This window comes from Macaca mulatta, chromosome 3 (genome assembly GCF_049350105.2).
Source record: "Macaca mulatta isolate MMU2019108-1 chromosome 3, T2T-MMU8v2.0, whole genome shotgun sequence".
Taxonomy (NCBI): Eukaryota; Metazoa; Chordata; class Mammalia; order Primates; family Cercopithecidae; genus Macaca; species Macaca mulatta.
Window position 1 is genome coordinate 190,361,954 of NC_133408.1, and position 121,896 is coordinate 190,483,849.

The window sequence follows — 121,896 nt, forward strand, 5'->3', positions numbered from 1 at the left end:
CTCCAGCTGGGTGACAAAGCAAAACTCTGTCTTGAAAAAAAAAAAAAAAAAAAGTCACCTTCCATGGGAGGAGGGTGCAAACCAAAAACTACCTCTCAGGCATTATGCTTATTACCTGGGTAACAAAATAACCTGTACAGCAAACCCCCGTGACATGCAATTTACCCACATAGCCAACCTGTACATGTACCCTTGAACCTAAAATAAAAGTTTTAAAAAATTAAAATTTAAAAATTTTTGGAGTGGGACTGGGCACGGTGGCTCATGTCTATAATCCCAGTACTTTGGGAGCCAAGGCAGGTGGATCACTTGAGGTCAAACGTTCGGGACCAGCTTGGCCAACATGGTGAAACCCCATCTCTACTAAAAACACAAAAATTAGCTGGGCGTGGTGGCACACACTTATAATCCTGGCTACTCGGGAGGCTGAGGCAGGAGAATCGCTTGAACCCAGGAGTCAGAGGTTGCAATGAGTAAAGATCACGCCACTGCACTCCAGCCTGAGTAACAGAGCAAGACTCCATCTCAGAAATAAATAATTAAATAAATAAATAATTAAATAAAAAATTTTTAAAGTCACCTTCACTAGCATATTTGGGGGCCAAGGGAATGTCCTAGCATCACCCATGCTGGGAGCAGACTGCAGCCATGTGGGGGTGCGGCCAGCTCCTGCCCACCTCCCTCTATCCTGCCTCTGCTCAGTGTATAGCTGTGTCCTCCAGGAAATGTCCCCTCCTCTACTGCCCCAAGCACCACTAACACACAACAGTGTGTGTGACAAGCGTTTACTGAGGACTAGGAGGGTAACAGAACCACTGGGGGGAGGTAACCTAACACTAAATGTCGAATATCAATTTTCCTAAATATTCACTGGCCATTTCCCACCAAAAAATAATTCCTTGCTGTCCGCACGTCTTCATAGGCCATGGACGTCTCTGGATCCTTCTCCCTCTCACCACTGGGCCTCATCTCTCCCAGGATGCCCTTAAAGACTCAAAAGTGTGCCAGGTGGGGTGGCTCATGCCTGTAATCCTAGCACTTTGGGAGGCCGAGGAGAGTGGATCACGTAAGGCCAAGAGTTCAAGACCAGACTGGCCAACATCACCCCTGACTGAAAACCGTGGACTGGAAGAAAGACATGCCCACCTGGACATAAGAGCAGGACAAGACAGCCTGGCCCTGTTCCTTCTGATCTGAGACTGTCCTCGCCCTCCCTTGAGGTTCCGGCCTATGACTGGGAGCCAGAGAAGTGGAGAGATGGGTAGGGCAAGGGCCTGGGAGCTCCAGCCAGATGCTGATTATCCAAATAAATATTGATTGAAGCAGATTCCACTGTTTCCGTCTTCTCAAAGGCATAACACCTTCTGGGGAAATGGATGGGAGCAGCTGAAGGGCTCCGCACCATCCCCCTCCAACCCTGGAGAAAGAACCCCACGCACAGGCCGCCCAGCGCATCAGATACCTTTGCACCCAAGAACAGGCCAGGCCAGGCACAGTGGCTCACGCCTGTAATCCCAGTACTTTGGGAGGCTGAGGCAGGTGGATTACTTGAGCCCAGGAGTTCAAGACCAGCCTAAGCAATATGGTGAATCCCTGACTCTACAAAATACAAAAAAAAAAAAACAAAATTAACTGGGTATGGTGGTGCTCACCTGTAGTTCCAGCAACTCAGGAGGCTGAGTTGCGAGGATCGCTTGAGCCAAGGAAGATTGAGGCTGCTGTGAGCTATGATCATGTCACTGCACTCCAGCCTGGCTGTCAGAGGGAGACCCTAGCTCAAAAAAAAAAGAAAAAGAAAAGAAAAATATGAGTTTTACAAAGCTATGTTCCAAGGGTTGGGAGCATCATAGTTCCGCATTTGTGGAATTGAGGGGCCACAACTGTGTCATAAACCTGGCCCTGCCTCTATTTCTACGGCCTTGGGCAAGCCACTTACTCCCTCTGGAGCTCCATCTCCTGCTCTGCGTGGTAAACAGACGGAGCCCTGTGCTCTCAAGAGCCTCCCAGTCTGCCGTTCTCAGCTCCCCAGCACCTGATCCTGTGCCCCTCCCAGCTTCCAGTGATTTATCGCTTGGTAAGTTTTCTCAAGATATTTTCAATTAGCCAGTCAGCTTTCACTGAGCTCTGTGACAATGACAAAAATGGACAGAATTAAAACCCCAGGTTTCTATTTCCAATCCTCAGGGACAGGGATGTTCATGAAGACACCTTCGGGCAGTGCCACTCTGCTGCTGGTCCTTCGTGCACACCTCTGGAGACAGACTTCCTCAAACAGACCCTCACTTCATCACCGCAATCTCAGCCCTGGCTGCAAAGAATTTATAGTCGTGTTAGGTAGACAAGACTAACAGCACATTTCTAGTTTATTTCACCAAAGGTGAAACATTCCACCTTCTCCACAACAGCAACCAGGAAAACTTATCCCCAAAATAACTTGGTTTATATCAGGTCTGTTTCATAATTTTAACCCTTAACCTGTGCTTTTAAATTTCACTTTAAAATACAAAATGATCTGGCAGGGCATGGTGGCTCACGCCTATAATCCCAACACTTTGGGAGGCAGAGGCAGGAGGATTGCTTGAGGTCAGGAGTTCTAGAGCAGCCTGGCCAACATGGTGAAACCCCATTTCTACTAAAAAATACAAAAATTAGCCGGGCATGGTGGCACATGCCTATAATCCCAGCTACTTGGGAGGGCTGAAGCAAAGAATCACTTGAACCCAGGAGACGGAGGTTACAATGAGCTGAGATCGCCCCACTGCACTCCAGGCTGGGCAACAGACTGAGACTCTGTCTCAAAAAATAAAATAAAATAAATATAAAAAGAGCAAATCCATCATTTACATCTGGGCCACAGCACAGTGTCCCTCTGTCTCCCTCTGGCCCAGGAGCACATGGCTATCTGGTTGTGCTGGTTGTGCTGGGTATGGTGACTGGTCTATCCAGAGTCCATCCTGGCCCCTCACACTCCTCCAGGTGCTGGTGTCAAGAAACTGTTATTCCCTCCATATCATTCCCAGAAGCTCTCACGGCCGCATCTCCAAGAACCAAGTCTCTTCCCCATCCTCCAGAGCCAGTTTATAAGGAGCGACCTCCATTCACAACTGCACCATTGCTATCATGCATCAATGAATGAATGAAGTTGAATTTTCATCAGCCTGGCCCTGAGAACTTAGCAGGCAACTGGGACCCTGCCAGTCTCAGAGTCTCGTTTGTGGATTTCTCCTCTATGTGGGTCAAATGTGTCCCTTCATGATTTCTGAAAATGAAAACAACTCAATAACAGGTTTACTATGATATGAGACTACACTGGTAAGTTCCTTAGACCACAGAGAATACAATATCAAAGTCAGGCTGTGAGCAAAGAGTGGACATCCTTCCAGTCCAGAAAACTCTGCCCCTGCGGGCTTTGCAGTAAGAACTGAAAGTTCAGTCCTTTTGGTTTTTGTTGTTGTTGTTGTTGTTGTTGTTGTTTTGAGATGGAGTCTCCCTCTGTCACCCAGTCTAGAGTGCAGTGGTGTGATCTCAGCCCACTGCAACCTCCACCTCCCAGGTTCAAGCAATTCTCCTGCCTTAGCCTCCTGAGGAGCTGGGACTACCAGCGCCCGCCACCATGCCTGGCTAACTTTTGGATTTTTAGTAGAGATGGGGTTTCACCATGTTTGCCAGGTTGGTCTCGAACTCCTGACCTCGGGTGATCTACCCGCCTCAGCCTCCCAAAGTGCTAGGATTAAAGGCGTGACCTACTGTGCCCAGCCTGAAAGTTCAGTCCTTTGAGAGTCATCCTGGAGCCCACCATCTGGCCATGGGACATAGGTGAGGTCAGAATCTCAGGTAACCAGGTAGCCACACATAGGTAGCTCTACGAGGAAACTGCTTCTGAATTGAGTTTACCTAACTCCCAAGCTATAGTTCACACGTGGCCCTGGTCTTACATGTGGCAGCTTCCAGCTTCCTTATGAGAAGAAAGGAGTACAAGAAGTGGCACCATCACAGAGAGGTGAGCCCTCCAAGAAAGCGAGCACCCCCAAATAACGAGCTCTCCTTGACTAACACAGGGTGGAGTGAGGAGCAGGACACTGAGTCTCCTCCCCACAAGTCAGGCGGCACCCCACAGCCAGGAAGGAAAGCAGGAATTCAGAAAACAAGCCAGGGACAGTGATTTGCTTCTGTCATCCCAGCTACTCGGGCGAGGCGGGAGAATCACCTGAGCCCAGGAGTTTGAGGCTGCAGTGAGCTATGATCACGCCACTGCACTCCAGCCTAGATGACAGAGTAAGGCCCTGTCTCAAAAAAGAAAAAAAAGAAAAAGAAAGAAAACTGGGGAAGCTGAATAAGGGAAAACACAGGCAGTCAGCTCTTTCCCCCACCTTTTAGACAGCTGGCCTCCTAGCCACCTCCATGGAAGCCCCATTGGGAACCCCTCTGTGGATAGGGCTGCAAAAACATGCCTCTGCTCAGACAAGAAGTCAGGCAGTGGGCACATGTTATTATTGAGAAGAGCGTCTTCTCAGCACCATTATCCATATTCAGTATCAGTCCTACTAAAGAGGTGTTCCCAAATCCAGCTCTATTGACAACACATAGTTCTTACAACTAAGAATCATTACCAGGACCAGGCGCGGTGGCCCTTGCCTGTAATCCCAGCACTTTGGAAGGCGGAGGCGGAAGTTTGCTTGAGGTCGAGTTCGAGACCAGCCTGGGCAAGAGAGCAAAACCTGCATCTCTACCAATTTTTGTTTTTCAGTTATCCAGGTGTGGTGGCACACGCCTATGGTCTCAGCTGCTCAGGAAGCTACAGCAGGAGGATCACTTGAGCTCAGGAGGTTGAGGCTGCAGTGAGCCATAGTCGCACCACTGCACTCCAGCCTGGGCAACAGAGGGAGACCTTGTCTCTTAAAAAAAATAAATTAATTTTTAAAAATTGTTACAGGGCCGGGCGTGGTGGCTTACACCTGTAGTCCTAGCACTTTGGGAGGCCAAGGCGGGGGTGGATCACCCAAGGTCAGGAGTTCGTGACTAGCCTGGCCAACATGGTGAAACCCCGCCTCTCTATAAAAATACAAAATTATCTGGGCGTAGTCCCGCATGCCTGTAATCCCAGCTACTCAGGAGGCTGAGGCAGGAGAATCGCTTGAACCCAGGAGGCAGAGGTTGCAATGAGATCGTGCCATTGCACTCCAGTCTGGGTAAAAAGAGCAAAACTCCATCAAAAAAAAAAAAAAGTTACAGGACAGTGGCATTGCATGTCATGCAATGCCACAGAGGGTTGCTGTAGACTGACAAGGGTTCCTGGAGAGGCTTTATGGAGAGGGCTGCAGGGAGCCAGGTCTTAGAGAATGAGGAGGACTTGAATAGGAATAAAAGCAGCTCTGTTGGGCACTTCATAAAAGTGAAGCCATAGTCATTTTCTTTTATTTCTCTTATGTGGTCCCAGCTAAATTATGAGCTGCTGAAGGGTGCGGTTGCATCCCATGCAGCCTGCAGCAGGACAGGAAGTGAGGGGCCGTGCTGCTCTGGACACTCCTGCCTTGAGCAACTTTGAGCCTCATTCTCCTCCACTGAAAAACAACGAGGTGGACTGTGCTCTCTCAGGACTTTTGGTGACTTTCTGTGACTCTAGGTGGGGCTCAAGGAAAACATGTTAAGTGAAAGCTCTCCTGCCCTGGGTTGGGGTATAAAGTCTCCACAGGGGATCCCGGGCATGGTGAGCACCCAAAGGCCCAGTTTGCTCTGCTAGAGTGAGGCCACCTGGACGGGAGTCTCACCAGCACCAGATACAGCTGCGGGGCTAACCCAAGGCCAAGGGCCAAGGAGACGCCACTCACCAGGGATGCTGAGGAGAGAGGCGTGTCTGTCCTGCTGCCTCAGTTACATCCAGCCCACCAAGCACTTCAGCCAAAGGAGCTGCCTCTTCGCTAAAGTCACTTTCAGCTTTTCTGCACTTTTTCCATTTCTGAACCACAAATTTGGCAGTTACCCAGAACATTCAACGTTTACCAGTTGGTGAAAAGTTAGCAGGAAACTTCGAGGAGTTTGTCCTCAGCAAGCAACGCTGTGCCCCAACACTTCCTCAGTCATGTCCAGTGTGACTTGAGTCTCTAATAAGCAATGGCACTTGCTGTCCCCTCCAAACACTGATCCTTCACCTGATGCCTGAGGTTACAAGAGGATAGGCTGGACTAGAGCTGCAGCAGCTGCCTCGGCAAGTGGGAAGCTAATTGGCTCAGGAAGGGATATTCCTAAGACCTCGGCTTTGTGAGCCCTGAGCCGAACAGCTCAGCCTATGATCACGCACCACTTCCTGTGCCCCTCGGGACTGCCTTTGAGGGCACCATGACAGGAGCCGCTGAGTCGAGCCCAGCCCAGCCCTCAGATCTGCACCATGCTCTGCTCTCCCAGGAGGTTCTGTGCCTCCCGTTCAGCGCCGTTCCTTTGCAGCTTCCTCTCCTCCTCGCCAGCTCCCCATCTCTGCAACGTGATGCCTCATTATGATCGCTAATGATTATTATGGAAAAACTGCTTGCTAACCAAAACAGAAGTCTTACTGCAGCCACTCCTCCCTTCCAGGGCCATGTTTTAATTCCTCCCTGGGGTTCATCAGATGCATCTGAATAGCATCCCAATGGCTGTGGGAGGACTAGGAAAAAGGTCACCAGTGAGGATGGCACTGACAGGGTGGCCAAGAACTTAGGGCTTGAAGGTCTGGGATCATCTTTTAAGTTGTTTTCTAGCCTGTATCGTGAGGTAACTTCCCCAGTGCTCACAATGGCCCTCCACTTTTTTTTTCTTGTTGGAGACAGGGTATTTTGCTCTGTTGCCCAGGCTGGAGTGCAGTGGGGCAATCATGGCTCACTGCAGCCTCAACTTTCTAAGCTCAAGGAATCCTCCTGCCTTCACCTCCCAAGTAGCTGGGATTACAGGCACATGCCACAATGCCCAGCTAATTTTTTAAATTTTTTTAAGAACCTGTTGCCCAGGCTAGTCTTGAACTCCTGAGCTAAAGCAATCCTCCCAGGCACAGGAACCAGCTGCATGCTTAGGAGCCAGTGCCTGCTGACTCCAATGTCTCAGGTGCCTTAACTCAGAACATAAGCCTCGCCCCTGCCCCTCAGGCATCCCCAGAGGCATGGGGTGGCACTAGGCACATGGGCTCAACCCATTTCTCAGTATCTGAAAGAAAAAGCTCCCCCAGGGCCAGAGGATGGAGGACAGCTGAGTCCCTTCACTCATTGCCATGTTGCCTAATCCTCATTCCTCCAAGCTCCTTTCTCCAGCCCGAGAATAAGTCTTCCCTAAGGTCACTTAGAGCCCCACAGAAAGCCAGACTTCCCAGCGGAAGAGTCATAATCCCAGGGCACCCAAGGCAACTTGACATTAACTAAAGCCCCTCTGCTAAGACTACCATTCCACCTGGGCTGCGTAAGACCAGGAGACCACCCTGATTTGACCTTCCTGGTGTCCCTAATCAGCAAGTTCCAACTGATTATCTGGCTGCCATCACCTGGTAGAGCAGAAAGGGGAAGCGGAGCTGTCACATATGGTTGAGTTGCTGTGAGAGCCCTCTCCAGACTGTTTCCCTAATGACTGATTTTCTTGCCAGTTAGCATCTAAGTCTTTTGCAGCCAGACCTTATGCTATTGCTAATTTTAAAATAATGGTAAGAGGATCATGCTAAATTCTTCTGCTCTGGTTTCTTAGCAATGTCTCTTGCAGACTTCCAACTCACTTATAAGGTGTGATTATTAATATAAAATAATGAAGCTGATTATTTAAACAAATGCCTCAGAATGCATTCTCTCTCTTTTTTTTTTTTTTTTTGGGAAGACAAAAGTTAACAACCACCAAAAAAAACTTGAATTGTACTTGGATGTTTAGTAATTCAAAGTGATTAAGAAGCACCTTCTTTAAAATGCTACTGTAATAAGAAGATCAAGATAAACTGAATTTTGGGGGTGGGAGGGTTGGGTGTTTTTGAGACAGGTTCTAGCTCTGTTGCCCAGTCTAGAGTGCAGTGGTGCGATCTCAGCTCACTGAAACCTCTGCCTCCGCCTCCCAGGCTCCCACTTCAGCCTCCGAGTAGCTGGGACTACAGGTGCGTGCCATCATGCTGGCTAAATTTTGTATGTTTTTGTAGAGACAGGGTTTTGCCATGTTGCCCAGGTTGGTCTCCAACTCCTAATCTCAAGCAGTGCACCTGCCTCGGGCCCCCAAAAGTGCTGGGATTACAGGCGTGAACCACCGCATCCAGCCTTAAATTGAGTTTTTATTGCTTAATACCATGTATATATGCAGCTTTAAGAAAATGGTTACTATTTAATCTTTTACTAAATCAATTTTCACACTAACCACTCTTTAATGATATACAATTATCTTAAAATATCTCAAAACAGTCACTTTGGAAGGCCCTGCATTTTCCATTTATTTTGACATCATTGAGCACTTGAGAGAAACTAACACACCACATGTGTCCTCTTATGGTCCTTGTGTTGTCAAGCTGCCAGGACTCCTACAAGGAAATACCTCTTCCTACAGCAGTATAAGATCTCACTGAAAAGCAAGTTCAACCAGGTTTCAGTTTCCAGAAGACTGTCCACCACCAGGGGAAAAGGTAGATCCCACAGACCTGAATCTGGACCTGCAAAGCCCTCAGTGTAACCTCCCTCAGCCTTGACCATCGAAGGACAAATGAACAGCCACCCAGAAGACGGTGAGCTGGAGCCCTCCACTCAGAGGCCACCTGGAAACTGGAAACTGAGAGCAAACCCCCCTGCAAAAAAAGTATCCCCAGCTCCACCTCGGAGGTATCCCAGAGCATGGGAACAGGAGGGGGCCCACAAGCCTCCAGACTGGGGCAGCCACGGACAGGCACCAACATTCATTCTACAAAATGAATGGTCTCGAGGCTGTTGGCCCAAGTCTCTGGTTTGTCCTCCCCACTGCTCCCATCATTCTCTTTCAAATATTTAATATTTACCTTGGTTGTGCTAAAGTGAAAAAAAAAAAAAAAATACAAGCATCTGTAGCCACATTGCCAGTGAAGGAGTGGGGCTTATGCTCCCTGGGGAGGTGGGCAGGGGAGGCAGCCACAATCCGGAGGCCAAGCCTTTGGGAAGAAAACGACCTCCGAGGACAGAAGCAAATTTTGGCCCAGCCAACTCTGTCCAACAGACATCTCCCTTTTCTGTGCAAAATCTCAAACATGGGGTCTTGTGGGCTTCCTAATGGCGCTGGGCACTATGCTAGATGCTGGGTGGGAAGAGACGAAAAGTTGATCAGCATTCAGCCCTTCCCTTTTACAGAGGACAGACAAGCAAGCAGGCAGGATGTGGGGAGCCCCTAACACAGGTGCCAGTGAGTGCCACAACTGGCTGAGAAGCCTGAAGAAGGCCTCAGGATCAGCAACGTCCACGCTAGGACTGGGAAGATAGAAGGGTCTCTCCACACCAAGGATGAAGGAGTCTGCATCACAAGAAGAGGGCAAGATGGACAGATGCAAGAACATGGTTAACAGGACAGAAGCTTGCATGGCTGCGGCACAGGGCACACGGCAGGGAGGGGAGAGGGCAGGTGAGTCTGGAAAGAAAGATGAGAACCTCTGTACAAAACGGGCACGGAGGGCTTTGTCCTTCAGGCAAGGGGGAGAAGTCCATCTGTCCCTTCAGGACCAGCAGGCGTGTGACTCAGACCACCTGGGTTCACATTGCAGCTCCACTCTGAGGAGCGGGATATGCTTGGGCAAGTCACTCAGTCTCTGGGGCTTTGGTTTCAGGTGGCTGGAATAATGCTTGCCGCAAAGGGCGTGCTCAGGAAATATCCATTGCTGTTATTTGTCAATGAAATGTGAGAGCTGGCCGGGCGCGGTGGCTCAAGCCTGTAATCCCAGCACTTTGGGAGGCCGAGGCGGGCGGATCACAAGGTCAGGAGATCGAGACCACAGTGAAACCCCGTCTCTACTAAAAATACAAAAAATTAGCCGGGCGCGGTGGCGGGCGCCTGTAGTCCCAGCTACTCAGGAGGCTGAGGCAGGAGAATGGCGGGAACCTGGGAGGCGGAGCTTGCAGTGAGCCGAGATCGCGCCACTGCACTCCAGCCTGGGCAACAGTGTGAGACTCCGTCTCAAAAAAAAAAAAAAAAAAAAAAAAAAAAAAAGAAATGTGAGAGCTGCCACTGCCCGGCTGAGCGGGGATGAGATCTCAGGTAAGGACAGGTGCTGGAGACCAGCTTGCACCTGGACAGGCAGGCTGGGCATCCCTCCACACCTGGAGCTCTGAGCACGGAGGTGGAGGCAAGAGAGGCGGCGCCGCTCTCCCCCTTCCATTCCTGCTCCCAGCCCCTAACCAGACTCCAGCTTGGAACCCTATGCCAGGCTTCCACCAGGTGTTGACAACCGCATAGATCCCTTCCTCTCCTGCCACAGCCCCTCCAGCTCCCATCCCACCCTCTGGCTCTCTTGGTTTGGAAAATCCCTCAGCCCTGGATGACAGACCCTTAACAGCCAGGTGCCCAGCCCTGCAGGAGGGGAGGGACTGCACCACCACAGCTTGCCCTTGTCCTCACCACCAAACTTCCTGTCGCTCTGGGAGCCCAAGTGAGGGGAGGAGCCAGGGAGCAGGGCTGCCTGTGGCTGGACAGTGCAGGCCGGAGGATGGGTAGGGAGAATCTGAAGTCAGACGCACCTGCCACCAACTAGGGATGTGACCTCCAGCCAGTCACCGGACCAGCCAGAAACTGTCCTCATGTGGATGCTAACATGCCCTCCGCTAGAGTAGGGATTCAGGACACAAGGGCAGAGCACCCAGCTGCAGACCGGACCCAGGGACCACCTGGCAAATGCAGCCACTGTGACTGCTCCTCACCCACTCTCCAGCCTTGGCAGGGGAGTCCTGGCAGGGACTTGGCAAGGAGCATCTGGGCAGCCTGGCCCATCCAGACTGAACAACTGACTCTGGGTCACCTATGTATTTCTATCAAGGACCAGCATGGACAGGTTGCCCTCTGCTGGGCCCAGACCCCATCCTGAGCGCAGGCACATGCACACTCCCACACATGCATTCACTCCTCAGGAGCACCAAAATCCACACCAGATGCCAACGCCCAGGCAGGGCCCTCACCTAGGGGAAGGCAGCTGACCACGGTGCTGGCATGGTGCCGCAAAGAAATAACCAGTGGCACCTCTGCTACAAAGCCAGGAGGGGGGCAAAGGCCCTTTCTTCCTCTCCTCTCCATGCCCCCCAACACCCAGTCCGGCTGCTGGACACGGAGTAGTGGGCGTCAGGCAGACTCCCAGGATGAAGGCACTCTAAGGACAAGGGCAGACCATGACAAGGATGAGACAGCACCAGGGAGCAAGGACTTGGCTCAGCTTACAGTCCAGCAGGCGAAGAGCGTTGAGTTTCATGTGTACCTTCACTGCTCCCCATAAGCCGCTGCCTGGGTCTGTCTCCTGCCCTGGGCTCCAGAGTCCATAAGCAGAGCCACACCCCACTGACACCAAATCTAGGCCACCCCAGCTAGACCCCCACCTGCAGTGACAGTCACATCAACCAACCAGGAAGGCCTGTGTTAAACTTTCAAACCATGAGCAGAAGCAAGCTCACACTCACATGTGCATGTGTGTACATGTGTGGCACAGATCCTGATGCACACGTGCATGTGTGTACATGTGTGGGACAGATCCTGATGTGCATGTGTATGTGTGTACATGCGTGGGACAGATGCTGATGCACAAACCTGTCTTTTCTGCCCGGCATGCCTGTCACCCCTCTTCCCCTCTGACCTGTGTGTGGATCTCTTCCTTCTCCCTATCTCTCCCAGGCCCTGGAAACAGAGAGATCCCTTCCTTCTCTCCTCCCTGCTCTGGGCACAGGGAACCTTCCAGGCTGCTCAGAGACCAACACCTGCCCCACCCAGGCATGGGCAGTGAGAATGGCACAGTTATCTTTAAAACAGTCAACAAATCCACCTCCAAGGGTCAGAGGTTTTGAGGACTCAGCGAGAAGCTGCTCTGAGGTCTCTAGAGGCCTTTGGCAGCTCCCCGCCTGCAAACCGGCCCAGCTGGGCTCAGCCTGCCCACCGCCCATTGGCTCTCCACACCAGCCGCAGTCATTGCACCGCATTCCTCCAGGGGCTGCGTGTCCTCACGAGCCCAGCAGCACATGCACACACACACGTACACACACACAGGCACAAGCAGGCACTTGCGCACACACCCCTCACTGTCCCCAAGATGTCTGCCTTGCCTTGCTCCCCAGTCAAGGGAATGAGTCACCCTGAAGGTTGTACCCTCTTCAGGAAGCTCCTCTTGAGATCCAGGATCACAGGGGACCAAGGTGATACAAGTGAGGTCCATGTGCAGCCAGACACCAGGTGAGCTCTGGTCAGGGCTGGGGTCACCCGTGTGGCCAGGGCCCAGTTGTATTGGACAAGATAAGGCTAAGTTGTGGGTGGGGGTGGGGCCAGGACTCAGACCAATTTCAGGTTAGGGTCAACATGAGCTCAGGAACTGGGTGAGGGAGACAAGTGCGGGGCTGCTTCCACAGTCAGCGTGAAGCCCGCTGTGGGAGCCAGGGTGCCCTGCCCAGCAGAGGCACATGGCCCTCAAGGGCTAGATGCCAGGTTGGTGTCCCATCAGGACTGCCTCTAAATGCATGTGGTCCGGGGATTGTTATCTTGAATCCAGGGCCCTACAGAGACAAGATTCTGTCTCCCTGGAGATGACCTGTGTCAGCCCCCAGGGAGCACCCCCACTGCACACACCCAGACCTAGATGTAGGGGCAGCCCTGTGGGCCTGGGCAATCAGACAGACCCAGATTCCTGTGCAGGCACACCTGTACATGTCCAGACATGAACACAGGATACGGCAAGTAACAGTTACACCCTCCCAGCACCACTGGAGTCTCCTCAGGATAATTATTTATTATTCATAGTCATCAGCATCTTCATTAATTATTCATATGATCCTTAATTATTATCCTTAACAATAAGAGCAGTAAATAGCAGAAAAGTCCTTGAGGTGCCTAAGGCCCAGGGCCGGGTGCCTCCGGGCAGTTAGACCAGCTAATGCCCTCAGGGCAGTGGGGGGACCACAGGCCCCACCTACTGCCGGCCCTGCCCCTGCCCCTCACTGGGGCCCAGGGGACTGCAGGAGAAGATGGTCCCAAGGGCTGGGGGAGGAGCTGTGCCTTCGAGTTCCTCTCCCCTTCCACGGTCAGGGCCTCCTGAGCAGGGCCTCCAAGGGGAGCAGCCCAGCAGTGCCTTGATCCCTGGGTGAGCCACGTGTCCACACTGGGCAGCCCCACTAACTGCCCGGGTCCGAGCCGTGTCTGTGCAGGGGCTGGGAGGTGAGGGCCCCCAGCTGGCCCGGCAGGGAGAGGCGTCGCGTGGGGCCATCTTGGGGGAGCTCTGGGGCCCCCGGGGGCAGCTCCTCACACGCCATGAACTGGGAAACCTGCAATACACACAGCATGGGCAGGCGAAGAGGCCATGGAGAAGGAGGAATGGGAGGGAAAGGGGCAAGAGAAGCTGGGGACAGAGGATGGACAGGAGGATAAGAGGGCCGAGAGGAGAGTCAGGTGGGCAGAGAAGCTGCAGGGGACAAGGAGAAGAGCCAAGGTAGTGAGAGCAGGACAGGGGCCACCAAGGGAAGGCACCAAGGTGGGAAGTAGAGAAAGGCACTCTCCAAGAGCAGGAGCCAAACAAGAGAGCCGGGAGCAAGGAAAACCATAGGCCCTTGTCTCTTCCTGAGGATAGGTGGCCGCTGAGCCCAGCCCAACCTGGAATAAGCAGTCTCTGTGTTGGGACAGAAGCTGGGACAGAAAAAGAGACAAGATTCTTTCCTGCAATCCAGAAAGAACTTGGAGACCTAGAAACAGAGGCAGGCTGGCGGCCAGGCATCTGAAGGCCAGGGAGAGGGCTGGGGCAGGCGGGAGGGGTTTGTGGGTGCTGAGCGTCTGCTGGTGAGAGCTCTGCGGGGGCGGCTGCGAAGCGAGACTGGCACATTTGCTGACGTGGGCCCTGGTGTCTGCAAACAGGAGCAGGCAGCATATGGGAGGGGGGAGCGGATGCCAAGGGAAGGGGGGAGGGAGCAGATCCCAGGCCACCTCTGGCAGCCAGAGGAGTCCCCATGGACACAGAGGGTGGCACAGACACCGCCATCCTGCAGAGGCCAGGAACATGCAGGTCCACCCAGGAGAGGACAAGGGGCAACCTAGGCCCATCTCTAACAGAGGGGCAAAGCAGGCCCAGGAAGTCCTCCCCTGGAGGCTTGTCCTCTGCACCCTGGGAAATGCCAGGCACCCTCAAGATGACCCTGTGACAGCCAGTGCCAAAGGCAAAGATGGGCAGGACAGTGAGACCAGGGAGGGTCGCTCACAGAAGCAACCCGGGACCCTGTCCCTAGACATTCTGGCATGCAGCCTCCACCTCCAGGCCTCAGGTTCAGTCAGTTCTCCTTGGAGAGCACCCATGGCCGTGACACAGGCGCTACAGTTGGAGCTGGCTCTTCAGGCGATGCTCAGGGGTCTAGCGGTGGAGGCTGTGGACACTAGGGGAATGAAGCTGCGGGCCACTGAGCCTACAGGTTCCCTGCACCCAGCTGTCTAGGGGCTTTGGACGGGGGACTCTCCTGCCCTACTCTGAGCCTGCAGCTCCTGAGGCAGCCTTCCTCCAGGAGAACAGGGATGGGAGGAGGGCAGGCCAAGGTTCAGGGAGGCTGGGCCACAGAGCCCAGTAGAAAGGCAGCAAAGCAGGTTTGGGCTGGAATCGGGGAACAAGTGGGTAGGGGTACATCGAGGAAGCAGGGCTGGAGCTTACCTGAGAAAGCGAGTCCAAGGTGAGGGTGGGGAGGGGGCTGACGGGCAACAGTGGGGATGTGGAAGTGGGGCCAGGCCCCGGGGTGGTCACAGCACTGTAGGCGGGCGGGACCAGCGTCATCTGCCTCTGTAGCAGCTGCAGGACAGTGGCCATGTCTGCACTTAGCCGGGTCTCCAGCCTGGGGCAGGAAGCAGGGGATGCTCAGGGAAGTGGGGACACCAGTGACAGCCTCTGCCAGGAGTGGGGAAGGGGAGAGGGGAGGGGCAGCTGGTCAACCCACGCCCTCTGCGCTAGAGGTGTGGCAGCCCCCAGCTCGGCTGGGAATGGAAGAAGGGGATCCAGCTGCTGCACACACACACAGGCCCTCTCCCTCTACCAGACAACACCGCCAGGACCTGGACCAGACTCCAGGGCATGCCCCCACACCCCACCTGCACTCCCTCACCTGTTGAGCTGGCGCTGGAGGGCGTCCAGCCTGCTCTCCACGTCACCCCGGGGCCGCCGACCCGGGCTGGAGAGGGGGATGTTGAGGAGGCTGGGGGTGGGGGCGGGGCATCGAGGGAGCTCCTGGTACTGGCGGCCCCGACTGTCCCCCCAGAAGCTGAAAATGTTGGACACTCCCGAGAAAGCGCCTGCAGCCGGAAAGCAGAGCCGGGTGAGCGGGGTAGATGCCCCGCCGCTGCCCCACCCGGTCCTCCCTCGCCCACCACCCAGGTCCTCCCTTGCCCGCGCCTGGAGTACCTGACAGGGGGTTGCAAGTGTCGCTGCTCTTCTCGCAGTCGTCCATCAGGGGCTCCCCACCCGGCGGCTCTCCGGGGGGCCTGGGGCTGGAGAAGGGCACCAGGCGGAGGGGGCTGGAGCTGCGGCCTGGGCCCTCATCCTCACTGCTCTCAGGGCTGGAGGGGCCACTGGACGGGCTCTCCCCCCACGGCCCCCCCGGCCGGCCCCGGCTACTCGGCCCTGCCCCCGCCCGGCCCGGCCCCAAGGCCGACACCTCCCCTGGCTGCTCCGTGTCTGTGGGAAACAGAGAATGGGCCTCAGAGAGGGGAGGGGACCAGAGAGGAGGGGGCAAGGGTGGAGGAGGGAACAGGAGCCTGGGAGAGGACTGGGCAGGACGCCCTGGTTCCTCCCCACTTGCTGCTTCTGCTATCTTGCACCCACTGTCAAGCCGACCAAAACTCCCAGGACCCCCTGACTGCCCAAGCACTGGCAATGGTGCTTTGGGGATTGGGGGATCTCTGGGACTGCGGGGCCTCAGCCCCATTGTTGACTCCCTGGCCCTCCTTTGTCCTATGTTCTTTCCTCCTCATCGATTCAGGGCAGCGCTCAGAGACCACAGCCCTGTGAGGTCCAAAAACCCTAGGCTTGCCCTGGAGGGTGGAAGAGGGCTTCCTGGAGGAGGTGACAGCTGCAGGGGCCCTGAAAGATGGGCAGCACCTGGACAGCTGGGGTGTGGAGTGGGCACACTGCAGGAAGGGATGGGAAGGTCTGAGGCCTGGGTAAAGCAGACACAGCCTGCCCCGCCTTCCAGCTCCCAGCCTCACCTTGGCCCCACCCTCCCCTTTCCTCCCCTCCCCCGCCTCACCCTTGTCCGTGCGCCTGCGGAAGGACAGCTTGCGCTTGCGTTGCCGACTGAAGCCACCCTCTAACTCCGCGCTGCCGGGGGAGCCCGGGATCATGTTGGTCTGGAACCAAAATCAGTATCAGGGCTCTTTCGGTGCTCTCCTGCCCCACCAGGGTCAGGCCCCAAGCTCCCTCCTTAACACAGAAAAAGTAGGGCTGGGCGCCCCAGCTCTGGGGAAACCCTTCCCTGCCCCCAGTGTGACCTCTGCCCCAGGCAAGGACTGAGTTTGGGGCTTTTATAGCCTGCTCCATGATACCATTTGACAAATAGGGGAACTGAGACAGAGAAGCATCACATTCAATGTCACACAGCAAAGGGGCAGCCACACAGCTGGAAGCAGGAGGATGGGGTCCAGCTCAGGGCAGCCAACTCACATCTCGCAGGTTGAAGGTGATCTCCAGGCTGGACCAGAAGTGGTCGGAGAACTCAGGGTACATGTCCAGCACCTCCAGCAGGTCATCCCGATGGATCTTGTGTAGGTCACAGTAGGTGAGGGCCCGCACGTCCCCGTTCGACTTGCCAGGCCTCGCATACAGGTTCAGAGGCTCCCCAAAGATGTCATTCTTCCCTGGAGGCCATAGAGAGGACAGGGAGCTCAGCCCCGGGGGGCAGCATCCAGGCAGCAGGCATCTTCTCCCGGCATCCCCACCCTGAGCAAAGCATGTCCCCTCAGCTGGGTCACCTGCCAGCTGGCCCCCAACCCACACAACCAGGGAAGCAATTTGCCAGCCCACCCTCCCTCAGCTCCCAGCAGGCAGGACAGTGCCAGAGGGGCCGGCAGAAGGGGCCAGGAGCCCAGGGTCTCCCAGCAAAGGAGACCTAGCCAGCAGGACTACCACAAACCCCATGTCCCAAACACCCTCTTAGCCAATCACTGCACCCTTGTAAGCAATGTTCTTCAAACCAAAGATCAGAACACAGTGGTAAATCAAAACCAGCATTTTTTTTTTTTTTTTTTTTTTTACTGAAAGAACATACAGTAGTATAGCTTAGCACAGCACAGAACAGAAATGCTAGAATGTATCACATGTAATAAGGCCCAGTGTTATGTCGTGAAACTTTGATTTTAGTTGTGTGGGAGTGTGTATTTGTGTTTGTACAGAGCTGAGAAAATCTAAAATGTCCTACCATAAACCATGGTCGAGAGTTTGCTCTATCTGCCCTGAGGCACGCAGGGCCCAGGGAAAGACAGGCAGAGGGGAGGAAGTCCTCAGTGTCCAGACACACCAACAACCCACCCACTGTGCACAGGCAGGGTAGAAAGGAAGCGGGGAGAGGGGGCAGGACTCCCTTTGCTTTGGATATGTCATGGGGCCGGGCATGAGGCTGCAGGGAACCACATGGCCCTTAGTGAAACCAAATGCCCAGCTTCCAGGCTAGCATTTCTTCCTCTACTGCCCAGGCTGGAGGATCTAGATTTGATCCTACTTTAGGGAAGCAAAAAGTGTCTGTTTGTGGTGGATCCTGAAGGGAAGAATGTGGGAACCCCAGAGTTCAGCAGCCCCACCCCACGTGGGGCTGCTCTTCACGGTCCCGCTTGGAGGGCCTGAGTTCAGATGAATTAAAGGAGCCCAGTGACCCTGCAGGCAGCCCCAGGTCCACAGCCCTGGTGACTGCATATTCAGCGGGCTCACACCTCTCGAGGCTGCAGATGGCATTTCCAGTCCAGTGCCCGCCCCCCACCCCATACCCAGGATGGCCACGACGACGTCGCCCCGCAGGATCTCGATGGAGCCCCGGGAGATGAAGTACAGGGCGGTGAGCAGGTCCCCAGCATGCACCAGTGTGTCCCCTGGCGGTGCATGTGTGGTCTTGAACTTCATGGCCAGGGCCCGAAGGCAGCCCTTGGTGGCCCCTCGGAAAGGTTTGCAGTGCTGCAGCAGTGAGCGGTTCAGGTGCAGGCAGATGTCAGCCTGCAGGCACTCAGGGAAGCCCTTCAGCACCTGGGGGCAGGGTGGGGGCAGCTCAGCACACCCTCCCTTGGGACCCCCCAACCCACACTCCACTCCACCATCCCACCCCTCTATGTCAGGGAAATCTCATTCTCCAGGCCTGGGAGATCTCAGAAGCATCAGGCGGCCCAGTGTCTTGGGAAGGACCTGAGACCCCACTCCAGCTTCACCACCCCTGGCTGAGCACCCTTGGGCTCCAGACCTCAATGTTCTTATTTATAAGGCATAGAGACCATTCCCGCTCTGGGCTGTCGTAAGGATTTAACCCCATCGCCTGTGTGATATATAGCTCCTACCCCAAAAGGGGAGCTCTCCAGAGAAGGGGTTCCAAGGGCTTCCGTTTCCTCACGGACAGAAAGGGGCAGCATGCCTCCAGGGTCCTTCTTACTACTGACTGTGACCGCCTGAGACTTGCTTGCTGTGCCAAGAGGCTCCCCTCTGCCACCCTACCCTTCCCAGCCTGCCACCCACTGGCCACGCTCTGGTGGCCTCACCGCGTTCATGTCGATGCCGTTGGTGTAGGACCAGGCGTGCTGGAAGTACTCCTCGAGGCGCTGGCGCAGGGGGTTGGGGATCTGGTGGAAACGGATGAACTCCCGCACCCGCAGCATCTGTGTGTGGTAGCGGGCTGTGCCCGAGTACAGCCGCTGGATGATGGCCGACACGTTGCCGAAGATGCTAGCGTACATGAGGGCTGGGGGCGTGGGCACGTGGGGCTGTCAGCCTCTGCGGGAACCCCACCCACCCACAGGGACCCTGCTCAGGCCCTGCACCAGGTCAGTGTCTCAGTCTCAGCATCAACATGCCCACGAGATGCCCTTGTACATCTGCGTTCCAGCACACCCCACCCTTCAGTAGTCCCCCCCCTGGTGACCCAGCCCCCAAACCATGTCATGATGGTGGCCCCTGGAGTCTCTAAGTCCCAGGGTCCTCACTCTGGCCCGGCAAGCAGCCTCAGTTTCCTCCATCTTGGGTTCCTCCACCGTGGGCTCTCCCCGCCACCCGCCCCTGGGCACACTCACAGCCAATGAGCATGACGCAGATGGAGAAGATCTTCTCTGAGTTGGTGTTGGGAGAGACGTTGCCAAAGCCCACGCTGGTGAGGCTGCTGAAGGTGAAGTATAGCGCGGTCACATACTTGTCCTTGATGGAGGGGCCGCCCAGGCCGCTGCTGTTGTAGGGCTTGCCTATCTGGTCGCCCAGGTTGTGCAGCCAGCCAATGCGGGAGTCCATGTGCGGCTGCTCCATGTTGCCGATGGCGTACCAGATGCAGGCCAGCCAGTGCGCAATGAGCGCGAAGGTGCACATGAGCAAGAACAGCACGGCCGCGCCGTACTCTGAGTAGCGGTCCAGCTTCCGCGCCACGCGCACCAGCCGCAGCAGCCGCGCTGTCTTCAGCAGTCCGATCAGCTGAGGGACAGGGAAGGGGCACATTCCGTTGACAGGGCAAGGGAGGAGGGGAGGTGCTGTGGCCCTCAGAGCAGGCATCAGAGGTCAGATCCCCAAAGACATCCTAGGCCCTCCACCTAAGAGTTGAAGCCCACGCTGGACCCAGCACATGTGTCTCATTAATCTTACTGCTAGCTTTGAGACCGAGGCAGCCCCCATAGTGCAGATGAGGAAACAGGGGCACTGAAAGGTGCAGTGATCACTCTAGGGTGCCTGCCCACTCCCACCAGCTTCTAGGGCACTTTGGTGTAGCTACAAAATAATGGCCCCTTAGGGTGGATGAATTAGAAAAAAGGTGTCTTGTGTGGCCCTCTGCAACCTTCAAGGAGCTTGTATGGAGAGGAGGAGCATAGATTTGCTGGGGTACCCACCATGCCTCTGCAGCTGCCTTGCCACCATGTCTCTCTACCACTGTCTTTCTCTCTTTCTCTCTCTCTCTTTTTCTCTGTCCTCCTCGCCACCCCCTCCACCCCACTACCTCCCACCACCTTCCTGGCCTCTCCTCTCCCCACACCACCTGCCTCCTTGCTAACCCCACCTCCTCAGAGCCAGAGCCGAAGATGAGCAGGTCGAAGGGGATGGCGGCCACCATGTCAATGAGGAACCAGCCCTTGAAGTAGTGGACGGCGATGCGGCCGGGGTGGCTGACCACCTCCTCGTTGGCATTGACATAGGTGGTGCGGAAGTTGATGAGAATGTCCACAATGAACATGATGTCCACAATGAGGTCCACCACGGCCAGCGGCTGGCAGGCATAGCCACATTCGGTAGCAGGTGGGCCTTCTTCTGTCTCCTTCAGCAGGAAGGCAGCCGAGTAGGGCGTGAAGACAGCCGTGTAGATGACCAGCAGCAGGATGAGCCAGTCCCACACCGCCTTGAAGGGGCTGTAGTGCAGGATGGTCCAGCGGTGGATGCGCGGTGCCTGCAGCTTGTACTCAGGCAGCACATCGGCGCCCAGGGATAGGACCTGCACGCGGGGAAGGCGGAAGCATGGGTGAGGCAGGCCATGGGACCTCGGGGGCAGGAGCATGACATCTCTGCCGGGGCCAAGCAGAGTGAGCAGAAGGCCAAAAAAGTTTCCATCAGAATGCCCACCCCTCAGCCAAGCGACCACAGCAAATAGCCACCCCCAGGTTTGGGCATCATGGTTCCCAAAATGACACACAGCACAGGACTAGCTCCAAACAGTTCCAACAGTTCCCGGCAGACGTTGATTCAGGACACTCAGCAGGAACACCCAGTGCTGCTCCCCACCAGCAATGCAGATGCAGACCTGCCGCTGTGACTGTCCTGAGACACTGGCCCCACACCCCCAACCACACACGCCATAGTCTCAGACCAGAAAGGGTTCCAAGGACAACAGCTCCCAGCCTGGGCAGTGGCCCCAGGAGCCACAGTCCCAATCCATTGACTGGTAGTCACTGCAGTTCCTACCAGCCTGTCTTCATGCCACAGGCCTGAGGACACCAGGCAACCAGTCTTGGGTCCCTTGCCCTTCCAGGATGAGGAAAGACCAAGACACTCCCCCCCTTCACTCGTATACCTGGCTCCCTCAGACCCCTCTCCACACAGGTCAGGGACAGCCCACAGTCCTCATCCTCCCACCCTCTTACAAAGGGACAAAGAAGACCTAGCCCAGCTGGGAGGAGATGGCACCCAACTTATACAGAGAGACGTGCATACAGGGACTGCTCAGCAGTGACACACACAGCTCCTGTACCAGCTCACACTCACACTCTGCCTCGTCCACACTCACACTCATCAGACAGAGGCAGGCTGGCCGTCCAGACCCGGTGACAGCACGCACATCCCTCTTGCTCCCAAGGCAAACTAAGAAGAGCTCCGGCCAGCTTCTCCACAATCCCAGACGCTTCTGGGTCTCCCTAGAATCCTCTCTCAGACATGCAGCTCAACCCAAAAGCCCCCTCCCCAAGCTCTCCCTGCCATCCCTGGGCAGCCAGCTGAACCCAAGGCCTTGCCCAGCCCCCATGAATTCCAGAGGTGCTGGCCCTGCTCCCAGAAGCACCAACTCCCAGGCCCCCACAGTCTCAGGCTTTTGGGTTGGGGAAGCCATAGTGGATGAGTCCCAAAGACTCCTTCATACTCAAGCTGGGCTTCCCCAAGACACCTTCACACATGGTGCTGCTTGGAGAACATCTCCTTAGAGGAAATAACTAGAAGTTAAGACGGGTCGTAGTTAAAGATCTGACCACCCTGGGGTGGACACAGGGCCTCCAGAGGTACCAGATGGGCTAGGCAGGGAGGGAACACATGGACAGGCTCCCAGGCTCCATTTCTGCTCCACCTGCTGAGTACCCAGCTCCTTAAGGCAGAGAGCAGTTGCCCATGGGTGGGCGGCCCTTCAGTGATCAAGTGGGGACTGGAAAAAAAAAACAACTGGCCAGGCCCCTGCTGACAAGGGGGAGAAGAAGGTAGCTGCCCCTGGATAGGACTCTTCTCTGTGCCTGAGAGGTCAAGCCTCTGGTCGGAGGTATCAGGACCACCCCAAACAGCAGTGACCCTACCCTACCCCTGAGTCTGCACACAGCATGAGCAACATTGCCCCAGGGCACAAACTCACACGTGCACGGGGCACACCTCGTCCTGACAGGGGCCAGTCCCCGCTCTTCAGCCACCAGCTCACCTATGGCCTTGGGCCAGGTCTGTCCCCCCAGCCTGTTGTCCTATAGAATACTGAAGCTGGCTTGCTTAAGCCAAACCCTGGCTCCTCAGCTGTGGGTGGGAAGACCTACCTGTACCTGTGCCCCAGCTGGAAAGAGCATACGAGCCAAGGCAGAATGCTCAGGCGTGGGGCGGTGGGGACAGGGATGGGATTCCCAGACTCAGCACTGAGCCACCTCCCATTCCTCCTCCACTGTTGGCCCAAGCCCACCCCAAGTTCTGACAAGAGAGCTGCTGGATGGCTCCCAGGAGGTAACAGAGTAGTGCATGGCCCAGCCACCACACCTCGGCCGCCCATGAAGAGATGAGCCAGGTGCCTCAGCCCAGCGCACCCTCACCACCCACACAGTGGCTTCCGCATATTCCAGCCTCCTCGACCCCCCAAAACAGCACAAGCCTCCCTTGCCCACTGGGTCCAACCCCAGCACATAGAGCAAGGGAGCCCCAGTGCCTCCATGCCAGGCCCAGCTGCTGCCTGCCGGCTTCTCACAGTCCTGCCCGTGGGCTCCTTCTCCCCACTCTGCCTCTCCACCATCTCTCTGGGCATCTGTCTCATTCCTGCCATCTCCCCACTTTGCATTTTGAGCTCTAGGACTGTGGGCCATGGCAGCCACAGGGGAGGGGAAGTCCCGGCAAGGGAAACTATGTAAGCCCAGTCTGGGAGGGAATGAAAGCAGGAGCCAAGCGCGGGTGAGCAGGGCCAGGCCCCATGGCTCCCAAAGCCTCCTGCTTCCCAGCAGCCCTCTCCCCAGCCTGGAGCCAGAGCCCTCGGGCCAGCCACCTGCCTCAGTGCCCCAGCCCCAGAAAGAAGAGGAAGGACCGGGTGTCACCTACCTCCTGGGCTACGAGGCTGGAGATGCGCACTGCCCGCCTCACCCGGCCTTTCTGGGCCCTGGGCCGCAGAGCCCCTGTCCTGCTCGCCTTCCCAGCTGGGGCCGCCATGGACGACTTGGCGCCCTGCAGCCTGCCTGCCCTGGAGCCTGAGGGCCCGGCCAGTGCCTCACCTGCACCCCAGCAGCAGTCCCAGCCCAGGCTGCACCCCCGAGGCTGGCCGACTGGCAGCCAGGGCAGCCTCTGGCATGAAGCCAGGGTGGTTGGGGCTGGGCCCCGGGGCTGGGGTCACCCTGGCAGTAAGCATGGACAGCAGCCTGCCTGGCTCGAACTGCCCATGGCCCCGTGGTGTGGGCCCTGCTGCCAGGGTGCCGCGCTCTGCCTGCCCGCCAGCCCAGCAGCGGCCGCACTCGGAACCTCGGCTCCTCCAGCCGGCCCCTCCTCCTCCCCACCCCCACCCCGCCACACTGGGCTCCCCCGCCCCGCCAGTGCCCGGCCAGCGGCCCCCTCCCCCGCAGCCCGCCCGGGCTCCTGCAGCGGCGCTCCCGCAGCCTGAGCCCCTCCCCCTCCGCCAGCAGCCGGGCCTGTCACCGCAGATTAATGGTCTCCCTGACACCCCCGCCCAGCCGGTCCAGTGCTGAGCCAGCCAGAGTCAGACAGAGACACCCAGAGATGGAGAGACTGCTGGTGACTGGCAGGAACACACAGGCCTGCCGACACATACAGGCGCACATGCACAGACCCACCGCAATTCACGGGCACATGCAGCAGGCACAGGAGCAGGGCAGATGCCAGGGGCTCAGGTGGGAACCAAGAGAGAGGCAAGGGAGGAGGGAGAGAGGGGTAGGTGGCCAGATAAGGGCCTGGGGCAAGGGGGAATGTTCTGGAGTCAAGGCCAATGGGCTGGAGACCTGGCGGGGACCCAGAGAGCCAGGCGATGGGAGCAGGGCCAGGAGGTCCCTCACATGGGCCAACCCAGGCAGCTGCTGTGGAAGCGGCAGAAGGGGACAGCTTGGGACAGGAGTCCCCCACATTATCCCAGGCTTCTTACTCACTGCAGGTATCCACACTCCTAAGCCACCCACTCCTAGCCCCCAAAAGCTAAGGTGTGGGGTGGATGAGGCCATGGAGGGGTCACAGGTCCTCTTGCTGCCAGGAGGACCCCAAACCCAGAAGGGGACAGAAGACCAGGCTGGCTAATGCCCCCAAGGCTGAGGGGTCTTCTCTGGTCCAGGATTCAGGGACCTGACCCTTCCATATCTTTGTACCAACCACCATCCAATCCCCTCCCCATGAGAAGAAAACTTGCTTCTCCCATGCTTTGGGGACATAGTTGGGCCCTTCAAGGCCATCCTGGCCATCCCCACAGGACTAGGGCCCACCCTCTGCCTGGTGCATCACCTTGGCCTAGAAGAATCAAGACCCTCCTGTCCTTGACCTCTGTGACCCCTTCTCATTTGAAGCCTCCCAGTTGGCGTGGCCCCTAGTACTCCCTTCACACACCCTGCAGCCAGACGTTTCATGTCCCTCTGGCCACCTTCCCCCTTTGCTACTGGCCCTCTCACGCCCCCAGCCTCAACTGCCCTGTCCTCACCCTGTGCCCTGAACGCATGCACCCCATCCACCAATCCTCCCTGTCAGCTGTCCCCAGCCCTTCCCCAGGCCCCCCCGGTCCCCTCTCCAGAACTCCTCAGACTGTCCCCTCTCCCACACCCCCAGCTCTGGAATAGATCGCCAACCCCAGCCTCAGGTCTGCCTCCCTCCAAGAGGCCTTCACTGGCTAGCTCCCTCCACCTGGCTCTGGACCACAGCCCACTCCCACCCCCTCTCCAAGCTCCTCCAAGGTGAGAGGAGAGCCCAGCCACTGGGCACTTACCTGGGTGACCTTCTCGGTGACATTGTGGGTTCGCTCCTTTATCTTGGGTGCTATGATCTCACGGTCACTGGTGGGAGAAGCCAAGAAGGGGTCACCCTTGAGGTCCACAAAGTTGAGGGTGATTTGGGGAATCTTGCTGATGGTGCGGTAGCGCACGAGGTCGGAGTCTGAGGTGGAGTTGAGTAAGCCACTGCGCAGGGGGTGCATGGCCCCTAGGTGGAGAGGCAACATGGTCAGGCCAGCAGGCTGGAGGCCCCAGGCCAGGCAGGCCACCCACAGACCAAGAGTGGAGACCAGGCCCTGCACAATCAGGAGTCCCTGGAAGTCCAGGGGAGTCACAAGAAACAACGGAGGTCAGACCCCCCGCACCACTCTAAAGCAGCAGCCAGGAGACAGCCTGTGACCAGGAAGAGGAAGAGGAAACGGTCTGCCCCAGGACACTGGCAGGCAGGGGGCCAGGTGGTGTTCGGAGGCCGGGCGCGTCTCCTGCCCAGGGCATCCCTGCTCCAGGCCGTCCCGGGACAGCCAGCTCCAAGGGGCCCACCAGGGCTCTGGGAGTGGAAGAATGTAATGGGATGAATGGACATTTAATAGCGCAACAGGCCACTTAATGGAATTAAATAAGTGCTTAATGGGATTTCCATCTCCCAGGCACCCAGGACGTAGTGGAAAGGTCGGAAGCTGAGGGCCGAGAATGCAGCAAGCCTGGCAGCCGAGAAAGCGTGGACTGGGGCGGAAGGGGTCCCGTGGCGCCCTCACCGGTGCTGGCGTGGCGCGGCGGCGGGGGCAGCGCCCCGGCGCGCATGGCCTCGATGTCGTCGGCCGACGAGGCGCGGCGCACGCTGGCGCAGCTCTCTCGGGAGCGCGTCCGGGCCAGGCTGCAGCTGGAGCCTGAGGCGTCGGGGTTGAGGCTGTGCGCGCGGGGCGATGGGAGCGGGCCGGGCGCGCTGCGGGGCGGAGAGCCAGGACCCACCAGCGCGCGCCGCTCCTCCGCGGGCCCAAGCCCTGCCACATGGTTGTCCATGGCCGTCACTTCGTCCAGGGCCAGGGACTCGCTGCTGGGTGCCGCGGGCGTCAGGTCCACGTCCACCACCACGGCCCCGGGGGCGCCCCCGCCGCCTGCGCCGCCCGACCGCACCGACGACTCCCGGGCCGTCAGCGCCAGCAGCGCGGGCAGCTTCAGGCGGAAGGTCTTGGCGCGGCCTGCGGAAGAGGAGAGGCATGTGGCCGTGGGGACCGCGGGCAGCCCTGGAGTGGGCAAGGCCTGGGAAATAGAGCCCCAGCCGCTGGGTAAGGGAAAGAGGGGAACGGGCAACCCTCCATCCCCGCTCCCATGCACAATATTTTGACCTCGAGTCTCAAAAATCATTCTAGAATCCAGTCATCATAAAAAGCCGTATCTGAAGCGACACTTCAGGGCGGATTCCATAAATCATCCCTCTCTCTCACACCGGCCGCTGGGTGCCAGCGTCCCCATTTTAGACATGAGGAAGTGTGGACACAAAGGCGTCATGTCACTCTCTGGAGGTCACATAGCCAGTGGGTAGGGCCTGTGCCTAAGTGGGCGAAGCAACGCCAGGGGCCCTGCCGTTCGGGGTGGCATCCGATGAATAGGCAGGGCCAGTGTTACTGACACTGTCATTTTAGAGCGTGAGAAACCAAGAGGTGAGCACTTTTGTCATGATGCTGAGAGAAAGATTAAAATTAAGCCAAAGAGGGCGTCCTGACAGAGGAGGGGGCTCAGAGCCTTTGTTGTCAAGGGGATGGTCCAGCCCAAGTGGGCATTCCCTCAAAGCCTCTCCTCAGCTAGCCCAGACCCCCAGGAAACTTGGCCAGTCCATGAACAAGGACCAGATGGCAGAAACTACACAGAGCTGAGTCCATGGGACACAGCTTCCTACTGAGCAAAGGAGCTGCTCCCAGGTGGTCATGTTCCCCGCATGTTCCCCACTCCTGGGCTGCTCAAGTCAGACTAGAGAGGACCACTCCCAGGGAATGCTGGGATTGGAAGCCCAACAGGTGAGGCTAAGGAAACGGTGCTAGCCCATGCCAAGGACCTGTGATTCTGGGCCCTGCCACTCCACCCCCGTATGTCCATCCTGGGCCAGGGTACAGGGTTCACTTCCCACCTCCAAAGGGACCCCCCCACCCAACCACTACATCCTCCCTTCCTGCACAGTGTTGACCTTGGACAGCTCACAGCCCCAGAGAAGTGAGACCACGAACCCCTGAGCCTGCCCTAAAGCAAGTACACTTACCTGAGGCCAGCCAGCTGGTTGGGGGGCCCCGGTGATTGGTGTCATGAGCCGGGGACCCCACCATGTCCTTCTCCATCACCACCTCGAAATTGAGGATGAACATGATGACAGCCCCATCCTCGTTCTTCACGGGCACCACATCCACCAGACATAGGAAGCAGCTCCCTGTGGAGTGGGAGAACATAGTCCCCTTGGCACCCTCTCAGTGGGCAGAGCAGAAAGCCTGGAGCCCAAGCGGACCCTTCCACTTCTGCCTCCCCATATGGCCCTTCCTCTCCAGGATCTCCCATCCTGATCCCCCACCCGGCCATGTGCCTGCCACCCTTATGGCTCCCCTCAATCTGTCTGCCCCAGCTTGTTGCTACTGGACTCCCCTACCCCTCTCTCTGCCTGTGTGATTTATCTAGCTCTTTCCCAGGTGCACCTTCTCTCATGCTGGCTATGATCCTTCTTCCCCTCTTTGATCTCATTTCCTCCCTATCTCATTTCCTCATATCCTCCCAGCACCTCTGCCTTTCCCTCACGTGAGGCGCTGTAGCACAGTGCTTAAGTCCACAGACTTAAGGCCTACGATCTCTGGGTTCATAGCCCAGATCTGCTACTTAATCACTTATGCATTTTTTCCTAAATTATTTAACATCCCTGTGCCTCATTTTTTCTATCTATAAAATGGGAAGAAGAATAATTTTTTTTAAAAAATTTTTTTAACTTTTTAATTGATACAATAATTGTACATATTTATGGGGTACACAATGATGTTGCGATACACATAGTGTATATAATTCTTTTCTCATGAGTTATAAAGATTAACCAAGTCAGCACATGCTGAGTGCTTAGGCAATGCCTGGCGTATGCTGCACACTACAGACGGTTAGCTGTTACTATCTGTCTCTGTCTCTGTTCTCTCTAGATTAGCACCAGCCGTTGTGTCAGCACACAAGATAAGGACAGACGTTGAAAGCAAGAGTTTCAAAAACTTTACAGCAATTTGGCATCGCCATAATATCCACGCATGTGCTCTTGTATTTCACAGATGTACCAGCCTATAACATATTAGCATTAAAGAAAACTGATCCTTCACCAAAGAGTCTAAGAAGCACTGCTTCTATATCTTTCATCTTCGCCTCGCCTCGCATTTCTCTTGATCTTTGATTTTTTCTTTTCTAGTCTCTCTCTGTCCACCAAAGGACCTGTACCAGATGAGGTCAGTCCCCGAGGCCAAGTGCACCTGGTCTCCCTCAGCTCCCTGTTGAGCACATGGGCCCCACGCCCTCCCGTGCCAATTTCTGAAGGAGCCCCTTTTAGGCCAAGCACTCAGTTCCACCTAAGGCCAAGCTCAGAACCTCCCGCTCGCAGGAAGTCCTTAATGAAACCAGAAGGCAGTTAACATCCCGCTCCAGCTCCTCTATGGCCCCCCAGGGACCCACCAGGCAGGCTCCTCATCTCCCACTCTCCCTAGGGAGCCTCTTCCTTCCTCTCGGCTCCCCCTCTGCTCAGCTGTCTTCTCTGCCTCCCAGTGTCTCCCGTCCCCACCGAAGTACCTAACGCCTAGAGTCATAGGCCCTGGGGCCAGCACTGGCTGGTGGTGTCAGTGACAGGCCATGCTGCCAGGGAGGCTGCAGGCATGGGGGAGAGGCGAGGGTGACGAACCATGCAGTCCTGCTCCATCTTAGCAACCCAGCCTCCCTTTCTTTTTTTTTTTTTTTTTTTTTTTTTTGAGACAGGGTTTCACTCTATCGCCCAGGGTGGAGTGCAGCAGCATGATCTTGGCTCACTGCAACCTCTGCCTCCCAGGTTCAAGCGATTCTCCTGCCTCAGCCTCCCAAGTAGCTGGGACTACAGCTGCAGGCTACCATGCCCGGTTGACTTTTGTATATTTTGATAGAGACGGGGTTTTCACTGTGTTGGTCTCGAACTCCTGGCCTCAAGTGATCTGCCCGCCTCAGCCTCCCAAACTGCGAGGATTACAGGTGTGAGCCACCATACCCAGCCTCTCCTCACCTTTCTACCTCCCAGAACCTCCCTGGCTCACCCCTACTCCTGATCTCAAACCCACAGCAGGGGCGATGGTGGTGGTGCTATGAGTCAAGGGAGAGGCCAGCAACAGAGGCCGGCAACCTGGAGGCGGCGCCACCCCTGAGACTTGGAGCTGGTGCTTGAAGCCTGTCAGTGAGGCCAAGGGGCTGTGTGCTGGGGAGGCAGGGAGCAGGCCAGGTGGGAAGGGCCTGATGCACAGCAGATGCTGGCCAGGCTCAGGGATTCTAACCAGCTGGGGATTCATCTAGGGAAACGAGGTCCTCTGAAACCAGCTTAAACAGGATGGCACTAGGTAAAGGGGCTCTCTGCCCCACCCCACAGCCCTTCCACTCACCACATCCCAGACCCTCACAGCTCTGCCCAAGGGCCCTGAGCTCCGGGGCTCTGTCTGGGTCTCCCTGCAGCAGCCACTCTTGTCCCCTGACCTCCGGCCTCTGACACACAGCTGTGGTGCTCGAAGCTGCAGGGGCTGGGCCCAGCTGGAGACCATTTGGCACCCAGACAGCCTGCCTGGAGTTTATGCCCTAATATGGTGATGGCCGGCAGCGGCCTGAACAGGGATGCGCCTCACCAGGACTGAAGAGAGGCCGGAGACCAGGGAGCCTTAGCCCTGGAGACCCAGCACCCACCCCAGGGACCACAGCCAGCCAGGCCCTCGAACCTAAGTCCTCAGCAGGGAGCTTGCCTCAGAGAAACCTAGAGTCTGGAGCCAAGATGAACCTAACCTTGAGAATAGGCTGGAGGCTCTGTCCCCAGCACAGGGCCCCAGAAATTCCAGCCCTGAGACCTCAGCACCCCGTCCCCTCTTCAGCTCAAGCTGCCCAGCAAGAGAGCCCAGAATGGCATTCTGAAGCCCAGCCAGTCCTGGACCCCACATCTCAAAACCCTTCGCCAGGGTCACAGAAACTCTAGGTATATACCACCTTGCAGCACAAGCCTGTGCCTCACACTTAAACACATATGAGAGAGGGGGGGGGGGGAGTGTCTGTTGGTCCTCTTCCTTTGTCGAGATTCAAGAAATTTTTCCTTTCAAAATAACCCTGTCAAAGGCCTGGTCATTCCAAAAATGTGAATTGGAGCCCTGCCCGAAGGCAGGGGCCAAGGCGGGGGAGATCTAGCGATCGTCAAGGGGATGTGGAAGGAAGGAAAGTGGGGCCCCAGATAGGCCTGGGCTCTTGGAGGCACTGCCTCTGACCACCCTGGCGGGTCGGCTGGGGCTTCTGTGAACTGCCACATCACCTGCTCCCAGCTCTTCAGCCAGGCCTCCCAGCCAGATGCCATCCCACCACTGGCTGGGTTATGGGGGGGTGGGAGTGCCTTCACTTGCCCCGGTGCCCACCTACTCCAGACCCCTAGGCCCTCGCTCTGCTCCCTTCTCCCTCCGACTCGCCCTGGCTCCTGCCAGTGGCTCAGCTCCCCAGGACAGAGACGAAGGACCCAGCTGCTGCAGGCTGCAGTTCCGCTGAGAGCCACTCCGTGGCAGGCACAGCCCACACTCCCGAGGCAGCCAGCACTGGAGCACTCAGGGGGCAGCCAGGACAGACAAGGAGGGTGGAGGGGGTGCAACAGGGGAGAGAGTTCCCAGTCTCAAAGGGAGGGGGCATGGGCTGTGGAGTCAGGTGGCCTCTGCACATTGCGTTAGAATGACTTTGCGCCAGTCACTTACCAGCCCAGAGCCCCCGGGCGCTCATCTGCAACACAGGGTGATCCTGCCCACCCCCCAGGGCTGTGGGGGTGAAACGGCCTAAGATATGTGAAGCTCAGAGCCTGGCTTGAGGTCTCCATAAGCTTGAGACAGAAGAGAGGCAAACAAGGGTGGAAGAAGCTTAGCAATGATAGGCCCCAGGGCCAGCCTGGCTCATGTGGCTGATGCCAAAATACTCTGCCCTGACCCCATTCCCACCCCAGCCTCAGCCCCAACCCCACTCCCACCCCAGCCTCAGCCCCAACCCCACTCCCACCCCAGCCCCAGCCCCAACCCCACTCCCGCCCCAGCCTCAGCCCCAGAGCTGGCTGAAGACACCTCACTTTGGGTGAGAAGGTACCCCCTGCCTGGCCCAGACCTGTTTCCTGGACCCTCTGAAAGGGGAGGCACCCACGGACACAACCATCCCTGCACAGGCTCCATGGTTCCTTAGAACCCCCATGCCTTTGGGCCCAATGGCCCGGGTGAGGCAGGCAGGCCAACCACCCAGCAGGCCTCCAGAGGCCATGCAGCTCAGTGCAGAGCAGGAGAGCCAGGCCTGGGCACATCCCGGAGCAGCAGGTAGAGCGCCATCCTGCTGCCACAGAAGGTGACCATCATTTCTCAGAACACAACGCCGACTTGCTTTCATTTGGTGCCAATCCACACCCAGCAGTCTACCTGGGGTGGGGGGCACTGTCCCTGCCCAGCATCCCAACCCATCTGAGGTCAGGGGCTCCACCCAATTCCCTACCTCTGGGTACCGCTGGCCTAGACCAGGGCCCAGGCAGGAGCCACACTTGGCTGTGGCAGGGACAGGCCTTATCTCCCATGTCAGCACCAGGTGGGGAAAAAGAGGCTACAGATGGCCCTGAGTGGCCTTGGGCACCTTCTGGGGTCAGAGTCTCCATGCGCTCCTCTGTAAATGAGGTGTCATCACAGCTTCTTCCCAGGCAGCTCCTCCCAGCCCTCTGCAAATCACTGAGCACATCCATGCACGCGAAGTGTTGAGCCACCATGACCAACAAGACACGCCTGGCACCTGCCCCCAGTGAACCGTCCATCCAACAGGACCCCAGTCCGATGCATGGGGCAAGAGGGAAGAAGAGGGAACAAGCCAGACAGGTGGAGGAGCCCTGGGGAGCCGAGCCACTCTGCCCCAGCCATGGTGGCTCCTGGGCTCCCTCTATTTTGCTCTGGCTGTGGGCAGGTCACCCACCTCCCTGAGCTTCAGGCTCCCTGCGGGTACTGCGGGGACAAGTGATTCCTGCACTGGGTGCCAGATGAGATGACAGATGGCTTTGTGGAAGCATCCAGAGCTCTAACAAGGCGGGGTGCTGGGTCCCTGCAGGGAAGGTGACCTCAGGGAGGCAGCCATCCTCAACCTGGTCACCTCCCTGCCTCGCTCGGAGCAGGAGGAGCTGTGCCCAGGACAGGCCCAAAGTCACGCTGAGGGCAGGAGGCTGGGGCTCCAGTCGGCCTGTCCGCCCCCAGGCAGAGAAGCTGTCTCCGGAGCAGCCGCCCAGGGCTGTGCAGTGTCAGGTTATATTTAGCCTGGTGGCGGCGACAGGAAGATGCAGCAGGAGCCGCTCCTGGCAGGGGGCCACCGTGTCACTAACACAGCTCTCATGGGCAGCCAGGGGCCTAGGAAAGGCCAGGGACATTGCAGGCCCAGGGGACAGAGTTAGGGAGCCTGAAAGGCCAACCAGTGAATGAGAGAGAGAGGGAGAGAGAGAGAGAGAGAGGGAGAGAGAGAGTGTGTGTGCATGTGCATGCGTGCGTGTGTGTGGTAAATGAGAGAGACCAGTCCTAAGCTCCTGCCTCCAGGATCTGGGAAATGCAGGGCAAGGTTGAGGGGCCCCAAGCTCAGACCCTGACCCCACAGAAGCAGCATCTCCAGACAGACTCCTCCACCACCCCTTCCAGCCTGAGACCCAGCCAGCAATCTATGGGATCATTTATAGGGTCTCGGGGGCCTCTGTAGTCTTCTAGACCCATCCAAATCCACTGCATGTGGCATGCCTGAGCCATCTCTGCCCAGACCATGGCAATGGCCTCAGAAGATCTCTGTCCTCTAGCTTCTCTAAAGCTCTGGGGCCCGGCTCTGCCTCTCGGGTGGTGCACGAACTGGAAGTCCCACCCCCTGCCCTCCTGCTGAGAAGCCTGGGAAGGTGAAACAAGGGCACGCTGATGCCAGGAAGCAGCTCTCCACAGATCCCTGCACAGGCGCGTGAGTCCTGGGCAGCTGTGCCCCAGCTTCACCCCTTCCCTCCTGCTCCCCATGGCCCCCACTCCTCTTCCCTCCAGCTCCTCCCCAGCCTTCTAGGACCCCCTCTAGAAAAGTTTCCTTGACTGCTCCGTCTGACCCACATGGACGCTGCTCTTGGAAAACTCTTCCAAACAATGCCCCTCGTCCAGAAGGCCACTGTACACTGGCTGGGCTTCCCCGTCCACCTGGGTCAGAGCCCTGAGGCCAGGGCAGGACTGGCAGTTGCAGAAGAACTGAGGGTGGACTCAGGGGTGGTGATCTGCAGTCATGACAGGTGGGGACAGACCCTCTCAGCTCCTTTCCAGATCCAGGGGCACAGCCTACCCTGTCACAACAGAATTTGCCCATTTCAAGCCCGTGGTGCCCTCCAGCCTGAGTCTGGACAGCAGACGGAGCAACCATGGGAATTAAGGTACCTTTTTGATGAAGCAAAATTCAACGTGGTCATCGGTTTTCATGGAACACAGAGGTCGACCACCCAGGAACCCAAGGAAAGGCGGCAAAAGCAGGAACTGCACCAGGTGTGAGACTTCTGAGCCTCAGTCCCCTTCAGCCCCCCTTCACTGTGACCCCACACACAGCTTGCCACAGGGCAGTGAAGGTGCACACAGCTGCCAGTGTCCACCAGGGGACACTCTGGGGTCTCCTCTAGTGAGTGGTCTGTAGGCTTCTAGGTCTGTGCTCTGTCTCAGCTCCTAGCATACCCCAGAGAGCCTGGTAAGGCCTTGATAAAGCCCTGTCCCAATTCCAGCTCTGCCATGAGCCACAGCTTAAACCCAAGAGTTATAATTCCTCATTGACTTGCTGCCCCCGCCCCGCCCACACACAGACAGGACCCTGTGAAGCACCAACAAACAGATACAAGTGCCAATGAAAAACCCCCAAAAAGTCAGGTGGAACATTCGAGCATCAAAACACATGACGATGATCCAAACAAACAGCGAAAACTGGCATCATTTGCAGATGATGGGGTCACCTGCCTAGAGACCACCAAGAAATCAACAGATAAACAATTAGAACTAATTAGATCAGAGAGTTCAGTAAGGTTGTGAGAAACAAGATCAGCCTGCAAAAATATAAAGCATTTTTCTACACAGCAATTAGGAAATATAGTCAAAAACAATACGTCTTTTACAATAGCAACAAAAACTCTTAAGTTTCTAGGAATTGACCAAGGCACAAGAACCCTGTTGGAATCAGGGTAAAGGGGAACAAAATTTTAAACTAGCAAAAAATACAGAACTGATCTGGTAAATGGAGAGACAATCCAGGCTCTTGAGTGGGACAAATACAAAGATGTCAGTTCTCCCCAAATGAATCTATAGAACCAAACTAATTCCAATCAAGAATCTAGTGGGCGTTTTCTTTCCAATAATTCAGTTAACTTTCTCTAAAGTTTATGAAGAAAAAGGGAGGCCGGGCACGGTGGCTCATGCCTGTAATCAAGCACTTTGGGAGGCCAAGGAGGGCGGATCACCTGAGGTCAGGAGTTCAAGACCATCCTGGCCAACATGGAGAAACCCTGTCTCTACTAAAAACACAAAAATTAGCCAGGTATGGTGGTGCACACCTGTAATCCCAGCTACTCGGGAGTCTGAGACAGGAGAATTGCTTGAACCCAAGAGGTAGAGGTTGCAGTGGGCCGAGATCATGCCACTGCACTCCAGCCTACGCAACAGAGTAAGATTCCGTCTCAAAAAATAAATAAATAAAGTTTATGCAGAACAAGGGAGATCCACAAATAGCTATGTCAACCTTTAAAAAACAGAATGAAGAGAGAGGATTTGCCTCAGCAGACGCTAAGACATATGGAAGCTATAGGTTTTTGTTAAGCTAGTATCAATGCAAGAGCCAGTAAATAAATATTTAGAACAGAACAGAGAGCACAGGGACAGACTCATGGCTATGTGGGAGATTAACCTGATAAAGGCTGCCCCACAATTCAGCGGAAAAGAACAGACTGTTTACTAGATGCGTTGGGAAAGTTGGCACATTACATGGAAAAAATAAAACTCGATCCCTACTTGACACCATATACGAGGTAGTCTCAGGATAGATTATAGACCTAACTGAGAACAGCAAAACAATTAAGAGAACAGAAGAAAATGGAGACCCTCTGCAGCCTGAGAAACTTCAAAAGTACAAACAAAGCTAAAAATCAATGACTTTGTTTGCATCAAAGTAAAGTACCTTTGTTGGATAAATTGAAGAGAGACTGAATGGGAGAAGATATTTGCAATATCTCTTTCCAGTTCAATAAGGAATTAAAACCTGGAATACACTGAACGTTTCACAGTATGCATTTGTATCTCTAGAGTACACAAGCAACCCCTGCAAATCAACAAGGACAAAAGACGGCAACATCAAAATTAAAATGAGCAAAGGGCATAAGCAGGCAATTCACAGGAAAGTAAGCCCAAGAGGCTACCAGGCCTAAGAGATGCTCAGACTCAATAGAAATCAAAGGAATGCAAATTAAAGCAACAAGAAATCACTTTCACCTATTAGATTGGCAAAATTTAGAAAGGTAGATAATGTCACGAGTGGCAGAGATATGCGGGTATGGGAATCTCGAGCTCTGAGAAGGAGGGTGATGACAGGCATGGCAGTACTTAGTTAAGTGTCCACATGTCCCGCGATCCAGCAATTCCTCTCCCGGGCGTGTATCCCACAGACATCCTCACCCAAGTCCAGAAGAGACCATGTCCAAGGATATTCACTATAGCTTCATTTATGGTGGCTGGGAGTTGGAGACATTGTGGGGTCCCTCCCCGGGAGAGTGGGCAGGTGAAGCGCGGCAGCCACATGCCACAGAATACGCAGCTACAGACAAGATGTCGAACAGCAACCCAGCTGGACTTAAAGCATATTCCCAAGTAAGAAAAGCGAACACCAAAATACAACATATAGCACAATATCATTTACATAAATTAAATCTATATGCATATATCCAGACAAAATACACATTTGCAAGGACATATGCAAGCAACACTTTCACAGTAAGTACATTTGAACGGTTGCCTATGGGGAGGGTAATGAGACTGGAGAGTGAGATAAAAGGGAAAAGGAAAGAATACAATGAAAGAGAAAGGAAAAAGCAGTTACACAAATTCTGTGGTTTCAATTATTTGAGGGAGAGGCAGGACCCGGGGCCAGCAGCAGCCTGCTGGGAGGGAGGGGTGAGGCAGGCAGGGTGCAGGGTGGGGCGGGGTGCACCGTAGGAACAGGGGTGCTGAGGCCCTGGATCAGGCTCATTTCCCACAATTGCAACAGCACGGGCTAGCAGCTGCAGCCACTTAGGTGACACCCTGCTTCATGGGGAGGAGAGTGAGCTCTGGCACTGCACGCTGCTTTGTGGGTGTCTGTCATCTCATTCCAGGAACACCCTCACACCCCAAAGTGCTTCAGGGACAGGTGCTATGATTCCACTTAGCAAACGAGGAATGGAGGCTTGCAGACCCCACCTAAAATCCAAGTTTCCTGAGGCCCTGAGCCCATCATGCCCCAAAGAGGGCTCTCTGGAGGCAAGAGAGCTGGTACAGTGGCATTCCACGCTGGGCAGGGAGGAGACATCGAGGCTCGGGTTCCCACTCAGGCACCCGCCAGCTGGGTAAACTTGGGCAAGTGCCTCAGCCTTTCTAAGCAAGAACTTCCCTCCCGTAAAGTGATGGAGAGGAATCCTGCCTTTCACAGGGCCATGAGGACCACCTGAGGTAAAGCATGGCTCCCCAGTTTGCAAACTATAAAGTGCAGTCACAACAATAAAAAGTGCCTTGTGCTGCCGGTCAGGTGGCATCACCCCCACCTCAGCCATGCTCTCTGTGGCAGCTCTAAGACTCTGTTCCCCTACCCCATCCTCCTCAGTCCACCTCTGAGGGTGAAGAAGCTGGGAGCCCCCAGACGCTCCTGTGCCCCACAATGTCCTCCACACGAAGCAAGGCTAGAGGACTCCCAGACACAGCAAGTCTGTAACCAAGCTGGAAACTGCTGCCAAGTCACCTGACTCCCAGGAAAGGCTCCTGCGACACAGCACACTGCCCACCCCATTCATTCATTCATTCAGCAAACATGTGCCGAGCTCCCGCTGTGCACTGAGCACACAGATACAACAGAACAAAGCAGATGGGCTGTTCTCCACCCGCGTAGAGTTCAAGGCCTGGTGGGGGGAGACAGACAGGGAAACTTCTCCAGCACTGCAGGAGGCGGAGGACCAAGGGGAAGACGCTGCCTGGCTCCTAAAGGTGTTTCTCATCCTGGACAAGCACCCAAAAAGGAGAGGGGTTTATCTGAGGCCAACCACAGGCCACAGCATAGAGATCTCCATGGGCAGGACTAAGGGGATGGAGGGGACTTTAGGGGAGCCCCCCACATTCATCACCTGTCCCAGCACCCCTCCCTCCTCTACTGACCCTGACTCCCATTGCCCTCCTGCCCACGTCCAGAGGGAAGTTCTGTTAAACTCCCTCACACTAAAGGGCTAAATACTTTTTGTCTCTATACTGGGAGGGGGCAATGAGAGACAACGTGTTTTTAAAGAAAAAGGAGCATTCTAAACGCAGAAGTTCTCTAAGGGAGGAGTTTCAGGAACCCTTCAGGGAAATACCGACACGTGATGGGCTTTCTTGGAACCTCCAAAATCACCCCACCCAGGAAGGCACCTCTGGGCAGAAAAGAGGCCCAGTCTCCCCGCATCTCACATCCCCAAGCTGGCCCTTCTGCTGCCCCACGGCCCCCCTTCCCAGAGCCCAAGGCCACCATCAAACTCTGCTCCCATCCCAGACAGCTCTTCGCAAATATTTACATAGCTCCTCTCCGGGGGCTGCAGAAGACGCAACACGGAGAAGCCGCCCTCCCACCGCTCTCCAGACCCCAGGGTGGGTGGAGAAGTAGATAGCACCCTTCAACTGTGTCATGCTTGCCTCACCGCTGGAGCAGGCCTGGGATGGGAAGACTGCAGCCCCAGCAGACCAGGACAGACAGCCACAGCTCAGGAATGACCCCTGTGGAGCCCCTCCAACAGGCCTCTGATCCAGCTGGAGAAGGGAAATGTGGAGGGAAGGTGCTATAGGGCAAGAGGCAACTTGCTCGGAGGCAGGGACCCCACGGACCCTCGGGCCCCTGTGCCCGCATCTGGCAGCCCTGCAGATTCTCCTACTTGGCCCTGTCTCCAGGCTGCACCAGGCCTTGGCCAAAAGGATAGGAACATCCCTGTCCCCAGGATGAAGGGCACTCCCCTGATAGCTTCAGTCCCACAGGAAAAATGCTCCTGTGTCTAAGCCCTGTCCTCTGGGATCGCTCTGGTCTACCTCCTATCTCAAGAAGACAAAACCCACTTACGCACCAATCCCTGTCCCACCTGCCTTCCCAGCCTCAAGGATTCCCTTCGAGGAAAAGCTTCTTTCATCCCCAGCTCAGACCTAGGCGGCTGAAAAGAAGCAAAGAGTGGGTGTCTGAGCTGGGGAGGGGTCAGCCATGAGGGAGAAGGTGAGGCGTGGTGGTGACAGAGCAGGGCATCTGATTTAAAGGAATGGGCACAGGAAGGGATAAGGAAGGCGAGGAAGAAGACAGGACAGATGGCCTTGGGGGATGGAGAAGGGCAGGAGGCCCAGAGGAGTGGGGCTGATCACAGGAGGTACTGAGGATTTCAAGGCAGTCTGAGGCTTGAGGCCTGCCGGAGCACCTGGGAGGCTGGGGTCCAAGGCCAGGGACAGAAGCCCACTGGGTGTGGAGCCACCTCTGAGGCCCTGGGCACAGTGCACTGGGGAGCAGGCCTGGACAGCAGGTCCTCACCCCCTCCCAACAGCCACAGCATCAGCTGTTGCAGTGGGGGCCCTCTGACCCTGTTACCATGGCAACCGGCCTGCAGCTGGAGTGGAGAAGCCAATAGACTCTTCTCCAGAGACACCCCCATCCCCACCCACGCACAAGCTCCCGGGGACACAGGGACATGGAGCCAGGCCAGGCCAGTCAGAGGTATGAGCAGTCAGACGGAGCCTTCCAGATAGAGGCTCCAAGGGGTGGGGGACAATGGGAGAGAGGGGGAGAGGCAAGGAGCAAGGCTCCGGATGCTGAGGCGAGGGAAGAAGACAGGGGGAGGCACCAGAGAGGAGATAAAGACCAAGGGACAGAGAGTCAACCAGGCAGGCAGGAGACAAAGGCAGGGAGATGTGCGGAGCAGGAGAGGAGCCGAGAAGGTGGGCACAGTCAGGCTGGCTGAGCACAGTGGCAGGGAAGCAGGGAGCAGAGGCAGGAACAAAGAGCAGAGAGGATGCAGGGGACAGAGAGAAGGGACTCTGTGAGGACTGGCAGAGGAGGAGCCACAGCCCCCATGGCGATGTGGGAGCACAGGTGTGGACACAGCCAGCACCTGCTGCCTGGGGTGCCTCCCCAGGGCCTTGTGGGGATGTTACCACCAGCCAGCCTCACACCACTGGGCTCTGGCCCCAATTCCACCTTAATCCCAGGCCTGACTTCCAGGGGCACAGGGCTAGTGAGCCCCAGGCACCTCGTGTGTCTCCCTTCAGCCCACACTCCCCCAGTCTAGCCTCCCCACCTCCCAGCAGTCCCAGCAACTAAATAATGGGGCTGTCTGGCTCCAGGCCCTGACACTGCGCAGAGCAAGGCTAGAGGCACCAACACAGCACAGCTGTCCACGGCGGCGCCTGCCAGCAGAAGGCTCCACCTCCTGCCCAGCTCCCCCCTACCCGGGGCTGGCCCAGGCAGAGACCCTGAGAATGGCCTGGACAGAAACAAGGGGTGGCACAGGCATTCCTTACCTCCACCTCCCTACTGCACCCATGTGTGAGTACACACACAGGCATGCACACATGCAGCCCAAGCCAGGCCCCAGGACCACAGGAGGGATGGAGTGTTTCAAGGCAGAAGAAGTGGAGGCTGAGGAAATCTGTCTGCATCACCCCAGGCCTAGAATGCCAGGATACATGGGGTCCTAGGTGGCTGAGCTCCAGGCCAGCCTGTTGGCCAACAGGAGACACCTGAGCCCCATGGAAACTAGGTGAGAATGAAGAAGGTGACAGACAGAGATGGCTGGCACAGAGTTTTCTGGGTCACAGCCCCATGTTTTGGAGTTGTAACCTGGAGAGGGGACAAGTTTGAACTTGGGCCGGGGACCTGGGTTCTAATCCCACTCCTTCCACTGATTCACTGGTCATCAGACCTCTGCTTCTCTGTCCTTCCACCTGCAACTCGAATGGGTTGGATTAGGTGATCCCACAATAACTCTTCTGCAGAAGGGGGCCCATGGCCATCCTCTCCAGAAGGGACCAGCCTAGACCAGGAGGGAGGTCCAGCTCCACCTAAGAGCACTCCACACATACCACAGCCAAAGGAAAGAGCCCTCGGCCTCTGCTGCCAAGAGGCCAAATCCCCAGCACAGCTACATCCGTAGTGGAACTGGCACCGTGTTTACAGAGGACGGCCCGTGGCAGGCACTCTCTATGAAAGCCCAGCACCCTTGTGAAGGTCCGAAGTGAGACACGTTATCCCAGAAGTAGAAACGGGCCCAGGGAAGTCAACCAACTTGTCCAATAGTGTATAATTTCCAGCACCGTCTTAGACACAAACCCAGGACTTACGGGTTCGTAGTCTCTTCATTACACCTGTGGTTGGCAAACTTTTAAAATAAAATTTCACATGAGATAATGTACAGCGTACAGATAGACCTGTAACTATCTGGTATCGTTTTCAATATATAACAGAACACAGCGCACAGAGCTCTGGTCAGACAGATGTGGGCTCTGTTCCCAACTGCTATTTTCTTGCTATGTGACTGTGTGAACTTCAGTTTCTTCATCCCCCAAGATGAAGACAATAGTAGTGTCTACCTCCCTGCGTTGTGTAGAGTGCATGAGATAAGAGAAGTAAAGCATTTGACCCAGTGTCTAGCCCCTAGAAACCACCCACTGCCTTCAGGGTTTGAGTCTAGCCTCATAGCCCCTGCCTCCTGCCAGCTGGAATCCTGATTTGCTGTGAGCAAACCTTCTTCCACAGGAGGCAGGGACCGTGCCCGCTCTAGTGCTGTCCAGTGATGCCACAGACTGTGCACGCCTGCAAAAGCACAGCCCGGAGGATGCAAGGCTTTGCAGGGTCACCCCAGACAACCTTGAGCACACAGGGCTGGTACATGGGGCTGGCTGGCCTGGTCCCAAACAGAAAACAGAGTGTGCTCACTGTCTACAGCAGACAAGCTCCCTGAGGGCAGGAGCCTCGTCTGTCCTGCCCATCTCCAAGAGCCTAGCGCCTGCCAGGCTCACAGGCATTGAGCAAATGCTTATGGGACACACGCTAGGAAGCAGCAAGGTTTGCACGCATTCTAGAGCTGCCTCTGTAGCAGGATTCTGCCCGCGGGACCCCAGTCCTCCTGCTCTGCCCACCCTGACCAGAGCCCACCCCAACACGGCATTCACGGTGTGGGAGCAGCCCCACCCCGGGCTCTGTTTATCCGCTCTCCGGAAGCCCAGAGCAGCTGTGCTGGAAGGCGGTGGCTGAGTAAAGACACCTGGCGCAGGAGAGGGTGGCAGGGCAGGGCGCTCGACAGCTGAGACAAAGGGAACTGAGGTTGCAGGAGAGGCACTCACTTCCCCCAGGTGCTGTTGAAGCGCAGGGCAGGAGGGGGGCAGTAGAGAAAGCCAGAGTCCTGCAGCCCTCCTGTCCCTCCGTGACATCTCCCAGACCTGTCACCTGGCACCAACTGCCCTAAGGCAGCTAGGGGCCTGTGGCCGGAGGTCAGCGCCCAACTGCCAGCCTGACCTTTAACTTCCATCCACGCATGTACCTGCCATCCCAGCTCGGTCTAACTGTAGTCCAACTTGCTCTAGGTGCCCACACCTGCCCAGGGAAAAAAAGGACCAGAGGAGCCAGATCCACAGCCTAGCAACTCCTTTGTCCCCCTGAAAACCATCTCAGCAGAGTGAGGTGCAGGCCCCGGAACCGCGCCTCCCACAGGCACACCGCAGGACCCCAGCCCGCGTCACGCCCCCACAGAACCTTGCCCGGGCTCGCTGCATTCTCCAGCCGCCCCCACACCCCCACGCACCCTGCCCCTCGCCGTGGTCCCACCCCTCTTGACCCCGCCCCTCGTCATTGCCCCGCCCCGGCCCGCGCCTACCATCTTTCCGGTAGAAGGCGATCTCCACTTTGCGCTCCTCCGCGCCCAGCAGTGCCTGCGCGATCTGCGCGGCAGCGCGGCGCTGCGTGCGCGGCCCGTGCAGGAAGTCGCAGGTGCAGGGTCGTTGCATCACCTCGGCCCGCGAGTAGCCGCACAGCTCGCAGAAGCCGTCGTTGCAGTAGATGACGGCGCAGTTCTCCACCCGAGCGTTGGCGATGATGAACTTACGGCCTGGGGGGCGGGGAGGAGAGTGCGCGTGAGCGGGGACCCCAGCATCGGGGACTCCCAGCCCTTCCCCACATTCTCCACTCACACACAGCCGCCCGGGGACTCCCCGCCACAGGAATCATGGCTGGGACTGGGGTCCCCAGCAGGGGGTGAAGGCAGCTGTGCCTGAGCCCCGATACAGGTGCCTGGCCTGGTCCGGCCGCGCGGCGCGCCCCCTCCTCCGCCTGGACCACAGGCGGGCTGCGTGGCTTCCCCCGGGCAGGCCGCCAGCAGCCTGCTGCCTCCTCCGTGCCTGAGGCTGAGGCCAGCCTGGCGGGTGTCAGCAACGCGTGTCAGCAGCCGCAGCGGAGGGATAAACACTGGGCCTAGAGAGGGAGCCTGGGAAAGGCCAGAGATGGCGGCCAGGATTCCCTTTGCGCCGGATTGCACTGGATTCTGCTTTTAATTTCCCTGCTCTCCAGACTGGGGGGCGCTCCCTGAGCCACTCCTTATCCTGAGGCTCCCTAGGAAATCACTCCCCAATTATCTGAGGATCCTACCAGGTCAGTAACCCCTGGAACTTCTGCACTCCACCCCACCCCCCCACCCCCACCCCACAAGGACAGTCAGGAGCTGAGGGGTGGGTGTGCCAGAGAGGATGAGGGAAGTTACACGTTGAACACCTAGGACGCTGCATCTCATTTGGTCCTCTGACAACCCCATAAGGTAGGTGTCATTATCCTCCTTTTATAGATGAAGAAACCAAGACTCCAGAGAAGTTCGGCACCATGCCCAAGTCTTGCAGCTTGTAAAGGACAGAGCCAGCTTTTGAACCTTGGTCTGGCAGAGGCAGAAGAATAAGCTGAGGGTCACAGGCAGAAACCCAAGGTCATAGGAAGCAAAGACAGGGACCTGCAGCTCCAAACCCTGGAAATACCTGGAGCCTGGGAGGGGCCTGAGACTTTGGCCCCACTTGTAGGAAAACAGACCCAAGATAGGGGACCTGCCAGGGATGTGAGGCCCTCCTCAGTTTGGCCTCATCCAGGATGAGCACCCCCATGGTTCCATTTCGGCCAGACTTGGCTCGCCGACTCCAGGCCTGCCCCAAGAGCCAGGCTGGCAAGTGAGCAGCAGGCAGGCAGCAGCCTCACTTGTGCCAGGCAAGATGCTCCTGGGATAAGAGCTTTTTCTAAACAGAAGTTTCTGGCCACTTTGGCCTTTAATGCTGGGGCTTTCAGTAGCAGTTGGAATTCTTCCCCTTCCCTCCCCAGCAGGCAAAGCCCTCAGGTTACAGCCCTAGGCAATCCTACGTGCAAGGATGGGCTGCAGCAGGGTACCCTGAGGTAGGCCCAGGCCATCGGGACTTGGCCTCCTCCCACCTTTCTCGGTTCTCCCTTCCCCTGGCCCCCAGGAAGTTGCTTTTTGGAACTGGGTCATCTTTTGGCCAGTTCCCAAGCACCCCCAGACCTCCTAGACAGCCATCAGTTCCAGGAGTCAGGGCTTCCTGTCACCTGAAAAGACCCCCTAACTCAGCCTCCAGCTCTGCCACAGTCCAAGGCAGTCCAGAGGCCCAGCCACACACCTCAGCTTCATAGAAGAAAAATCACCCCTTGTCCTCTGTCCCAGGCCTCGGAGAGAAGAGGAAGTTTCTTCGAAGGCATGCCCCACCCCCACACACACCCTTCACTGAGATCCTGGAATACAGGGATGGGACAGAAAGCCTGCCCCTCCTCCACAGACCTGGAAACTGAGACCCAAAGAGGGAAGAGTCACTCAAGGTCACATGGCAGTCAGTGGCAAAGGTAGGGCTAGAAGCCAGCTCTCCCCCATACCCCTCGCAACCTCCCCATGGGCCCGCCCACAGCCTCCCCCTGGGCCCACCCCCACCTCTCAGGGAGGCCCTCAACCAGTGTCACTGTCTCCACCCCCTCAGGATCATCTTGTTCCTCAGCTTCACACAATACTGACCATTGGACTGACCCCTCCTTCCCCCCACCACGGTTACAAGCACGCGTTGTCCTGTGCTCACAGGGTCATGGGCAAGGAATGTCATCCTCTCCCAACTCCCAGGGCCCTTGGCAGTCACACCCACTGTGGCTCATGCAGCCTTAGGGACAGGCACATGAATGCTGCTTGGGTGCAAACCCACACCAGGACATTTGCCTAATCTGGGACCCTTCTAGAAGCCTCCCTATCAGGCAGGCATTAGGGGTGCTGTAGTCCCGGTCCCCATAAGGGAATTAGGTGACAGTGCCCAGGGCAAGAAAACCACAACTTGAGGGTACCACAGGGAGCTGGTTACCCTCAAAGCCCAGCTCTAGCACCAGGACACCCTGTCTCCACAGAGCCCACAAGCTCACAGCCTTGTCAAAGGCACCACCCCACCGCCCATACAGGGTCTAACTCATGGGTGACACATGGGCTCGCGGTCATACAAACGGCACACACACAAGAGGAGATTATGGGCTGACCCTGCATCCACGGCTTTCTAGTCCCTCAGGCACAACAGTCAAGATCTGGCAAGATCAGTGTGCCCGCTGGACTCTCGGGATCCCAGGGTTTGGGTCATACACACTCTTATGCCCTTGCACACAGCCCCATCTACGTCCAGGCACCCAAAGTTGGGGACACCTGCACACTCCATCCCACGTCCCTTCCCTGCACACTCGGCGTGTCACACACACTCTCTGATCCCAAAAGCCTGAGCTGAGCTTCCCGCCCCAAGCCCTTTGGCCCGGTGCCCACGGCCTCGGTGCACCAAGCCTTGCCCCAGCCGCCCCCCGCCAGAGCCTGGGGCCCACCAGGCTCCATTGACTCGCACTTGGCGATGGACTCGGCCCGGGCACGCCCCCCCATCCACACTCGGAAGAGCTCGGCCCGCCCCCAGAGCCCCCTCCCCGCCCAGCCCCCTCCCCCACTCACTCTGGCCCTCAAACTTGCGGATGATGGTGTCCAGGAAGGTGTTCTGCGGCGCGACGTGGCCCCTCCGCACCGGCATCCTGAGCCCATGGGCGGGCCGGGCGGGCCCCCACCCACCCCGGCCCGACCCGGCCCAGCACTAGGCTTCGGGTGGCCCGGCCGGGCCGTGGTCCCCGCACCCCGCGGCCAAGCCGAGCACGGGCGGGGCCGAGACTGGACTGCGGGCGCCGGGTCCTCGCTCGGCTCCCGGCTCCCAGCTCCGGACCCCGGGCCCGGCCTGGAGCCGCCTGAGCGCCAGCCGCCCGCCGCCGGCACACCTGTCTGCCGGCCCCCGCCGAGCCGCGGGGCCCGCTCCGCCGCGTCCCCGCGCTGCGCTCCGCCAGCCCGAGCCCCGGGCTCCTGGCTCCCGCCTGCCGCCGCGCCGACAGCCGCTCCGGCGCCCGCGGCTCGGGCAGCGCCTGCGGCTCGGCCCGGCCGCGGAAGGGTTAATGCGGCGCGCGCCCCTCCGGCTCCGGCCCCCGCCTCCCGGCCCCCTCCCGCCTGCCGCGCGCCCGCAGCGCCGCCCTCTCCCCCCTCCCACCGCTCGCGCCCGCCCTTCCCATTGGCTGAGCCGCGCCGAGTGCTCCCCCAGCGCCAGCCCCTTGCTCTGCCAAGGAGCCCCCGGGACTCGCGCGCCCCGAAGAGGGGGAAGGGACCCTTAGGCAGGGGGAACCGTGAGGACAGGTGTGATGGCCGGCTTGTAGGCGGCCGGGAGGGGGGAAGGGATTCCACCCCCACCCCAGATTAGCGGCTAAGAAACCTGATTTGAAGGGAAAAGGCCGGTCCTTATGCCCTGGTTCCCCACCACGCCGAGCACCGGCTTGGTACACACAGCATGCGCTCAGTGCCTATTGTGGGTGACCCGGGCAAGGCTTGGGCCCTGCGAAGACGAGTCCGGGGTCAAGGGAGACCCTGGAAATAGGAAAAGCAAAACAATCTGGAGGTCCCAGACCAGCAGAGATCTTAAATAAGGGAGGGTGAAATTTAGAAGAGGCACGCCCCCTGCCCCAACACACACACATACACACACGCACACACACACACACACACACACAGCCCTCTGTGGGGCTCTGCAGAGAAGCCGCACAGAGAGGGACATTCTGACAGCAGTTGCGGCCTCCTAGCTGCGGGATCAAAGAGAGGTCCCTGAGCGCGAAGTTCCAACCGGGGGATCCCCGTGTGCGAGCGGCCTGCCCTCCCCCGGCAGCCCGGGGCCAGCCTTGCAGGCCCAATCGGCGGGCTCGGGGCCCTGCGGCGGTGGCCGCGGCCCAGCCCCTCGGAAAACCCTGGCCTAGCCGCAGGCCCCTCCCCGCGGCCAGCTGGCTCGCTCCAGCTGCGGCTCCCTTATTTAGGCAAGGAGGCCTGGGGATGCTCAAGGGCAGGCGGGGTGTCTGCCCGCCCCCTGCTCATCGCCTGCAAGGGTCTGAGTGAGGGTCTCCGGGCGCAATGTCCTCGGACTTAGCAGTCAGGCAGGGGCCCGGGAAGGCCAGGGCGGGGAGGCGAGTGTTGACAGCTGAGTGGGCGGGCGGGGAGGGAGGAGTCGCAGCTGAACAGCCGAGGGTCCCCTCCCTGCAGCCGGATCAGAGACCTGTCTAGATGGATGGGGCCATGTGGGGGCTCCTGAGGGCTTGCAGCTGCCTCTGTCCTTGGAGCAGGGGCTGGGTCTTGTCACCAGCGAGAACCATCATGGGTTGTGGGGGGAGGGGAAGAACAAAGGACAGGAAAGGAAGCGGAGTCCCAAAGGAGGAAGGCGCAGAAAGAACTGTCATAGTGAGACCACCCTACCCGGACTCTCACCTTCTACCCAGGAGCAAAAAGATGCAAACACTGGGGCCAAATGGGGCCACTGGCCAGCAGATGACACTCTTTTTTATTTGCTGGTGGGTGGGCAGTGACTCAGGGAGGCAGCCAGTGGGAGAGAAGGAGGTGGCTCCACCAGCTGATTCTAAAAAAGTCCAGAGGCTCTTGCCTGTGCAGTTATTCCTTAGGCCCTCTCCACTGCCAGCAGTTTCCTCATTCACCCCCCAGGGGGCCCAGGGCCTTCCACAGCACAGGCTACCCCTCCTTGGTGACTTGGCATCAGGTGCATCAACACATCTGGGTTCCAGGTAGAACCCAGTCCATGACTGGCCCAGCCCCCGCCCCGCCCCACGGCCACCCCTGGCTGCTGGGTTGCCTGCTATGAATCCCGGATGATTCACGTATGAGTGAAGTGTCCTCTTGTCCAGGCCAGGGGATGGAGAGAAAGTGAGCAAAGGCCAGCAGCTGAGAATGGGCATGGGAGAGCGAGAAGGGAAAGGGGCATCTGTGGCCTCCCCCTGTCTCCAGACCAAAGGAGAGGGAGAGCCAGTCCCTGAAGGGAAGGAGCCACTCATCAGAGCTGGCCAGCTGTCCTCCACTCCTGCACCCACGTTGCTGGGGCAGGCCTCTGCTCTTATCCCAAAGGGAAGACAAAGGAGTCAGAGGAGCCCTTCATCCTCCCAAACAGAGAGGAGCCCAGGCACAGGATAGCCCTCCTTCTGTGCACAGAGGCAAGAAGATAGCTGCTCCCTCAAGCTGAGGAGAGCCAGATCTCTCCCTCTCTCCCCCCAGCCCACTCCACATACTCAGAAGTCAAAGCCGAATGTAGATTTCTGACTTCCTTGGAGGCCTGAAGGCAGACCCACTTAGCCGCCCCCACACTCAAGAATTGAGCTGAGGAAGAGAAGCTGTGAGAAGGGGCAAGCTCTCCCCAAAGCAACGTTTCTGGGCCTTCAGATGAGCTGATGGAGAAGCCCCCACTGCCATCAACTTCCCACCTCTGCTACCCCCAGATCTGGGACAAAGAGAAAAGTGTCCAACCCTAATACCAAGAGCTGGGCTGTTAAGCCTCTAGAATCTGCCCCACCCCCATCTCAGCTCCAAGAGCCATTTCAGAGACCATTCCTGGGAAGAGCTCTCCCGCACCCTGCCTGTGACTGAGGGAAGAGAAAGGCTACAGTGAGATATCTAGGCTCCTCCCAGCTCCCAAAAAGAAACAATTTAGGGAGAAAAGTCTGCAGAAAGCATCTTGCCCACCCTGCTCTCTGCTCCTGCTCAGTCCAAAGGCGTGGAGCCAGGACATCTTGGAAGGAAAAAGAGAAATGGAAGCCTGCTCTGCCCGAGGTCCCCCAAGGAGCAGGCCAGGCAAGACACCACCAAAGTCAGGCCCAGCAGAGCCTGGGGTTACCCACAGGGGACTGGGAAGCTGTTCCAGTCAGCTGGGCACAGGAGAGACAGCTTACAGAGCAATGGTTCCTGGGAAACCCTGGGGGAGGAAGAACAGCATGAGCAGTCCCTTGATGCTTGAACATGGTGGAGCTTTTTGTTTTTCTGTGCAACTGGTCCCTAGAATAGAGATTTTTTTCAGATACGAACTGGAGTTGGAGGAGAAAAGAATCAAAGAAACAGCATGTTTCCCCTCCAGAAATGGATGATCAGGGCTTATTGATAGAAAGAAAGGAAGTAGGAAGGAAAGAAAGAAGGAAGAAAGGATGGAAGGAAGGAACTCACCTGAAACCCCTAGCTAGAAGCCAGGACTCTCTTCACTCATCGCCTCTGCAGCTCCACATGTAGCAATCCCGCCAACCCCTGGCACATTCCAAGGTCTTCTCTGGACAACCTGATCCCCACGTTTGGTGGGACATTTTCCCTGCCTTTGTGATGTCAAAAGAAGCAAGTAAGGCCCTGGAGACTAGGATTCGGGGGATCTGACTTCTAATTCTGGTTCTGCTACTAGTTGCATTGACAAGTGTTTACTGGGGGCTTTCTAAGTACTGGGCTCTGTGCCAGACACTGCTGGGGGACAAGAGAGATAAGCCAGGATCCCTCCTCCAGGGATTCACAGTCTAGTGAGTTTTGAGGAGACGGTGGGCAGACAGAAACTGCAGTCTGCAGTCAGTGCTGTGGGATTACGAGGAGGTGTCAGTTAATTTCAACCGGAGGAGTCTTGGAGGGCCTTGCCAGGGAAGGAAATTTCAGAGCAGGTCCTTGAAGGTTGGAGATGGGGCAGGGCAGAAGCATTGCAGATAGAAGAGACAACATAAAGATATATAAAGAAAGGAGAATGGAGATTGGGTCTGGGGACAAAATAGTTTGAAGTGGTGGCAGTGGAGCAGCAGGCTGGCACCATTTGCAGAGGGCTGAGGACTATGAATTTTATTCTGTCTGCAAAGGGGACACAGTAGTGGCAGGAAAGAGTAAGGAAACAGTAGTGGCAGCTGAATGCAGAATCCACGAATGTAGATATTGTGTCTGTCTTTGTACAGACCCTGGCAAAGAGTAGGTATCCAAAAAAGGTTTATTGATTGAATGACACATGTAAAATAGTTTGGAGAAAATGAGGTGGATATGAGGTTTTTCCATTACCTATTGCTGTGTAACAGCCATCCCAAGATCCAGTGGCTTAACTGGATATATTTTGCTCATGGATTTGCAATTGGGGTAGTTTCCACCAGGACCACTTTTCTCTGCTTTACTCCAAACTAGAGACTGGAAGGTTCATCTACTTACATTCGGTGGTTGGTGCTGGCTGTTGGCTGGGACCTGAGCTAGGACTGGGGCCAGACAGCTACATGAAGCCCTTCTGTGTGGCCACTTGGCTCCCTCACAGCATGGTGGCTGTGTTCCAAGGGCCAGTGTCCCAAGAGAAGTCCAGTCAGCAGCTGTATTACCTTGAGTAACTTAGCCTTAAAAAATCACATAAAGCAACTTCTGCTGTAATCGTGGCCCATCAGATGCAAGGAGAACCAACATAGACCCCCACCTCTCAGTGGAGGGGTGTTGCTGTCACACTGGAAGAAAAGCATATGTATTGGCACGACCACCTTGGGAAAATATCGTCTGCCACATAGAGCAATACAATAGTCCAAGGGAAAGACGCCCAACACTTGAACCGGGTCAGAGGTGATGGAAAAGGGCCCATTTGTTGTGTAACTTTAGGAGTACCACTAAATCTCACTTTCCTTACCTGTAAAATGAGGAGACCAAACAAGCTGATCTCTGAGATCCCTTCCAGCTCTAGCAGTGAGTGATTCCTTAATTCCACACAGCAACACACCCACCCATGAGTGGTTCCTCCATTTCTCCTCAATACCCATCTTTACCTCCACCTCCTGCCTCTGCTCTCTCATCCTGGGTGCGCTTGGAGCCAGTAGTCCAGCCCGCATATTTATGTCATACTAAAAATAAGTGACGCAGGAGACCCCTAAGGACAAGATAGAAGCCCCTGAGACTGATCAATCTCCCATTTTATCTGCTGTGTTTGCATCACAGTAGCATCTACTGGAAACCACAAACACAAGGAACTCATTATCTAACTGGGAAAAGAACCAATGGACATGAAAAAACTTGGATATGAAATGTCAGAAGAACAATCTGGTGACATTGAGGATACATGGAGGGGTTGTTCAGAAGAAGGAGGGCTCTGGGTGGGCTGGGGTAGCTTGGAAAACTTCCTGGGGGATTTTGGTCCTTCTGCATGGTAAGGGCTTTCTGGGGTACAAAGGAAGGTGGTGAACATCTTCATAAAGCAAGATCCAAAGAGGAGTCAGGTGTGGGTTTCCCCATCAATCTATACTTATACCCCAGATGAGAAAGAGAAGGGGCCAGTTTCAGTTTCCTCTGACTGAAAACTTAATAGTCATCTGTTCCTTTGATTTAAGGACTTGGATTTTTAGACACGAGAAGGGGCTTCAAGTGAGGCTCCAAAACTTAGCAAGTACTGGAAGCTCCAGAATTAGTATATAGGATGGGCTGATGGGGAGAAAGAATCTGATTATAAGGAGGCTGGGACATTTGTCTGGAGGTTGAATTTGCATGTATTCCTTTTTAAATGTATTTACTAAGCACCTAATGTGTACCTAACACTATTCTAGAAAATAGGTTGGTTTTGTTTTAAATAATGCCCTGACAGTTTGCAGAACTAGTACACTGTTTTGACATATATTAGGGGATTTATTTTTTAGTAGCTTTGAGGGATTAAAAAATATGAAGAACCAAGACATGCTTTGGGCTACCTTGCCAGGGAAGCTGGCCCTGGAGGAGATCCCAAGCTCTCTTAGCTACTCAATGCCTCCAGCCAGGTTGGGGCTTTCTCTGTCCAAGGTGCTGAAAACACTTTATGGCAGGCTCAGCAGAAAACCAGGGAGGGCAGCCCAGGTGACAAGACTGAGGCACTCTTCAGGACACAGTGCATTAGATGGTCACCCCAAATCCTGAAAATGCCTCTGGAGCTGGACAGTAGCTCCTGGAGGCAGCACAGGGTGAAACAAGAGCTGGGTTTGGCAGTCAGTGCTGAGAACACCACGTCTCACCCGCTTTCAGAGTGTGCCTTCCTCCCTCACTCCCCTGACAGCCATCAGAAAAAGATGTGAATAAACCCCTGAACTTTACACTTGCAACTCTTAGGATTTACTTTGGGAGTTTATGTTGCTTTATAACATATTAGAGCCAGGAACAAACACTTTCATATATTAGACAATAAAACAAAGATTCACAGTGACAAGGACTCTGCCTCAAGGTTGTGCCACAGGTTAGAAATGGAGCTGGACATGAAATAGTGTCCCCTGGTTCTTAGTTAAGTGATTTTTCCACCACACCAAGCCAGGTGGGGGATTACATACCACATATAACAAGAGCTAAAGAAATTTGAGATGTGTGTGTGAGAGAGAGAGAGACCAGAGCACTCTAGATACAGAGGTGGCTCTGTCAGCTCTCCAGAACTTTTCCTGTTCATTCTGCCAATATCAGGCAGAATTAAGAGCCTACCCCGGCTTGGAATGAAAATGCTAACCCAACAGTAGCTTCATATCCTAGCCCATCCCAAGAATCATCAGCTACTGAGCCAGCCAACACCGAGGACCTGAGAAGATAACTCAGGTTCAAATAGGTCTTACATGGCCAGGAACAGTGGCTCACACCTGTAATCCCAGCACTTTGGGAGGCTGAGGTGGGAGGATGGCTTGAGCCCAGGTGTTCAAGACCAGCCTAGGCAACATAGTGAGACCTCATCTCTGCAAAAAGAAAATATTAGTTGGGTGTGATGGCACACACCAGTAGTCCCAGCTATTCAGGAAGTTGAAGCAAGAGGATCACTTGAGCCGGGTAAGTCAAGGCTGCAGCTAGCTGTTAACTTTTCTTTTTCTGAGACAGGGTGTCACTCTGTCTCCCAGGCTGGGGTGCAGTGACACAATCGTGGCCCACTGTAGCCTTGACCTCTCGGGCTCAGGTGTTCCTCCCACTTCAGCCTCCCAAGCAGCTAGGACTACAGGCGTGCGCCATTATGCCTGGCTCATTTTTGCATTTTTTTTTTTTTTTAGAGACAAGGTCTCACTATGTTGCCCTGTCTGGTTTTGACCTCCTGGACCCAAGTGATCCACCCTCCTCAGCCTCCTAAAGTACTGGGATTACAGGCATAAGCCACCGTGCCCAGCTGCAGTGAGCCATGATGTCACCACTGCACTCCAGCCTGGGCAACAGAGTGAGAACCTGTCTCAAAAAACAAAAACAGGCCGGGCGTGGTGGCTCAAGCCTGTAATCCCAGCGCTTTGGGAGGCCGAGACGGGCGGATCACTAGGTCAGGAGATCGAGACCATCCTGGCTAACATGGTGAAACCCCGTCTCTACTAAAAAATACAAAAAAAAAAAAAACTAGCCGGGCGAGATGGCGGGCGCCTGTAGTCCCAGCTACTCGGGAGGCTGAGGCAGGAGAATGGCATAAACCCGGGAGGTGGAGCTTGCAGTGAGCAGAGATCACACCACTGCACTCCAGCCTGGGCGACAGAGCGAGATTCCGTTTAAAAAAAAAAAAAAACAGGTCTCCCACTCCATCATCTCTCTGATATACCCACAAACAATTATCCATTGCTTTCTATGTACCCCCCACTGAGAAATGCGCCTAAGGAAATATATGATATACAGTACAGTCCCTGGCCTTACAAAATTTGCAATTGGTTGGAAAGACAAGATTTTCACCTATGATTAGACAATATTACAGGAGCCAAATACAAATAATGGCAGCTGACAAGAGAAGTTACATAGTCCTAGCTCCCAAGTCTAAGAAGTCGTGCGGACCATGAATGCTTTTTCTTTTTCTAAAAATGTTATTCATTTTTGTAAAATAGAGACAGGATCTCCCTATGTTCCCCAAGATGGTCTCAAACTCCTGGGCTCACGCGATCCTCCCACCTGGGCCTCCCAAAGTGCTGGGATTACAGGTGTGAGCCACGGCGCGCGGACAGACAATGAATGCTTTGACTTCAGGGTCTGAAGGAATCGTTTTAAAGCCAGAAGTGTAAGGGAAGGCTTCTCAAGGTTGGAAGGCTTAGGGAGAATTTGGCTGAGCTGAGAATTGTGGTCAGGACCTCATCTCTGTCCCTCTGGGGGACCAGCAGTCCAGTGCAGGGCCACATAGAGCCAGTGAGGGTGTGAAGGTGACGGCAGAGGCCGATCGCAATGCTGGGGCGCTGAATGTCCGGGAAGAGAGGATTCAATCTTTCCCCGCTGAAAAAGAACAGGCCCTGAGAGCTCCCCCTTCTGGATCCGCGCGGCAGAACACCGTCTTCCTCTAGGAGGTGGGCTCAGCAGTGCCCAGCGCAGCAGCCGGGGCTGGTGTTTGGGAAACCAGACAACAGACTGGGAACCCCATTTCCTGGGAGCCCCAGGGAAGCCTCAGGTTATCATCAACAGCAAATATGTCAGGGACGCCTCTAGGAGGTCACTGGGAGTCAGGGGCATGTAATCTATTTGGGGAGAGCAGGAAAAAAGACAAGTCACCAATGACTGAAGGTTCGCCAGGGCTTGGAGTCAAGATTTCCACATCTCACAAATCAGCAGGGGGCTCTAAAGGCTGCTCCTTCCACCCTGGTCTGGAGAGAGGGCCCAGCCCCTCCTGGGGGCACCTAAGAGGGTTCTGCCCAGACGATCCCAGTGACAGTTGCTATGGAATTTCCGTGCTGGGCACACTTGAGGCTCAAAGCCCCGATTCCCAAAAGACCTAGTGCCACAGCAACCTTGCCAGGAAACTGGGCCAGGCTGAGGGGTGGCAGCAGAGGGAGACACGAGGAGGCAGGAAGTGGGCAGGGCCTGTCAGATGGATCCCTGACAACCATCCATCCCAAGTCCGAGGTAACCTTATATCTTTGCCTCAGCAGATAGGATGACTTTGTATGTAGGGCCCTCAGAGCCCAAGACAGGGCACCTATTGTGAGCATTCAGGAGGCCTCAGCCTGCTCCTGAAACCCCCTCGTTCTCACTCTGGATCCCCAGAATAAAGGGCAATTTTGGCCGGGCGCGGTGGCTCACGCCTGTTATCCCAGCACTTTGGGAGGCCGAGGCGGGCGGATCACGAGGTCAGGAGACAAAGCGAGACTCCGTCTCAAAAAAAAAAAAAAACAAAAGAAGGACTTTTTTGGGGGGGCGGGGGCGGGGACGGAGTCTGGCTCTGTCGCCCAGGCTGGAGTGCAGTGGTGCAATCTCGGCTCACTGCAAGCTCTGCCTCCCGGGTTCACGCCATTCTCCTGCCTCAGCCTCCGAGTAGCTGGGACTACAAGCGCCCGCCACCACGCCTGGCTAGTTTTTTGTATTTTTAGTAGAGACGGGGTTTCGCCGTGTTAGCCAGGATGGTCTCCATCTCCTGACCTCGTGATCCGCCCGCCTCGGCCTCCCAAAGTGCTGGGATTACAGGCGTGAACCACCGCGCCCGGCCAAAAAAGGGAAATTTCAAGTTCCCACGGATGGGAAAGCCTTCATATCCACCCAGATGCTCTCGGCCCAAATTAGCTTTGGAGGGGCAGGGCCCAGATGAGGAGTCTGGTCAGTGAAGGAGCCCAGGATGCACGACCCATGGGCAACTACAGAACTGTGAGATGGGGAGCTCCCCAGCTGGGGAGCAGGGAGGGGGCATGGAGCCCTCAGGTGGGCTCCCTGGGGCAGAGCCTGGTGAACCTCTTCCAGAGACGCTTCTGCCTCCTGGCTGCCAGACTGAGTGACCTGGAAACCCAAGACCTTACCCTGGCAGTGGCAGGGGTCTGCCAGCCTCTGGGGGTTCCTGGGGGTCTGGACCAACTTTCACTTTCCCAAGGGAAATGTGAGCATCTCCAGGCCTTGATCAACCTTCAGGTTTAGATTCTTCCTTCCACACCACTGCCGTGAGAGTGTGTGTGTATGAGAGAGAGAGAGAGTGCATGCATGCATGGATGTATGTGTGTGTGTCTCAGTTTGTTCAGGCTGCTGTAAGAAAACACCATGGACCAGGTGACCTAAAGACAACATAAATTTATTTCTCATAGTTCTGGATGCTGCAGTCTAAGATCAAGGTGCTGGCACATTCCATGTCTGGTGAGGACCCACGGTTCATAGACAGCACCTTCTCACTGTGTCCTCACATGATGGAGAGGTGAGGGATCTCTCTGGGGTTTTTTTCTTAAGGGCACGCATCCTATTCAGGAAGGTTCCTCCCTCACGACCTCAACACCCCAAACACCTCTCCTCCTAACACCATCACCTTGGGGCTTAGGATCTCAGCATATGAATTTGTGGGGAAGTCAAACGTTCCCCGAAACATTTGTGTGTGAGAGAGAGTATGCATGGATGTATGTGTGTGTGTGTGCATGCATGCATGTATGTATATGCGTGTATATGTGTATGTGTGTGCATGCATGCATGGATATATGTATGTGTGAGAAAGTGTGCATGCATGCATGAATGTATGTGTGTGCGTGTATGTGTGTATGTGAAGTTACCTCCTGAACCTTCAGTTTGACACACCCCACGTGGTCTATGCAGGAAGCAGGGAGGGGCGAATTTGTCCCAATAAAGGCACCTGCTCCTCTGGGGGTGGGCCCAAATGAGCCATCTTGGGGCCCCAGATGGCTGGTGTAGACCCACCACCCGATGTGGGCTCAGAGACACACGCCGTGGGCTCCTCGCCAAACCCCTGGGTCTCCCCCTGCATCCCCTGGGTCTCCCCCTCCCTTCATGGTGTCTGATCCCAGGACTGTGCTGGAATCGCTCCTCCTCGGCTCTCTGCTGCCCTCATGTGGCTGTCTTAAGAAGGGCTGAGGTTGCCAGGGGGCGCCCAGGATCAACACAGGAGCCTCTTCAGACAGGCAACCCCTTCCACAGGCTGGAACCCTTAGCACCCCAGAACCCGCCCCAACGCCCTCACCAAATGTTCAGCACCAATTCTGCAATCTGGAAGCTGAGCAAATGTCTCCGCCCCCCAGAACTCAGCATGAGTTACATCCTCAGGAGGGGGAGGCCTGGCCACAGTTGTTCCCCGCCCCTCTCCCGCTGCTCCCGCCTCCCTTCCCTCCTTTCCCCGCTCCCCACCCCGTCCTTGCCAGCAGTCAGGAAGGAAGCTGCTCATAGTGCAAGGGTGGGGTACTTCCAGCTCACACTGAACAGCCCCGGGCTGGGCTATAAAGAGTCAGGGACTTCCGCTCAGTCACCCCTGCCCTCACCCCCCAGGCCCCCATGCACACACCCCAGGCCCCAGGCCTTCCCTTCCCAGCACAGCCCTCCAAGGTCAAGGCGTCCCCCGCCCAGCCCTACACAGCACTCTGGTCTGAGAGGGAAGGCAGGAGCAAGATTTGCCGCCTCTTCGGCGTTGTGGAGGGGGCAGGGGGCACAGGGCACAGCCCTCCCCCAGGGAGGGGTCCTTACCCACAGAAGGCTGTCAGCTTATCCCTGGGGTCTGGGCCGTCCCTCCCTGAGGCAGGAGCACAGCCACTGTCAGGGACAAGGGGGCTCAGTTACCAACCAAATCATCTCCAAAGCCCATTCAGCTTCAGATCTCATGATTTAAGATGGAAATTCTTTCAGCCAAACACAAAACCTCCAACCTTGAAAACTTTTTTCGGAAAGTACTCTTTAAAACATGGTTACCAACATGAGCAATCAGCCACTAAGATGCATCGGCATCATTCCTGGCAGGGCTGCAGGCATAGAGCAGGCCAGCACCAGGCAGAGCCCCGACAGGGCGGGGAATCAGCTGTTCTCATCAGAGCACCTTGGTGGAAAGCAGGACACTCAGGACAACACTGGCGACGGCCCAAGAAAGGGGAAGCAGGGAATCCCCTGTCCAGAGAGCATTCACCTCTGACTTTTCCTGTCTGTTTGACTTTTTCTTCCACCTTTACTTAAGACCCTGCCATGGCATCCTCCACCCCAATTCAAACCCAATCCAGGCCTACTCTGACCCTCAGCTTTCAGCGCTGACCATACTGAACTGGACCCCATCCTCCCTGTGACCCTCAGCCTTCAGTGCTGGCTGTACTGAACTGTAAACCCATCCTCCCTGTGGCCACAGAGTGCTCCTTCTTGGACCCCTCCCCTTCACCTAGATTGACTTCTTTCTGCCCACCCAGACCCATCTAGCCTCAGCCAATTCCCTTCTCAATGGCCCCTCTCCATTCAAAACAAGCCAATGTATGAAGCAATCCTGCTCAGTGCAGGAGCTCAACCCAGCAGAGGATCCCCACAGAGGGGAACTGGCCTGTGTCTTCCAGAGCACACAGGTTCATTTAAGTGAGAACCCGCACCCACAGACCAAGCTGCCCAGAAATCACAACCAGGAGAACCCAGAGAAAGAGCTGTCCCCAGGGCCTTGTGGACAGCCACCCAGGGAGTATGGAGAAGGGGACGTAAGGAAGGCCCCACAGAGGAGTCATCCTGCGGCTGTGTTGGTTGAGTCCTTCAGGAAGCAGAGTCCCAGGAGTTGGAAGCATAAGAGGAATACTGGGGGCAATGCCTGAGAAAGACAACAGCGACTGAGAGCAGGAGCGGGACGGGCAGGGGCAGGATCTGGCCCACAATGCTGGGCTCACATCTGCAAGGGAGGGAAGAAGAAGGGCCTCACATCAGCCCAGCAGGGGATGGTAAGCCCACAGACGCCCTGGGGCTCAGTTACTGTCTAAGTGTTAGAAAGAATTTTTCAGTGCCACAAAAGAAGTAGCACTCAGATATAAATTTTCTCAGCAAGGCAATTTTACTTTTAGAGAAGGGTGAATCTCACAGATGGAGAAATGGCGAGAGCACACCTGAACAAGGGAAGGGAAGGGGTTTTTATCCCTAATGCATGTAGCCCCTACTGCTGTGTCATTCCCCTGTTGGCTAGGGTTGGACCACACAATCTAAGCTAATTGCAATTGGCTATTTTAAAGAGAGCAGGGGTACGAGCCGGATTGGCAGGGTGAGCAGTTTGGCAGGAACTATGGTTACAGGACAGGTGACTCAGGATGACTCAGGTCAGAGCAAGTGACCAGGGGTGACTCAGATTGGGGCAGGTGATAGAGGCTAGGAGGGGGTTGTTTACTGAAACTAGGGGCAAGGAGATGAAGAGAACATGGAAGTTAAACTTTAAAATGAAGAACAAAGAACAGGGGAGCTGAACATACTGATGCATTGGTTCTTTGGAGAGAATCTCAGGACTCATTGTACTCAACAATTTACAGTCTAAAACCTTAGAAGAGGAATTTATTATATCCTACACAAGCCTCCAGGGAAGCACATGGCCTTGGACTAAAGGCTGGCATCTGGAAGCTGTCAGCCACCAGCACCTTCTGCAGCAGGTACCTGCTCTCTAGGAGGGAGGCATGGGTGGTGCACCTCCAGAGCTGGCCGGGCTAGGCCTCAAGGAAGAGAAAGATTTTCATTTGTCAAAGGGGGAAGGGAGAGGTGGAGGGAACAGCACAGTAGTGGCTCAGGGGCAGGGAAGCACAGGACCATTAGGGAGACACGAGAAAGCCCATTTGTCTAGAACAGAGGATTCAAGCAGTGCGCTGAGGAAAATGAGGGCCAGGCCAATGCGTTGGAGCAGCTTTGGCCTTGGCTGAGGGTTTTGGGTAGAACCAGAGCATAAGGTAAGCCCTGCTTTCCAGAGGAATCTAGCAGAGCGTGGAGCACAGATGGGACTGGAAGGCCTGGGAAAGGTCAGGAGGCCACAGGGACAGGCCACAGCCAGTGGTGCAGGCAAGAAGACAACGGCAGTCCACTGCAGCTCACACCTGGAATCCCAGCCCGTTGGGAGGTCCAGGCAGGCGGATCACCTGAGGTCAGGAATTCGAGACCAGCCTGGCCAACATGGTAAAACCCTGTCTCTACTAAAAATACAAAAATTAGCTAGGTGTGGTGGCAGGTGCCTGTAATCTCAGCTACTCAGGAGCCTGGGGCAGGAGAATCGCTTGAACCCAGGAGGTGGAGGTTGCAGTAAGCCAAGATAACACCATTGCATTCCAGCCTGGGCGACAGAAGCAAGACTCCGTCTCAAAAAAAAAAAAAAAAAAAAAAATCAGCCAGGTGTGGTGGCAGATGCCTGTTGTCCTCGGGAGGCTGAGGCATGAGAATTACTCCGGGAGGCAGAGGTTGCAATGAACCAAGATCATGCCACTGCACTCCAGCCTGGGTGACAGAGCAAGACTCTGTCTAAAAAAAAAAGACAGAAGGATGTCAGCATCTGATGCTGGCTGTCACCTTGACCCCGAGGATGCCAGTCACAGCTCCATTAACCGGGACCTAGGAAAATGAGTCATCCTTGGTCATGCACATTTCAAGTGGTGGCTGAATATTGAAGCCAGACTTGGGATCTGTTGTCTCCTCCAGCATGGTAGAAGATGCCTGAAAAGTAGGGGCTAGATCCCATCCCCTGCCCCACTGGGAAGGCAAGGTGGTGGCGTGGGGTGGGGCCTCAGGCTTGGGGCCATGGGACAAAGCCCAAGCCACCCTTCCATCTCCCTCCTCCTGAGACAGGGGCAGCAGGGCACACTAGTGTCCAGGAGCAGCCTTCTGCATGCTTATGAGGCCCCTTCACCCTCCACCCTCCAAAACTGGCAGACCCCACCTTCTTGGTGTGACCCCAGAGCTCTGAGCACAGCCCGTTCCTTCCGCCTGCCTGCCCCCCACCCAGACCCACCCCAATCTTATCCTCCACTGCTTTTCAGAGGAGTCTGGCCAACAAAAATTCTCTTGTTTGTTTGTCTGCCTGCCGCTCCCAGTCTCTGCCTCTCCCAGTCTCTCAGCTTCTGTTTCTTTCTTGAATTTTCTCTCAGTCTCTGAGGTCTCAAAATCACGAGGCTTCGACCCCTGTGGACCAGATGTCCAGCTAGTGGCCTTTCTCCAGCCCCGACAAGATGGCACAGAACTACAAACCCCAGCATGCACTCTGGCCTGAAGTGCTTTGAGAGCACTGGTACGCCCCACCTGCATTCTGGGAACTGTAGTTTCCCTAGCCCCACATGCCCTCACCAAGGCATCGAGCTCTTCCCTGGCCGGCTGACCCTGCCTCGGCCCTAGTCTCTCTGCTGACCTGCAGCCCTGGGAAGCATGCGTCACTGAATGACAGGGTGGGGGTGGAGGCCCTGGATGGCAACTTCCTGCTCTTTTGTGTCCCCCACTTGAGTCATGGGGGTGTGGGGGTTCCAGGAAATTGGGGCTGGGAGGGGAAGGGATACCCTAATGTCAGACTCAAGGACAAAAAGTCACTGCATCCTTGCTGGGCCTCTATCCCCAAGAACCCAAAAGAACTCAGGGGTAGGGATCCAGGAGCTCTTGTATGTATAGGGGGAGGTGCAGGAGAGAACCTGCGTGGCCCTAGAGGTCCCTGTGGTCACTGAGAGTGTGGGATGCCATGCCATGCCCTGCTGCAGAGAGGGTGCCCACCTTCTGCCCGACCCTTCAGGGAAAGGTTCACAGGGGTGAGGCCAAAGGCCCTTCTGTCTAGTGCCACATCACAGAAGGGCGTTTATGACCCCCTGGTGGCTCTACCCTGCCACTCCCCCATGCCCCAGCCCCCACGCTGCAGCCCCAGGGCTCTGCTGGACACCTGGGTCCCACTTATCAGCCTCAGTCCTCACAGCGGAACCCAGGCGTCCGGCCCCCCACCCTCCAGGCCGGCGGGCGTGGAGCTGAGGCTTTAGAGCCTCCCAGCCGGGCTTGTTCCTGTCCCATTGTGTATGGGACAGGGGCGGGGCGAGGGCCAGCCCTGGAGAGCCCCCTCCCACTGCCCCCTCCTCTCAGTCCCCTCCCTCTTCCTAAGGAAAAGGCCAGGGCTCTGCTGGAGCAGGCAGCAGAGTGGACGCACAGTGACATGGGCAACTTGAAGAGCGTGGCCCAGGAACCTGGGCCACCCTGTGGCCTGGGGCTGGGGCTGGGCCTTGGGCTGTGCGGCAAGCAGGGCCCAGCCACCTCAGCCCCTGAGCCCAGCCGGGCCCCGGCATCCCTACCCCCGCCAGCACCAGAACACAGGTAAGGGCCAGGCAGCTAGGAGTAGGTGGGCACAAGGGTGGTGTCAAGGCCTGAAGCCTGGGGCTGGGAAGGTCTGGAACCTGTAGCCCAGCCAGGAGGGCCAGGTCACAAATGCAAAAGGGCTATCGGTGTGCACAGAACAGGACAGTCTGGGAGGCTCAGAAAGGAGACCAGGATCAGAGTCGGCAGGTGAAAGCTGGGAGTAAGGTTGCCAGCTATAGAATCCGGCCAGGGTTTGAATGCTGCTCTGCCGCCAAGAGCTGTTTGAGCAAGTTACTTAACCTCTCGGAACCTCCATTTATGTAGAACGGAGATACGGCAATACTTACTCCGTGGGGTAGTAAGTTTCTAGCTCACAGCAAGCATTCAACCACAGCGATGATTATTTAGCTGGAGAAGAAAGGAGCTGACAGCAGTGGTTACAGGAGAGTGAGAAGGTGGGGTCTCCCAGAAGAGGGAGAGAGTTGGGCAGGAGACTCAGGCCCTTGGGGTAAGGGGACTGAGAAGACAGAGCCACCAGGCCTTTTTCCCCTGCTCCAGCCCCCTCTCCTAGTGGCTGTCACCCGAAAACTGGACCATGCAGTTCCCAGAAGAGTCCTCCCTGGGGCAGAGGTCCCAGTAGAGAGGAAGGACCCAGAGGCCTGGTGGGGTGCCAGGCCAGGGGAGCAGGCTGGGGCTGCAGGCAGCTATGCGGGGAAGGCTGAGGGCTGGGGCCCTGCTGCTCAGGCGCACCCTTGGCCTGAGTCCCTCCCTTCCTCCCTGCCGCTGGTGGCTCTGGGAGGAAGTGATAAGGCCTGCGAGGCTTCCCTTCACACAAGGGGCTACTGTCAGGAGGGGGTGTGAGTGTGGAGGGAAATCAGGGCTGAGGAATCCCTGCAGGGCTTCCCTCTACTCAAGCACCAGGCTCTGTCCCCCTCAGGGTAGGGCTTATAGCAACTTTGCGGGGATTGGACACCCCATCTCCAGAAGAGGTGAAGCAGGTGCTGCAGGTGGAGTACAAACTCAGCCTCTGGGCAGGGACTCAGGAGCTCAGCACCAGCAGCCCTTGTGGCCCAGGACCCTGGTCTATAAACAGAGGCACAGCTCACGCCTACCTCCTAAGGCATGGGGGACGTCAGAAGGCATGCAGCAGGTGGGCCTTGAGATCGCCAGTGCTGTAACAGTGGCCTCCGGGTGACATCTGGGGAGGCTAAAAGGAAACAAACCCTTTCCTGATGACCCTATCCCTGGCTCCCAACAGCCCCCCGAGCTCCCCGCTAACCCAGCCCCCGGAGGGGCCCAAGTTCCCTCGTGTGAAGAACTGGGAGGTGGGGAGCATCGCCTATGACACCCTCAGCGCCCAGGCGCAGCAGGTGAGGCTGGCCTGCCGTGTCCCCATCCCCATCGTCTCCAGGGGAAAGGGTGGGTAAGGCCAGGCCTCAGATGGGGCTGGAGAGGGAAGCGCCACCCTTCTCTGAATTGGCCTCATGTTTCCAAAAAGAGGAGAGGACTGGGAAGAACCAGCGGAGTTGAGGGACATGCACGGGACTTGGGTGACCCTCAGCCTCCAGCCTTACTCCCACACCCTGGTTCAAGCTCTCCCCTGTCCCACCCCTGCACCCCTCCTCCCTCTCCCCATCCCACTCCTGCACGCCCTCCCTCTCCCCATCCCACCCGTGTACCCCTCCTCCCTCTCCCCTGTCCCACCCCTGCACCCCTCCTCCCTCTCCCCCATACCACGCCTGCATCCCTCCTCCCTCTCCCCATCCCACCCCTGCACCCCTCCTCCCTCTCCCGTCTCACCCCTGCACCCTTCCTCCCTCTCCCCATCCTATCTCTGTACCCCTCCTCCCTCTCCCCCATCCCACCCCTGCACCCCTCCTCCCTCTCCCCCATCCCAACCCTGCATCCCTCCTCCCTTTCCCCTGTTCCACCCATGCACCCTTCCTCCCTCTCCCCCATTCCTGTCCCACCCCTGCTCCCTGGCCTGGCCTGACCTTTGCACTCCCTCGACCCAGGATGGGCCCTGCACCCCAAGACGCTGCCTGGGCTCCCTGGTATTTCCACGGAAACTACAGGGCCGGCCCTCCCCTGGCCCCCCGGCCCCTGAGCAGCTGCTGAGTCAGGCCCGGGACTTCATCAACCAGTACTACAGCTCCATCAGGAGGTGATAGCTTCCCGGACGACACAGCCTCCCTTGTTCCACTGAGGCCCCAGAAACCCCACGAGGACCTTCCCTCGACCCACTCCCTTCCCAGGTCCCAACGCGGCCCACTCCCTTCCCAGATCCCAACGCGGCCCACTCCCTTCCCAGATCCCAAGGCGGCCCACTCCCTTCCCACATCCCAAGGTGGCCCACTCCCTTCCCAGATCCCAACGTGGCCCACTCCCTTCCCAGATCCCAAAGTGGTCCACTCCCTTCCCAGATCCCAACACCACATGGGCCCCTCCTGCCCTCCCCCAGCGCTCACACATAGCCTGGAGGAGGGCCTCCCTGTCCCACACAACTTCCTGCTTGTCCCTTTGCCACCCCTCTCCTCCCCAGGAGCGGCTCCCAGGCCCACGAACAGCGGCTTCAAGAGGTGGAAGCCGAGGTGGCAGCCACAGGCACCTACCAGCTTAGGGAGAGCGAGCTCGTGTTCGGGGCCAAGCAGGCCTGGCGCAACGCTCCCCGCTGTGTGGGCCGGATCCAGTGGGGGAAGCTGCAGGTGAGGCCAGCGAGCGAGAGAGCCAGGCACTACTAAAAGGGGAGCGGGGTGGCGGGGCAGTTCCTGAGGCTTCCCAGGGACCGGGAGGTCCCAAACAGTGGGGGAGATCCTTGCCTGTTCGCTTAGAGACGGGAAAGGTAGGGGGACCGCCCCACCCTCAGCACCCAGGGGAACCTCAACCCAGTAGTGAAGACCTGGTTATTAGGCCCTATGGTAGTGCCTTGGCTGGAGGAGGCGAAAGAAGTCTAGACCTGCTGCAGGGGTGAGGACAGCTGAGCGGAGCTTCCTTGGGCGGTTCTGTCAGTAGCAGGAGCAGCCTCCTGGAAAGCCCTGGCTGCTGCTTCTCCCCCAAGGGAGAAGGCTTCTCCTGCTAGGCCAGTCCAGTGCAGCCCCTCACCCACACCCGCTGCTCCCCCAGTTCCCCTGCCTCGACGTGCACCCTCCCTCACACCCCAGCCCACAGACTCGGGGCTAGCCTTGGTTACTGGAACAGCCTGTGACCACAGCACTGAGAGAAGCAAGCTGCCCCATGGGGGACTTGGTCCCATGGCCTTGGCCTCCTTCACCATCACTGGCCGCCAAAGAGTTTGAAATAAAGCCACGTGCCCAGTGAATCCCAAAGGAGCCTCAAATAAAATAAAAACAATCCTATCTGACACTTGCCTGACACTCTAAGTTGTTCAAAGCTTTAACTCAACTTTGATCCATCTGAGCTGCCATAGTGGACCCCACTCAGAGCTGCGTCCCTCCCTTGACCCCAGGCTGGTCCCTGCCACTCCCCTGCCCCTGTCACTGGCACATGTTTCCTCCTCCTCAGGCAAGAGTGGGACCTCCCAGCCTCCTCCTGGGGCCTCCACTCAGCCAGCCAAGACAGCTCCTCCAAGCCCTAGAATGTCAGGATGAGCAGGGTCCTAGGAGGCCCCTGGTGCAGCCTTCCCTTCCTACCATCCATGTGCTCAAATAAAATCAGATGGCTGGCTGGGGTCACCCGTCATTTCTTGAGTGCCATGGATCATGGGGGATTTGCTGCCCACACTCTTAGGTGGCCTCTTAGACATCTGTTAGTGCCTAACCCAAGCATCAGTTTGACAGAGGCTGAGTCCCTCCTCTGTACTGGGTACCAAGTCAGCTTCTGTAGGGATGGGGAGACACCTGGCCCAGGGAGATGAGGAGCAGCCCGGATGGTGCCACTTATGTCCGAGAGGAGGGCAGGAAGGGATCAGTGTGGATGCCAATGGTCAGGAGGGCGCCATGGGGTGAACCATGGCCCCTGCCTCCTCATCAGCAGCTCCTCTGGGGCTGATACTCAAGATCCCGTCTCTCTCCTCACCCTCCTCTCTCGCTGCCTCGGCTGGCTCAGGTGTTCGATGCCCGGGACTGCAGGTCGGCACAGGAAATGTTCACCTACATCTGCAACCACATCAAATACGCCACCAACCGGGGCAACCTTCGGTGAGTGCTCCCCACCACACCAGGCCCCAGCCTTCTCCCCCGAGGCAGGGAAGGCAGGGCTCTGACCAGCTCTTTCCCCATGCATGCCAGCTCGGCCATCACAGTGTTCCCGCAGCGCTGCCCTGGCCGAGGAGACTTCCGAATCTGGAACAGCCAGCTGGTGCGCTATGCGGGCTACCGGCAGCAGGACGGCTCTGTGCGGGGGGACCCAGCCAACGTCGAGATCACCGAGGTGGGCACCGAGAACCACCAACAAGGGTATCTCCAAGGTGGAGAATGAGGAAACCAGTGGGAGAAGGCTCTGGGGATCCAGGCAGGAAGAGGGGAGCCTCGGTGAGATAAAGGATGAAAAACGCCAAAGGAGGAGTGCCTGGGTGGTCACGGAGACCCAGTCAATGAGGGGTCCTGGAGTTGAAGGCAGGAGACAGTGGACAGAGGGGTCCCTGAGGAAGGCATGAGGCTCAGCCCCCAGGCCCCCCTCTGGCCCGCTCCCCACAGCTCTGCATTCAGCATGGCTGGACCCCAGGAAACGGTCGCTTTGACGTGCTGCCCCTGCTGCTGCAGGCCCCGGATGAGCCCCCAGAACTCTTCCTTCTGCCCCCTGAGCTGGTCCTTGAGGTGCCCCTGGAGCACCCTACGTGAGCACCAAAGGGATTGACTGGGTGGGATGGAGGGGGCCATCCCTGAGCCTCTCGAGGAGGGCCTGCAAGGGGTGCTGATCCCATACCCCAACACCCCCAGGCTGGAGTGGTTTGCAGCCCTGGGCCTGCGCTGGTACGCCCTCCCAGCAGTGTCCAACATGCTGCTGGAAATTGGGGGCCTGGAGTTCCCCGCAGCCCCCTTCAGTGGCTGGTACATGAGCACTGAGATCGGCACGAGGAACCTGTGTGACCCTCACCGCTACAACATCCTGGAGGTGAGGCGTGGGGTGGGGCTCAGGCACCGAATGTCCCTGCCCCAGGCAGGAGTCTGGCTCTCACTCCATCCCCAAAATGCCAGCCATGGGGACAATCAGAGCAGGTCCGGGGCTGCCTCCTAAATAGGAACTGAGGACGAGCTCTGGAACCACTGAGGCAAAGGGGTGGGGGGATGGGAGGGTGTGTGTGGGGGGGTGTGAGTGGGTGAGTGTGAGTGTGTGGGTTTGTGGGGGTGGGTGGGTGTGGGTTTGTGGGTGTTTGTAGGGGGTGAGAGTATGTGGGTTTGTAGGGGTAGGTGAATGTGGGTTTGTGGGGGTGCGTAGGGGGTGAGAGTGTGTGGGTTTGCAGGGGTAGGTGAGTGTGGGTTTGTGGGGTTGTATGGGGGTGAGTGTGAATGTGTGGATTTGTAGGGGTAGGTGAGTGTGGGTTTGTGGGTGTGTGTAGGGTGCTTGAGTGCATGGGTTTGTTGGGGTAGGTGAGTGTGAATGTGTGGGTTTGCAGGGGTAGGTGAGTGTGGGTTTGTGGGGTTGTATAGGGGGTGAGTGTGAATGTGTGGGTTTGTAGGGGTGAGTGTGGGTTTGGGGGGGTGTGTAGGGGGTGAGTGTGAGTGTGTGGGTTTGTAGGGATAGGTGAGTGTGGGTTTGTGGGGGTGTGTAGGGGGTGAGTGTGAGTGTGTGGGTTTGTAGGGGTAGGTGAGTGTGGGTTTGTGGGGGTGTGTAGGGGTGAGTGTGTGTGGGTTTGTAGGGGTAGGTGAATGTGGGTTTGTGGGGGTGCGTAGGGGGTGAGAGTGTGTGGGTTTGCAGGGGTAGGTGAGTGTGGGTTTGTGGGGGTGTGTAGGGGTGAGTGTGTGTGGGTTTGTAGGGGTAGGTGAGCATCAGTGTGTGGGGGTGTGTAGGGGGTGAGTGTGAGAGTGTGGGTGTGAGTGTGGGTGTGTGTAGGCAGTGAGTGTGAAATTGTGGGTTTGTGGGAGTGGGCGGGTGTCAGTGTGTGGGTTTGTGGGTGGGTGTGAGTGTGAGTAGGTGGGTGAGGGGGGCATGGGCGTAGGTGTGAACATGTAGTTGTTCTTCCAGGTATAGGACCCATAGCTCTAGAGCTTTCATCAGATTCTCAAAGGGGACCTTGACTCGGAAAAGGTTAAGACCCATTTTATAGATGAGAAATTAAAGCCCGGGGCTGAGTGACTGGCCCAAGATCCCTCTCTGCTCTGAGGCGCCTTTGCAGGCAAAAACCTGAACCAGTCCACCTGACAGCCAGGCCTCCCAGTGGACGCCACCCACCTCACTCCTCCCAGCCATGCGTGGGAAACAGCTAGTCTCCCCACCCCACCCCCATCATCTCTGTCCCCACCAACGCCACACACCCTCCTGCCCCAGGACGTGGCTGTCTGCATGGACCTGGATACCCGGACAACTTCGTCCCTATGGAAAGACAAGGCAGCGGTGGAAATCAACGTGGCCGTGCTGCACAGTTACCAGGTGCATAGGCCCAGACTGGCCAGGAAGGCAAAGGGTTTTCGTACAGGGGCAGCAGGGGCGGGGGTTGGAGGAGAGGGAGCCATTTAGAAACTGGGGCAGGATTTGGACAGGCAGAAGAAGTTCCATAGTCCCAGTGCCATGGCACACACTGGCCTGCGGTTCGGGGACAGGGCAGGTACTATTCCAGGTGCTGTCATCTGGCGGCTTACTGTGTGCTAGGGACCTTGCTGTTTACAGCATGCCCAGTCATATTGATTCTCAGGGCATATTGGGTATTTTAGTTTGTGGGGATCCACTGGATCCTGGAAACGAATACTAGGATGGAGGGCACACCAGGAGTCATAGTTTGAGGAAACCGGGGCCTGCAGAGAATTTCTGTGGGCTCTTTGGTTTGGGGGCCAGGCATACAGATGCTGGAGATTAGAGCTGTTGTTTCATGTTGAACTTGGAGCATGACCATGCATGATGCAGTTTGGGGTGAGGGCGACATTGTGGTTTGAGGGGACACAGGGTGTGTTAGATACGGGGTAACCTAGGCACATGTGGTTTTGGGTGACAGGAGTGGTGGAAGGAGAATGGGCGAGGTCTGTGGGTCTGGTCTGAGCCTCTCCCCCCTCTCTCCCTTCCAGCTGGCCAAAGTCACCATTGTGGACCACCACGCCGCCACAGCCTCCTTCATGAAGCACCTGGAGAATGAGCAGAAGGCCAGGGGGGGCTGCCCTGCAGACTGGGCCTGGATCGTGCCCCCCATCTCGGGCAGCCTCACTCCTGTCTTCCATCAGGAGATGGTCAACTATTTCCTGTCACCAGCCTTCCGCTACCAGGTGCCCACCGTAACTGGCTCTGCCAGCCTGGGCCCAGCTCTAATTCTACGCAGCCCCTGGGGACCTCTAACCTTTCCTTTTCTTTACCTCCCCTCCCAACCCCATCACCTCTCTGCAGCCAGACCCCTGGAAGGGGAGTGCGGCCAAGGGCACCGGCATCACCAGGAAGAAGACCTTTAAAGAAGTGGCCAAGTGGGTACCCAGGAGCACTGCCCTCCCCCATGCACCCTGGGGGACCCTGCCCCCAGCAGTGTTCTGGGCCCACCACTCAGTACCCCAAAACCCTGTTGTGAGGGGAGTGGACCCTTGCCTGGGGAGGCCCTGCCTCTGTGCACCTGGGACACCCTCACGCCTCCCTCTCCCGCAGTGCCGTGAAGATCTCTGCCTCGCTCATGGGCACCGTGATGGCGAAGCGAGTGAAGGCGACAATCCTGTATGGCTCCGAGACCGGCCGGGCCCAGAGCTACGCACAGCAGCTGGGGAGACTTTTCCGGAAGGCTTTTGATCCCCGGGTAGGGCTGAGCTCAGGGGAGCAGGGAGCTAGAAAGAGGGGGCTCTATCAGTATCTTCAGGGGTGCCCTGGAGGACAGGAAGTGTTAAAAGTCAGGACTCACAGGTGTGACTTGGCACCCGGAACCACAGGTCTTTAGAGATCAAATTGGGGCCTGAATCTTGCACTGCCAGGGAGGCCAGAGCGAGGAGGACAGGGCCTCCGGGGGTCACAGAACCCAGGATATCTGTCTTCCCACCCACAGGTCCTGTGTATGGATGAGTATGACGTGGTGTCCCTCGAACACGAGACGCTGGTGCTGGTGGTAACCAGCACATTCGGGAATGGGGATCCCCCGGAGAATGGAGAGGTGAGAGCTTCCAGGAAAGGGGCTGCTGGGAATGAGGAGAGACTCAGAATTGGAGTGACTGGGCAGGAACCTCTGCCCAACACACACACACATACACGCACACACATACCAGGATGGAAAGGGAGATGACGCTAAGAGACCGCTGGAGCCTGAAACCCCACACAAGCCACACTCCTAGCCCATCCACATGGCTGCCCGCCTACAAGCACATCTGCTGAACTGCGTCCCCAAGTCATTTCCATTATCAGTGCAAGTTTTTAATACAAGGAAGGCATGTCCTGGCTGTGCAAGAGGTTAGACTGTGCTCAGGCACTAACAAGAAAAATAGGGATATGTCACTGAGGGCGGCTTCTAGGATGTGGGTAATGTTTCTTAATGGGACGCCGGCTACACAGGTGTGTTCAGTTTGTAAAAATCCATAGAGCTGTACATTTACAACACGCACAACACTATTCCGGCATTCTCTTTTCTTTTCTTTTCTTTGTTTTATTTATTTTGAGAATCTATTTATGTTGCCCAGGCTGGCCTTGAACTCCTAGCCTCAAGAGATCCTCCTGCCACAGGTTCCTTTTTTAAAAGAAGAAATAGAGAGCTGTTTCGATGCCAACATAGATTAAATAACTTCACTTTTTAAAAAGAAACACAAAGCTAGAGTGCCATCATTGAATGCCTTCTCTTGCAAGCGTAGGTGTCTCTGAGCTGCCCCAGGCTAGGTTCATTTCTGGGTCTTACCTGCTCCAGCTTCTAGGTGTTAAAGCCCTTATTAGCACTAAGTACCTCCTCAGTACTCTTTTTTTTTCCTTTGAGACAGGGTCTCACTTTGTGGCCCAGGCTGGAGCGCAGTAGTACGATCATGGCTCACTGCAGCCTCAACCTCCCAGACTCAAGCAATCCTGCCACTTCAGCCTCCCAAGTAGCTGGGACCACAGCCACATGCCATGATGCCTAGCTAATTTTTGTATTTTTTGTAGAGATGGGGTTTCACCATGTTGCCCAGGCTGGTCTCTAACTCCTGGGTTCAAGCAATCCACCTGCCTCGGCCTCCCAAAGTACTGGGATTACAGACGTGAGCCACTGCACCAGGCCCTCAGTATCGTAAGCAAGCTTGAATCTGGTGAAAGCCTTTTTGCTGCCTTAGTGTCCATTTCAGCCCCCATTCTGACCTACCTTTTAAAGAAAAATAGCACCAGCCATTGACTTTTTTTTTAGCATAAAGGTGTATAGACACCCATATAAGCTACAGCCTTCATAAGGCATAGCACATTTTCATCACCCTGGAAAGTTCCCTCATCAGTTCCTCACGTGAATCCCTTTCCAGTCTGTCTCTCTGTCAGAAGTGTCGTCACCACAGATTAGTTTCACCTGCTCTAGAACAGCAGCGAGATGGAAGCACGCAGTGTTATGGCATCTCCTGCTGAGTCTGTTTTTGAGGCCCACCCGTGTTGTTGCATGACTCAGTATTTCACTCATTCTGCTGCCGAGTGCCGTTCATTGTGTGAATATCCCCAGTTTGTTTATCCGTTCTCCTGTTGGTGACACTTGGGCTGTTTCCAGGTCGGGGCTATTATGAATAAAGCTGTTATGAACATTCTTGTACCCAGCTTTTGTGGGCTTATGTTTTTATTTCTCTTGGATAAATACCTAGGAGTAGAATTGGTAGGTCATAGGGTAGATGCATGTTGAATCTCTTTTTTAAAAAATAAAACTGCCAGGCCAGGCGCGGTGGCTCACGCCTGTAATCCCAGCACTTTGGGAGGCCCAGGTGGGCAGATCACTTGAGGTCGGAAGCTCAAGACCAGCCTGGCCAACATGGCAAAACCCTATCTCTACTAAAAATACAAAAATTAGCTGGGCGTGGTGGTGCACACCTGTAATCCCAGCTACTCAGGAGGCTGAGGCAGGAGAATTGCTTGAACCTGGGAGGTGGAGGTTGCAGTGAGCTGAGATCACGCCACTGCACTCCAGTGTGGGGGTGACAGAGCAAGAATTCTACTCAAAATAAAATACAAATAAATAAAACAAATCTGTCGGCCGGGCACGGTGGCTCAAGCCTGTAATCCCAGCACTTTGGGAGCCCGAGACGGGCAGATCACGAGGTCAGGAGATCGAGATCATCCTGGCTAACACGGTGAAACCCCGTCTCTACTAAAAAAATACGAAAAACCAGCCGGGCGAGGTGGCAGGCGCCTGTAGTCCCAGCTACTCGGGAGGCTGAGGCAGGAGAATGGTGTGAACCCGGGAGGCGGAGCTTGCAGTGAGCTGAGATCCAGCCACTGCACTCCAGCCTGGGCGACAGAGCGAGACTCCGTCTCAAAAAATAAATTAATTAATTAATCAAATTAAATAAAACTGTCAAACAGCAAAGCAAATTAAACTGCCCTTTAAGATCTGTGCAGTTCAATGTATGTAATTTTATGCCAAACTTTTAACAAATCTAGGAATACAGCTCACAGAAAATGGGGTATATTCACTAAAATATGAACAGGAATATTTATAGCAAATTTGTTTGTACTACCCCACACTGGAAACAATTCAAATGACCATCGACAAAAACGGATAAATTCTGGTATATTCAAGTGCCATATCGCACTAAGTGTGAACAAAAGACAACCACACACAACAATGCAGGTGAATCTCAAAGAAATGTGAAGAGAAAAAAAAAGCCAGACCAAAGAATACACACTGTACTACAGGATTCACTTTATATAAAGTTCAGAAACAGGCAGAACTAATCCATGGAGTAAGAAATTGGGAGAGGAGATAGTCACTGGGGTGGGGGTGGCAGTGACAGGAAGGAGGCACAAAGGTGGCTTCTAGGATGCGGGTAATGTTTCTTTTTTTTCTTCTCTTTTTCTTTTTTTTTTTTTTTTTTTTGAGATGGCGTCTCATTCTGTTGCCCAGGCTGGAGTGCAATGGCGTGATCTCGGCTCACTGCAACTTCTGCCTCCCCGGTTCGAGTGATTCTCCTGCCTCAGCCTCCCGAGTAGTTGGGATTACAGGTGCCTGCCACCATGGCCAGCTAATTTTTGTATTTTTAGTAGAGACGGGGTTTCACCATGTTGGCCAGGCTAGTCTTGAATCCCTGACCTCAGGTGATCCACCCACCTCAGCCTCCCAAAGTGCTGGGATTACAGGCGTGAGTCACTGCACCCAGCCATGGGTAATGTTTCTCGATGGGATGCCGGTTTCACAGGTGTGTTCAGTTTATGACAACCTTTAGAGCTGTACATTTACAACATGTGTGCACCTCTGGACTTGTGTTGCACGTTGACAAAACATTCAAAAATGAAATTCAAATCACGCTTGCTAACTCTGGCGAACCTGGGAACCAGCACCCAGAGGCATCTGCAGTTGAGCACCAGATGCCGTTCCTTCCAGCTTCCTTCCCCTGGGAGGTCCGCTTCACGCCGCTTCACGCCGCTTTGTCATGGCATCACAAACAGGGCCATGGTCTTCTGAGGAGGGCAACCTGCACAATGTCTGCTAGTGACCAGGACACTGCCAAAGGAACTGAGAGTTTGTCCACCCATGAAATCCACTAAAACAGGAAAGATTTGCCCTAGCCATTGCTACCTGGGACTGAGGAAAGAGCCGTGCCCTCCCCTGCAGCTGCAGGATATCTGCCTGCCCCAACAAGTGGGGATTCAGCAACTCCACTTCTAAGGATTACTCAGCTGAAGCATTTAAAAGTGGGAGCGAGGCACAGGTACAAGGGCGTTTGAGGGCGCATTGTTCCCAGACCACCCAGCTGCCCTTCAGTCTCAGTGAAGTACAATGTAGCCACTAAAAAGAATGAGGTCATGTTTTGGGAAGTCCAGGCAGGAGGATTGCTTGAGCCCAGGAGTTCAAGGCCAGACTGAACAACACAGTGAGACTCCATCTCTTCAGATAATTTAACAATTAACCAGGAGTGGTGTCACAAACCTATAGATCTAGCTACTAGGAAGGCAGAAAAATCCCTTAAGCCCAGGAATTCGAGGTTACAGTGAAATATGATCGAGCCACTGCCTCTCAACCTGGGCAACACAGCAAGACCCATATCTAAAAACAAAACTACTTAATTAGGTCAATATTGTTGTATTGGCCTGGAGGGATGCCTGCAATAAATTATTGATTAAAGTCCGGGCACGGTGGCTCACACCTGTAATCCCAGCACTTTGGAAGGTCGAGGCAGGCGGATCACAAGGTCAGGAGATCGAGACCATCCTGGCTAACACAGTGAAACCCGTCTCTACTAAAAATACAAAAAAATTAGCCGGGTGCGGTGGTGGGCGCCTGTAGTCCCAGCTACTCGGGAGGCTGAGGCAGGAGAATGGTGTGAACCCAGGAGGCAGAGGTTGCAGTGAGATCACGCCACTGTACTCCAGCCTGGGTAACAAAGCAAGACTCCATCTTAAAAAAAAAAAAAAAATTATTGATTAAAAACAAGGAAGTATAGTATGGTACCACTTTTATTTTTAAAAAATACTATAAATATGCACATAAGTTCAAGGAAAAAGGGCTGGAAGGTTAACATCTGTCAATGGTGCATATGCCTGGAGGGAGGATGGGGTGGTCTTTATTACTTTTCACATTTCTGTAATGTCATTTTTCAAAAACATCAGATCGCTTTTGAAATTTTCAAAACAAACAAAAATTAAAAGTTACGAATCAATAATAATGAGGGTCAGCTGGTACAGTGTTAAACTTCTGTGTTGTTTGAAATGAAACAAAACTAACCCTGATGCAAACGCTCCCCTCGCCAGAGCTTTGCAGCTGCCCTGATGGAGATGTCCGGTCCCTACAACAGCTCCCCTCGGCCGGAACAGCACAAGTGAGTTGGCTGAGAGTTTGAGGGGCTGGGGGAGCTGAGGCATTTGGAGACACAAACAGAAAGCGGGTCTGAAAAGCCCTCCCTCTGTGCCTCGACTCGTTTTCCCACCAAAAGCCAGGGCTCTCGGATGCCTTCCCTTCCAGGCTGGAACGGCAGTCCAGACCTGCCTGCTTCTGAGAGCCGAGACAGTCCTGAGGTCTTCAGAGATGGGGGTGTGGTGTGGCAGGGCCCCAGGCTCAGAAGCCCCTGGGATGCTGGCCCTCAGCCCCTCCCAAGGGCAGGGCCTTTCCTGTCCCAGAGGCGGAGACCCTGAGGCTGTCCCTGGGGCTGCACCTGGGCCTGGGATGTATCTCCAGGGCCCTGTGACAACCTCGTCTTTGTCCTCTCTTGCCAGGAGTTATAAGATCCGCTTCAACAGCATCTCCTGCTCAGACCCACTGGTGTCCTCTTGGCGGCGGAAGAGGAAGGAGTCCAGTAACACAGACAGTGCAGGGGCCCTGGGCACACTCAGGTCGGGGCCTCACCAAGAGGGGTGCAATGGGTGGGCAAGCTGCCTGGGCAAACGTGGGCTGCAAAAGGAGCTCCAGTGACAACCCCTGCACCCCAGGTTCTGTGTGTTCGGGCTGGGCTCCCGGGCCTACCCCCACTTCTGCGCCTTTGCTCGTGCGGTGGACACGCGGCTGGAGGAACTGGGCGGGGAGCGGCTGCTGCAGCTGGGCCAGGGCGACGAGCTGTGTGGCCAGGAGGAGGCCTTCCGCGGCTGGGCCCAGGCTGCCTTCCAGGTGAGCCCAGCCCAGCCCCTGCTCTGACTCCTCCTACCTGGGATGCCTCCTCCAGCCTCACTCTGTCCTGATTCTGTCTGGTTCTTTGGTCCCTTCCTGTTCCTCCCAAAATCCACCCTCATCTCTCCATGGCATAGCCAGCTTTTCTGGGTCAGAGGCAGAGGATGATGTGGCCCTGCCGACCACAGGGGGTGCCTAGCCCAGGCAGAAGTGCAGCCGAAAGCGAGCAGGCAGGGCCCTGGCAGGAGGGAGCTTCAGCTAGGCACAGGCTGGGCCTCATGAGTGGGTGCACAAAGGAAGGGGGTGCAGGGCAGGCCACCCTACCCAGGATGGGCAGGATGGAGGGAGAAGGAAGGGACGGAGAGAAGGTCAGACAGAGGCAAAGGCTGAAGCTGAGGCCAGCACAGAAGCCACAGGAAGTCAGAGGCCAGACAGCCTGGGGCGGTGCCTGCACCACAGAACTGGTCCGGGGCCAGGCAAGCAAGCTCAAGGAGAGGTGGGTCCCTGGGAGCCATGGCTTTTTAAGCCTGGACTTCCTCAGGGGCAGCACTGCCCGTCTGGGGATCATGTCTGCAGTTGACAGGGGCTCGGTCTCCCCAGTGCCACACTGTTCAGGGCAGTGCTGCTCCCCCGGGGCCCAGGCTGGAGCTCAGCAGATTTGCCTTGACTGGAGGAGGAGGGCATCCTAGGAGGAGGGGGAGAGGAAGGGCTACCTCAGGAACGGGGAGGTCAGGCTGCAGAAACACATAGGCCCCGATTGGGAAGAAGGGAACGGAAAATAAGACTTAAAGAATTTAAAAAGAGCCATTGGAGCGGGACGAGACCACATCATAAGGTTTTGGGAATAGGACTTTAGAGGTGTAGGATCCATTACAGCATCACTGAACCAGAAGCAGGAAGGCTGAGCTAAGCAGAGCACCAACAGTGGAGATAGGAAGGAAGGGAGGGAGGGAGGGGGCCGAGGAAGGAAGGCAGAGATATAAGACTTCACACGCACCACAAAAGAAAGATTAACGGGACTTGGTGATATGAGGCTCAGCCAATCACAGGTGAGCCCTGGATTTCAAGCCTGGGAATGGCCCAGCAGTTTTCCAGCTGTGTGCCTGACAGGATCCACACCCCCGCAGGGGTCTGCCCCGTGGGATCCCCTCTGCCGCCCGAATTGTGCGTCCCTTCCCAGGAGCACTCACTATCTGCACGCACAGGCGTTCTTCACCAGAACACAATGAGGTGTAAAGATGGGGAAACTGAGGCATGTCACTCTAAGTACGGGAGTCGGAATTTGAATGCAGGTCTGAACACACAGATGCCTTCACAGAGCTACTGTGTGCCAAGCACTGTGCTTCTCGGGTCACGGGATTAACACTCACCAGATAAGAAACGATGCACCATTCAGGACGTGCAGAGGAGGAGCCAGCTGGGTCCCTGGGCCCAGCGGCGAATCCATGAAATGGGCTGGCGGAAAAGGTGCTGTCGTTGGCGCCGGCCTCAGCCACTGGGGCTGCCAACCCCCCAGGAGCAAGACGCAGTGAAGCCGCCCAGACTCCTCACTACGTCGCCCCCTGGTGGCGGGAGGTCCTCAGCCCTCACTGGCCTATCCCGCAGGCCGCCTGTGAGACCTTCTGTGTGGGAGAGGATGCCAAGGCTGCTGCCCGAGACATCTTCAGCCCCAAAAGGAGTTGGAAGCGCCAGAGGTACCGGCTGAGCGCCCAGGCCGAGGGCCTGCAGTTGCTGCCAGGTGGGCCCTGGCCTCACCCTCACCCGGCTGGTTCTCAGAGGACCCCATACCCCGGGACTAAAGCACTCAGGGGCCAGGCCCTGCTCCCTGGTTCAGGCTGCCTCGTTTGCCCCTCCCCGCCACCAGGTCTGATCCACGTGCACAGGCGGAAGATGTTCCAGGCTACAATTCTCTCAGTGGAAAACCTGCAAAGCAGCAAGTCCACGTGAGGACGACGGCTTTACCGCCCCCCAACCCCTGTCCTGCACACCCCGACCCTGGACCCTCCTCCTCCCACATTCTCCCACCCCCACCCCTCTCTGACTCCCCATAAGTGCCCCTCTCCCCACCCCCAGGAGGGCCACCATCCTGGTGCGCCTGGACACTGGAGGCCAGGAGGGGCTGCAGTACCAGCCGGGGGATCACATAGGTGTCTGCCCACCCAACCGGCCCGGCCTTGTGGAGGCGCTGCTGAGCCGCGTGGAGGACCCGCCTGCGCCCACCGAGCCCGTGGCAGTAGAGCAACTGGAGAAGGGCAGCCCTGGTGAGGGGCAGCCTGGGATGCAACAGGGCACACCAGCCCCATGCCCAGCCCCACCCCCAACCCCAGGCCTCCAGGAGCTCAGGCCCCGGGGGATGGCCACTTCCTCCACAGCTCAGCAGGCGGGCTCAGAGCTGGCTGTGCTGCTCACTGCCCGGCTGGCCTTGTTGCTGGACCATCCCCACACCCTCAAATGCACCCCCACCAAAAGGCTGTCCCTTCCCTCGGGGCTCCTCTCCAAAGCTCCCCTGGCAATCTAGCTTGCTCTGGAGCTGGAATGGGGCTATTTGCTGCCACATCAATGCCTGGGCTTTATTTAAAATAAGGGGGTGGAGTCAGAGGCAGAGGAGCCCAGACCAATCCAGTCCAGCCAGAGGCCCCCACACAACACACTGAGGTTACCCAGACAGGCCCACCCCGCTGCTCAAGGGCAGGCTCTCTAACAGTCACCCAAACACATCAGCCCAGCTACTACAGTTCTGCTGGGCCCTGTCCTCAGAGGTCGCTGTGCACCATCCCCAGGTGGCCCTCCCCCCAGCTGGGTGCGGGACCCCCGGCTGCCCCCATGCACGCTGCGCCAGGCTCTCACCTTCTTCCTGGACATCACCTCCCCGCCCAGCCCTCAGCTCTTGCGGCTGCTCAGCACCTTGGCAGAAGAGCCCAGGGAACAGCAGGAGCTGGAGGCCCTCAGTCAGGTTGGGGGCCACCCCAATAAGGCACAGGGGCTAGAGAGACGGGATGAACTGGGGGAGCCCCAGGGGCAGGAAACCTCCATGCAAGGTCCCCCCGGGACTTTCTTCTGGCTCACATGCACTGGTGCTTTAAGACCCAGCTCCCCAGGGAAGAATTCATGGCTGTATTCTCCAGGTCTTACAGAAAGCTCTATTGGCCTGAACTAAGGAGGGAGAAACCCTAAAGAGGCTCAGCAGGGGAGGGGACAAGAAGGGAGGTCACTAGGAAGGGCTATGGGGCCCCCAACCCACTGCATCCTGCCCTGCCAGGATCCCCGACGCTACGAGGAGTGGAAGTGGTTCCGCTGCCCCACGCTGCTGGAGGTGCTGGAGCAGTTCCCGTCGGTGGCACTGCCTGCCCCACTGCTCCTCACCCAGCTGCCTCTGCTCCAACCCCGGTACTACTCAGTCAGCTCAGCACCCAGCACCCACCCAGGAGAGATCCACCTCACTGTAGCTGTGCTGGCATACAGGACCCAGGGTGAGGCAACAAGCAGGAGCAGGCCTGGCCACAACGGGGGTGGGACTGGCCCCTCTCTGGTCCTTCACCGGCCTCTCCTTCCCACCCCCAGATGGGCTGGGCCCCCTGCACTATGGAGTCTGCTCCACGTGGCTAAGCCAACTCAAGCCTGGAGACCCTGTGCCCTGCTTCATCCGGGGGTAAGTGAGATGGAGGACTCGGGGGGGAGCTGCCCAGGGTCAGGGTGGCAGCTTTGGTGAGGAGTAAGGAGTGTCACTGGTGAGGGGTGTCACAGGAAACAGGAAGGAGCTCTGTAACATGTCAAGGATGTGGTGTCATTAGGTCACTTCAGAACTCTGGTTAAGCTTTGACTCTCTCATTCATTTAGACTCAGAGTCCTGCCCTGAAACTACAGCTCCCAGAGCCAGAGCTTGGATCAAACCGGCTGGCCCTGTGGCTTTCTGAAAGCTTCTGTATTCCTCTCTATGGCCCTGGGCTGTCTGATGTTGGGCAGCATGGCACCTGGGAACTACAGTCACTAAATCCTCACTCAATCCAGGGAGAACTACTAGTTAGGGTTAAGACCACCCTTGGCCTTAGTGTCACCAAGAACTCAAAGAAGGTGAAGCTTTTTTGTTTTTTTTGTTTTTGAGATGGGAAGTCTCTTTATGTTGCACAGGCTGCTCTGGAACTCCTGGGCTCAAGCAATCCTCCCACCTCGGCCTCCCAAAGTGCTGGGATTACAGACATGAGCCACTGTGCCCAGCCCAGAGTTCTTTTAATAAACCCATCATGCTTCCTATGAGCCAGACACTGCTTTAAGGACTTCATGAATATCAACTTATTTATCAGGAGAGCCTGGTTCCTCCTCGCTCCACCCACCCTGCATGGTGAGAATGGGGGAGCAGGGATGGCAAAGGGGACCTGATGGAGTGTCTCTCCTGCCAGGGCTCCCTCCTTCCGGCTGCCACCTGATCCCAGCTTGCCCTGCATCCTGGTGGGCCCAGGCACTGGCATTGCCCCCTTCCGGGGATTCTGGCAGGAGCGGCTGCATGACATTGAGAGCAAAGGTGAGGCTGGCGACTAAAGGACTGACTGGAAGGAGTCACACAATCTAGGGACAGAGCGGTGGGGCTGGAAGGCAGGAAATAGGAAAGAGAGAGCAGGAAACAGAGGCCACAAAGCTGAAAAGACGCTCCTGAGACCAAGGGGAGGGCAGGTACCGAAGGCAAGGGCTGGGCCCTGTGTGTCTGGCTTCCTGGTGCCTGGCACATAGTAGGTGTTGACTGGATTAAGGACAAAGGAAAATAGAATTTTCGAAGGGATTAGGGCTAAGACTCAAAGAAGAACTGCCCAAGGTGGATTCTTGACTGTGCCAGAGCTGACCAAGGTCTGTCCAAGACCTAAGGATGCTACAAGGTGTTCAAATTGAGCACAGGGTGCCCAGGGTAGTCTGTCAATCAAAAGAAGAGGGCTGTGACTGGGAGGAGAGTTAAAAGTGTGGGAGAATATGAAGTGGGAGCAGGGAAGGGGACTGCGATGTAACACAGTGCAAAGGGCATGGAATTCTGAGTCCCAAGCCGCACATTCTAGCGCAGCTCCACCAGGGGCCACCACCTCACCGGCGCTTCCCTTCTTTCTGTAAATCAGGGCTGTGCAGGGTCTCTGTGAAAGCATTCTGCACCCTCTTGGAGATGAAAGTAATAGCTTCAGCCCAAAACGCTGGGCTGACAGGCTGGGCGAGGGTGGCTAGTGGGGAGGTCCCACTAGCACTGTGCCTCGGAGAAGGGCCTTCCCAAGCGCGGGGTTGCTTGCAGGGCTGCAGCCCACTCCCATGACTTTGGTGTTTGGCTGCCGATGCTCCCAACTCGACCATCTCTACCGCGACGAGGTGCAGAACGCCCAGCAGCGCGGGGTGTTTGGCCGAGTCCTCACCGCCTTCTCCCGGGAACCTGACAACCCCAAGGTGTGAGACCCTGAGCGCGCAATGGTAACCTGAAGATAGAGAGAGAGGGGAGGACTCACGATATCCAGCGGAGGGCACCAACCATGGCCCTCCGTGGCCTCCCACGACCACTCAGCCACCCCTGCACACTCTGGCCCACCCTCGTGTACCGGTCCCTCTAGGCCCGCCTCCCCCCGCCCCGCCCCGCCCCGCCCCTTTGGCTCTGCCCTTCTTGACACCGCCCCAGGGCATGCAGGCCCCACCTGGCCCGCTCTGTAGACTTTCACTCCCAGGGCCAGCCAGCAGCCCCGGGCTGCGCCCCCGCGCCCACCCCCACCAGGGCCCGCCCTAACCCCGCCTTCCCGCAGACCTACGTGCAGGACATCCTGAGGACGGAGCTGGCTGCGGAGGTGCACCGCGTGCTGTGCCTCGAGCGGGGCCACATGTTTGTCTGCGGCGATGTCACCATGGCAACCAACGTCCTGCAGACCGTGCAGCGCATCCTGGCAACGGAGGGCGACATGGAGCTGGACGAGGCCGGCGACGTCATCGGCGTGCTGCGGGTGCGGAGGGGCGGGCTGGGAGCGGAGCGGGCCTGAGGCGGGGAGCGGGCCTGAGGCGGGGACCAGGCCCCGGGCGTGCGGGGTTCCTGCCAAGGTATCCGACGGGTTCTGATCCACTGCGCTCTTTTACGCCAGGATCAGCAACGCTACCACGAAGACATTTTCGGGCTCACGCTGCGCACCCAGGAGGTGACAAGCCGCATACGCACCCAGAGCTTTTCCTTGCAGGAGCGGCAGCTACGGGGCGCAGTGCCCTGGGCGTTCGACCCGCCCGGCTCGGACACCAACACCAACGGCCCCTGAGAGCCCCCTGGCTTTCCCTTCCAGTTCCGGGAGAGCGGCTGCCCCACTCAGGTCCGCCCGACCAGGACCAGCCCCGCTCCTCCCCTCTTGAGATGGTGCCTTCCCACATCTGTCCAGAGGCTGCAAGGATTCAGCATTATTCCACCAGGAAGGAGCAAAACGCCTCTTTCCCTCTGTATGCCTGTTGCCTCTGGCCTGGGTCCGCCTAAATCTGGAAGGCCCCTCCCAGCAGCGGTACCCCAGGGCCTACTGCTCCCCGCTTCCTGTTTCTTAGGCAAAGGTTAGATTCCCCTTACCTCTCTCAGGAGTATCTTACCTGTAAATTCTAATCTCTAAATCAAGTATTTATTATTGAAGATTTACTGTAAGAGACTGTGCCAGATGTTACGAGAACTACTAAAGTGCCTAACCCAGCCCATGTGGATTACAATTTTTTTTTTTTAAAAGGGAGTTTCACTCTGCCACCCAGGCTGGAGTGCAGTGACATTATCTCGGCTCACTGCAACCTCTGCCCCCGAGTTCAAGTGATTCTCCTGCCTCAGCCTCCCAAGTAGTTGGGATTACAGGTTCCTGCCACCGCGCCTGGCTAGTTTTTGTATTTTTAGTAGAGACAGGGTTTCACCATCTTGGCCAGGCTTGTCTTGAACTCCTAACCTCGTGATCCACCTGACTCAGCCTCCCAAAGTGCTGGGATTACAGGCGTGAACCACTGCGCCCGGTGTGGATTACAATTATCAAATGACAAGATTTCTGTTTTCACCTGTGCAATTGTGGGTATGTGGCGGGGAAAGGGGTCGTTTTTTTGACAGAGAGTCCTACATGCCACTTGACCCTGCTCTCTAAAAACATAGTTTCCAGCCAGTCTGGGCTGCTCCCCCGTGCAGTTCTCAGGCTGGTGATCGAGAAGGCAGGTGCAGCACTCAGCTGCCAGGAGTGAGGGCTGCCAGAAACAAGAGTCACAGAGATGTGCAACAGCCGTGAGCAAGCTTTACTGCTTATTTCATACAGGATGGGGAGCCACACCCACTTCCTCAGACATCACACCCATGCTGAAGTCCAAAAACATCAGCCCTCTCGTCTTTCCACTCACAAGTCCCCATCCCCTGCAAGCCCCAGGGAACTGAAAGTGTGCCGGCAGCCGCCAGTGTGACGAATCCACAGCCTTAAAGCCCACCTGCCTCACTGCCACCCTTCCATGTAGCTTGGCCTCATCCTTGACCTCTGTCCCCCACCTTGAGGAAACTCGAGGACTTCTTCCCAGGCAACTGCTCCAGGACACACTGCAGTTGGGGGTGTCTCCCCTTATCCCTTCCAGGTGGGGACCATCTCTAAGACTTGTTTCCAGATGCCATCAGCATCTCCTCTCCTACCTTTTCTCTCTTCTCAGGGCGAGTTCCTCACTGACTCCCAGGTGCTGCCCAACTAAAGCACCTGGGCCTGTCATCTATGGGGCCTCTAGCAATGGCTCCTTGTGTTCTTCCACTCCACCCTCCAATCTCCTGTGGCTGCGGAAGCCAGGGTACCTGTGGGAGGAGATGGCTCTTGGCAAGCAGTGCAGGGGTCTAAGTTCCAGAGATGACCACACCACATCACCCCAAATTCCCACCATTGCTCCCACTGCTTCAAGTCTGACTCCAAACCAACTACCTATGCAGTCATTTCTCCCTCCCCTCACAGGGCAATACTGACCCTGAGGAGTCGTCTCAGTCAGTGCAAGAGGCCTCGTCAGGCTCCTTCTGGGTGTCTGTTGTCACCTGAAACCCTCCAGGGAACAGATTCCGGGCCCTCTGGGTTCCCCACTGTTGTCTGGGGCTGGAGGCCGGACTGGAGCCTGGTGACAAAGGCCATCAACTGGGCGTTCCTTGATGCCCAGTGTCCATCAGGCTCTGTCCCCTGCAGGCCCCACCCTCCTCACCATCACTTGACCAGGATGGCTTCTCCTCATCAGGCGAGGGTGGCTGTGAGGGGCTGGAGTAGGGCCTGGACAGGACGGAGGCTGCAGCCTCGCCCCACGGCTCCTGCTGCTGCTGCTGGTGAAGCTGCATGGACAGGAGAAGGAATGAGGGCCGCCCCCAAGGAGGGCAGGGCCAAGCGCCTGGACTAGAAGCAGAGGGCTTTTCAGCCTCCTCCTGCGACTCTGCTAGACCCTTCCGTAGACTCTACCCCGCCTCAGTCTCCATGTTATTCACCAGCCTTCTCCCCACATTTCTCCAGGCACTGCTCTACTCACCTGGTGCAGGTAGATGGCATGGAGACTCATCTCGGCAGAAGCAAGTTCTGGGAGCTGGGCCAGCTTCTGGCCCCCAGTGCCTCCTGGGGACACAGAGCTGGAACACAGCATGAAGCAGGTCAAAAGACATTACCTCCTCCCGCCACACCCCAGAGGGCTCCCCTTCTGAATTCCCCCAACAGTGCCCCAGCTCCCCGCTCCTAGAGGATCAGCCCAGCCCCCACACCCCTGCAACTCAGTCTCCACTCTTTACCTGGGGTCCTGGGCAATGCGGGAAATGGAGGCAAGGAGGCTGGCTGTGGCTGCAGCTGGACAGGGGGCTGTCGGGCTCAGATCCCTCGGAGGCAGGAGAGGGTGCATGAAGAGGTTGGCCAGGAAGGCCTCAGGCTAGGTGTGAGAGGAGAGGGAAAGCCAAAGAGGGAGTCAGAAGAGAGGACAGAAAGGGAGTGGGGAGGAAGGGGAGGCCTAAAGAAGGCAGGAGAGCAGGCTGGGGGTGGGGGCCAGTGAGGCAGGTTACTACCTAAGGTGAGGCTAGAGGGGAAGGGTTTGGAGAGGAGTTGTGGAGGTGAGGGCAGAAGGGGAGGCCAGGCTTTCACTCACCAGGGGTGAGGTGCAATTGCTGAGCACCCCCGGGGTGGGGGGGCTGCGAGCCGAGGTGGCACCCCAGGCAGCTGCATCTTGTTGTACTCGGCCCCAGAGGTGCCCAAGAAACTTAGAGCTGTGCCCTGGGGGGCGCCAGAGCGGATGCGCCAGGGAGAACCGCATCAAAGAAAGCTCAGTCTTGCCATCCTCCGCACGCTGAGACAGCGAGGCCTCAGTCTGTCCCGCCGAGAGCCACTGGGAGCAAGGACAGTCTTTCAGGTGCTAAGAACACTGAGCCTTATGGGGCCAGGTGAGACAGGAAACACTGCCCCATCTTCCATGTGAAGGAAACAGACCACAATGGGGACTTGTTCACCCTCACCCAAAAATACAACAGCGGAGCAGAACCTGGGTCTAGACCCAGCTCGGGGATAGGGCTGAGCCTCAGTGCTTTGCCCAGGGTGATCCTGACAGCCTTGGTCCAGGCACCAGTCCTTACTCAGCCCCACCCATGGGCCAAGCCCATTCCTCGTCCCCGGGTGGTCTTTGCTCTCATTTACTGACGTTACTATGTGCCAGCAACTCCATTATGGGCTATACAGACATTATCTGTGTCATCACAAGCCTGGCCTTGGCTGTGCTCTGGAGGGCACATTGCCATTGTCGCCATCTGACAGATGAGGGCACAAGGGCACAGGGAAGGGAAGTGACTTGCTCAACGGCACAGGTAGCAAGCAATGGCGCCAGGGCTGGAACCCAGGTCTGCTCCGAGAGGCAAGCAAACGCCCACCCAGCCCAACCCCCCAGGGCCAGGGAACAGCTCTGACCTGAGGGTGGCCGTGGCGCTTCACATCCATAAGGGCAAAGGAACAGATGTCCCCAACCCCAGCCACATCCACAGTGAAGTGATGAAAAAAGTCGATAATCTCCAGGGCACGAGGGCGGAACCAGAAAAGCAGAAATAGCGGGGTGAGGAGCGGGGACAGGAGCTCCTCTAGGAGGGAGACCTGGGGAAGCAGCGGTGAGGCTGAGCAGGGGTCGCTGAGGGGCCCACGCACGTTATCAGGACCAAGCAGCCCTCAGCGACCCTCGCCAGGGCAAGAAGCCTCCCCACCCAGTCACTCCCTAGACTTCTGGGGTAGCCCGTTTGTCCAATGCCCTCTGCGCAGACAGACCCCACAACTTCCTCCTCAGCCGTCGCGCCCACCCTCACCGCTCGGTACTGCAGCAGCTGCGCCATCTGCCGGTACGCGCGGTCCCTGCCACCGGGGCCAGGCTCCTCCGGGAGGTAGTGCATGTGGGCCAGGGCGGTCTGCAGTAGAAGCTGCGGCGCACGACCCTGGCACTGCTCTTCCGGAATGAAAGACCTGAAAGGCGGGATCCGTGCGGGGAAGGGGCTTGCGGTTAGGAGGACGCGCAGTGGGATGCAGGGCTGGAGGGCCCCAGTGGTGGGAGAGGTAAGCGGGGGAACCTCCCATGGCCCCAAATCAGAGAAACCCACACACACCACCTCCCCGGGCATCTGCCGTCGCACCTGGCCACGGTGGCGGTGACCCCGAGAGCGGTCATGGCGGTGAGCACGTGCTCCACGGCCAGCACGTCCTCGTCGTAGACGGTGAGCACAAGCAGCGCGGCGAAGAGTGCACCCGCGAAGAAAACGATCTGGCGGGCCAGCAGCGCGCGCAGGGGCGCGGGGGGCGCAGCGGTGCGCAGGAAGGCTGCGGCGGGGCGGTAGGCGCGCGCCAGGCGCGCGCGCAGCTCGTGCGGCAGCTCGTTGAAGTGGCGCAGCTGCAAGCGCGCCAGGCGGGACCAGCCGCGCGCCCCAAGCGCGCCGGGCTCGCGCCGCAGCAGCTCCACGTGGCTATAGAAGGCGTGTAGCACCTGCCAGGCCAGCACCAGTGGACTCAACGCCAGGTTCAGGGCGGCCAGCAGCAGCACTGTGCGCCCCCAGCGCGCTGCCAGGGCGCCCCGCTGGTCGCTGCGCTTGTAGGCGTGCGGCAACTCCCAGCCCCCGCGGAAGAGCGAGAAGGGACCGCGGAAGAGCAGCAGGTCGACATTGAGCGCCAGGCCGCGGCTGAGGAAAGCGGCACTGCCTCCCCAGGGTAGCGGGCAGCGGGCCGGCAGCAGGCCCTTGTTGGCCAGCGCCACCTGGTAGTTGGTGTAGCGCAGTATGCGGTGGTGGACGTCCAGCTCCGTCAGGGGCCGCGGCTGCACGCACAGGCCCCCGCTCTGCTGCAGCGCCAAGAGGCGGGACTGCACCTCTGCCCAGGGAACCGAGCTCAGCTCCTCCTGAAACAGGCACTGATGAGAGCCAGCGACCCCCATTCCTCTACACAGTGATGCTCAAGCTCCACACCCCTAAGTGTGTGGCCTGAAAACCCGCAAACTGAGTTTGTGAGCACAAACTCGCCAGGGCCAAGCTACATGCCTCATCGTCCCCCTCTCCCACCTTTCCCTTTCTGCCCTCCCTTAACCCTGTCACTAAAAAGGGCACACCCTACTTCCTTCATCCTCTTCTAAACTGCCCTGTTCCTCATCATCCCTGCCATTCATGTGGCCAGTAGTCATGTCTTCCCTGGCGACGCCTCCGGGTGTTGGACCTAGCTTCTCAGCTCCTTAAAGGGCCTAAGGCCCCGCCAGTTGTACACACAAAACAGAATGGCTGGCCGGGGGCGGTGCTCACACCTGTAATCCCAGCACTTTAGGAACTTGAGGCAGGCAGATCGCCTGAGCTTAGGAGCTCGAGACCAGCCTGGGCAACATGGTGAGACACTGTCTCTACTAAAAATACCCAAAAAAGCAGGGTGTGGTGGTGTGCACCTGTGGTCCCAGCTACTGGGGATCAGAGGCTGCAGTGAGCTGATATGGCAGCACTGCACTCCAGCCTGGGTGACAGACCCAGACCTTGTCTCAAAAGAAACAAAACAAAAAAACAAAAAACCAGAAAGTCCAGCAGTTCATGGGAGAACCTCTCCTTCCCGTTTCCGGTGCACCCACCAACTCTGGAACAGAATCCTCCCCACCTTCTGCCTGGGCATGCTTTATACTCCCAGTCCCACCTAACTCCGCGCCATTTTCAGCTCTGTCACCAGAAGCCTTCCCAGGACCTGGGCTATGTCCATGTCTGGCAGTGGGGCACTGTCAGATCTCATTTGGAGGCTGCAAACCTCACTTCAGCCCAGTTTCACTCAGCTTTCCCAGTCCAGGTTAGTCAAGTCCCCCAGGCTGGCCTCTCCAGTCCATCCCAGTGTCTTCCCTTCCCTTCCCTTCCCCTGGAAGGAACAGGGGAGAAGGGGAAAGAAGGGAAGAAGAGAACGAGACGGGTGAGCAGTCTCCTGCCAGAGCCGATCTGAGGTCCAGCTTCCGCTCTCACCACCTCTACTTCCCTGGCCTCCTCCCTCCCCCCGGCTCAGGGGCCTTCTAAGACCTCTCCCCTTGCTGCATATAAAGGCTATGCAGAGGGCTCCGGACCTCCCAGGGGAGCAAGGGAAGCAAGCTGCAGAAGGCTACCTTCGAGCTGTGCCTCAAAGAAAGAACTTAGATACAGAGGAGGGAGGAGCAAACTCAAGATAGCGAGGAAACAAAGGGCAGAGCATAAGCAGAGGACAGTGACAGGCCAATGCAGTGGTTTCCTGCAATGGTGGGGGGATGGCTTTGACGGCTCTGTTTTAGGCTGGCGGGGTCCATCTCCCTGCTGCAGCCTCCAAAAGCTCATGGCTTTTCCCCACCTTCCTGCACTGGGGCTTGGACTGTGCTCCCCTCCCCTCCTGTCCTGCCCTTCCAAGCCCAACCCAAATGTCTCTAGCTCTGAAAAGTCACATGACCGTCCTTTCTCTAAGCAATGTTTTTAGCACAAACATGTAACTATATGTCATCTTATATGAGCCATCTAAATAAACTAAACTCCCTTAGGGTAAGGGCCGTGCTCTCTAAGTGGTGGTAGCCCCCTCCTGACATTATTCTGGGCTTAGAGCAGGTGTCAATAAGGCGTCATTCTTTCTGCCCTCTTTCCAGTTGGCCCTTCTATCTGTACAGTCCCACTTCTTCCCCTCTCCTCTGTCCACCCTCTCATGGCACCCTCCGCACAGACACAGCCACCCAGCTCACCGGGGGGATGTGCAGGGCCTCCCTGTAAAACACCTGGATGTCCCAGTAGCTGAAGAGGTTGCAGACTGAGCGAAGCAGTTGGACCAGCCAGAAGCCCGCAGCCAGGACCAGGAGGAGGACGAGCAGCGGGCTGGAGCGGATCCTGTATGGGGTTGGGTGGGCAGTGAGGGAGAAAGGTGGGCACCTGAGAAACAGGCAGACCAGACTTCGGGAGCGAGGAAAAACTGTCACGAGGAGGGGGATCCAGCTAGACCAGCAGCTCTCAAAGTAGGGCCTGGGGCGGGGGCAGGGAGCTGAAGTGGCCCTCACAAGTGTGTCAAACTTCTTCCAAATAATACTAATGCTTTCTGATGTTTTCATTCTTGTTCTCTGAGTATGCAGTGGAGTTTTCCAGAGGCTACAAGACACGTGAACATGTCACATCGCACTGACAACTGATGAAATGTGTGCTCGTGCACTTTTTTTTTTTTTTTTTTTTTTGAGATGGAGTCTTGCTCTGTCGCCCAGGCTGGAGTGCAGTGGCACAATCTCAGCTCACTGCAACCTCCGCCTCCCGGATTCAAGTGATTCTCCTGTCTCAGCCTCCAGGGTAGCTGGGACTACAGATGACCGCCACCACGCCTGGCTAATCTTTGTATATTTTAGTAGAGACAGGGTTTTACCATGTTGGCCAGGATGGTCTCTATCTCCTGACCTTGTGATCTGCCCGCCTCGGCCTCCCAAAGTGCTGGGATTACAGGCATGAGCCACCGCGCCTGGCCGCACTCTTACATTTTAAAGTTGTTCTCAGCTATGATTTCCTTCTTTTTCTCCTTTTTATTGAAACAAGGTCTCTGTCTGTTACCCAGGCTGTAGTGCAGCAGTAGAATCATAGCTCCTATCTCCCTGCCAAATAACTGCCCAGGTCTGGTACAGTTATTTGGTTGGTTGGCAAAGAGAACATTGCAATCCATGCATTCAAGGAGGAAGGTTGGGAAGGCAACAATGAAAATGAATCGTCTGCTGGGAGGAGGAGGGTGTAAGGATGCTGCAGTGATCAGACAGTCACTGTCTTAGCCTCCTGACTAGGCTTAGCTCGGACTGCAGGTACGCACCACCAAGCCCAGCTAATTTTTATTTTTTATAGAGATGGTGTCTCACTTTGTTGCTCAGGCTGGTCTCAAACTCCTGGCTTCAAGCAATCCTCCTGCCTCAGCCTCCCAAAGTGCTGGGATTACAGGTGTAAACCACTGTGCCTGGCCTAATTTTAATTTTTTATAAGGTAAATTGTAGATAGATACGACTCCCATAAACAAAAGCTCTTTAGGGTTCTCAACCAATTTTAACTGTATTAAGATATACTTAATACACTTTAATTAAGATACACTTAATAGGCCGGGCACAGCGGCTCACGCCTGCAATCCCAGCACTTCGGGAGGCCAAAGTGGGTGGATCACCCGAAGCCAGGAGTTCCAGACCAGCCTGGCCAACATGGTGAAATCCTGTCTCTACTTTAGAAAATACACGTGGTGGTGCACACCTGTTATCCCAGTTACTGGGGAGGCTGAGGCAGGAGAATCGCTTGAACCCAGGAGATGGAGGTTGCAGTGAGCCTAGACCTCACCATTGCACTCCAGCCTGAGCAACAAGAGTGAAACTCTGTCTAAAAAAAAAAAAAAGATACACATAATACACCTTAAGTACAACTTAATACAACTTAAGTACAACTTAATACACTTAAGTACAACTTAAAGTGTATTAAGTGTATTTTTGGTCCTAAGACCAAAAGCTTTGAGAACTGCTGATCTAGATCACCGGACAAAGTGGGGCTCCTGTCTACTCCTCTATCCACTTCCCATGCTTCACCCCAGGGTCCCACCAGGTTCTCACTCACCTCTCAGCACACTGGGCTGAGGGTAGGATGGCATCTGACAAGGTCACTTTGCTGTGGAATGGCCCAGGTCTTGTACGGTTACTTGGTGGGTTGGCAAAGAGAACATTGTAATCCACACATCGAAGGAGGAAGGTTGTGAAGGTGACAATGAAAATGAATTGTCTGCCAGAAGGAAGGGGGATGCCAGGATGCTGCAGTGATCAGGGACAGCCAGGTGGGCTCCTGCCCCGGCCCCCAGAGCAGCCCATGGTTATCCTCCCCCACCCTGCCCCTGCTGAGCCCCTGGGCTGCTTGGGAAAGTGTGGGATGGAAGCAACTGGTACAATTAAGGAAGCAAAATGACACGAGGAACCCATGGGCCCAGGGGACCAAGTTCCGGGCCCGGGCTAAGCGTCTTACCCCAACTGGAAGACATCCTCCAGCAGGATGCAGGCAAAGCCATTCCGCTGGTGGTAGCTGTAGATGTGGACGCATGTCAAGGAACAAGCCTGGGGCACGGGGGGGCCTCTCCTGAGGACGCCTCCCCTCAGCCCCAACACATCGCCCACCCACGACACCCTCATGGAGTCTCCCTGCCAAGAAGAGTGCCAGCTCCAAGGGGACCTTCCCATGCCACCTCTGCAGGCCTAGCACAAAGGATATCTTGGTGAAGAAGCTGTCCAGGTTCTGGATGTGATGCCAGGAGCCTGGGCACAGAGGGGAGAGTGTCAGCCCCTGGTATGTGATCAATTCTCCATGTTCTCAACCCACTGCCAGAGGCCCAGCCTGCGATAAGTACTGGAGCTCCCAGGCACCACTAACCTGCTCCCACCCCCACCCCCACCCACACACATACCGCAGAGCCCTTCAGGGACATGAAGCAGGGGTTGCTGCTCCTCCCCGTGGATGGGTGAGTCTTGGGACCCCTCAGGGTCACAGTCCTCCAGCCGCTCATAATCCTGTTCAGGGATCAAAGGGCCTACCCGCAGCCCAGGACAGTCCTGGGGGCACTGGTGTGAGGGAGGGGGAGTTGCCGAGGCCAGGGGTGGGGTAGAGTGGGATCCCCAGGAGGCAGATGCAGAGGCAGGTGTCATTGCAGGTTGAGCCTGTGTTGGGGGGGTGGCTGGGGTGGGGAGAGCACTGTGGCAAGGCTGAGCCCCTGTCCCCTGTAGCACTGAGCAAGGGGGCCTTGGGGTGGGAGGGGAAAATGAGGAGGGGGAGCTTCTTGTATGAGGGGCAGGGGACAGAGAGAAGATGGAGATCCTCCCTCCCCCAGGTCCCCGGCATGGAGGAGGAGGAGGAGGTGGCAGTGGCATGGGGAGCAGGGGCACTGATCCAGGCCCCAGGTCTCCCCACCGCCCCAGCCGCCCTCTTCTCCCCCCCCAGCCTATTTGGCTCACCATCAGGCCACAGCTTCTCCAGAAAGGTTGGAAGGATGGGAGCTGTTGCTGCTTCCACAAAGGTCTGTGACGCTGAGCTGGGACTTCAACAGGAACAATGACAACAACAATACTAGGTGACTCAGCCTAGGCAGGCCTCAGGCGTCCCAGCTCTCAGTCACCTGTCTCATCACTCACACCCCTTCCAGGGCAACCTGAGGCCAAATCCCTCAGGACCTGAGAGGGGCATCAGTTTAAGAGTGAGGGGCTAAAGAGCACATTGAGATGAGAAGATTCCTATTATCTCCATCTTCCGATCTTGAATGAATGAAAGATAAAAACAGCAGCAGCCAAAATGACAAAAGCAAAAAGCAAAGTCGTGTTAGAACCAGGTGTGGTGGTATGTGCTTGTGTTCCCAGCTACTCAGGAGACTGAAGTGGGAGGATGGCTTGGTGCAGGTTACACTGGAACAGTATGGGTTACAGTGAGCTAAATCTAGCCACTGCACTCCCACCTGGGAAAGAGCCTGCCCCCCCACTCCCCCCCAAAAAATATCCTATTAAAAGATTGTAGCTGGGCGCAGTGCCTCACACTTGTAATCAATCTCAGCACTTTGGGAAGCCGAGGAAAGAGGATTGTTTGAGGCCAGGAGCTCGAGACCAGCCTGGGGAACAGAATGAGAAGACTCCATCTCTACAACAAATCTTAGGGCCAAGATGTTAACTATTTTGTTTCTTAAGAGTGTACCTCCCCCACTTCCCTCCACACACACACTACAGTGATCAGCAGGGAAATGTTTTGTGACTAAAATAGAAAAGAAGTAAAGGGGCCAGGCATGTTGGCTTACACCTGTAATCCTAGCACTTTGGGAGGCCCAGGCGAGAGGATCACTTGAGGCCAGGAGTTTGAGACCAGCCTGAGCAACTTAGGGAGCCACCATCTGTACAAAAACTAAAAAACAAAATAATTTTTTTCTTTTTGAGACACAGTCTCACTCTGTCACCCAGGCTGGAGTACAGTGGCACAATCTCGGCTCACTGCAACCTCCGCCTCCCAGGTTCAAGTGATTCTTCTGCCTCAGCCTCCTGAGTAGCGGGGACTACAGGTGTGCGCCACCACGCACAGCTGATTTTTTGTATTTTTAGTAGAGATGGGGTTTCACCATTTTGGCCAGGCTGGCCTTGAACTCCTGACCTCGTGATACACCCACCTTGGCCTCCCAAAGTGCTGGTATTACAGGCATAAGCCACTGTGCCTGGTCAAAAATAATTTTTTTTTTTTTTTTTTTGAAGAATAAGAAGGCCGGGCGCGGTGGCTCAAGCCTGTAATCCCAGCACTTTGGGAGGCCGAGACGGGCAGATCACGAGGTCAGGAGATCAAGACCATCCTGGCTAACACGGTGAAACCCCGTCTCTACTAAAAAAATACAAAAAATTAGCCGGGCGAGGTGGTGGGCGCCTGTAGTCCCAGCTACTCGGGAGGCTGAAGCAGGAGAATGGCATAAACCCGGGAGGCAGAGCTTGCAGTGAGCTGAGATCCGGCCACTGCACTCTAGCCTGGGCGACAGAGCGAGACTCCGTCTCAAAAAAAAAAAAAAAAAAAAAAAGAATAAGAAAAGGCTGCATGTTTTATTGGTCTGAGGGGCTAAGGAAGGGAAGAGGGGAGCCTGCCTTTGCAGTCAAGTTGGGGAAAACTAAGAAAAGGAGGTGAAGAAAGGAAAGGCAGCTGTCTTGGATTTGAGAGTTGGTTTGGAGAGCTTAGAGTAGAAAATTGGGGTTCTCTGAAAGTTCCATTCTGTTTCCATCCTTTTAATTTTGAACTGTGACATTATCTCAAGTCTGGATCCAACTTCTGTGACCCCCTGAAAAGCATCAGGGCTGAATCAGAAGGGAGGACAGCTGTTGAGTCTGGGACTTGGAAGGATAATTTGGGTACCAGGGAGGAGCTGAACTGAGTTCCTTGTTGTCACCTTAACAAGGAGGAGGAGACCCAGGCAGCTGGTCTGGTGGCTTGCCCAACGCCATTCTTGAGGCCCTGAATCATCAGGTTTCCTTCTAAAGCCCATTACTGTGATGCTGACTCAGCCACCAGGTGTCAAGATCTCTAGGGCTTAGGCCCAAGGGCTGATGTTGGGACCAGTACCCCTGAAATGGAGAGACGGACACCGTGCTTCTCAGATTGTTCACTGGAGGCAATCATGGACTTACCCACAAAACTTGAGTCCAGATGTGCCTGCTTTTCTCCTTCTGTGTGGGGTATTGTAGTAGTAGCTCAGGTCTCGCATGCCTTTATACCTGAGCACAAGGCAGAGCTATGAAAACAAGACCCTGTCCTTCTAGAGGTAGCAAAATGGAATCCCATATTGCAGAGGGGCCAGGAAATTCCCATAATCTTTCTGAGACATCTGTCAAGGTGGGTTATGTGGGGTGTTGTCTAGTCGCTCCCCCACCTCACTCACCCAGTGTCACTCAGTATAATGGCTATTCCACCATAGTCACAATAGGACCCCTCCCTATACACCTGGAGCTCCCCAGCTCAACCCCAAACTAATCCTGGGAGACTGTCCTACCTAGTTTCACCCTGAATTCATTCTCATTGACAGCCCCCTACCACCACCCCCAATTCAAGTCGATTTATTATAAAGGGCACTTTTCCTGGCCAAGCATTTGGAAGGGAAGAGGACAGATAAATAAAACAGAGCCAGTACCCAACAAGAAGCGGCAGCCCAGTGGGGAGACAGATACGCAAACAAATAATTACAGAGAAGAAATGAGTGGTGCAAACTCTGGTAAGAGCCTGAGGCAAGTCATTCTGACCCGGGTGAGGAAGGCATCTGCGAGGCAGAGAGATCTGAGGCCGCCCCTTGATAAGTTACAAGACCTCCATACCAGTAGTTCTCAATAGCTGAGGCGTAGGACAAGAGTGTCAGAATCACCGGGGACGTGACAGATGTCCCAGCAGTTCTGACGCGCCTAGGAGAGCGGGGTGGGTGGCAGGGTATATGTACGTGTTTTGAAAAAACTCCCAGTCGATTTTTGTTCATTCCTCCCCCAAAGCCCGTTCTACACGCCCTCGAGATGACTGGACATCTAGAGATCCTCGAGCCTTGGGAAAATGGCCCGAGGTCGGCGGCTGACGCGTTACCATGGATACTCCATAGCGTGGAGGGCTGGACGGCGCACACCCTTTAGACGTCACTCGGAGCCCACTGGCGCACCGAGCAAAAGGCAGGCCCACTTCCTACTCGGCTCCGCCCAGAGCAGGGGGTCGGGCGGGTAGGCGAATCTCTCCAATCACAGTTCCGAAAAGAGGGGGTTGACAACGTACCCTCCAGTCACAGCTTGAAACGAGATTGATGTGTCTTTTCACCAATCACCGCCAAGGCGCGAGGGGATTGTCGGGATGGGGGCGGCAGCCAACATGGAGCCCGCAATGGGATAAGGGTGAAAGTGCTATTGCCGGCTGCTCCTGTTTTCGCGCCCCAGCATGCTGGTGCATTTATTTCGGGTCGGGATTCGGGGTGGCCCATTCCCAGGCAGGCCGCTAGTGCCCCTCCGCTTCCAGACATTCTCAGCTGTCAGGTAAAAAGGGAAAAACCTACTCAGCGCGGGCCATTGACCGGCCGGCAGGGCAGTGCCGGGCCCGCCGGGAGATGGAGTCCGCGGGCTCGCGCGAGGCTTGCTGGGAGCTGTAGGCCAGGCCTGCCGGGGTGGAATGTCACTCCGCGGGTATTGGTCTCAGTTATTTATAGTGACACTCCAGGCGCCAGCAGGAGGTTCCGGCGTCTGCATCGGCGTGTCAGCCAGAAGGAGGGAACGCTCCGGGTCTGTGACCACGCCCAGTCCGCACTCTCGACCAGGGGTCGCCTTTCCTGGACCCCGAGTTGATTGGGCGATTTGGAGGAAAATTCTTATTAGTATCAAGAGACATTTAACGTAGTGGTGCTCCCAGGATTCAAAGTGAGTCGAAGAAGAGCTAGAGATGTTCAGCAGGGATAAAGAGCCAATCTAATAGGCCGGGCACGGTGGCTCACGCCTGTAATCCCAGCACTTTGGGAGGCCAGGAGTTTGAGATCAGCCTGGCCAACATGGCAAAACCCCGTCTCTACCAAAAAATACAAAAATTTGCCGTGATTAGTGGCACGCGCCTGTAATTCCAGCTACTTGGAAGGCTGAGGCAGGAGAATCGCTTCAACCTGGGAGGCGGAGGTTTCAGTGAGTCGAGGTCACGACCACTGCACTCCACCCTGGGTGATAGATAGTGAGACTCTGTCTCAAAAAAAAAAAAAAAAAAAAAAGTCAGTCTAATAACTTGTACGTGTGTGTTTTTGGAGAAACGCTCTACACAGGTTGGTCGAGAGAGAGACAGACAGACAGGTGGGAAACAAACAAGGACCCTGAAACTACAACTGGAATGTAAATGCTTTATGAGAAGGGACTGATTCCTTTTTTTTTTTTTTTTTTGAGACAGAGTCTCTGTCACCCAGGCTGGACTGCAGTGGCGTGATCTCAGCTAACTGCAACCTCTACCTCCTGGGTTTGAGCAATTCTCATGCCTCAGCCACCCAAGTAGCTGGAATTACAGACGTGCACCACACCCGGCTAATTTTTGTATTTTTAGTAGAGACGGAGTTTCGTCATGTTGGTGGCCAGGCTGGTCTTGAACTCCTGACCTCAGGTGATCTGCCTGCCTTGGCCTCCCAAAGTGCTGGGATTACAGGCGTGAGCCACCTCACCTGGCTGTCCTTTCTAATCCTACAACGAATTACTTGGGGGCCAAACATAGAAGATTCCCAAGGGCAGGTGGATATGGAGTTGTGTCATTTGGAAAGCCCATCTGACTGATGGAGGACAAGAGCTGGATCGAGCTGGAGCTGGAAGTCTTGGTGCTGGGAAGTAATCCATATGCTCTTGGCAATGACCAAGCCTTTCTTAGAGTGTTAGTTTGGAGACAATGCAAGAAGCTGGAAAAAGACCATGCTAAATTATTGAAAGGTTTAAAAACAGTCCTTAGGAAAGAGGAAGGGTGTTGATATTATTTAAACCAGAGAAAAACCCAAGGAAAGACATAAAATAATATTCAAGTATATATGTGTTCATTAGTCAGTATTTTTCAATAGATTATGAAATGAATTCAGTTGGTCAGTACCATTTAAAAGTAAATATAAGCTGGGCGCGGTGGCTCGCGCCTATAATCCCAGCACTTTGGGAGGCCAAGGCAGGCGGATCACCTGAGGTCAGGAGTTCAAGACCAGCCTGGCCAACGTGGTGAAACCCCGTCTCTATTAAAAATATGAAAATTTGCCAGGTGTGGTTGCACGCGCCTGTAGTCCCAGCTATTCGGGAGGCTGAGGCAAGAGAATTGCTCAAACCCAGGAGGCAGAGGTTGCAGTGAGCCGAGATTGCGCCATTGCACTCCAGCATGACAGAGCAAGACTCCGTCTCAAATAAATAAATAAATAAATAAACAAATGTAAATGTAGGCCAGGCACAGTGGTTCACACCTGTAATCCCAGCACTTTGGGGGCCAAGGCAGGCAGATCACTGGAGGTCAGGAGTTCAAGACCAGCCTGGCCAACATAGTGAAGCCCCATCTCTATTAAAAATACAAAAATTAGCCAGGTGTGGTGGCTCACACCTGTAATCCCAGCACTTTGAGGAGCCGGGACAGGCAGATCACTTGAGGTCAGGAGTTCGAGACCAGCCTAGCCAACATGGTGAAGTCCTGTCTGTTCTAAAAATACAAAAATTAACCAGGCATGGTTGTGGGCGCCTGTAGTCCCAGCTACTTGGGAGGCTAAGGCAGGAGAATTGCTTGAATCTGGGAGGTGGAGGTTGCAGTCAGCCAAGATAGCGCCACTACTCTCCAGCCTGGGCAACAGAGTGAGATCCTGTCTTAGATAAAGGAAAGGAAAGGAAGGGAAGGGAAGGAAAGGGTGGGGAAGGGAGGGGAAGAGAGGGGAAGGGAGAGGAGGGGAGGGGGAAGGGAGGGGAGGCAAGGGGCATGTTAAGAATTAGAGAAAATATTATTTTGTGAAGCGTTTCCATTTTGTGTGGTATGTATGTGTTCATTGTACTGGGCTGCAATGTAAGATATGTTTCTTGCTGTAGGCCACAGTAAGTGTAAACATTTGCAAAACCCTGTAGTAGTTAGGTCAGATTGTCCTGCGCCTCTAATGAGGGCATGCATGTGCTCAACAAACATAAACATTTGCAGAATATCTATTATGTACCAGAGTTCTGCCAGTGCTATCTAAGATATAATTTCCTGCCTTTCAGAAACACATGGTGTAATGGGAAAACTGGACAGTTACACAAGGCAGAAGGAGAGTAAGCATCTCTATCTTTATGCTAGAAACAAGAACACAGTGGAAAACAGGACATAAAAACCTGGCACGTTGGAATGGGGTGGGAGAAGGCCTCATGTAGGCAAAAGGCATAACAAGGGAAGGATGAGGTGAAGACTGCAATTAGAAGGGTCTAGGGATGTGAAAGGCCATGATGGTAAAGAGAAAAGCTCACACTATTACTTTTTTAAAGCCTTTCCCCATCAGTAACCTCATCTAGATCTTCTAGATCTCACCCTCTTCTCCTGGCTGGATAACTTCTGCTTCCTACAACCAGTCCTGTCTGCCTCCAGCCCACACCCCTCTGCTATTATCTTTTTTTTTTTCAAGACAGAGTCTCCATTGCCCAGGCTGGCATACGGTAGCACGATCTTGGCTCGCTGCAACCTCCTCCTCCCAGGTTCAAGTGATTCTCTGCCTCAGCCTCCCAAGTAGCTGGGACCACAGGCACACACCACCACACCCGGCTAATTTTTAGTAGAGACATGGTTTCAGCATGTTGATCTTGAACTCCTGGCCTCAAATGATCCACCCGCCTCAGCCTACCAAAGTGTTGGGATTACAGGCATGAGACACTGCACCTGGCCATGCTGTGATCTTTAAAATGCAAACCTGATCTTGTTACACCTCAGCCTAAGAATCACCACGACCCTTATTGCCCCCCAAGTCCAGGAGCTTTATAAGAACTAGAAAACTGCCTCTCCCCCCAAGTCTCATGTCTCTTCTCTCTTCTTGTAGGCCAGGCTTCGGCCATACAATTCCTGAAACTTCTCTCCCATCGTTTCTCACTGCAGACACTCACACTTACTTTCCCTGTGCCTAGAGCTCTCCCCTTTATAGCGCACCCCCACCTGTGCCTGGCCTCCTGTTCCCCCTCAGGCCTCACCTAGAAGGCCTTTCCTGACTCCCTCTGAGGAGAAGGAGGAGCAGGACTTCAAGCTGTTTTGTGCCTCTGATTGCCAGTTAACTGTGAGTCTCCTGCACTCAAGCATGACTACTGTGAGGGGAGTTACTTCAGCTGTCATGTTCATCTCCATCCTCTCCATCACCCAAGCAGAGCACCTGCACACAGTAGGTTCAAAATGTCTAGAATAGGCCAGGTGCAGTGACTCATGCCTGTAATCCCAGCACTTTGGGAGGCTGAGGTGGGTGGATCACAAGGTCAGGAGTTCAAGACCAGCCTTGCCAATATAGCAAAACCCCGTCTCTACTAAAAATACAAAAATTAGCTGGGTGTGGTGGCACGTGCCTGTAGTACCAGCTGCTCAGGAGGCTGAGGCAGAAGAATCTCTTGTACCCTGGAGGCAGAGGTTGCAGTGAGCTGAGATTATGCCACTTCACTCCAGCCGGGGTGACAGAGCGAGACTCTTTCTCAAAAAAAATAAATAAATTTTTTAAAAAATGTCTAGAATAGTGGAATCAATGTTAGCATTTTATAGATGCGGCAGCTGAAGGAAAGAGAAGGTAATTGGCCTATTCAAGATGACAAGATAAGTTATTAGAATTTTTCTCTGTTTGCTCCTTCAGCTGTGGAGAAGGAGTGTGTGTCCATGGTGCCCCAGGCCGGGGAGGGGAGGTGGGGTAACGGGCCTGGGACATCGGAAGACACGGCACACTGGCAGAGTACAGACAGTCTGGGTGCTGGAGTCAGACTGCAGACTCGGTTCCCTACTTGTCCCGGTTCTGCAGCCTGGGGACAAATTATTTCAGCTTTCTTAGCTCCACATGATTTTTTTCATCTGTCAAGTGAGAATAATGGCACTTCCCTCCCAGGTTGGTGAGGATCAAGGGAAGTGGCCCATTAGCTCCGGGAGGTGGAGCCATGTCTGCCCTGGTGGCTGCTGTGAGCAAGTCCCGTGCCGGGCACAGGAGCAGCTCTCTTTCCTCACCTCTGCACCATAGTCCCTTAAACCCCCGGCCCCTTCCTGTCCAGGCAGTGTGTGGCCATCTAATGTGCCATCCAGTTCTTCAGTCTGTCATTCTGTCAGAGCCTGGAGTCGAGGCTGTGAGGACCCTGGCTGGCTGGCTGTGGCCTGAGAGGCGCCCAGGGGAATAAGACAAAAGACTCGATTTTTTGCTCAGCGTCTCATTCCTCTGTGACTTTGCCCATGGACGTCTGTCTTAGAAACTGAAGTTGCTTCAGAAGAGCCCTGGGAAGGGCAGGGGTGAGGGGCTGAAGGAATAGGAAGTGCTGCTTCCAGAGGGCTCGGCCAGAGCCCCGTGGGTATGCTGGTCAGTTGGAGGGCAGTTGGAGCCTTGAGCCATCCATGCCTCTTTCTCCTTACAGGTACTCTGATGGCCACCGCAGCTCCACCCTCCTCCGGGCCGTGGCCCACCTGCGGTCCCAGCTCTGGGCCCACCTCCCTCGCGCCCCTCTAGCTCCCAGACAGAGCCCCTCTGCCTGGTGCTGGGTTGGGGGAGCCCTGCTAGGCCCCGTGGTACTGAGTAAGTGTCCCCGCCTCTACTTTGTGGCCCTCTGTGAGGCAGAAGAGGCCCCTCCTGCCAGCTCCACACCCCGTGTCGTGGGGTCTCGCTTTAACTGGAAGCTCTTCTGGCAGTTTCTGCGCCCCCACCTGCTGGCCCTGGGGGTAGCCATCGTGGTGAGGCTTTCCCCACTTCTCCATCCTGGGGACAGGGCAGGACCCAGAGCTACAAAGGGATGGCATTCCTGCCTCGCTGCCTCTCAGGGGAGAGCTCACGGGAGCAGTGAGGGCTAGCCAGGGTGCCAGGGGTGCCGGGGCATCAACACTGGGTGGCTGGGTGCGCAGAGGTCCGTGGGGGCTGGAAGCCAGGGTTTGAACCTCTGAGAGGCACTGATGTAGGTCCAAATGACCAGCCACGACCTGGACAAGAGCAGGGCTCAGTAGTGGGAGAGGAAGGGCCAAGATCTGGCTGGGGTTGGGGAGGAGTGTGGCACCCCCACTCAAAACATTTGTACTCTCTGCCTCCCCATTCCAGCTGGCCTTGGGTGCGGCACTAGTGAATGTACAGATCCCCCTGCTCCTGGGCCAGCTGGTAGAGATTGTGGCCAAGTACACGAGGGACCACGTGGGGAGTTTCATGACTGAGTCCCGGAAACTCAGCACCCACCTGCTTATCCTCTATGGTGTCCAGGTACAGCTGGGAGTGGGGCTGGGGGCCGCCGAGGAGCCACCCAAGGCATCCCTGAGTGCACTGGGCTCTTTCGCAGGGACTGCTGACCTTCGGGTACCTGGTGCTGCTGTCCCACATTGGCGAGCGCATGGCTGTGGACATGCGGAGGGCCCTCTTCAGCTCCCTGCTCCGGTACTGCCAGCCGCAGGGTGCAGAGTTGGGGTGACTGATGGTCCGAGGGGGCCTGGAGGTGGGGCCTCATCCTGAAGTAATGTCTCCCTCTTCTTCCCTGCTTGTTGGTCCATGTCCCATGCCAGACAAGACATCGCCTTCTTTGACGCCAATAAGACAGGGCAGCTGGTGAGCCGCTTGACGACTGATGTGCAGGAGTTTAAGTCATCCTTCAAGCTCGTCATCTCCCAGGTCAGTGGCCCAGTGGCCCCTCCACATCCACACACACACTTTCCCACGTGGACTCGCCAGGCCAGCCCTGCCTGCCCCAGCCCTGATGTTGGGCTGACAGGCGCACGCTGACTCGAGAAGCCCACTGCCTGGTGAGGCCGTGCGTGAGGGACCATGGAAGTTCATGGAAGGAAAGTGTAGAGGCAGTGTCCAAGGTCAGTACAGGCTGCTTCTCCACTGCTCTGAAACCGAATCTTCCCTGGAAAGCCTTCCCAAGCACTCAGACAAGAGCCTTTCCTGGCAAGAGCAAAATCACTTTGCCTGCCTTGTCCCCAGAGTGCCTGGATTGCTGACAAGCATTGAGCATGCACAGAGGGTCTGCTTCGTGCTCGGCCCTCCCAGGACTCACTCCTCTTCCCGTTGCTCCATGGCGAAGGCACGCACAGTCTGGACGTTGCCCAGGGCCTCGTCTGCTACGCCCATTGCCTACCTAACACCAATGCCGTCCCCTTATCCTCCCCCACTGACTCTGTGGCTGCGGGATTGTGCCACACACTGGCCTAGGCGGTCACTGGTGTACCGCCATGCGGTTCTCTTTGTTCAGTTCCTAGAACAGAAAGAGAAGCAAGCTGGGATTTGTCTAGGGGAAGGATACCACAGTTCATAGCATTCTCACTCGGCCTCTTGAGGCCTGCTGCTCGCACCCAAACTGGCCAAGTTAGGGTTATGTACTGTGACCGGTGGACTGCCACTGGGCCTCCCAGGGGCCAAGACCTGGGGCCTTGGCCTTGGGAGTGCAGAGCTGCAGCCAGCTGACCCTTGGAAAAGTCCTTCCTGTCATGGTGCGGACGCTGTAGCCTCCCGCCTTCCCTCCCCCTCCCTAGGGGCTGCGAAGCTGCACCCAGGTGGCAGGCTGCCTGGTGTCCCTGTCCATGCTGTCTACACGCCTCACGCTGCTGCTGATGGTGGCCACGCCAGCCCTGATGGGAGTGGGCACCCTGATGGGCTCCGGCCTCCGCAAATTGTCTCGCCAGTGTCAGGAGCAGGTACCAGCATTCCTGACCATCCTCCTCACTCTCCCCACACCGTTTCTCTTTCCACTCCCTGGAAAGAGAAACTCCTCCCTCTCCCCAACCTGGACTCCTTGTCCCGTTTCCTGAACTCCTTGCAGATCGCCAGGGCAATGGGCGTAGCAGATGAGGCCCTGGGCAACGTCCGGACTGTGCGTGCCTTCGCCATGGAGCAACGGGAAGAGGAGTGAGTCCTGGGAGGGCCAAGCACAAAGCAGAGATGCCCCCCACACCCTGCCCACCCTTCGTGCCAGCCCAGCTGCCTCCTGAGTGCACTGGCCTCTGTCACCAGGCGCTACGGGGCAGAGCTGGAAGCATGCCGCTGCCGGGCAGAGGAGCTGGGCCGGGGCATCGCCTTGTTCCAAGGGCTTTCCAACATCGCCTTCAACTGTGAGTGAGCCAGTTGGGGGTTGGAGGGGCACTTGTGGGCTGGGGAGGAGCTGGGAGCAGCCAAGGCAGGCAAAGGCCCGCCCTCCATCTGCTGGCTGCCTGCATTCGCCTCGGGCCAGCTGCTAACTCTTGCAGGTAAAGGGAGGGTGCCGATGTCCCAACCCAGCTATGGGGTCCCATGCGGAACGCACAGGGCCACCCTCGAGGAGGCCATGGAGGCGTGCCCACCCCGACTTGCTCTTCTGAGGAGGAAGCCAGGGCTGGGACCAGCCATGTGCCTCACCTGACTCTCGCAGCCAGCACTGGCAGAGCAGGCCCAGCGCTGTTTCCTCTGCTCCTACTTCGTCCTCCCTCACTGTACCCTCTCCTGCAGGCATGGTCTTGGGTACCCTGTTTATTGGGGGCTCCCTTGTGGCCGGACAGCAGCTGACAGGGGGAGACCTCATGTCCTTCCTGGTGGCCTCCCAGACAGTACAAAGGTAAGTGGGGGCCGTTCCCATCGCTACAGATCCCCCTGCCACCCTCCAGAGCCCTGCTGGGTCAGGGGACATGGGTGCAGCCTTCTCTGGGGGCTGACTGCTGTGCGGCTCCAGGCCTGCCCAGCTCCCCCAGGGATGCATAGGGTCGGGGAGAGAGAGCCCCTCAGGGACCGTAACAACCCTCCTAGCCGGGGCAGTGGCGCTGCAGCAGGCAGGTGCTTGTCATCTTCAGCCTTCCAAAGGACCCAGAAGTTTCCTTGACAGGTTTTTAAAAATTTGTTTTAACTGTGGTAAAGTACACATAACATAAAATGCAGCATTTTAACCATTTTGAAGCGTGCGGCTCGTTGGCAGTGGGTGCACTCACATTGCTGTGTGGCTGGCACCGCCGTCCGTCTCCAGAACTCTTACCTGGCAGAGCGGAGCGAATCCCCATTCGCCCTCCCCCAGCCCCTGGCACCCACCATTGCACTTTCTGTCCTTATGATTTGACAACTCTAGAGACGTCCTATAAGTGGAGTCAGACTGTGTCCTTTTGTGACTGCGTTTTGTCACTCCATATTGTGTCCTCAGCTTCCTCCGTGTTGCAGCCTGTCCGAATTCTCTTCCGCTGCAGGCTGTGACATTCTATGCATGGAAGGACCATCCTTGACAGGCTTTGTGAGCTGCCCTTCCCTATGCCTGCCACTTCCAGGGATGACAAATTGACCCCTGTCCCCACACACCCCACCCTTATAGCTTATTGCTTTGCGTTGGTCCGAAACCACCCGCTCAGCTGAGCCTCTGGGGTGACCAGAGCCGATCACCAGACAGCTCTAGGCGGGCCTCCCCGTTCCGATCTCTTTCCAAGCTAAACAAAAGCAGTTCTACATAAATATGGTAAATAATGGGATAGTAAATACGCCGCAACAGATCATCAAAGGGTGAAGACCTGTCTCCACCAACCGTGCATCACCTCTGCCGCCCCCTCCCTCCCCAACAAGCCCCCTGCTCTTCCTCCCGGGCCCCCACCCCATTCTGTGAGGCATGTGTCGTCCCCCTGCTGCATGGTGCACCCCTGCGTGGGTGTCCACCGGATCGGAAGCCCTCCCTGCAGGGTGTACTGTCCCAGGAAGGGGGAGGCGGATGGAGACGGGCTCCCATTTTCAGCCCTAAACCTGACCTTCCACAGAGATGTTCCTCCCATTTCCGCAGATGCACGGACACCCTCGTGGGCCCCATTTCTGCTCGATGCTCTCTCATCTGAACACGTTCAGACCCTTTCTGGTCCTGGGCTCAGGCCTCCTGGGCAGCCTCGTCCCTCCTCCAGCCCAGGGAGCTATTCCCTCGTGGCTTTGGAATTCAGGTGTTCTCCCTGTGACAGAGATGGGGCCTGGCAGAGGCTGCTTCCACCACTGCCTGCCCTGCTCAGTGCTGACCCACTTCCCTTGACCAGAGCTTTGGCCTCACCGAACAGGACAGTCGTTTTAGTCCTGAGGACCCATAAGAAGCCTAGTGGCGGCCGGGCACGGTGGCTCACACTTGTAATCCCAGCACTTTGGGAGGCCAGGGTGGGCAGATCATGAAGTTAAGAGATCAAGACCATCCTGACCAATATGGTGAAATCCCGTCTCTACTAAAAATACAAAATTTAGCTGGGCGTGGTGATGCACGCCTGTAGTCCCAGCTACTTGGGAGGCTGAGGCAGGAGAATCGCTTGAACCTGGGAGGCAGAAGTTGCCGTGAGCTGAGATTGCGCCACTGCACTCCAGCCTGGCAACAGAGCAAGACTCCGTCTCAAAAAAAAAAAAACAAGAAAAGCCCAGTGGCTCCCTTAATAAAATCACCCCTTAGCCCTCTGTGGTGGGCAATGGTGGGACAGTCTCCCTGTAGGGAGGGTGGCTGTACTGTCCAGCCCCAACCCTCCCGCTTCGGGGCCCCCACTTCCCCTTTAGGGCCTGAGACTCTGACTTTTTTTTTTTTTTTTTTTTTTTTTTTTTTTTTTTTTTGAGACGGAGTCTCACGCTGTTGCCCAGGCTGGAGTGCAGTGGCGCGATCTCGGCTCACTGCAAGCTCCACCTCCTGGGTTCACGCCATTCTCCTGCCTCAGCCTCCTGAGTAGCTGGGACTACAGGCGCCCGCCACCGCGCCCGGCTAATTTTTTGTATTTTTAGTAGAGACGGGGTTTCACTGTGGTCTCGATCTCCTGACCTTGTGATCCGCCCGCCTCGGCCTCCCAAAGTGCTGGGATTACAGGCTTGAGCCACCGCGCCCGGCCAGACTTTTTTTTTTTTTTGAAACAGAGTCTCACTCTGTCACCCAGGCTGGAGTGTAGTGGTGCGATTTCGGCTCACTGCAAGCTCTGCCCCCCAGGTTCACGCCATTCTCCTGCCTCAGCCTCCAGAGTAGCTGGGACTACAGGCGCCCACCACCACGCCCGGCTAATTTTTTCTTGTATTTTTAGTAGAGACGGGGTTTCACTATGTTAGCCAGGATGGTCTTGATCTCCTGACCTCGTGATCCGCCCGCCTTGGCCTCCCAAAGTGCTGGGATTACAGGCGTGAGCCACTGTGCCCGGCTGAGACTCTGACTTTACCTCTCACCGTACTGCTTGGCCATCCCGCAATTTTATGACACACACAAGAACCCCCAGGGGCTTGTCTGTGCTGTTTCGCTGGCTGCTCCCACAGCCACAGGCCCTAGACCCATCCTCTTGGGGGTCCTTCTAGCCCTGGCTATGTGGAGATTCTTCCCCACCCACCTTGGGGGAATTGGGTTTGTTGCATAAAGCAGCTGGTGTGTTTCCCACTGGGTCCTGCCAGCTAAGCCAAGGGCCCATGCATTGGCACTGGGGTCTAGCAGAGAGAAGGCAGAGAGGGGAGCAGGATGGCCCAGCCTGCCTCAGGCAGCCTAACCTATGAGCCCATCCTCAGCACTCCTGATGGAGATGGGGAGGCGCCTGGACAGACAGCAAGCGGGGCCCAGCCGCCTCATCAGAATCAGGGCCAGGCTTCACCTGAGAACAGGCCCGTAGCCCACAGCCCATGGCCCCTGAGAGCAGGGTCATCGCACTCCAGTGAGTCATGTGCATTTTGAATTTCAGTTGCTGCCCAGCCCCTTTGCCAGGTGGAGAATGTTCCCCTGCTCGTCAACAGATAGCTGACTGGGCTGGTTCCTTCCTGCCTGGAGCCTCCCCGCTCCCTTTAGCAAGTGCTGACTGCGCTGAGTCCACTGGGACCTTTTCCTTTTGGGTTTTGAGGCTCCTCCCACTCACCCCCACCCCAGTGCTGGAAGAAGTGAGTCTGCAGCTGAAGGGTTGCTGGGGAGTCAGTCTTTCCTCTTCTTAAGGAGGGGACCAGGCATACACACACTGTCACGGGTCAGCCAGGCCAGTCAGGGACCAGTGACTCACCTTCCTCCCCAGCCTCCTGGCAGCCGGCCAGCCCTACCCCAGCCCTGCCGGGGCAAAGGAGGCCACCCACTGTCTAGACAGATAACACCGTGGGTATACTCACCTGCAGGGCAAGCTCATGAGAAAAGTTTTTTTCAGGGAATTTTGTTTTGGGTTCTCCCGAGAGTTCCCCTGTGACCCAGTGTCTTCTGTTTTCTTCTTTCTCCAAAAAGATGTAACATCACTTTTTCCACCTAAATGTCAGTCGAAGTCGTTGCTTCCCCAAGCGTCTGCAGTGTTAGATCTGCTCTCCCCTTGTGAGCCACGCACCCTTGATCTGTGTTCACGGTGGCGGCCTCCGCATCCTCAGGGCACAGCAGGGAGTTTGTGGGTCAGCTGGACTCCCTTCCTTGTGGGCCGATATCACCCCTACATGTGTGCACAGGCCTCACCCTGCAGACCACAGGCCAGGGCAGTGGAGGACACCCGCAGAGGCCTGTGCCTTCGCTTCCATTTCCTCCTGGAGCACCCCGTCCTGGGGCTTGGGCTGGGCTAAGGGACAGCTGTCATCCTCATCCGGCCAAGGAGGGAGCCAGGGCTCAGCGATCTGGTGTTGCTGCGTCCCAGGGCTCCACACCCCCATGGTGCAGGAGCAGTCTGCGTTTGGCCACAGGCCACCTGCTTCCTTGCTCCCCCACCCCACCATGGCTTCCTTCCCCTCCTCTCTGGCTCTTCTTGTTCCCATCTATTCCAACCCTCTCTCCTTCTTCTGCCAGGTCCATGGCCAACCTCTCTGTCCTGTTTGGTCAGGTGAGTGGCCGGTAGGGTGGAGGGCCTGGGGTGTGGAGTTTGTGCCATGTGTGCGCCACTGTGGGAGTTACCTGTTGACTGGGTGTGGGCGGGCAGAGGAGCTGGGGAGACCCCAGCCCAGAGCCACGGCCACTCTCTGGAGATGCTGTGGTCACCCCCACTCCTGCCTCTCTGCGGACTTTGGATCCCCTCCCACAGGTGGTCCGGGGGCTGAGTGCAGGCGCCCGGGTCTTTGAGTACATGGCCCTGAGCCCCTGCATCCCACTGTCTGGGGGCTGCTGCATCCCCAAAGAGCACCTGCGTGGCTCCGTCACGTTTCAGAACGTCTGCTTCAGGTCAGCACGGGTGAGCAGGTGTGGGGATGGGTCCCTGGGCTGAGGATGAGGCGAGAGGATTCGGGGGTGGAGGTCTGGCTTAATGCCCCCCATAAACAGGCCCTCTCAGAGGGCTACAGGGAGACTTCAGGAGGGACCCGGGCAACAAGGGCTGGGAGCCTGGTCTGACTGGGGGTCTCTCGGCTCCTCCCAGCTACCCCTGCCGCCCCGGCTTCGAGGTGCTGAAAGACTTCACCCTGACGCTGCCCCCTGGCAAGATCGTGGCCCTCGTGGGCCAGTCTGGGGGAGGTAAGGGGAGCCCACCACCTTCTCCTCACCCTCTGACTCTTCTCTAGCAGCCACTCAGAGCAAGGCGGGGAGCAGTGAGCCCTGCCCCCCCGGTGGGGTCCCTTCCTCCACTGCCACAAGGGGCCTTCTTTCCTGGGACAATCCCCAGAATCCCTGGCCTCCCGCCCTCTCAACCCAATTCCCCAGGAAAGACCACCGTGGCTTCCCTGCTGGAGCGCTTCTACGACCCCACGGCAGGCGTGGTGATGCTGGACGGGCGGGACCTGCGCACCCTTGACCCCTCCTGGCTCCGGGGCCAGGTTGTCGGCTTCATCAGCCAGGTGCGGGGCCACATGGGCAGCCCTTGGCTCCCACTGCCCGTCCTCCCCTGGGCCCTGCCCCTCTTAGTCCTCAGGTGCCTTTTCTTTTCTTTCCACCCTCATCACCCTTGCTGCTCTCAGGAGACTCCTGGCCTTCTTCACATGTCCTCGGCTGTTGTCTGGATGAGGCATCCCTGTCCCAGCAGCAGCCACAGCTCTGCCTGGTCTCCCAGAGCAGGGACGCTTTGTCCCCATTTACAACAGTCTACACAGATGGGGAATCCGTGGGATTCTCGAAAATCCTATAGCATCCAGGTCTAGAGAAGCCCGTGGTGGGGTTGCTGAGCCCGCAGCTATTCTCCCTCTGCTTGAGGTGGCACTGCCCAGCGAGGGTCCACCCTTCCCTTCGAGGGCCGTGAATGAAAAGGGCATGCCTGCTGTCCCGCCAGGGAGAGTGCCCGTGCAGAAGAAAGGCAAATGCAAGCTCCCAGTTCCCAGCACCCCGCCCTGCCAGCTCCTCCCACTTCTGCTCCTGAGGAGGGTTCTGGGTCCTTGGTAGGAGGTCAACGTGTCCTTCCCTTTGGGGGCCACTCTGCGTCCTCACTTCACCTCTGACTTTGAACGTCTCGTTCTTCAGGAGATCCTAATGTAATCCACCAAATGGAATGTCCCAACGTATATGGTGGCCCCTCAGGTTTCTGGGGCAAAGAGAATGTTTCTGTGGACTCTGTCTCCATAACCCCTCACCCACAGGAGCCCGTCCTGTTTGGGACGACCATCATGGAAAACATCCGCTTTGGGAAGCTGGCAGCTTCCGATGAAGAGGTGTACGCAGCCGCCCGGGAAGCCAATGCTCACGAGTTCATCACCAGCTTCCCCGAGGGCTACAACACCATCGTTGGTAGGTGCTCGGGTCTGCCGGGAACCAGGTGGTCAGGCATTGGGACACAGGATTCCGCAGGAGCAGTGAGCAGCCCAGCGGGACTGAGGGCAGCAGGGACAGCTGGGGAGAAAGACAGCTGTGTCAAGGAAGACCAGAACCACAGCCAAAGGGGACAGAGTTGTTCTGTGGGGACAGGGGAGTCCAGGTCAATGTGGTTTAGCACCAGCAGCCCAAGCAGCCTGCAGAGACAGGACGGGCTCCAGGAGGAACTGGAGAATGCGACAGGGGGCATGTGACAGGCCCCTGGCCAGGGACACAGTGATGCATGGTATTTGGAGTCCTCACTGAGTCTAAAAAGCCGCCACTTCCCCAGACTGAACAGAAGAAACGGGGGTTGCCTCCTCTCCACCGTCCATCCCCCTCTGGCTCCTGTTTCCTTCCTGAGATTTTCATCTCTAAAGTCGTTTCTCCTCATTAGAATCGGGGTGACTGGATGGGCCCCAGGAGAGGGCTCTGGTGGTTCTGAACTAGGAACACGCAGCCTGGCACTGCAGGGTGTGCACCTTGCAGCTTGATGTGTGGAGCTCCCAGGTCTTTTTCCAGCCTTCGGGGCCATGTTTCTCGGCCAGTTTCTTGGCTCTGTTGCACAGTGTTTCAGCACTTCTCAGGATGCAGGGATATCTGAGCTTCTCAACTCTGCTCAGTCTGAGTCCAGCCTTCTGAGCTGTGGGGTCAGTGTCTCCAGCCCAGCCATCGTATTCTAGATGGCTCCTCCAGCCATGTGCATATACTGTCCAGATGCCAGCTGTCCTCACTGGGTGTTCTCCCACATCTCTCTTGGATGGCACTTTCCTTGTGTCTCTGGTCCTAGTACTTTCTGCTCATTTGGGCCTTCTTGGGGCTGCGTCCTTACTGACCTCTCACCCTGCTGTCACCTTGAGGTTCTTTTTGGCTCCCAGGCTGCCACTTACGCTGTCCTCTGTGGGCTTCGAATCCCACTTCCCTGGAGTCGCTGGACCCCAGAGCCCGTGTTTGGGTGCTGGATGTTCCCCACAGCCACAGAGACCCGGGAGGCTGGGAAGGTGGCTTGGAGCTGCAGGCACAGGGCAGGGCGTGGGTCATCCTGGCCTGAGGCACTGCCATGGCTGGGGAGAGGCATTTGGCAACTCCCTTAGAGTGCACCAAGCCCTGCTGGCAGGTGTCATGCCACCCTCAGAGGCAGGGCAAGTGTGCACAGTGACTGAGGGACCCAGAGGTGGGATGAGCCAGTGCAGGGGCAACCCAGCAGCAGGAGGAGGGTGCACAGTGCGGGGTGGGGGGTCAGAGGCAGGAGGAGGGTGCACAGTGCGGGGTGGGGGGTCAGAGGCGGGAGGAGGGTGCACAGTGCGGGGTGGGGGGTCAGAGGCAGGAGGAGGGTACACAGTGCGGGGTGGGGGGTCAGAGGCAGGAGGAGGGTGCACAGTGCGGGGTGGGGGGTCAGAGGCGGGAGGAGTGTGCACAGTGCGGGTGGGGGGTCAGAGGCGGGAGGAGGGTGCACAGTGCGGGGTGGGGGGTCAGAGGCGGGAGGAGGGTGTACAGTGCGGGGTGGGGGGTCAGAGGCGGGAGGAGGGTACACAGTGCGGGGTGGGGGGTCAGAGGCAGGAGGAGGGTGCACAGTGCGGGGTGGGGGGTCAGAGGCAGGAGGAGGGTACACAGTGTGGGGTGGGGGGTCAGAGGCAGGAGGAGGGTGCACAGTGCGGGGTGGGGGGTCAGAGACATGACTAGGGTGCATAATGCGGGGTGGAGGGTCAGAGGCAGGACAAGCGTGCACCGTGCAGGGTGAGGGAGTCAGAGGCAGGACAAGCGTGCACAGTGCGGGGTGGGGTCAGAGGAAGGACGAGGGTGCACAGTGCTGAGGGGGGCACTTAGAGGATCTTGATGGGAGTTCAGGAAGGACCCTGTGCCCCTTTGTGGGCCACCCTCAAGTGCACACCTTCAGGCTCCTGCTGTGTCCCTCCCTTCCCAGGTGAACGGGGCACTACCCTCTCTGGGGGCCAGAAGCAGCGCCTGGCCATTGCCCGAGCCCTTATCAAGCAGCCCACAGTGCTGATACTGGATGAAGCCACCAGCGCGCTGGACGCAGAGTCTGAGCGGGTTGTGCAGGAGGCCCTGGACCGGGCCAGTGCAGGCCGCACGGTGCTGGTAATTGCCCACCGGCTCAGCACCGTCCGTGGGGCCCACCGCATCATCGTCATGGCCGATGGCCGTGTCTGGGAGGTTAGTCGTCCTGGGGGCGTGGATCAGTGGGTTGAGGATGGCTTCATCACGAACAGTGGCACAATGCTGCAATGAGTTACAGGAAAGTGTGGCCTGGCCCCAGGGCCTTTGGGGCTGTATTCTGGAAGCAGCATCCCATGTAGAGTCAGGAGTTCCTGCATTCAGCCAAGCCCTGGCCTCTCAGGCCCTCAGTTTCTTCCTCTGTCCCCTGGGATAGTATAGTTTCACCATCAGCTCCCAGGATCAAAAGGAAAAGTACTAGCTGGGTGCCTGTAATCCCAGCATTTTGGGAGGCCAAAGCAGAAGGATCTCTTGAGGCCATCCTGGGCAACACAGTGAGACCCTGTCTCTACAGAATACCCAATAAAAAATTAGCTGGATGTGATGGCATGCGCCTGTACTCCCAGCTACTCTGGAGGCTGAGGCGGGAGGATTACTTGACCCCAGAGGTTGAGGCTGCAGTGAACAATGATTGTGCAATTGCACTCCAGCCTGGCATCAGAATGAGACCCTGTCTAAAAAAAACAAAAAGGAAACATACTCAGAAAGAGTATGGTGCTGTGAGCGAGGAACAGGGCTGGCTGCCCAGGGTATCAGTTGCAGAAGAAGCAGCGCCAAGGAACCTGTGCAGGGAGTCAGAAGTAGGACCCCAGAGGCTGTGTGGCATTGGTTCACAGCCGCTCATTCAAGCCAAGGCTGAGGGGCTTGTGCAGGGAGATGGATCCTGAATTGGAGCCTTGGGCTCTGTAAGCGGGACAGGGAATCATGTTCTTCCAAAATTCAGCTAAGTAGGGAAGTGGCAGTAACTGATGCAGCATGCCAGTGGCGGTTCCTTTCAGATTGAGCATTGGTTTCAGAGTGGCCTAAGTGACCGTGGGCCCAATGGCTGATAGAGAGGCTTAGCCCTCGGAACGTTCTGAAGCCTGCACGCCTTGGAGCAACCATTCGCCCCTCCCTCCCATCTTCCAGGCTGGCACCCACGAAGAGCTCCTGAAGAAAGGCGGGCTGTACGCCGAGCTTATCCGGAGGCAGGCCCTGGATGCCCCGAGGACGGTGGCCCCACCGCCCAAAAAGCCGGAAGGCCCCAGGAGCCAGCAGCACAAGTCCTGAGAAGGGCCCCCGAGGTGTGGTCACTGCCAAGCATCAGTGCTAGGGCTGGGGCTCAGCCTGCCGGGAGCTTACTGGAGACTGAGCCCCCGGGAGGGCCAGCATGTGGAGAGTCGCTGCGGCTGCTCCTGCTCACAATAAAGCCGGGGCCGAGCGGCTGGCAGGGGAGGCCAATCCCTCCCTCCCCTCCCTAGTCCTGCCGGCTGCCTCCCTCCCACCAGAGTCTGCCAGAGTCATTGGGCTGCAATGGGCAGAGGCAGAGTTCCCCACTCTGTTCTCCCTTTGCCCAGACCCCTCCAGACCTCTCAGAGACATTCTGGCCAGTGTCCCTGCCCCACCCAGCAGCCTCAAGTTGGCCAGGCCCAGGGAGTTTTTAAAAATCAGGGTCTGGAAGTGGGCCTGGGAATTCAAACCTAAGGCTCTTCCCACACCCTTGCTAGGACTTCACTTCTCTAGACTGGGAACTGACTCCCTCTCCTGTGTCCCCACTGCCTCACTGGACCATGGGAGAAGGAGCCTATCAGCTGGCTCACCCCGGAACCCACAGTCCCCGTCTTCCAAACAGCCTCCCTCCCTTCTCCCTGCACAGTGAACACAGTCCCGATTTCTAGATTCACCCCCACCCCTAAGGGACACAGGCCTCACAGGGCCCAACACTTGGGTCAGGGTAGGAGGGACGGGGCCACAGTGGCCAGTTCCCACAAGAGGCGCCAGCCTGCCTGGCTGTCTTCCACCGACCCTGCCCTGTGTGCCTGGAGTCTTTCACCCACTGAGATCGTGGACCAGCCTCCATCTACACCAAGAACACCCAGCTCTGAAGGAGATGGGAGGGGCCGATGCCCACCTGAAGCTCTCAGCTTCCTGCCCACAATGCTGACAAGTACAGAACTAAATGGAGCAACTACTGCAGAATCCAGTACAGAATTGGTCCAGGAGGGCGCGGCTGTGGACAGGCCAGCGCCCCCTGCAAGTTCTGGGAGGCGCATCTTGGGAAGGCAGACATCTCGAGTGACGGGCGCCTGTGGCCCCGAGGCTATGGATGGGGGGCTACGCTTCAGCTGGCTTCTGAGGGGCCTGGAAAGGCACAGAAGTAGGGCCTTGGCTGAACTGGCACCCAGCAGGACCTTGTGTCCCTGCACTGCTACAGATGCACCAGCCCTCCCCACCTTGGTGCCACTGTCACTTCCTACTGGGATCCTTCCCCCCATCCAGTGACACCCAGGCTGTGGGACTACACGGGGCCCTGCTCCCCTGGGCAGGAGAAGAGGTGGTGCCTGCGGTGCACCTTCACAGCCAGCCAAGTGTACGAGATATATCCTGTGTAAAGAAGGATGGTACCCTCTTTCGGGGGTGTGGTGCAGTGCGCTGATGGAGCAGCTGGTGCTGCTGGGAGGCCATCCTGGAAGAGGCAGCAGTGGCTCAAGTTTGTGTGCAGGAGCCAGAGTGGGACCCACAGGCTCTTGTGGGTATGGTTTAGAACTAGATGGTGCTTTGGGGACAAGCCATCCAAAAGCCCCAGGCCCACATCCACCCTGATTTGATATCCCACTTCCTGACAGATCAGAGGCTATGTCTCTAGGCAGTGGAGGCTCAGGAGCAGAGTCTGGGGCTGGTTCACAGCTAAACCTCTCCCTAGGGCAGCCCAGAGTAGGGCCTTAGCTTCTGGCGAGTCCACAAGCCCTGCCGGGGCCCTGCTTGTTGGCCTGACCCCTCCCTCACCAGGCAACCAGCCAAGGCGATTTCTGCTTCACCCACTCAGTCACCAGCCTCAGGCTGCCCCAGATGCCTCTGACACCAGATGTGTATCTTCTGGATGGCTTCTCCAAATGCAGCCCTTTACCCGCCCCCTAGAGAAGAGCGAAACCTCACAGCTAGTCCAGCTGGAAGGGCTAGATTGCAAGAGCCATGCCGTCTTCCTAACGTCGCCTCGGCCTTAGCTCCACAGTGGAGAGCGGGAGCCTAGCTGTGCTTGATGGTGAATGCCTGTTTTGAGAGTGTGAGTGGGATCATCTACGGTACAATACTTGCAAAGCACAGCACTGTGGCTCTGGGGAACCGGTACGCCTGTGCTGTAACCATGGTACTCAGTCCTTCCAAAGTGTTTATTAATCAAGCACCTGTCATGTGCCATTGAGCCCACGATGGGGAATGAGGACCGTCCCTTCCCCCATGAAGCTTGTGTCCTGTTGGGAGGACAGACAGGTGGCCCAGCAGTTGCAGCATGGTGTGTGCACACATTTGGTTGGTGGAACCATGTTTCTACCACTCATGGTCAAAAAAAGCCCACCAAAGTCAGCCTGGCGACCTCAGGTGCTTTTTTGGGCAAAGATAGATAGAACAGAAATAAATTTTAGTAAATTGATGGAGATGAGCCGGCTTTCCCACAGGTCTACAAGGAATGTCACCTCACTCCCAGATACATGGGGGCAGATGACCATTTAGCCAAATGCAGAGTGTGACACTGATGAGGACTGCCTGGCTCTCCTCCCCAGGTCCAGGGCTTCCTCCTGGAACCTCAGGTGTTCCTGGGCTGGCCCCTGTGGCCCTGAGCTGGGCAGCACCTCATCTCCAGGACCATGGATCAGCACGGTGTCCTCATCCCACTTCAGGTCAGCTGGCACTAGCTTGCACTACGTAACACGGCCTCCTGGAGGTCTCTGCCCACCCTCTGGGAGCCTGCCCCCACCCCCAACCCGTTACCTTCTCCCCTGGATCATTGGAAGCATCTTAGGTCAGATAATACGCTGGCTCTGCCCTCTGCAGGCTCGCTGTCTCACACCATGGACACAGTGACTCTAGAAAAGCCCCATGCAAAGCAGGCCTGCTCCCACATTACTGGTGGAAGTGCACAATGGCATGTCTCCTGTGGGGGAAATTCAGTGTCATCTATCAGATTACCAACCCAGCGGTCTCTTGGCCCAGCAGTCATCCTGGGAGTTCACATCTGTGTGATGATACGGCAACATTGTTTGTAATGGAAAGACTGGAGACCCCCAGTGCATCAGTGGGGCAGTCATTCAATAAACTGGTGTGTGCACATACTGGGTGGTATGCAGCCCTTTGGAAAAATGAAGGTTTTCCAGGTCCTGGATATAGCAGTGTAAAATGAGAAATCACAGAATACCCATGTTGTACCCGGGAGGGTGGCAGGTGGGCATCCGTGGTACCCAGGACGGTGGCAGGTGGGGCACCCATGTTCTATGTGGGGTGGCAGGTGAGCCCATAACCATTGTAGAGGCCAACATCCTCAACAGGAGGGCCTAAGTGTGGGGAGGTAGGCTCTGACTCCCTAGGGAGAGAGGGACACTTAGGAAACAGACGGGCCCTGGAAGTGGGACGTGAAGAGTGCCCTGGCCATCCAGTGTAGGCTGAGATGGTGGGGGCACAGAAAGAAGAGATTGGCCGATGCCAACCTTCCAACCACTTCCAAGTTTGGCCAAGAGCCAGCTCTGGTCTTTGGGAAGGAACAGATGATCCTGGGTAAAGCTAGAGGGAAGGCCGGAGAGGCAAAAGGAGGGAGGAGCTAGGCCAGGGGTCAGCGACCGACCCTCGGGGCCGGTGTACAGGGGCTGCAACTCGGAGCCTAGGGGGCCTCCAAGGCACCTCTAGGCTCAATTTACCCCTGGACTTCCCTCGAGCTTTCCCTGGGATCACTATGATTTCCTCCTGGCAGCTCTCGTCTTGGACAGCCATGCCCCCCTCCATGCTGCACTAATGGCTCAGCCTGGGGCCCCAGGGACCTCCCCTACCCCCCCAGACTGCTCTGCCGGCCCCCTTTCCTCCCTCACTGCTGAAACCCAATCCTCTGCAGCGGCGCCGGCTCAGCACCACCTCAGCACCGCTCCGCAGCCCCTGCCTGCCACGGTCAGCTGTGCCCCACCTGGTCTGCTGCGGAGTCCCCAGCCCAGTGTCTAGCCCAGTGGAGCCACCGCCTGTTCCTCGGGAAGGTTGAGTGGGACCTGACCGGCCAGGTTACCTCCTCCAATCCTGTCAGGCTAGTGCCTCCCTGCCTCCCAACCTTGGCTCTCTCCTACCCTCTCCTTTCTTCTCCTTGCCTGGCCCCCTGAATCCTATCTTAGCCCCCTCAGCCCCCTGACTGACCCTCTCTCGCTCCTTTCAAGCCTCTGTAGCTGGCCCCCCTCCTGGGTTCTGGCCATGAAGCCCACCTCGGGCCCAGAGGAGGCCCGGCGGCCGGCCTCCGACATCCGCGTGTTTGCCAGCAACTGCTCGATGCATGGGCTGGGCCACGTCTTCGGGCCAGGCAGCCTGAGCCTGCGCCGGGGGATGTGGGCAGCAGCCGTGGTCCTGTCAGTGGCCACCTTCCTCTACCAGGTGGCTGAGAGAGTGCGCTACTACAGGGAATTCCACCACCAGACTGCCCTGGATGAGCGAGAAAGCCACCGGCTCGTCTTCCCGGCCGTTACCCTGTGCAACATCAACCCGCTGCGCCGCTCGCGCCTAACGCCCAACGACCTGCACTGGGCTGGGTCTGCGCTGCTGGGCCTGGATCCCGCAGAGCACCCCGCCTTCCTGCGTGCCCTGGGCCGGCCCCCCGCACCGCCCGGCTTCATGCCCAGTCCCACCTTTGACATGGCGCAACTCTATGCCCGTGCTGGGCACTCCCTGGACGACATGCTGCTGGACTGTCGCTTCCGTGGCGAACCTTGTGGGCCTGAGAACTTCACCATGGTGAGCTGACCTCCCTACCTGTCCTGCCAGGGACCCAGAGAGCCGAGCCGTTCCTGCCCAGCACCCACAATCCCCTAGCCAGCGTAGACTCCCCCAAAGCCAGGGGACTTCTTCCTTCCTACCAGCCACGGACTCCCCACCCCCCAATGCCACTCCGTGCAGCCCAGGAAGCTGTCCTCCTTGGGGCTGTCTCTGTTTCCCAGCCCGGGGGGAGCATGTGAGGCCACACTGACCCTGGCTGGCCCTAGGCCTGAGGTCTGGCCCATGGTGGCCCTGCTACTGGGGCTGGAGGTCCTCCCTGGTGGGACCATTCTGGGGCAGAAGACCCCTGTCTCTGCCAGGAGGGGGTCTTGCTTTCCCTCTACCTTTTCAACATACTGCCAGCCCTGGAGGACAGCCACAGGGGCCCGTTTCCTTTCTCCCAGTCTCCAGAGAAACACGGAAAACCTGGAGGCTGTGCCCTGGGCTTTGGTGGGGACTGGCGGGGAGGAGGAGTTGGGTCGATGGGCTCCCAAGAGCGTCCTGCAACATGTGCCCACGTGGAGCGTGGGGCTGGGGGCATTGAGATGTGGGCTTCAGTGTTCAAAGAAGAGACGTAAACATACCATGAGGTGGGGAGAGGTCCCATGACCATGTGCTTGCCTGGGGGAGATGGCCATCACCCTGTCTGCCCGCCCCAGATCTTCACACGGATGGGAAAGTGCTACACATTTAACTCTGGTGCCGATGGGGCAGAGCTGCTCACCACTACTAGGGGTGGCATGGGCAATGGGCTGGACATCATGCTGGACGTGCAGCAGGAGGAATATCTACCTGTGTGGAGGGACAACGGTAGGGAGCACATGAATGAGGCTGGGGGAGGGCATGGATGGGGTGCAAAAGGCTAGGGGAAGGAGAGGAGGAGAGGAGGCATCAGGGTGTTCCCCCAGAACCTGCGAAAGGGGCTGGGCTGGTTCATCCCTGTCCTGGGGAGAGGGGGCTGCAGTGAGAGGTCTTGTCTGGTTGGGCAGGAGACCTGACCACAGGGTCTCAGGCCTCATAGGTCCGTCTCCGACAGAGGAGACCCCCTTTGAGGTGGGGATCCGAGTGCAGATCCACAGCCAGGAGGAGCCGCCCATCATCGACCAGCTGGGCTTGGGGGTGTCCCCGGGCTACCAGACCTTTGTTTCTTGCCAGCAGCAGCAGGTACCCTCCCATGTGCCTCTACACCCATTATTCAAGCCCACACCACCACGGGCCCTAAACCCTCAGCTCCTCAGACCTGTCCAGGGGCCTCTCCCCAGCTGACCTCTCACGCTCTCTGGGAAGTCTCCTTAACCCTGTCCCCCGACAGCTGAGCTTCCTGCCACCGCCTTGGGGCGACTGCAGTTCAGCATCTCTGAACCCCAACTATGAGCCAGAGCCCTCTGATCCCCTGAGCTCCCCCAGCCCCAGCCTTCCCTATACCCTAATGGGGTGTCGCCTGGCCTGCGAAACCCGCTACGTGGCTCGGAAGTGCGGCTGCCGAATGATGTACATGCCAGGTGAGGGGCTGGGGTCTTCGTCCTATGGTGGGCAGGGCCCAGAGAGCTGGGGCTGCTCCTGAAGCCATCTCCCCCGCACCCGCAGGCGACGCGCCAGTGTGCAGCCCCCAGCAGTACAAGAACTGTGCCCACCCGGCCATAGGTAAGGGCAAGGCTCCCCCACCTCCCGTCCGCCCCGCTCCGCCCAGCTGGCGGCTGACGCGGCCCGGTGGCCCGCAGATGCCATGCTTCGCAAGGACTCATGCGCCTGCCCCAACCCGTGCGCCAGCACGCGCTACGCCAAGGAGCTCTCCATGGTGCGGATCCCGAGCCGCGCCGCCGCGCGCTTCCTGGCCCGGAAGCTCAACCGCAGCGAGGCCTACATCGCGTGAGCTGTGCGGGGCGGGCGGGCTCCTCCGCGTGAGCTGTGCGGGGCGGGCGGGCTCCTCCGAGCCGGGGGCTCCCGACGGGGCGGAGCGGGGCAAGCCGGAGCTCTCATGCGCACAGCGCGGGCGGAGGCAGCCTCCGCAGCCTCACTGGCTCTGGGGCTCCGTGCTGGTTGCTTAACCTTTCTGCCCCCCGGGGGATGCTGACGCCCCCTCCCAGGGACTTTTTTTTCCTTTCCTTTTTTAATCTTTACTTTTAAAAAATGGAGATGGCAGGGGATGGGGGGAGGGGGTCTCGCTATATTGCCTAGGCTGGTCTCAAACTCCTGGCCTCAAGATCCTCCCTCCTCATCCTCCCAAAGTGCTGGGAGTACAGGTGTAAGCCACCGTGCCTGGCCCCTCCCAGGATTCTTGAAAGGAGTGGGAGAACCCACAGCTGCTTCTTGCCAGCAGTGGGCACCAGGCGGTGGCCAATACACATTTGAGGCCTTTCTTGTCCTCAGGGAGAATGTGCTGGCCCTGGACATCTTCTTCGAGGCCCTCAACTACGAGACCGTGGAACAGAAGAAGGCCTATGAGATGTCGGAGCTGCTTGGTGTGTGTGCAGGGCCCCCAGGGCTGGGGAGGTGTGGGCAGGCAGGTGGCTGTGAGTTGAAGGGTGACCCTGTCTCCACAGGCGACATTGGGGGCCAGATGGGGCTGTTCATCGGGGCCAGCCTGCTCACCATCCTCGAGATCCTAGACTACCTCTGTGAGGTGGGCCAGGGCCCCCACTGCAGGGGGTGGGAGGTGGGAATCAGGGCCCCTAGGATGAGGGGGAAGGCGTACACTGCCACCTCCCATCCTGCTTGCCTCCAGGTGTTCCGAGACAAGGTCCTGGGATATTTCTGGAACCGAAGGCACTCCCAAAGGCATTCCAGCACCAATCTGGTAACAGCCCCTCTTCTGGAGCCCCTGCCAGCTCCAAGGGTTCTGGGCCCCACCCCTGAAGCCTAGAACACCATCCCACCCCAGCTGAGGAGAAACAGGCAGGAGGGTGTGCAGTGACCTTGACTGGTCCCTGGGAGGAGGACCACTCCCCACCTCTGACCCTCTCCTCCTCCCACAGCTTCAGGAAGGGCTGGGCAGCCATCGAACCCAAGTTCCCCACCTCAGCCTGGGCCCCAGGTAACACATAGTGGCCCCCTAAAATCAAGGGAGGGCAGGGACAGGCGCAGGGCAGTGGGTGTGCTGGTTCCCACCCAGCCCTCTGCTCTGTTCCGAAGACCTCCCACCCCTCCTTGTGCTGTCACCAAGACTCTCTCCGCCTCCCACCGCACCTGCTACCTTGTCACACGGCTCTAGGCCTGCTGTCTGTGTCCTCAGAGCCGCACCCTGACATCCTGGACATGCCTAGCCTGCACGTAGCTTTTCCATCTTCACCCCAAATAAAGTCCTAATGCATCAGCCTCAGGTGTTTCTCTTACAGGGCAGAGACTAGCCAAGCCAAGGTCAGCCCAACTCAGGCATCGGAAGTCCTCTGCCAGCCATCATCCAGCTGGAGGTGGCTTCTGAAATGTGGAGCTGGGCCCATGAACCCCCATGAATCTCTAGGGAAGAATGGTAGCAAGAGGTTATCAGTCCTTTGCAGCTCAGTGTGAGTGAGTTTAGCCGACTGACATCTTAGAGAGAAGGGAGGACAGGTATCTTCCAAGCCCAGGCTTAGGTGTGAGCGCAGAATCACAGTCAGCAATAAAGGTATAACTGGAAGAGAGCTCTGCCCAGAGCCCAGCAAGAAGAGGCAGCGAGAAGACAGGGAGTGACTCCACTTTCAAGACCACCTGTGTCCTGCCTTATATCCTGACTCCTTTCCCACATTTGGGACCAAGTGTGGCACACAGCCTGTCTCCATACCAACAAGTTCTGTCTCCCAGCCTCCCCACAAGAGCTAAAGGCCTAAGG

At 56.7% G+C, this 121,896-nt stretch overlaps 5 protein-coding genes and 1 long non-coding RNA gene across 20 annotated transcripts; 3 read left to right on the plus strand and 3 right to left on the minus strand.

The window, feature by feature from the left end:
* Positions 1 to 12,899: 12,899 nt before the first annotated feature.
* KCNH2 (potassium voltage-gated channel subfamily H member 2) lies at positions 12,900 to 46,217 on the minus strand. Of its 9 annotated transcripts, none has more exons than XR_013415715.1 (15): positions 45,734 to 46,217; positions 42,605 to 42,835; positions 27,488 to 27,652; positions 25,989 to 26,432; positions 25,230 to 25,441; positions 20,379 to 20,807; positions 19,414 to 19,801; positions 18,886 to 19,085; positions 18,130 to 18,382; positions 16,814 to 17,007; positions 16,401 to 16,500; positions 15,557 to 15,642; positions 15,261 to 15,447; positions 14,816 to 14,993; positions 12,900 to 13,451 (listed from the first exon to the last, which is right to left on the minus strand). XR_013415715.1 is itself a non-coding variant. In XM_077997721.1 (15 exons), exons 2-15 carry the CDS (start codon positions 42,732 to 42,734, stop codon positions 13,302 to 13,304), a joined length of 3,303 nt encoding a protein of 1,100 aa, XP_077853847.1. In that variant the 5' UTR covers positions 42,735 to 42,835; positions 46,048 to 46,217; the 3' UTR covers positions 12,900 to 13,301. The 9 variants fall into 9 exon arrangements, 8 of the variants coding, with proteins under 8 accessions (XP_077853847.1, XP_014990765.3, XP_077853846.1 ...); XM_077997721.1 differs by having other exon boundaries at positions 15,557 to 15,829; positions 46,048 to 46,217; XM_015135279.3 differs by having other exon boundaries at positions 15,557 to 15,829.
* Positions 46,218 to 61,849: 15,632 nt separating this feature from the next.
* NOS3 (nitric oxide synthase 3) lies at positions 61,850 to 82,512 on the plus strand. 3 transcript variants are annotated; one of them, XM_015135287.2, is made up of 26 exons: positions 61,850 to 62,029; positions 63,270 to 63,381; positions 64,027 to 64,175; positions 64,554 to 64,716; positions 66,077 to 66,168; positions 66,259 to 66,400; positions 66,667 to 66,806; positions 66,910 to 67,084; positions 68,459 to 68,560; positions 69,190 to 69,384; positions 69,503 to 69,576; positions 69,752 to 69,896; positions 70,140 to 70,244; positions 74,990 to 75,057; positions 75,452 to 75,568; positions 75,665 to 75,839; positions 77,445 to 77,577; positions 77,704 to 77,782; positions 77,913 to 78,100; positions 78,620 to 78,792; positions 79,099 to 79,309; positions 79,401 to 79,488; positions 80,237 to 80,358; positions 81,106 to 81,254; positions 81,602 to 81,796; positions 81,932 to 82,512. In XM_015135287.2, the coding sequence occupies exons 1-26, from the start codon at positions 61,872 to 61,874 to the stop codon at positions 82,097 to 82,099; spliced, it is 3,618 nt and encodes a 1,205-aa protein (XP_014990773.1). In that variant the 5' UTR covers positions 61,850 to 61,871; the 3' UTR covers positions 82,100 to 82,512. The 3 variants fall into 3 exon arrangements, with proteins under 3 accessions (XP_014990773.1, XP_014990774.1, XP_028702306.2); XM_015135288.2 differs by lacking the exons at positions 74,990 to 75,057; positions 75,452 to 75,568; positions 75,665 to 75,839; ... (8 more) ...; positions 81,602 to 81,796; positions 81,932 to 82,512 and adding an exon at positions 71,056 to 71,838; XM_028846473.2 differs by lacking the exons at positions 74,990 to 75,057; positions 75,452 to 75,568; positions 75,665 to 75,839; ... (8 more) ...; positions 81,602 to 81,796; positions 81,932 to 82,512 and adding an exon at positions 71,216 to 71,444.
* On the minus strand, positions 72,925 to 77,336 carry LOC144340025 (uncharacterized). The gene is made up of 2 exons (XR_013415717.1): positions 77,210 to 77,336; positions 72,925 to 73,754 (listed from the first exon to the last, which is right to left on the minus strand). It is a non-coding gene; the product is annotated as an uncharacterized LOC144340025 (long non-coding RNA).
* A 554-nt stretch (positions 82,513 to 83,066) lies between the features above and the next one.
* Positions 83,067 to 95,520, minus strand: ATG9B (autophagy related 9B). The gene is made up of 17 exons (XM_077997752.1): positions 95,395 to 95,520; positions 95,139 to 95,222; positions 94,458 to 94,544; positions 91,727 to 92,353; positions 91,534 to 91,577; positions 91,291 to 91,355; positions 90,892 to 91,053; positions 89,019 to 89,160; positions 86,446 to 87,200; positions 86,125 to 86,278; positions 85,739 to 85,918; positions 84,930 to 85,166; positions 84,583 to 84,716; positions 84,330 to 84,426; positions 84,015 to 84,138; positions 83,789 to 83,930; positions 83,067 to 83,622 (listed from the first exon to the last, which is right to left on the minus strand). Exons 4-16 carry the CDS (start codon positions 92,271 to 92,273, stop codon positions 83,803 to 83,805), a joined length of 2,769 nt encoding a protein of 922 aa, XP_077853878.1. The 5' UTR covers positions 92,274 to 92,353; positions 94,458 to 94,544; positions 95,139 to 95,222; positions 95,395 to 95,520; the 3' UTR covers positions 83,067 to 83,622; positions 83,789 to 83,802.
* Positions 95,521 to 95,670: 150 nt separating this feature from the next.
* Positions 95,671 to 113,595, plus strand: ABCB8 (ATP binding cassette subfamily B member 8). 3 transcript variants are annotated; one of them, XM_028846474.2, is made up of 17 exons: positions 95,671 to 95,831; positions 98,529 to 98,579; positions 100,884 to 101,196; positions 101,555 to 101,710; positions 101,787 to 101,881; positions 102,007 to 102,112; positions 102,976 to 103,137; positions 103,263 to 103,348; positions 103,454 to 103,551; positions 103,925 to 104,030; positions 108,177 to 108,210; positions 108,409 to 108,545; positions 108,739 to 108,833; positions 109,020 to 109,153; positions 109,886 to 110,033; positions 112,021 to 112,271; positions 113,241 to 113,595. In XM_028846474.2, exons 1-17 carry the CDS (start codon positions 95,737 to 95,739, stop codon positions 113,379 to 113,381), a joined length of 2,208 nt encoding a protein of 735 aa, XP_028702307.2. In that variant the 5' UTR covers positions 95,671 to 95,736; the 3' UTR covers positions 113,382 to 113,595. The 3 variants fall into 3 exon arrangements, with proteins under 3 accessions (XP_028702307.2, XP_001101695.2, XP_077853854.1); XM_001101695.5 differs by lacking the exon at positions 98,529 to 98,579; XM_077997728.1 differs by lacking the exons at positions 98,529 to 98,579; positions 100,884 to 101,196.
* Positions 113,596 to 113,762: 167 nt separating this feature from the next.
* ASIC3 (acid sensing ion channel subunit 3) lies at positions 113,763 to 121,401 on the plus strand. 3 transcript variants are annotated; one of them, XM_077997746.1, is made up of 14 exons: positions 114,203 to 114,844; positions 115,871 to 115,987; positions 116,142 to 116,406; positions 117,190 to 118,067; positions 118,748 to 118,898; positions 119,125 to 119,252; positions 119,401 to 119,590; positions 119,676 to 119,732; positions 119,810 to 119,957; positions 120,459 to 120,550; positions 120,632 to 120,711; positions 120,814 to 120,885; positions 121,064 to 121,122; positions 121,221 to 121,401. In XM_077997746.1, the coding sequence occupies exons 4-14, from the start codon at positions 117,534 to 117,536 to the stop codon at positions 121,297 to 121,299; spliced, it is 1,590 nt and encodes a 529-aa protein (XP_077853872.1). In that variant the 5' UTR covers positions 114,203 to 114,844; positions 115,871 to 115,987; positions 116,142 to 116,406; positions 117,190 to 117,533; the 3' UTR covers positions 121,300 to 121,401. The 3 variants fall into 3 exon arrangements, with proteins under 3 accessions (XP_077853871.1, XP_077853872.1, XP_077853870.1); XM_077997745.1 differs by lacking the exon at positions 116,142 to 116,406 and having other exon boundaries at positions 113,763 to 115,374; XM_077997744.1 differs by lacking the exons at positions 114,203 to 114,844; positions 116,142 to 116,406; positions 121,064 to 121,122 and adding an exon at positions 115,261 to 115,374.
* The last annotated feature ends 495 nt before the right edge of the window (positions 121,402 to 121,896 follow it).

Excerpts from the sequence above, each read along its gene's own strand:
- ABCB8 (XM_028846474.2), top strand. The coding sequence starts at position 95,737 with ATGCTGGTGCATTTATTTCGGGTCGGGATTCGGGGTGGCCCATTCCCA. Across the intron at positions 101,882-102,006 it reads CTCTTCAGCTCCCTGCTCCG|ACAAGACATCGCCTTCTTTG; the intron begins GTACTGCCAGCC and ends GTCCCATGCCAG. Across the intron at positions 102,113-102,975 it reads TCAAGCTCGTCATCTCCCAG|GGGCTGCGAAGCTGCACCCA; the intron begins GTCAGTGGCCCA and ends CCCCCTCCCTAG.
- ASIC3 (XM_077997744.1), top strand. The coding sequence starts at position 117,534 with ATGAAGCCCACCTCGGGCCCAGAGGAGGCCCGGCGGCCGGCCTCCGAC. Across the intron at positions 120,551-120,631 it reads TGAGATGTCGGAGCTGCTTG|GCGACATTGGGGGCCAGATG; the intron begins GTGTGTGTGCAG and ends CTGTCTCCACAG. Across the intron at positions 120,712-120,813 it reads TCCTAGACTACCTCTGTGAG|GTGTTCCGAGACAAGGTCCT; the intron begins GTGGGCCAGGGC and ends GCTTGCCTCCAG.
- KCNH2 (XM_015135279.3), bottom strand. The coding sequence starts at position 45,809 with ATGCCGGTGCGGAGGGGCCACGTCGCGCCGCAGAACACCTTCCTGGAC. Across the intron at positions 25,442-25,988 it reads GCCGCGCCACGCCAGCACCG|GGGCCATGCACCCCCTGCGC; the intron begins GTGAGGGCGCCA and ends CTCTCCACCTAG. Across the intron at positions 19,086-19,413 it reads CTGCGTCATGCTCATTGGCT|CCCTCATGTACGCTAGCATC; the intron begins GTGAGTGTGCCC and ends CCACGCCCCCAG.
- NOS3 (XM_015135287.2), top strand. The coding sequence starts at position 61,872 with ATGGGCAACTTGAAGAGCGTGGCCCAGGAACCTGGGCCACCCTGTGGC. Across the intron at positions 66,807-66,909 it reads GTGCCCCTGGAGCACCCTAC|GCTGGAGTGGTTTGCAGCCC; the intron begins GTGAGCACCAAA and ends CAACACCCCCAG. Across the intron at positions 77,783-77,912 it reads CTGCAAAGCAGCAAGTCCAC|GAGGGCCACCATCCTGGTGC; the intron begins GTGAGGACGACG and ends CCCCACCCCCAG.
- ATG9B (XM_077997752.1), bottom strand. The coding sequence starts at position 92,273 with ATGGTGAGCCAAATAGGCTGGGGGGGGAGAAGAGGGCGGCTGGGGCGG. Across the intron at positions 91,578-91,726 it reads TGTCCCTGAAGGGCTCTGCG|GCTCCTGGCATCACATCCAG; the intron begins GTATGTGTGTGG and ends CTCTGTGCCCAG. Across the intron at positions 91,356-91,533 it reads TGGACAGCTTCTTCACCAAG|ATCTACAGCTACCACCAGCG; the intron begins ATATCCTTTGTG and ends ACATGCGTCCAC.